Raw genomic sequence first — 114,742 nt, 5'->3', positions numbered from 1 at the left:
CCTATTAAAAACTAAATCGTTGATGTGGTTGGCTCATAGCTGAGGTCCTATTTGGAGTATGTTTCGTGAACTAATATTTCGGAATTTCATGTCAGTGTATAGATTATATATGAATAAAGACCCTATTAAAATTGTCATAAGTTTAACAACGATTTTTTTATATTTCTAACAAAATATGCATGTATTCTACCTCAACAAAAGAAAACAAAAACTATATCTAATTTACAAAATGATATGGAAGCTCAACTCAACTCAACTAAGTCTTTATTTCAAAAATTTGGAGTCAGCTATATGGATTATGTCACGACCCAACCTATGGGCCGGACCGGCACTAGGACCTGGGCCAGCTTAAAGCCTCCGAGGCCCGTAGTAAGCCTAACTATTCTTCAAATCTATAATCAGGCCCACAATTTAGGCCCAATATGCATATAAGATAATTTAAATCAAACTATTATAATTTCATTTCGGGCCAACTTAGCCCAAAAATTTTCAGAAACTAAAATCAGGGGAACCCAGCTCAACCCTGTTATCTCATTTACAAACTGTTTAAATACCATACAAATTTTCATTTATTAATCTCAAAATTTTAAATGAACACAATTTCTAACAAGGTCCACACTATTACTAACACATGCGGAGTTCTAGATTTTAAATTTAGAAAAGATAGTAAAACAATTAAATAATCGACGTTAAACCTGCGAGGAAGAAAAATAGGTTGCTCTGTAAAATAACTCCTCCTGTGGGCTGGAAAAATATTGAACAGGAGTGAGCGTTCGACTCAGAGAGTAAAATATCAATTTTAACCATAATCTCTATAACTATCTAAAACTAATGCACCCTGTAGAGTGAAATGCAACATCAACAACAATTGCGCATCATAACATAAAAAAGGTAATTTGGAGCACTCACACACCCAATAATAGCAATCATAATATATGGAAGCTGATACCCTATACAGCTCTCTTAAATCCAACTTGTGCCAGCGAAGAACTCAGCTCGGACTTCCACTTAATAACCAAATCGGGGTCCCAGCGAATAACTCAAGCCGTGTCTACACCGAAGGACCGGGTCCCAGCGAAGATCTCAAGCGGTGTCTACCCGTCCTATCCATAGTCCACACTACATCACGCGCACGCTAACGCACGCACACTGCTCCAAATTACCACAATAACATCCATGGCACTTTAACAGTTATGAATGCAACATAAATCGTGCCTAAAGTTTAACTACATAGATATATACATATAAGTGATGCATGGGCATGCTTGAACATATAATAATATCGAATTTACAATTAAAATTAATATTTTACTCACAGACTTGACAACGGTCACTGTGGCGATTGGGCGGAGGAAGAAAGCTGTCCCGGCTCACCTGATAATTACATTACAATTATTTAACACAATTGACTCAATACAAATCATGAAATGACCAAATACGTCATAAGTCGTGCCAAAAATCTGACAGAGTCTCCCCTATACCTAGGACCTACCCAACCTGCAAAAGGGCTCAAAACGCACTTCTATATTCACAATCCATATATCCACAACTCAATCACATCACACAGCCCCTCCTGGGCCCATCAAATCAATCATTCATCACAGTATGTAAAATTTCAATTTAGTCCTTATAATTGATCATTTTTGCAAAAACTACCCAAATAAGCTCTAAAAATTCTAAAACTTTGCCCCGCTGTCCTTAGCAATATTACTAGGATATTGCAAAAATAATCATAATTTTATGAGCTACCACGAATATTTTATGAATTTTTAATCCTATTTAAGCACTAGAAAATTATGAAAAAGTAAGGTTCGGGTTTACCTTTACCGATTCTGACTTCGGGGACGCGCTCGGGACGTCTGACAATGGGGGGTAGCCAAAACCTAGGTCCAATTCGGAGACTTTTACGTAGCAGTGCATGCGCCGTAAATTCACGCACAGTTAATCGCCGAATTTCCATGAATTGAGGATACCTACACGAAGCCCACAACACGGGGATTAGTACATAAATTTTTCAGAATTTTCTAAGCTCATTTAATGCTCGGAAAGACACTGCGAAGTTCCGTGGGACCCACCGAAAAACAGTGTCGAAAAAATTCGAAATTTATGTCGCCGCGAAGCTCTTGACTAGTGGAGCGCTCTGGTACTCTCGATTTTCTCGTGGGATTCACGATTTGCGAGAAATCTAGCCCGAAAGTCAAAATGGGGTAAAATTTCCCGGCCAAAAATTGAACAAACCGCTCAATGGATTTCGGTGTTCTTGGTGTCTGTGGAAAGCTCTCGACGAGTAGATGAGTTTAGACACAAGACTCGGTTCGATTGGTGGCCGGATTTTGGCCGGGAAGACGAATGGTCGTGCGAGCGCGTCGCTCCACTTCGGGCGCCGTTTTCGGCGTTCCAGGCGGCGGCCGGCCATGGGGGAGGGGTGAGGCGGCGGGCCGGCAAGCAGAGGTGGCAAGGGAGGTGGCGGCGCGGCAAGGGGAGGTGGCGGCGCGGCAAGGGGAGGAGGGAGGAGAGAGAAAAAGAGAGAAAAGGGGAGAGGGGTCGGACGTGCGCGGGGAGGAGGAAGAAAAAGAAGAAGACCGGTCCGATTCGACCGGTCCGATCCTGTCCGGTTTGATTCGAAATACAAAATTTTGAATTTTTACTCTGCCTCGGGATCGAAAACGAGGTCCAAAAATTTCGAAAATATTCTAGAAAACTCAGAAAAATTTGTAGACTCCAAATATATTTTTAGTTTTGCCACTTGATCTTTAAATTAATTTTTAAAAATCATCAAAGTTTATATTTCAGGAAAATCGAACCCGACTTTTAAAATCCGAAAAAAAAAATCTCAAATAATTTCTTAAAATTTAAATAAAATTAAAATACAAATATTACTCATAAAATAATAAATTTAAATTTTTGGGGTGTTACAGATTCTCTTGCTCAACTCTAAACGATTTTGGGTTAAATCCTCGGAAATGTGTAATGCTTATAGGTCATGTTGTACTACTATATTCTAAGTCAGTTTAGGTTTACCTCTTCTTTTCTTTCTATCCTCTAACCTAATGTGCTCTACTTGTCTAACTGGAGCCTCTGTATGTCTATACTTCACATGACTAAATCACCTCAATCTCCCTTCTTTCAACTTATTCTTAATTGGCACCACTACTACCTTTTATCTAACACTCTCATTACGGACTTTATCTAGTCTAGTATGACCACTCATCCACCTTAACATTCTCATCTCCGCAACTCTTATCTTAGACACATACGACTCTTTCAGTGCCCAATACTCACTACCATATAACATGGTCGGTCGTATGGCTGTACAGTAAAATTTTACTTTCAATTTATTGGGAATCTTATGATCACATAAAACTCTCGTGGTACGTCTCCACTTCAACCATCTCGCTTTAATCCTATAACATACTCCTCACATCCTCCATTTACTTGAAAGACTGAGCTGAGATATTTAAAGTGATTACTTTGAGACAATACTACTCCATCCAAACTAACTTTTTCCCTATCACTAGTTCGGCCTTCACTGAACTTGCAATGCATATATTCTGTCTTTGTTCTACTTAACTTAAAGCCCTTTAACTCTAGAGTACTTCTTTAAAGCTCGAGCTTTCTATTGACTCCTTATCGCGTCTCATCTATTAGAACTATATCATCCGCAAACATCATACATCAAGAGATACTCTCTTGTATATGTTTCATCAATTCATCTAAAACTAATGTAAAAAGGTAAGGGCTTACAGCTGAACCTTTGTGTAATCCAACTGAGATAGAAAAATCTGAGATAGGAAAATCTCTGTGTCCCCTCCCACCGTGCGCACAATAGTAATTACTCTTTCATACATATATTTCAACACTTGTATGTACCTAATAGATACCCTCTTTTGTTCTAACACTCTCCATAAGACATCTCTTGGAATATTATCATAAGCCTTCTCCAAATCGATAAAAACCACATGTAGATCTTTCTTCACATCTCTATATTTCTCCATCAAGCTTCTAATGAGAAAAATCGCTTCTATAGTTGAATGACCAGGCATGAAGCTAGATTGATTGGGAGAGATAGAAGTATTATGACGTCGTCGATATTCTACAACTCTCCCCCACAACTTCATAGTATGACTCATGAGTTTAATTCCCCTATAGTTTGAGCAACTCTGTATATCTCTTTTATTTTTAAAAATAGGTACTAAAATACTCCTCATCCATTCATTAGGCATTTTCTTTGAGTTTAGAATCTTATTAAACAATTTAGTTAACTATGCCACTCTCATATCTCCCAAACATTTCCACACTTCAATTGGTATTCCATTGGGTCCACAGGCTTTATCCACTTTCATTCTCTTAAGTGCTTCATTTACTTCTAAATATCTAATCCTTCTAATATAATTCACATTATTTTATATTGCTCTATAGTCTATATTCACGCTATTACCATTTTGACTATTGTTAAAGAGATCATCAAAATAATTTATCCATCTTTCTTTAATGTACTCATATTTCACTAACACTTTTCCTTCTTTATCCTTAATGCACCTAACTTGATTGAGATATTGACATTTCTTTTATTTACTCTTTGCTAATCTATAAACATCTTTCTCCCTTTTTTTAGTTCCAAGTTTCTAATCCATACCATAAGGTGTGATAAAATTTTTACATTGGCTGTTACCTACAGCAACCCTACTCCTTTATTCGGGTTTGGGACTGACTAAGCGCATACTACTTAGACGGAATTTACAAAATGATATGAAAGATGTTACAAAAATTATAAGTTTATTTTCAATGAAATTTTTCCCTATTTGATCCCTGACTTTGTTCTTTTTATATTTAGAGGAATGAAATTTGCACATATAAAATTAAATTATTTTTAATAATTTTAAAAGTACAATTAATCAAAATATAAGACACTTCTAAATAGTTCTCATGAAATTTTTTTTCTTGATAACAGCTACTTCTTTACAAATAAATCCAAAGATTATTTTTCAAAATCATAAGAATTGCTAAAACATTTAATCATAATTTGTTTTTCTTGCATTTAGGCATTCAATTACAAAATAATAACAATAAACTCAAACAGAAAGTCTCAGGCGTTTAAGATGTCATCATATTATTGTTCTGTCCAACGCTGTTGATTCCATCTGTTTCTCCTAACATTGTACCTCTGCTGATCCCATCTTCTTCTAATATTGTTGACCCGGCTCTGGTGCATTCTCTCTGTGATATTATTGCCCCTAAAACTGTTGTTCTGTCTAGAGTTGAGACTGTTATTATAACTGTTCTCTCTATAGTTACTCCCATAAAGGTTGCTTCTGAAACCGTTACTTATCTGTCCGGTGGTAGTGGTGCTCTGCATAGAACTATTGCTCTGTCTAAAGTTGTCCTGTCTGGAATCGTTATTCTGTCTAAAGAAGTTATTTTGTCTATTTATGTGATTATTCTCAATTTCATTGCCCATCCCTGACATAGACACCATAGCGACTCCGACGATTTCCATGACTGAGACGATTGAATTATGTAAAGATTGAAGAGCAAGTGCATGAGAATTGGATTCAGGTTCTATCTCCACTTCTTCTACCTCTTCTTCTCCCCCATTTGTTGCCTGGAACATACTAACCATGTCTGAAAAATCACTGTCATGTTCCAGCCTTGTCTGGTCACCTTCTTCTTCTACTCCTCCAGCAAGGATCAAACTAACTATGTCTGAAAGGTCACTTTCACGTTCCATCCTTCTCCAATCATGCTGCCGTTCTGGATCCACCTCTGATGGCCGGACAGAAGGGTGATTCGACCTTGCATGCTTCCTAAGTTCTAAATAATTCCCACTAAAATCACAAGTTGCATTAGAACAAATCCTTGCTTTGGAATTCATAAATTTTCTAGCAGGCTCTATCACAAACCATCCATGGATTTCTCCACGACACAAAGGGCAACTAAGTTTATGCTCCGACTCCCTCCCATAAATATTGGTTTGCCCAGTTCTATTCAAGTTTGATCTAGCACTGGGGATTCCTTGTATTGTTAATGTCGAAGGGGATGACACAGATGACTTGCAGAATTGATCAAGGCAATTTGAATGGCGGTAGCTCGTGTTGCACATATAAGGATGACAACCTTTATCGTAAGAAGAACATTGTAAAAGAACAGCATTATGAGGGTGCTCCATGCAGATCGGACACCTAGCTTCCTCCCATTGCTTGACCTCCTCAGCTGATTCCAATGGGGTTTTGGGTGCATCCTCAGCTGATCCCATTGGTGTTTTGGGTCTGTACAGTTCAGTTTTCTCAGAACTTTGTCTAAAAGACTTTGAACCGATGCTCCTGTGCTTTTGCATTTTCAGAAAACAACAATTCTCCGTCTATTGTTAAAGTATATGACACCCTGCACAATCATATGAAATATGAAACAAGGAAGTGAGCAAGTTCGTATAAAATGTGTGTGGATAAAAAGCAACTACAATAAGGCATAGATTAATCTAATCTTTGCTTGAATCAAAGAGTCGTTTGAAAATAAAATAACTATTTTATATAGAATAGATCTACTTAACTTTTATTAAAAGAAAAATGAAAAATCTAAACGCAGACTAAACATTCTATTCCTAGAATCAAATACTGTGTATGTATAGTAGTTATTCTTTTTAGAATAGACATTCCACAAATTCTAGAATTAATTAAATTCTCCAATAAAAAAAATATATATATATAGACATTCTATGACTTTAAAAATCTATTCTATTCCTAGCAGAGCAATGTGTGCCAAAGCAATGCAATTGACAGCTAAAACTTTGCAATTTTGCCAATAAAGTCATTCTTGCCTAGACCCAGTAGATGGTTTTACTTTTTACATGCAAAATTAGTATGTTCCACATACAGTATTCTCCTGATAGCCTTTGAGTCTACATAAAACAGGCCCAGGCAAGAATTTTTTTTCCTTGTAATCACACAGATGATCATCACTATTTTACCTAGTACAATTAAATCTCCAAAAAATGGAAATAATTAAATTTTTGATCAAATAAACCAACGCAGCTGATCATTATGGTTATTAGACAAAGCCAACAATTAAACAAATATCGAAATCAATCAACACCCAAATCAAGTTAATTAAAACCAGATACAGTAAGATTACACAAACAGGGGGAAATAAACGATTTCATTCATAAAACATCAATAAACTTCCATTAAAAGCACTGTAACCGCCAAATTGATAAGAACCCAATAAAATTTGAGATAGATAAAACACGATTATTACCCAGGAACTACAAATTAAGGGTTACAGAAAAAGAAAACAGACCTCCTTTTGTTTTTCTTTTCCAATTAAAACCACAACCAAAACCAGCAAAGAAAACATATAAGACGGGTTAAAAACGGCAATCGAATCGACAAGAAAGCATCGATGATAGAGAAGAGTGAAATTACAAAACGGTTCCTCAGGAACATACCAGAGGATTCTTGAGAGCGTGGACAGAGAGCCTATGGGAGGAGTTTATTTATACGAGCATGAGGCTGGAGGAAGGTAGCATATGAGGCCGGTGGAAGTACCAGAAAAGGCCTAAGTTAGCTTGTTTATTCCAGCTCAGATATGACATGTCTGCCACGTTTTTCCTTAAGTGCATAAAAGATAAAACAAAAATAAATAGGATTGTTTTACGAAAAATGTTTTTAAAAATATATTATTTTATTTATTTTAATAATTACTATGTTAAAAAATAAATTAACAGAAATTATTTTTTTATAAAAAATTAAATTATTTTTAAAAAAATAATTTTTTTTATTAAAAAATATTTTTAATTTATAAATTTTGATAATTTTATTAAAATATTAAAAATATATATAGACATAATATAAATATATACTTTTAATTTAATTAATTTTTATTTAATATATTATATACGTTATATATACTCATTATTATTTGTAATTTAATTTTGTTTATATGTAATTTTTTTAATAACTTTTAATAAATTATATCAAATTAATATCACTTAATTAAAAAATAAATAGTTCATTAAATATAAAAATTTTAAAAATTATAATATTTTAAAATATTAAATTTTATAAAATTTTATAATGAAAATTAAAAAAAAAATTTAGCTAAAGACCCTATCACATAATAACAACAATAATAATTTTATCTCTACACATTTTTTATTATTCTCTTTATAGTTTACATATAATTATTAAATGTTAAATTTCATCTTTAAATAATAATAATAATAACAATAATGTTAATTTAATTAATTTTGTCATGACCCAACCTATGAGCCGGATCGGCACTAGGACTTGGGCCAGCCTAAAGCCCCCGAGACCCGTAGTAAGCCTAAGTATTACTGAACCCAACTCTAAGGCCCATTTGGGCACAATTTCAAGAATTTAACCGGACAAAGTCCGATCATAAAATAGACCTTTCAACGGGGAGTTTTTGACTCACCTGACCTGTAAACACAATATATAATCATTTGGGGAGCTCAGCTCACCCTCCACATACTCATACAACATATAAATAAACGGGAGCTCAACTCCCTGTAAACTTATTACAGGTCCAAAATAACAATTTATATTATAGACCCAATACAAATAAATATTTATAACACATGTAAAAATTCTAGAAATTTATAGAATTACATAAACATAAATAGACGACATACGAGGGAGAAAAGCAGGTTAACCTCAAAAATATCCTCCTGTGGCCTGGAAAAATATTGAACAGGAGTGAGCGTTCGACTCAGAGAGTAAAATATCAATTTTAACCATAATCTCTATAACTATCTAAAACTAATGCATCATGTAGAGTGAAATGCAGCATCCTGTAGAGTGAAATGTAACATCAGTAATATTTTCACATCATAACAGTAAAAAGGTAATTTGGAGCACTCACACACCAAGTAATATCAATCATAATATATGGGAGCTGATCCCCTATACAGAGCTCTTAAATCCAACCTGTGCCAGCGAAGAACTCAGCTCGGACTTCCACTTAATAACCAAATCGGGGTCCCAGCAAAGAACTCAAGTCGTGTTTACCCCGAAGGACCAAGTCCCAGCCAAGATCTCAAGCCGTGTCTACCCGTTCTATCCATAGTCCACACCACATCACACGCACGCCATCGCACGCACACTGCTCCAAATTACCACAACAACATCTATGGCACTTTAACAGTTGTGAATGCTGTAACACCCCCGTTGTATAGCCTGGTATATTTCACTGTTCCGGTGACCGGTGTCGGTCCGGACAATTAATGGGATTAGGGCCACACTTAAGACAATTTGAGAAGCCATAAACACAAATAATTAGTAATGTTTAATTAGTTAACTATAAATAAGAAAAACAGAACATAAGAGGTTAAAGCAGCCGAGAGTCACAATGATGAGTGACCTCCTGAACGATCGCTAAGTCGTTTTAAACTCAAATTTCAACCGTAAAAAGTGACGTTGCGGTCCTTAGGACCCTTATGAACACAAAGTGGAAAAAGAAAATCATGAAAAGAACTGTTAAGCCGGTCAAATAATTAGGTCGTGAGCGGAAGAAATATTGGATTATTTGCAAACCGGGATGAACCGGCGAGGGGCAATTTGGTCAATTGACCCCGAGAGCTGACTCCTGACCTAACTGTCAAATAAAATCGGAGAAAAGAAAATTTCGGAATCGACAATTAAATTAAAGAGCTAATAGAAAAATAAAGAAAAAAAAAAGGAAAGAGGTTGGAAAAGTCAAAGTTGATGACATCATTAATGATGTCATAAACAAATTTATTAAATATTTATTAAATTTGATATTTATGGTCTTCCATAGCAAAATAAATAAAAGAAACAAAAGAAAAAAAAATTAAATTCATCATCTTCAAAAGGAAAAACGTGACTCACTCTTCCCTCTCACTTATTTCATCTTCCACCATGGATAAGTCTAACCAAGCTTTTGAAACCCTAAATTAAACATGCTTTCCCTAAAATTCTCCACATGAATTTCATTATTGCATCTTGAAGAGTATAGAAGAAGCATAAGAAAGCAAGAAGAAGAAGGAAGAAGAAGAACAAAAAGTGAAGATTTAAGGTTCACCTAAGGTTAGTATGCTAAACTCTTCATTTATCCATTCAAATGCACATGTGATGGTTGAAAGTGAGCTTAGAACTTGATTTAAATGAAACAAATATGGGGGAAGAATTAAACTGAAATTTTGGGCAGCTTGAGAGGAATATGATTTGCATGGATATGATACATTTGAATGAGTTTAGAAACCTTTCTTGGTTGAATGATTAGTATTAAAACCATTAAGTGTGATTAATTGCAACAAAGTAGTGAAATTGATGAGTTAGGGTTTTAAATGCTAGGGTTGTGAACCAAATTTTGGGAAAAATGCATAAATGGCATGGTGGACTTATTGTGAAGTGAAATAATGGTCAATTATGACCAAATAAGTTGTGTGGGAATTGTTGGAATAAAAATCAAATTCGTAGGTCAATGGTCATGCTGCTGGCAGCATGACCAAACCCACTTTGAAGGACCAAAACTCAAATTTTACAAGTCCAATTGATATGCCACCAATTGGAGATGAAAATAGACATAAAAAAGCACAATTTTTATTAAGGAACCATAGCCAAAAACTGACAAAAACTTAGTAAAACAATTGACCAAAGTGAGTTGATAGCAGGCTGCCACTGCACTAAACTGACCAAATGAACAGTAACTGTTCATTTGGTCATAACTCGAGCTAGGTAGGTCAAATTGACCTGAAATTTTACCAGCAATTAGATATGATATAGACCTAAAACTTTCATGAAGAACACCAACCCAAATTAGGCCATTAACTCATTCAAATCATTGAGCAAAGTTAAAATTTATGTACTGAAATTCTGCAGATTTTTAGTTGAGTAGCAATGTTTGGATAGCTATAACTCTCTCTAGAAAACTCGGATTTAGGCGATTCTTGAACCGATGGAAACCTAAGACATAGTACAACATTTCATATGAAGAAAGTGAGACCAAATTATGAACTTAACTTGGTCAAATTATTAACCAAAGTTGGACAAAAATCACAAAGACTAAAATCTCAGTATGAACAATACATGTGAACAGTAAACTTATTTTGGCCATAACTTGAGCTACAAAACTCCGATTGGGGTGATCCAAAAATGAGAATACACTTAAGACAATAAGGAACATTTTCTATGAAGGAAGTTTTGTCAAATTCCAACAGTAGATCTACCAATGGAACAGTACAACTTCGGAGAACCAAAACCGAAAATTGGCAATTTTGCCAAAATGACCTAAGCTTTAAACAAATGACCAAAACCAACAAGTTTGGTGACCAAAATGTGGTATGTGGGTGAAGTTGGAGTTCCCATAGCCATTAAGCCTTAGAAAGTCAATAATTTGACTTGAATAGTGCAGTGAATAGTAACCCGAAACACAAAATTTCGAGAACGTCGAATTTAACACGTTAGAGCTAGGTAAATGTGAAGTTAAGTTTATTTTGGATTTATTTTAAGTTTTAGTACTGAAACATTGGAAAATTTCGTGTTTCAGTAGAAAAGAATACCGGGACAGAACCCGAGGAGTCGAGTCAAGGCCAACAGGCGACTCGTTTGAGGTTTGTGCACAACATATACTTTTATAATCATCTTTTGTATAATGTTTTGAATAATGTGAAATATTGGATTATAGCATTTTTATGATGTTTGATTTAAATTGTGAAAGTTATTGTGTATATTTGAAATGACAATGTTTAGCAAATTGTTAAGATAAGTTTTGAAACCACAGTGTCATGACCATATATTTGAACACCTCACTAGCACGACTAGTGGGGGTAATTAGTTTCGAATTTTGATTCCTTCTCTGGAGAAGTGTTGAGGTGTGCCAGTAGAAGAGGATGTGAATGGATATCCATATATTTGAGCTAGCTAGCCTGTGATATGATTTCTCTTTAGCCTCTGGCTATTGAGATTCATGTGATTTCTCTTTAGCCTCTGGCTATTGAGATTCTATTTGTTTCGAATGGCATGATCTAGCTGTGGGTTTTATGAAATGTGTTTTGATACTTTGAAATGAACTTGGTTTCCATGTAAAATCTTACAATGCATGATTGTATTAAATTTTCATGTTTAGCCAAATTTTTGAATGAATGTGCTTTAAGTTTTGCATAAAGATTATTTTAGTATATTGTGCACCACTGAGTCCTAGTACTCAGCGATAGCTTTATTCTTTATTGAGATCTGAGAAACTAGAGGAGCAGATTGAGTCTTTGAGGTGTGAGAAGCTACCAGCCTAAAGTTTTCGGGTATAATTTATACCCTAACTGTAAATACTTCTTTTGATGTATATATTGCACATAAATGTATGGACATGTAAAAATGGGTCTTGAGCAGCTTGTACACAAATTTGTATGAAGTTTGTAATAAAGTTTAGTTTGTGTTTCTTTTGATATAAATTTGTAAGGTTGTATATAAATTATTTTGTTTTTAATGAAATATGAATGATATTGATTGACAGTATTTTGAGAAATTGATTGAGTTTGATTGTGAAACCGAAGTAGTGGTTGAGAAAAACTTTTAGATGTGCTTTTTACAGGTATTCGAAGAACGGTTTTTTCAAAATACAGAGGAAACTCTGTCAAAATTTTTATAAGATTTGCGGAAAACTAAAATGGCCAAAAATATTAATTAGTTTTAATTTCAACTAAATGTTTTAAATACTTATTAGAAATGCTCACCACTTGTCAAAGATAAGAAAATTGTTTTAAAATCCCTTGTAGGGTACTTAATGAGTTATCGGTAGGTGAAGTTCGGTAGTTCATTAGGTATTCTACGGGATCATGTTATGCCTTACAGAGGGGTAAGGTGTGACAAATGCAACATAAAACGTGTATAGAGTTTAACTACATAGCTATATACATATAAGTGATGCATGGACATGCTTGAACATATAATAATATCGAAATTACAATTAAAATTAATATTTTACTCACAGACTTGACAGCAATCACTGTGGCGGCTGGGCGGAGGAAGAAGACTGTCCCGGCTCACCTGAAAATTTTATTACAATTATTTAATAAATTTGACTCAATACAAACTTAAGAAAAGACCAAATACGTCCTAAGTCGTGCCGAAAATTCGGCAGAGTCTCCCCTATACCTAGGACCTACCCAACCTGCAAAAGGGCTTAAAATACAGTTTTATATTCACAATCCATATATCCACAACTCAATCACATCACACAGCTCCTCCTGGGCCCATCCAAATAGTCATCCATCACAAAATGTAAAATTTTAATTTAGTCCTTATAATTGACTCTTTTTGCAAAAACTACCCAAATGAACTCTAAAAATTCTAAAACTTTCTCCCGCGGTCCTTAACAATATTACTAGGCTAATGCAAAAAGAATCATAATTTTCTGAGCTATCATGAATATTTTACGGATTTTTAATCTCATTTAAGCACTAGAAATTACGAAAAAGTAAGGTTCGGGTTTACCTATGCCAATTTCGACTTCGGGGACGTGCTCGGGACGTTTGACAACGGTAGGGTAGCCAAAATCTCGATCCAATTCGGAGACTTTTTCAGTAGCCGGTCTGTCTGGCCGGAAATTCACAGACTCGGACAATTATCGAATTTCCGCGAATTGAAGATACCTACACGAAGCCCACAACACAGGGGTTAGTACATAAATTTTAATGAATTTTCTAAGCTCATTAAATACTCAGAAAAATACTGCGAAGTTCCGTGGGACCCACCGAAAAACGGTGTCGAAAAATTTTGAAATTTATATTGCCGCGAAGCTCTCGATGAGTAGAGCTCTCGATGAGTAGAGCGCTCTGGTACTCTCGGTTTTCTCGTGGGGTTCACGGTTTGCGAAAAATCTAGCCCAAAAGTCAAAATAGGCTAAAACTTCCCGAATAAAAATTGGACAAACCGCTAGATGGATTTCGGTGTTCTTGGTGTCTATGGAAAGCTTTCGATGAGTAGATGGATTTAGACACACCCGGTCCGATTGGTGGCCGGATCGACTGAATTCGGCCGAAGTCGGGCGCGCGTCGCAGCGCTTACAGCTTGCGCTTGCTGGCCTTCTGAGCGGCGGCGAAATGGCTTTGGGGTTGCGCCGTGACCGTGGGTGGGGGCTGGCCGGTGGGCTGGGGAGGGAGGAGAGAAAAAACGGGAGAGAGAGAGAGAGAGAGGAAGGTCGGGACGCGCGCGGGGAGAAGAAAAAGGAAGAAGAAAGGCCGGTCCGATCCGGTCCGGTTCGATTCGGCCGGTTCGATTCAGAATACAAAATTTTGAATTTTTACTCTGCATTGGGACCGAAAACGAGGTCCAAAAATTTCGAAAAAATTACAGAAAACTCAGAAAAATTCATAGACTCTAAATATATTTTTAGTTTTGCCACATAATTTTTAAATTAATTTTTAAAAATCATCAAAGTTTTATATTTTCGGGAAATCAAACCCGATTTCGAAAATCTGAAAAATTTTAAATAATTTTCTAAAATTTAAATAAAATTAAAACATCCATATTTGCCCAAAAATAATAAATTTAAAAATTATGGGTGTTACAAATTTTATAAATAAAAATATTCATTAGATTAAAAACCGTAAAATATTATTAAATTAAAATTTTTTATATATTTAATTAGATTATATTTTTATAGAAAGATATCTATTATAATTGAATTTAATTATTACTATGTAATAAATAAATAAAAATATCAATTATAATAATATAATCTCAATTTAGAGAAATTATCAAATTGAAATAACAATTCTAGCATTACTATAATTATATGCTACTTTAGTTTTATAATATACACATAATTTATTTAATTTTTTATATATCAATATGTTATATTAAATTCTAAATTTTAAAAATTTAAATTATAATTATATCAGAATCATAACTATATTTATAGTTATAGAATAATAATTTTACATATGAATATTTTACTATTGATAATTTTTTGATATAATTTTCAATTAACTTTTATAATAGTTGAAGGCATAAAAAATTTTAATAAAATCTTAATTTATTAATTATTCATTTAAATCAAAAAAATAGGGTATGTAATAAATTGAAATTTAATATTTTTCTATACTTAGCTATATATGTATTTTATTGTAAATATAATTTGAACTCTCATGTTTTTTTTTTTTAAATATATATTTCATCTATATTTATGATAATTTAGAATTATAGTTATATTAAAATTAGAATTGTTAAAAATATAAAAAAAATTATAGCAACTACTTAAATTTAGTCTTTCATTATAATAATATTGAATTATTAAGGAGAATTATTAATCAATCTCATGTTCTTCTCATTTATATATTTATATATTACATAAAAATATATATTATAATCAAATAATTAAAAAAAATAATTATTTCAAAAATTTTTTTATAAAAAATATATTTTTTTATATAAGTAATTTTTGTAAAACAAAAAAACAAAAAAAAAGGATGGTTCAACGATTCGTTTTGTCTGTGGCGCTTTTACGAAATTTGCCATCATCACTGATTAAACCCAAAACCCTAACTGGTTTTTTGGAAAAAAAAAACCCTAACTACAACTTTTGCTTCCCAGTTCCCTCCTCTCTCTCTCTCTCTCTCTCTCTATCCGGGAAGTGAAATTCTCATTAATGTCGAAAGAGAAATTAAAGTCTGTAATCACTTCTTTCACTCCTGATGGTGACTTCCTCGCCATTTTATCTCCAAATGGAACTGTCAAAGTAAGTGATCGCTCCTTTTCATATTGATTAGCTGAGAGCCTTTCTCTGGTTCTCTCTGTTTTGTTTCTTGATTGTTGCTGTGACAATGAATAAATTGGTTCTGGGTTTTATAGGCATGGGTTGGTTAACAATTTACAAGCATCTGTATTGTTTTCTGGAAGTGAATTGTATGTTGATTTCTGCTTGGGAAACAACAAACTTGAATTGCATATTTGAGCCAACCTGTATCCTATAACTTTGTAGAAAATTGTTGGTATTGTCAATTGGTAACTATAACCGCGATATGTTCCATATGCTGTGGCCTATGGTTGATAATTATTTACTGCTTCCTTGCCTAGGACATGGTTTTTCACCCTGCTACTCTTTTACCATTGTAAATTGGTGTATGTTTTCTTTCATGAACGTCAAATTTTCTTCTATTCTGCAGATATGGAGTACTGGCAATGGAAGTTTATTGGCAGAGTGGAAGCAGTCAGATGGCAGCCCTGTTAATTATTCATGTATGGCCTGCAGTTTCGTTGGAAAGAAGGTACAAAATTTCAACAGAAGCTTTTTTGTTGTTGATTCTCTTATTTTTTGCTTCCCATTTTTTTTTCACGTAGATTGATTTTTTTTTATTCATTTTAAATTTTTAGCGTAAAAAAGGACGTGGGTCTTTCTTATTAGCCCTTGGCACAAGTGGTGGAGATATCTTGGCTATTGATGCTTTCACCAATGACACAAAGTGGAAATCTAGTGGATGTCATCCAGGGTACAATTTTTAAGTTTGTAAGAATTTCATTTCCTCTCTTTTGGTCTATATTATCCGGGGAAAATTCTCTAAGCAAGTGAATTACTATATTTTCTCACAGTATGCTAATTAAATTTTCAGCTGGGACATCAATGACTTAGATAAAATGTAAGATAAGTAACAAAATACACTTTTTCTTTATGCAGTGGAGTCATTGGTCTTGCTTTTGTGAATAAAGGCCATGCCCTGCATAGCATTGGAACTAGTGGAATGGCATCTAAGATGAACTCAGAATCTGGAGAGCTGATAATGGAATTCAAAGCATCCAAAATGCCCATTGCTTCTTTGGCTTTTTCTAGTGGTAAGGTCATTAATATTTTTCTGCTGTTAAACTAGTTTCTCCTGTTTGATACATAATCTCTTTGGCATCTCATATTATTTATTATTTTTTGATGTGCTAGATGAGAAAATTTTAGCTGTAGCTAGCAGTAAGACACGGATTCTGAGCCTGGAGAATGGAAAAGAGCTTCTGAAGTTCCCTGGTGACTTGGTGAGTGAAAATTTATGCATTGTTGGACGGGTTTCACACATACTAAATAGGATTTTTGAACTTCATTACTTGTTATTGCAGGGTCCAGTACACTATGTTTCTATAGCTAATAATGCAAAGACTATTATTACATCAGGTTTTGGGGAGAAAAATCTTCATGTATGGAGATATGATTTGAGTTCCAAAAGTGTGAATAGTGGTCCTGTTCTCCCCATGCGACATGCTCCATTAGCCTTTGAATGCAAGAATAGTGGTGAAGAAAAAGAAGATGGTTTAGTTGTCTTAGCACTATCAGGGTCGGGTGTAGTCTATGTTTGGAATTTGAAAACCATCTCACAAGATGAGGTTAATCCAACAAAAATCACTGTAAAAGCTAACAAAACTGAAACAGACCAGTTGAAAGGTGAAAATGCCAAGAAGAGTCGCATTTCAATTTTTGCTGCCAAATTACATGATCTAGAGGATGACAAACAGTCGACAGCAGTTATTGCTTATGGTTCAATAGATTCTCCACAGTTTAGCATCGTGAACATTAGTAACTCTGGGGAAAACATTGTTGTCGGTGCTACAGATGAGACTGACAGTGTTAGAGAACATGGGATTTTGCCTAGGAAAGGTATTTCAAAGTTTAGCAGTCTTCCCTTGTTTCTTTTCTTGCAGCATACTGAAAGATCAATAAGTAAGATTTGTCTTACTGCAATGTTACAGAGGTTCTATAGTTTACCTATATATATATCATTCATTTGACTTTTAAATTTTGTCATCATTTAACTTTTTTTTTTCCTCTCTTTGCTTCAAAAAAAAATTCCGTTTCTTCTCTCTCTCTCTTTCTCTCTCCTAGTTCCAATTCCTTTCTTTTTCACTTGCAAATCATCCTAGGATCTTCTGTCTTTGTCCTGTCAATTATCTTAGGAGTTATAGGGATTTTATTGCTGATAAAAATATTGTCTTCATGTGATTGAAGGAATTTACTCTGAAAAAATTTTAAGTTTTAGCAACTTCTAATTACATGGAAAGGAAAGATGTTTCATTATAAACTTTACTTTTGCAGTCAAGTTTTGTTCTTCCAAAAGTTTTGTGTTGTCATTCGTTGTAGAAAATTAAAAAATAATGTGGTGATAGATCTTTTAGGCTTGCAAGATTTCATAACATTATAATACAGGAACATGTTTATGTGTAGATGATACAAAAATGGAAAAGATTGCAAGGCTCCTTGAGTGGTTTGTTGGCTGAACTTCATTAGGTTGATGATTACTAAATGTCAACTGCTTTTTCAACTTTTTCTGATGTAATATTTTATGGTGAAAAATCTGACACATTGCCTTGGCATGTAAGATAATCATTGTTCCTTTTTCTTATTATCAATGATGAAAATCAAAAGTAATTCCCTCTCTCTCTCTCTTTCTTTCTCTCTCTCTCTATAATAATTATCTTGGATAAAGAATTGAGTGTTGCTTTTGTTGTTCTGCATTATGATCGGAGAATTTTTCTTTTCACAGAGTTTCATGATTTAGAATCAGAATCTGCCTCATCCCTAAATAAAAAAACAAAGAAGAAACGGGCTGCATCTGATGGGGGAGATGTTGATACTGGTATGGGTTCTTAAACAGTTGCTCAAACTTAAAGCTAGGCTTTATAAAAAATCTTAAATTATTTGGTTAGATTTCTATTGAGACCAGCATCATTTGTTGTAATGGTTAACTGATAATATTTCCTGTTTATGCATGGCTTCATGTTGTTTCCTTACTTCTTTTGTAGCTTAAAAGTATGCATGTGTATATGTTTAGCATAGACCACAGGAAGCCTAAAAAGCTAGGACTTAATATCACAATGTGCCCTTTTTCCATTTGTGTTATTGGTTTTTAATTCTCTTTTCCATTAACTTAATAGGAGGATTTAAGAATTCATTATATTCCAGTGTATCTGAAGTGATTGCAGGGTATAATTTTTTTTCCCATCCCTTTTGACTTTGTGAGGGATATTAATAGCATTTCTACCATGTTATAGTTAACCTCTTCTTTTCTTTTAAATTCTTTTATCTCAGGCAGGAAGAAAAAGCTATGTTGTAGAGTTGAGAGGCGCAATAATACAAATAATGAACTATTGATTGGCTTAGGATCCTACTTTGATATAACTTATATCTTCATTTAACTGAAAACTTATTGTTTATGATTTTAGCTTTGCTTCTGGAAAATCTTTGTGTAAGACTAAGACCTTTTCCTTGAGAGTAGTTAGACTTGATTATGATATCTTAAAGTAAAATGGAAAGCCAATATAAATTAAAGAAAGAAAAATTTTGCAGTATACTATCCTCAAGTTTCTCTATCCACCCAAAGCTAGTAATCACAATCAGCTGTACTCCTTCAGTTTGGTTTAGGGATGATGGTATTGAATTTTATGATATGCCAATTTACCTGCTATGGTGGTTATTTTATTTTATGATATGCCAGTTCAGCTTACATCTTAGCTTTTATAGTTACTTATATGGTGAGGTAACTGTTGGAAGGAATGTTTAAAGAAGCTTGTGCATTTTCTGTGATGTTGTTTGACACAGATAATGGTGAGGCTATGGATGGAGTCCTCTTGGAAGATGATATGAATGAGCCAACCATGGGTGAGAAACTTGCAATTTTAAATTTACAAGATATTGATAAAACCAAGAGCCATGAGAAACAGGAATCACCTCCTTTGGCAAAGCCACCAAGTGCAGACTCAGTCAATGTTGTTCTCAAGCAAGCATTACATGCTGAAGATCGTGCTCTTCTGCTAGATTGCTTGTATACCCAAAATGAGAAGGTTGCCTTCTCTCTCTCTCTCTCTCTCTTGGGGGTTAAGGATGAAGCTTGTCATGAAAGAGCTTTTTGCACTATCATTAACTAATTGCTGTATATGCTACCTAGGTGTGTGATCAGGTCAATATAATGTGCTACTTGAATTCGACTAAAAAACTCAAGGATTCAAACACAACTTGCATCATTAAAATGTTGTGTCAAGTTTTTAATCAGCTTTAGATTAAAGCTTAAATAAACTCCAGTAAGCTGGGCTTTGAACTTGAATTGGAGTCTTAATTTTACATATTTAGGATAAAATAATAGCCATCATAAGTTATCAATTGACTTATGTAGTAAATATATTTAAAGTTATATAAACAAAACTTAGTCAATTGGACTTACGAGCTACTTGAGTAAGTATTTCTCAAACTCAACGTGACTCATTACTTGAGCTACTCAATTCAGTTGAAGCCATTTTGAATTTCAATATTTTGCAAGTCAGACTAGTAGCTTGACTCTTTTACATCACCTTTCTGAGTTTCTTATTCAAGTTGATTTATCCTTTCAATTTTTAATTAACATGAAAATTTCATGTCTTACAGGTTATTGCAAATTCAATCTCGCAGCTTAGTCCATCTGATGTCCTCAAGCTTTTGCACTCTCTTCTAACCATAATTGATTCAAGGTAATCAATCGAATATTTTACAATGTTACTGATATTTGCTGAAACTGGTTATTATTATGAAGATTATGTAGTACTCTTAGAATATTTCAATTAAACTATAAGGTCTTATATATATATATATATATATATATATATATATATATATATATATATATATATATATATATATAGAAATAGAACATGTGTTAAGGAAGCAAAGGAATCAGTTTGATTTGAAAACTGAGTGCATCTCGTGTCTTACACATTACCTGTCTATTGCAGGGGATCAATCTTGGCATGTGCCCTTCCATGGCTAAGAAGTTTACTTCTTCAACATGCAAGTGGAATAATGTCCCATGATTCTTCTTTACTTGCCTTGAACTCTTTATATCAGGTGAGAAATGTAGAATTCACCTGGAAAGATTGTGTGATGGTGTTGATTATTTTTGAGCTATATGATGTTGAGTGCACGTCATACACTTACCTTTAATGTCAGTGACCATGTGGACCCTCCCTAAAAAGTCAAATTAATTATGATGTGAAATACAGTAGACAATATGACTTACCTAGAAATTATGTTGAAGCAATTAGACCACTCTTTTTTTAACAGCATTGAAGTGTTGCTTTTTTGAATAGCATTGACCATGATGCCTGCCTTTGTGTTGGATGCAGTATTGCACAGTCATTTGATTTTTACCTTATGATTCCTTTTATGCTGTATTCTTACTGTAACTTGGTGTTTGTCATTATACTACAGCTCATTGAGTCCAGAATCTCAACTTTCCAATCAGCTCTTCAGCTATCAAGTTACTTAGACTTCCTCTATGCAGGGGTGAGTTTCGTTCTTTTTCTGCTATTGATGGGTTGTGCAATTTATGCTTCACAATGTGATTCTTATTTCTTTCTTTTTGAAAACAGGCGGTTGATGATGCATCAGAAGAAAATGAAACAGTAACTCCAGTAATTTATGAGGACAAGGATGAAAGTGATGAACAAGAATCTGATGAAGCCATGGAAACTGATCAAGATAGCGAAGAAGAACAAGAATTTGGTGAACTTAGTGATCTTGAAGGAGGTGATAATATCAGCATGAGTGAATAATGTTACCAAGGCTATTATCGTTTATGTTACTAGGAGCAATGGGTAAAATGGATTTGGAATTTGATGTCCTGGGAACGTTTTTTCTTGTCAGTCTGAAGGACGAGAGTCTGCCTGATTCTCATGGCTTTGCTGCATAACATCGTTTTACTGGAGCACAAAGAACATTTTGGGTAAGCGGAGCAACGGTGAATTTCAAAGACATGCCTTTGTTATTAAGATCATGCAAGAAGCTTGTATTTATCCATTTGTCAACTTCGACTTTCCTTTGTAAAACAGAACACTGGATTTTGGTCATTATTACTACACAAAGAAACCTCATAATTGTTGTTATGCCTTTTCTTTTCTCCGGTCATGTACATAATTCTGATTAGTTTGCTTTACCTTCCTTAGAAATTAAAGACCCACACATTCATTCTCTTTATGATTTTGATTTTTGTTCAATTTTCTTGTACCTTTACCAGACAGGAGCAAAAATTCAGAGAGAAGGGAAGTATTAATAGTAACATTTTTATAGGCACATTATTTGCGTAACAAAGTTGCATAAAAAATTACAATGGCAGCAACTCATAAGAAGCTGCCCCAGACACTACACCCTTTTATTTCTGGACCTCCCTCGTAAAATGCTAAAACTAATCATAGAAAGTCCCAGAACACACCAACATATACACATATAGAGCCATGGTGGTGACAGGACTACTTAAAACAAAGAAAAACGAAGTCTCTAATAAACCTATGAAACTAGCTGAAACCTTCCATTGGTTGGTGTGTCAAGCCAGGCTAGCTAATACTCGGATTCCATGTTAGTAGTAGTTTGCTCATAACCACCAGTATGGTTCTTATTCTCATCATCGTGATGTTGACCCGTCCCAAGCGTACTCTTTACAGTTTCAGCAGCACTCTGAGCAGCGTGCTTCACTTTCTCCCCAGTTTGCTGGAGGACCCCCTTGGTCTTCTCCTTCCCTTCATAAGCCTTCTCCTTAGTTGCCTCTGCGGTTTCTGCTGTTTTCTGCTTGGTCTGTTCAGCTGTCTCTGAGGTCCTGTCCGTCACTTCTCTGCCCTTCTCCCTCATGGTGTCAGTCACCTGGTTACCCTTCTCCTAAAAACCACATAAATCTTTAATAGTTACTCGCAGCTCTCAGCTCTCAAAACATCTAACCAAAGCTCATGAATTAATCAGTAACTCATTGCATAAGAATATACATGAAGAAATGAACTGGAATTCTAAATACCTCGGCTCGGCCAGTGGCCTCACCAGCTCTGAAGGACTGATCGTGGGATGCCATTTTTGCACTGCAACAATGTGATTGAAATTTGAAAGCCTTGATTTCTTCTCTTTTGGTTACTCTTTTAAACTTGGAATTGGAAGATTGAATATTTAGACAAATAAAATCCTGGCTGACGAAGGTGAAACGGAGTTCTTGCATGAATATTTATAAGCACGTCCAGGCTGTATGATTCACACGTGTCCTGTCATTTCGACACTAGTAAGGCACGTGCCATGCAATGGGGAGCCATTTCCATTCTATGTCAGTTTGTTGCGGTTTAAGGATTGGATTGATGACACAACCTGTCAAAGGTTGCCAAGTGGTGGCTCGTTAAATCTGAAACTTGTCCTATGAATGGAGTTTCTCATTCCCCTGCTATCATTTTTGAGATGAAACCGCCTACGATCAATTAGAATTAAATTGGGTTTCATTTAATTTTGATTTAAGATGAGATCGGATCAGTTTTAGTATGATTTAATAGTAATTTTATTTCGATTTTAATTTCAGTTTTTTAATATTTGATTTCATTTGATCCATGTAACGTCTTTTACGTTCACAACTTCATCTTTTTATATATATAATATAATTTGAATTTGAATTGAAACTCAATCCCCAATTTTATTTAGAGTTCAAAGGAGAGGATCGACATTAATTCTCTATTCATGACTGATTTGGGCTATTAAATTATTGATGAGGACTAATTTTAAATTTCAAATCTGACTTAAGATTTAAATCCACCCCTTATTTAAATCTAAGGAGATGTTTAATTCAGTTTGATATAACATCCAAATTAAATTATTTAGTAATTTCTTTAATAATTTTTTATTATTTTAATAAAAATACTCATAAATATAATTTTTTTTCTCTTGAAAATAATAACATTACAAGAATACTATATATATGTTTTTATAATAATTTTTATAAATTTTATTTTATATAAAATAAAATTATAATTTATGTACATTTTTAATTAAAAAATATATAATTAAATAAATTTGAATATTTTTTAAATAATAATAATTAAATTATATTTAAAAATAAATTTTAATTAAATTTAAAATAAATTTAATTTTTAAAAATATTAATTAAATTTAAATATAATTATTTTTTATGGATGCCCTACTAAATTAAAAAACTTGTCTCATCTTAAATTTGATTCGACTGTATATTATATATAACTTACATATTTTCACCTTTAAAATATATATTAATTAGAGCTCTTATTCTTAATGTTTAATTTCCTTAGGTATCTAAATAATTTTTTTCCTTGACATTAGTTTTCTTATTGATGAAATTGATTTTATGATTCTAATAATTACTGTGATATAAATAGAATTATTATTTTAGAGTGTATTTGTTTTAATTTATAAATTAATTAATTTATAATAATTTTTAAATTTATAAATTAAAAATAAATTAAATGGATCCGACTTTTTATTTTAGTGCTTATAAATCTTATACTTATAAATTAATTTGATTAAATATTTTATTATATTATCTTTATTTAATTTTTAAAATTTTATTATAGATCTCATTTAACTTAGTTTTTTGTCATTTTGGTAATAAATATGCTTCTAAACCATTTTTTTACCAAGTAAATTAATTATTTTTCAATCATTTATAAACATTTAAGCTAAACAGAGTAACTAATTCAAATTTTAAATGCTTATAAATTTAAATTAATATTAAATATTTATAAGTTGGTTTTTATAAATTATTATTTTTTTCTTTTATTATTATGAGTGAAAATTGTATTAGCCACATGTTCTTAGTGGCTAATAATATTATGAGAGAAGTCAATCTTTAAGGATCCAAACCGAACTCTAAGCCAAGGGCTTCTCTCTAGATGACTAAGCCATTTCTTTTCAACCATTGCTTAATCAAAACTATGCCATGTGTTGGGCAAATGCTAGCATGTAACTTAAATTTAGGGTCTACAAAGTGACAATTTCACCACATTTGCTCCTTATAAATTGCACTATAATCCTCTTCTTTCTTCAATCCCATTCTCATTCAAGCAACAACAAAAAAACAAGAAACTAGCAAAGAAAATGGCACACCAAGGTCAGGACTTGAGTTTCAATGCCTCTGGCCAAGCTCAGGTAATCTTTATTTTTTGTCAAGCTTATTATTTCTATTCCATCTGACTTAATTCAGTGTTTAAAGGTTTATAACTTATCTGATAATTATTAGGTTCAAGTTCTCACTCCTCTCTGATCCTCTATAACAAAAAAAATCCTGATTTTCTATAATTATTTTATCAATGAATACTAATTCAATTGCTGATTATTTCTTTATATTGACTATAGATGAAGAGGGAAGAGACTGTGAACCAGGCATCTAATCCATCCCATCAAACAATGGATAGGGCATCTGAGCCTGCCCAAGCTGGCCAGGACAGTTCCTATTCAACCCAGGCCACCAACTTTCTTCAACAGGCAATACTACTCCTTTTAAAATTTAGTGTTTTATTTATTTGTTTGCATTTTATAATTTTAAGTATAAATTATTCTAACAATGATTAGCACAACTAATAATTGTAACAACAAGGAGCAGAAGAGGTCTAACATATGTGTTTGCAGACAGGAGAGCAAGTGAAGAACATGGCCCAAGGAGCTGCAGAGGCAGTGAAGAACACTCTGGGAATGAACGCAGACAACAGCTCTAACCCAGCAGGCCACCCAACCAACAGTAGTAATACTCCAAGCAACGCCAGCAACCCTAGCAATCCAAGCAACCCCAGCAACCCAAGCAACCCATCTATTTGAAGATTATATTGATCATAAACACCATTTGCTGTTATTATTATTATTATTATTTGATTATTAATTTTTTTTCATAAGTTTTTATGACATGGGCATTTAATTGCTACCCCTCATGTGGAGGTGATTAATTATTTCTTTGAGAAACTTCTGGATTTGGAGACTAGGAGTCTCTCTTTGTTGTCTTATTTATTGGGAAAATAATTACAAGAAAAAGTAACAAAAAATATAACCTTTTTTTTGTTGCTGCCATATATTTTCATGTGTTCTTTTGATGTATTTTTATTTATATATTTTGATGTGTAAATGATAGAGAAATTTTTATACAGACATGATTCATCGTAAATTTAAAATATAAATATATGAAATTTATTTATTTAATAAATGATTTTCGATGAATTAAATTTAGATAAAAAAAATTTAATGATATTATTAAAGTGGGAAATAAAAAAAAAAGAACAAATTCATAGAATGAAAAACAACAATAGCATTCAATAAGATATTGTGTTAAATTCTTACCAAATAAATTGAATTGATACAAATTTCAAGCAGTTAGAATGTCCATATAGAGATATAATATAAAAATGTTAGCATGTTTTTATCCCTTTTCTAGCTGAAAACTATATAGAATTAACCAAATACCAACCAATTGGATTTTTTTTTTTTTTAAGAACTCAATCCATCATCCAATTTCAAAAACTATTAGCTAATCACATAACTATCAAGATAAATTAGAAATTGTGAATTTGCAAGAGACAAAGAAGAAAAGGAAAATATGTATGCAATGTTAAATGTTAATTTTAGTGTGTCTAAAATTATTATTTTTACAATGAAAATTACTAAAAAAAACTAATTAGTTGTTATTCATTATATAACTCATTGATTTATTATAGGGAGAAAATTTAGTTTTGTTCCTGTATTTTTTTTATTTGTGTTCAAATAAATTTATTTTTAATTTTTTTACAATTAATTTATAACTTTGGGTTTAAATTTAAATAAGTTTAATTTTTTTAAATTAAAATAATTTGTTTAAAATTATTATTAATATTAAAATAAAAATAATTAGAAAAATTATTATTATATTTTTTAAAAAAATTAAATCTATTTAAACTTATAGAGAAATTTATAAATTAATTGAGAGAAAAATTTAAAAATGAATTTTTTTAAATATGAGTAGATAAAAAATTGAGATTTCTGCCAATCATCATGTCATCTAGGGAACCATCTGGATTAAAAAAAATGATTATTTAAAGGAGCAAATTGGGCCCATTGCTATATCCAGGCAGGAATTATAGTTGTTGCTCCATTTTCAAATGCTCAGGATAATTTGAAAAATCAATAAGAAATTATGAATGAAGATTTTGATTGATATATATTTAAAATAAATGTGAAATAAATTGTTTTATATCAAATGAGAATTCATAAAAATAAAAACCTTTACATCCAAATCATTTGACATTTCCTAAGAACTCATAAAAAGTTCATTTATAATATTCATAAAAGAAAAATAAATTATTTTCCATTATCAATTTAAAAAAAAAGTCACTGTTTTAAATTTTTACACAAAATTTATGAAAATTTTCACATTAAAACACCGTTTGCTTCATGAAAATAATTTATATATAAAAAATATTTTTTAATAGTATAAAAATATTTTTTTATTATTTAATTATAGTATTAAATTAATAATATGTATTTATTTTATATAAGTATAAGTGTTTTCATATTTTTAATTAAAAAAACTCAATGTTTTAAATCTTTACACAAAATTTATGAAAATTTTCACATTAAAACACCATTTGCTTCACAAAAATAATTTGTATATAGAAAATATTTTTTTATGAAAAATATTTTTTAAAAATTTATTTTTATACAAATATTTTTCTTTATTTAATTATAATATTAAATTAATAATATATATTTATTTCATATATGTATAATTATTTTCACATTTTAATAAAATTATAAAAATTTAAAAAATAAAAAATAATGCGCTCTTTTAAAAAAAATCATTTTTCTTAAAAATAATTTAACTTTTCCATTGTCAGGAAAATATTTTTTGTTGATTAATTTTTTTGAATACTTTAAACATTAAAAAATATTTTAAAAAATATTTTTCATAAAACAATCAAAGCGTTAATTACAAAAATTATTATAAACTTCAATTTATTTAACAATTTTATAAATTTGGATCAATACATTTTGTGGATCACTACAATTAAATTTATGATTTTTGAAAATCACAATTTTTTTAATTAAAAATATGAGTATATTGATTTTTTTATTTATATATAAAAGATGAGATATATTGACTTTAACTTTATTATTATTTTATTCATGAAAAAAGAGACTGTAATATTTTTTTCAGAGAAAATGGATGCATATGTATAAAATTAATAATTATTAAATTAAATATTTATATTTAGTTTCATATATCTAATACATACATTTTAATTAATTTTATATAAACCTTAATATAAATATTTGATGTAATATTTATTAAATTTATTTAACATGATATTAAATTTATATTAGATGCATAAATTTAAAAATGTAATCTCTGATGTTTGACATAATTAATACATTTTCAATTTAATATAATATTAACCCATAAAAAAATCTTTTTATAATTATAATATATATAAACACAAAATCAAAAAATCTCTATCTGAAATTAATAAATACAATATAAAAAACCCATAAAAAATCTTTTATAATTATAATATATTATTCTCATTAAAATATATAAAAAATTAATCTCATCAGAATATCAAAAATAAAAAAATAATTCTAAAATTCAAAACAAACATTAAAAAGGCTAAATCCAAAAAGGATATATAATTGACTTCAAACAATTGAGCAAACAAAAAATAAAGCCAGAAAAATTATTTAAATATGCAGCTAACATTGAGATGGTGGAAAGCATATACTAAGATTTTTTACAATAATTATTATATTATATTTCAAAATAATAGAAGTTAAATATTTTTATAAAATTATTAAAATTTTAAAATAAATTATTAATATAAAATTTATTTTATTTAGATTATTAATTAAAAATATAAAATTAAATGAGTATTTAAATAATTTAATATAAATTTTGATGGAATTTAAAATAAATTTAAATATTAAAAATAAATTTTGATTGGTTGGGTTGATTTTCATTGATGTCTGCCAATCATGATAAATATTAATAAAATAATTTATTTTGTAAAAAGCCAAATTCATGGTAAGAACTCCCATCAGCAAAATCCAAAGGACAGGATTGAATACTAGTACGACCTCAAACTACAATCAACTGCACCCTATTAACTCTGCAGAGACCCTTTGATTTGAGATCCATCGCTCAGGAGTTCAGAGTCAGGACTCTTCTCCAAAACCCACGCAGATAAAAGAGAAAGCTCAAAGATCTCTTCGGAAATCTCAGGCTTATCGGATTTTCAATATGTCTCTAACAAGCGTTAAAATGTCTGATGATGTCTGGTTAACGTGCCTCACCCATGCATTGTCTACAGAGACTGAGGAGATTATGGGCCTTCTTCTTGGTGATATTGAGGTTTAATTCGTTTTATATTCGTTTATTCAATTTGAATCACCAAGTTCTAATCTTTGTTCTTATTTTTTATGAATCGAGGGCTTTCTTTTCTAAAATTTTTATTTATTTATACTGTTTTTGAATGTGTTGTGGTTGCAATTGGAAGTAAAGTGGAAATCTTGAAGTTTTTGTGGGCTTATGGGTTGTTAGTTCAAATGGGTAGGGCAAAATTTGATTACCTCTTTTTCAATTTTGAAGCGTTTTTAGTTCTGTATTCATATCTATAACTAGTTTTGAGCGTTTTTATTTTGTGTTAATCCTATGCTTCTTGTCGAAATGGAATTGAAATTGATTGGGTTTTATGGTCTCTGGCTTTCTGGTTTAAATAGGTGGTTGAAATCCTGAATCCTGATAAACATTTGATTCCCATTTTCCAACTCTTAGCTTTTGGATTTTGCATCTGTTTGGTGTTACCTTTTGATTCTATGTGTTTTGAATTGGAATTCCAGTTATTTTTTTATTTCATTGAAGACTTTTATTGAATAGGAATTTTGGGCCATTTTCCAGCAATTGTTAAAAGTTTACTTCTAGACTCTGTAACAATTTTTGTTTTTAAATTGGGTTATTGTGGTTCTGTTCTCTTTATGTAGACTTGTGTTGAATTTGACTGTTGATAATGTTCCTGCTTTAACATTAAGCTTTACACTATAAATTATTAATTATGGAATTTATGAGCATTTGTGGTGAGTAATCTTATTTCTTAATTTTGCTAATCTTTTGTGAACTTTGCTGTCATGTAATCTTATTTCTTAATTTTGCTAATCTTTTGTGAACTTTGCTTTCATGCAATTGAAAAGTTTTGTTTTTATGCATTTGGTTTTGTTTGTGAAGTGATTTTTTCAAATTCTTGTTAAGTTGTGATTTTGATATAGGTGACAGGATCTTGCTATCTCAATGAGGCTGTAAAAGTCTAGATTTTGTTGTCAGATGGAACAGGAAAATGCTTAGGTTAACCTGTATGTTGTTTCTTTTTTTTTTTTCCCCATGAGATTTTGTTAATGCATCAAGCGGTCTATGAGTTACTTGAGTTCGTATTCATTGCCTGAAAGTTGGGATTAATATGGAGTCCGCTACTCTGCTTTTTATAGTTTAGATGCTAAAACCTTTCAAAAGTGACGACCTATATAAGAGAAGATAAAGGTTGCTCCAATTCCAAACAGATGGCCAACTGTACTATTTTTCTGTTCTAATATATGATATACTTTTTCCAATTTTGTGGTTGTGTGCTTCTGCAATTCAAGGAAGAATTAGAGCATTTTTTTTGTCATGTGACTAGCTGAATTGAACAAACCTGATACACCTATGTTTGGTTCAAATGAATTCCACAAAATATTGTAGAATTCAATTGAATTCCATATTTTCTATGTATGGAATTGGTTATAGCTAAAACCAAATTTCATCAAAATTGGTGGAATTTCAAATGAATTACACAAAATTAAGGCAATAACATTTTTTGGAGTAAAATGCCCATGTCTCTCTCTCTCTCTCTCTCTCTCTCTCTCACACACACACACACACATTCACACTCTCTCCCTCCTACCTGTCTCTCACATACACAACATTTGAAATAAATATTTTGAAATTAAATGTTAAACATAATTTGTGCATACCAAAAAAAAAATTGTTACATTAAGTATATTTTAAAAATAAGAATAACTTAGTTCTAAATTATATAGTGACAATAAGTATTATCCAGTTTCATGTTTAATGAGAAAATATATTTCTCTATTATTGAGGATATTTTGGGAAATAAAGATAAATGAATTGCAATTATAAAATTATACAAAACATATAATAATACTGCATTTTAAGTTATATCAAACAAAACACTAGAATTCATTCTAAATGAACTCTACATCTCTCGTTAATTTCACCAAACAGAGTGTTAACATTCATTTCTATTTATCTTTAGGATTAGCTCAATTATGTGAACTGATGAAGTTTGTGGATCCAATTATGTTTTGGGTGGCTGACATCCTTATTGTTTTCCAAAGATTACAGCATTTCATGATGATTGTGCTCGAATCTTGGTTTTGTTTTTTGTCAAAAGTAATGTTCATACTGAGGTATCCTAAAGTCTAAAGGGAGAGGAGGATTGCATGTGGGATATCAGTTTGCTTCACCTTTTTTTTTTTTTTTAATTTTTTCCCTTGGCGTGAATTTATAGTCTTATTAAGCTGCTTGGTTCTGGCTTGTAAAGATATAGGAGATGTGAAACTTTGTACTGAACAATGCATCTCCAAGTAGCTTTAGCAAAACTAAAGAAAAAAGTTAGGCTATTGATGCTATTGTTGATTGTATAGCTTGTGTTCCTAATTTGTCATTATCATTCTCACATGCCAGGTAATTCTTTTAGAATACATTGAACTCAATATGCTGACACTTTTTTCTTTGAAAGCCTGAAGTATGACTGAAAATCCAAAACATCAGCACATGTAAAAGTTTCTGTCTTGTAGGGAATAAAGTTTTGTTTACTTGAAGCCTTCCTGAAGAGCCATGGAATCACACCGTTTTATGATGTATTTTGTTAAATAGTCTAGTGGTGATCTACTTTCAATACTTTGGCATATTTATTCAAATTAAAAAAAAAAACGCATAAACCTTCAAATATGCTTTAATTAACCTGCATAGTAGTATACATGCATGTATATTATGGGGGTGTGGCACTCATCTTGTGATCTCTTATGTACAATTCAGCAGCTCTATCTTTGCATATAACATAACATAGTTCTTGAATATGGTTCTTCAAGTCCTTTCTCTCCCCTTCATCTTCTTGTTTGGCTGTAGCTGAGAATTTTGTATTTTAGGAAATGTGTTTGTTCCTTGGTTCTCCAAGTATGTAAGAGCGCACTTATTGGAATGGAGAATTCTAATTCCATATTATGATGGTTTTGGTTCTTATGTTGGAAATATCAGTACTCTAAAAATGGGGGTGTAACTGCACTAATCTGGGGAGCTTCACCTCAGTCAAGATCTGATCGGCGAAAGGATCGTGTAGAGACAAATCCAGAACAGTTGGCTGCTGCATCAGCTCAGGCTGAGATATCCTTAATTCTTCCTTGTGTATTTTTTTTCTACAGCCTTTTCTTTTATAAATTGTGTGTGCGATTTATTTATTTATTTATTTATTTTTTTTGGGGGGGGGGGGGGTGGTTTGGGGTGTTCTCTGTTTTGAACAACTTCATTTTTGGCCTTAGCATTTTAGTTTGCTATCCTAGGAGAAATTACTTGAATTTCTTGTAAACTGGAGGATTTGTTTTTTACACAGTTGTCTACTAATTTTTTGCTGATACGCCTCATATTTGATCTTTTGGTTGCATAATGAAACAAACAGAAAAAATAAAAATGTTTGCATGATGGATCACATTTCTCGCATGATGCAATGTGCATAGGCATGTTAAAAGTTGTTGGTTATGTTGTTTGCTTAACTATATGACACAGAATGACCACATCAACAGGACGGACAACAAGGGTGATAGGATGGTACCATTCACATCCTCATATTACAGTTTTACCTTCTCATGTAGGTAAGTTTTTGGAGTCTGATAAGTTGTGTGAAAAACTTGAACATTTTAGTGCTGTTATTCTGACAATTTTTTTTTTTTTTTCTTTTCTTTCTATGCACTTTCATCTCTTTGTGATAAAGATAATTTATAGTTCATTTTCGATAAAACCAATTCTGTGATATTGTTGTTGAGTATTAGTTTTTTTTTTTTTTAATGTTAGATTTGTTATAATTAATAATGGTTGCTAGAAATTTGAAACATCTCCTGTCCCAACATCTTTCTTCTGCAGATGTGCGAACGCAGGCAATGTATCAACTTCTAGATCCTGGCTTTATCGGGCTGATATTTTCATGTTTCAGTGAAGATGTAAATAAGGTCTGTATTAGATGAATTATATTTAGTGACATTGTCCTGATAATGTTTTCATCATGGCCAATGTGGAACTTCCTCTGGTTAATGTCAGGTTGGAAGAATCCAAGTCATTGCTTTCCAGTCGTCAGATGGAAAGCAAAATAACATATCAAGACCAATTTCTGTATCACCTGTGAATAGAAGTTACATAGATGTTGAGTCATCATTAAGTTCCTCAGAAAATACATCAGCAAGATCTGGATCTGCAAGAGTAGAGAACCCAGAGCAAGACACTGGTGATTCAAGAACAACTGCAGGATCAAGTAAGGTATTGGTCACACATCAGTTTATTATTGTTGTTGTGGTTTCCTGAGTTTAATCACCTCTTGCTAGACACATACTTGTGCCTCCGTTGATCGCCATATTCCGTTTCATGACTTGATTTTGTCAGAGGTCTTTTTGTGGCAGTAAAATAAAAATTTATGCCTAAATGAGATCAGGGATTTTGTAGGCCTTTGCTATTGCAGTTTTAAAGAAATAAAACATGCATGCATGCAATGATAGGCACTAGTATTGGGACTCATTTTCATGATAGGTCCTCTTACTGTTATGCGGGAGCAGGACCATGATTACTTTCCTTTATCTATTCATCTGTTTTAAGTTTAAATATAACCTCCCTTCTCCTCTCCAAAAGTAAAAGAGCCATGGCTGCTCTGTCTCTTATGCTGTTATAGTTTGCATGGGATTTCACTAATGAATATTAATACATTTTCTATTCTATGGAAATATCTAGGTCTAGGATTGAGTCTAATTTGCTTCAATATGCTTAGAAAATTACATGTATTGTCATTTATCTCTGTTTGTTCATGTGTAGAAGAAAGCTTCAAAGGTACAACTAGATCAAGTTGACAAATTATGCATCACACAATTGAAACAATTTTGTGAGTGACAACTGCAATAATTAGAAAATGATATTTAGATTGACACTTGGGCTTCTATTCAAATGAAGACTTAGCTTGTGTGTTTCACATAAAATAGAATGCTATAGGGAATTTTTTATAATTTTTATTTTAATTTGATATCTAGCATACTAACTGGAGTTGCCATGCTTGACCCTTTTGCATAGAGTAATACAAATGAGTCTCATTGCCTCGTTGATCTCCCCAATTGGGACTTGGGAGAGAGGAACAAGAGAGAGAGTTAGTGGTCTATGCTAGGGTGGCAAATTTAGACACGATCTGTGAACACGAGACAAAAATAGAGAGTTCGGCTTGAACTTATTTGTATTTATGTTGAAATCTTGTTGACCCGTTTATGACGCGCCATTAATCGTGTTGTGTCTCGTGTCTATCCACGACCCATCAACCCATTTTGTTTAACTTGCTAACTCACATATGTCACTATTAGAAAATAAAATTAGTAAATATAAGTCTAATTATTTAATATATTAGAATTTTGTTACTTTACAATAATTGATTTTTTTTACTTTATTAAAATTAATTTAATTTTGCGAATATATATGATAAGTTAAAAAATATAATTTTTTTATAATTATTTATTTTTTAATTTTTTAGTTAAAATGTTGATTAGCTAAATATTAAATTATCACTTGCTTGTTTTGTGTTAGATTTTATAGTTTTATATATCATTAAGTTGTGCATGATTAAAATTATGTAAATTTCATTTAATATATTATTTTATAGAGATTAACAAAATGTTGAATCATGTCAAAATGTGTCAAATGAGTTACGTTGGATTGTGTCAAATCATGTTAAATAAGTCGACCATGTCTTTCAAATTGTCTTATATGAGTCGTGTTCTGTCGAATTAACCTTACATGATTTAATATTAAACATGTTGGATTGTGTAACCCGTATAATAAAAGGATTATGTTCGTGTTTAGATTTTCGAAATTGTGTCATGTTCGTGTCTACCTTAATCGTGTTTGTATTCGTGTCATATCAACACAAACATGACCCACCAACAGCCACCAACCCGAATTTGCACCCCTAGTCCATGCATAGTGTGGGATCTAGTGAGTTAGTCTATAAATTTTGTGTTGCCTTTTTATTACATTTTTGGTTCTGTAAAATAGAAGTTTGAATTGTTCTAGTAAGCATTAGAAATTCATGTACCTCATAAAGGTGAATGGTGGTGTGCAATTGGTTAGTTCAGTTCTGAGCTAAACCGGACTAACTGAAGAATCGATTTACATGTTATTAGAGATCAAACTGAACCAAAGTAAAAGAAATCAAATCAAATGGAACTGAAAATTTTTGGTTTGCTTATTGGTTTACCGAAGCCAAATGAAAGTGTCCAAAATCCAAATTAACATGCCCAAGGCCAAAAATCAAATCCCATCATCAGGCATCAACAACATGCAATAAAGTATACAGAAACGTAAAAACAACACTGTTGACCTCAAAATCTCAATACCAACCAGATCAAGAAAAAGAAACAACTAGAAAAAGAATTTATTTACAGATAAAAAAAAAAAAAGAACCAGCCTTTTTACAAATGCTTATATGTTATCCAAACTCTAAAAATTTCACAATCAAGCAAACCCTAAGTCAAATAAACTTAATGCCTGTTCAAGCCGATGCATCTGAGCATGAGAGCATGAGAGCTGATGCATGCATCTGAGCATGCCTGTTCAAGCCGATGCATCGGCATCTGGGTCTTCATATGGTGAGACACAATTGTTGGTACCACAATTTGCAGGAACAGAACCACAGATTCCTACCACAGATCGGCAGAGTCATTCACGCAAACAGCTGTTAAAGAGCCACAGATTGGCGATGGTCATTCCTACCAGAAATGAAGAAGAAGAAGAATAAGAAGAAGAAGAAGATTGAGGGGGAGGTGTTGTGGCAGAGAGGAGGGGTGTGGCTTGGGTTGGGAGTGAGGGGGCGATGGATAGAGAGGAGAGAGCAACTGAGCAAGAGTTCTTCTGGAATGGGAACTGGGTGGGGAAAGGTTTAAATAAACCTGGGTTCTGACCTGGGCTATGAAAATGGACAGAAGCCTGGGCTTAATGCAGAGGCTTGGCCCGATTTCGGTTGTTTTTTTTTTAATTATTTTTTTGGTTTAAAAACCGAACCGAAAACTGAACTTCTCTAAAATCTTAAACCAAAACCAAATAAGATCAGTTCAGTTCGGTTTTGTGGTTAAAACTGTTGTCTGCTCACCCCAAAGGTGAATGATAGAAACAGGTTTATTTTCTATATTGTGATGTCTATCAGTTGGTAGTTGGTAGGCCTGATTTTATTTATAGAATACTAACAAAGAGAAAAGGAAAAAAGAATAAATAAAGAAACAAAGAAGGGAGGGGGGGGGGGGGGGGGAGAGAGAGAGAGAAAGGAGTAGGGAAATCTTAATGTGGAATGCATTAACTTAATAATCTCTTATTAGTTTAGAGTTACTTTGCATTAGGCTACTGATGGTAACCTACTTGATATGATTCTGTCTGAACTCAATTATTATTTCCTTAGAGGGATCTCTTGGGTACTTGTATTATCATTTTAGATTATAGCTTTTGACTATCAACACAAATTATACTGTCTTACTGTTGTGCTTTAGGTCTTACGATGATACATCATGGTTTCCTTTTATGTGCGTGCTTATTTCATAGGATGATACCTTCTTTAATTGTTCGATATATGGTTGACAGGGTGGGGTAAAATCTTTGGACTTGGGGGATTTCTTTGCAAATGCTGATGCCAACTATGTTGGGAGAGAGAGAATAGGAGGCAACTACCACACTGCCAATTCAGACAACACATTTGTTGATATCGACCCCATGGATATGTCAGAAAGTATGCAAGAAGCTATGCACCGCTCAAATTTGGAAATGAGGTATATTAATACTTGAATGTGTTCTTGGTCACCTGGTTCCCTAACATTCTTCTTTTGAGTGGAGTTTACAATCTGCTATCATCCTATGCTTTTCTTGTGGTAAACTTTCTATTATCTGTTGTTTGAGAAGGTTCTTGTTCTTCATTCTTCTTTATTTTATAAAGTTTTGTTTAGCAATCATGATTTTGTATATTTATGCTTTTGGTAATGGTCATTTATATTTGCTATCCTTTCTATTTGCCAACAGTGGTGCAGAATACATCAGAAAAGAAATTCCTCTTCATGTTTTGCCAACATGGTCTCTTCTTAAGCTAGATTCACCTCTAACGTCATTCACGGATTTGCAACGTGTATTATATGAAGAGGAGCGGGGAGCATATAACCAAGCTATCTTGCAAAATTTGAGGTTATTCTGATGATATGCTTTCACTTACCTTTGACATTTATTTCCATTTTTGTGGATTTAATTTTCTTGTTTATTGACTTCTAATTGCTATAATTTTTCATAGGGATGGAAAAGTACACCCCCTTACCTTCATACATCACACAGCAACTTATCAAGCTTCCATGTGCAAATTGATCGAATATTGGTTAGAAACAGTGCATCATATTCCAAGTTTTTTTCCCTCTCTTTTCCCATCAGTTTATTTTCAGTTTATTCTTACTTTCTTCTTTTGAAACATGTGCAGTTTAAGTCCTGCTATAAATGCACTCCAAGATCGCTTGAGAGAGAATGAAATTCGGGTATAGAACAAAAGTAAATGTGTATTTGATAGACAGTGAGGAAGACTTGTGATTAGCATAGCCTTTTTTTTTTCCTCGCTTTTGAAGGGCTCTGGTGCAGAAGTTAATTCTTTGGTTTGCAACTAAGTGGGTACATGTTTGAGGCCTTAAGAGCTGCCTCCTCACCCAAAAATGCTTAATGTAGAGTTTTTTCTGGAGTTCTCATTCCAGGATCCTACTTTCTGAACAGAATTGAGCATTGGCTTTAAAGTTTTCGTTCCTTAGGAATTGGGATAAATATGATATTCTGGCTTAAAATTTTTCATTCCTTCAGAATTTGGATAGATACGATATTCTGTTTTAGAGCCACTTGTACCTAATTGTGAAACTTTTATATCTTAAAAAATGTAAGTTCCAATGCTGCAATTGCATTTTGGCAAACTTTATTTACCTTTGACATGTAGTTTCTAAGCCCCTAATAACAAATGTAGTATGACATCCTGTTGTTTGTCATTAATCTGATCTAAATTATTATTATTATTATTATTATTATTATTATTATTATTATTATTATCTAATTGGGCTGTTTACTCTGAAACAGTTATCAATGCTGATTGATGAAGCCAAGATGTTGGAGACTGAAACTTTTAGAGGGAGTGAGCCATCTTCCAGATCTCCCCGCCATGTTCCATCTCATGGTCTCCGAGGAAGTGCTTCATCCAGTCAGCGGGACTTGCATAGTTCATCTGAATCTCTTAGTGTGAGGACTGTTTCTAGTCCTGGTAGCCGAACCAGAACAGGGTCTTAACAGAACAACAAGTTAAACCTCTTTTGCAGTTCGTAAGTTTGTCTGGATGTTGCAATTTTTGCCCCTCTTCTTTTCACTATTAGCTATTTATATGTTATGGAGTTTGGTGTGGTTCAAAGACCATTCCAAAGTCAGATACTAAATATGTTGTGCATCTTTGCAACCTCAAATTGTAATGACCCCCTGATACTTGTGCTTTCTGAGAATCTGATTGTTGCTTTCTTTCTTAATTTGGATCTTCTCTAGGTTCAAATTGTCTCGGAGTCTGCCAGAGAATCTTTTGTAACTTGGTTGACTCTTGGTATCCATGGTTGGCAGAGTTAATTGTAGTATCGGATGAGTCTCTTAGCATTTATGACATCTTTCGAGAGGAGGATTTTTGGAGGAGCTAGAGGATCTGCAATTGGCTCAAGTATAATGTAGGATGTATATATTTCCTTCTGGGCTAACAGTACTTGGCTTTACTTTGTGAGCTTTTATAGAGCATGGGATTCTATATTTGACTTTTTTCCTTGGTCAGTTCATAATGTTTTCCATAGGGGGCATCCCCTTGCTTGTAGCCTTGTATTATTAATGAAATGCTGTGCATTATTTTCCAAAAAAAAAAAAAAAATCGTTGGCACCAGGTTTGAGTTTCAATTGTTTCAAGCCATTAATTTTATACCATTCTATATACTGTTGGAAAAGCACTAAAGCAGTTATGCATATATGAATGAACAATTGCATGAGTATAATGTGAAATTACTGAACTTTTGGTTATTTTCCTGGAAGTATATAAAAGCAAATTTCTCTGTACACTTATTTAGAACTGTTGATATGACAGAATATAGGACTTAGAAGAAAATTTTATTAAACATGTTGATTTGCATAGTATTGTTATTATTATTATTATCTTCTTCTGTTTCATGCAAATTTAGTGATCAAAGGGAATGAATAGAAAAGAAGTAGGATTGAGGATCAATACATTATTAGGAAAGTACTAATATATTGGACTCCAATATCTTATCTCATGATAGAATCCTTGAAAACTGCCATTAATTTACCAACGTAAAAATTACCATCAGAATCTCATTGGCTAAGGAACAAAAGCAATAATTGGAGGGTAAATGGGAGCAAAGAAATAAAGTGAAAGTAGTATTCTTTTTTCCGTTGGACAAAACAGGCGCACACAATAGCACAAAGGAAAGTAGAGAGAGGAGTTTGGTGGGTGTCAAGAAAAAAAAAAAAGGCATAATATTAAGTTGGTCGTGGTCATGCATGGGTGTGATTCCCAAGGAGAGAATCGAATTAGCACCGCTTGTCTTTGCTCTCTTTGCCCTTCTTTACAGTTTGCCTCTTCTCTCCTTTACCCTTCTCCAAGAGAATGGAGGCCAGATCTATTCTTACACCTTCATGTTTATATATGTTGTTTTTGGGAGAGAGAAAGAGAGAGATATTAAAGGGCTTTGAGAGAGAGAGAGAGAGAGAGAGTTGGAATAGCAGCCGCAGAAAAGGAAAATAAAGAAAAAGTTGGTCAAAATGAAACCTCGAAGACTTGTTATTCCATCATTTCCAGCTTCAACTATCTTTATTGAAACTCACCCTTTGCCTTTGTCTTTCTTTCTTTTCCTTTTTTTTTTTTTACCTTTTCTTTTTCTTGTTTTTCTTTGCTGTTCTATATATTCCAAATCCATTATCTCTCTCCGTACTAGCTGGAAAAGAAAGACGCCATGCATTCCATTTGTATTTCAGAGATTCCTCCATCCATAGTCTATGGCTTTGGTTCATCCAAAGAAAAATTCATTGTGGAAACTCGACTCCTTTTCTTTTCCTCTGAAAATTAAAGTACAAGTTACAAACAGTATAGAGAGTGGAAAGAATTAAAAAGGAGATATTTCTTGTATTTTTATACAACTAGAATAATTCAGGTTATAAAAGAGGCTGTATTTGATAAGAGTTAAGAAGAAGCAAAAGTAAAATGCATTCTGTCATTGGATTGAATTGAAGGGGAACCAAAGTGGAATAAAAAAAAAAAGGGAATATTCAAATATGTAAAGTAACAACAATTTTACCCATGCATTTGCATTTGCTTTATTTCACTTTGCTGATTCTCAAAGTATATGCATTATGTTGACAGAGACACTACTGGCTGCTCCTCCTCTTGTAATAATGGAGCTAAGGGGTGGACCTGCCTTGAGTTCTTTTGTCAGAATTATTCATTACATAGCATGGGTTAATTTCTCATTCCAAAGGAGTTTATAGTATCTTTGCTATATTAATAAAAAAAATATTAATATGTTAAAAATATTCTCGATGTTAATTACATTAAATATATGATCAACGTTAATAAACATATTGATTTATTATAATTATATATTTTATTATTTGTTTCATCATTACTTGAAGGTCCTTGCATGCTGGCCTGGTAGTGATTTGGGGGACCCAGATTGTATGGTCAAAGGACCTTTCTGGGCAGGGGTTGTAGGTGAGTTGATTGATTAGAATTTAGGAATGGGAAGAGTGTTGTGGTTATAGGCTGACAATATCTCCTGTTTGCTTTATGTGGGTTCATCAATTGTTTTGGACTGAATGCGACCATCAAAAGCTCATCTTTGCTGCTACTTATAACTTCAGTTTTGACTGGCAACTCTCTCTTCTGCATGTGCGTGGAATTTCATGATTTGACATTAATAATCATCCATTTTGTTATTTATAATAAATTTTATTACATAATTTTTTTTACATATATTTTGTTCATTTTCCATATAATTACTACAACTCTATTTATTTATCACCACACAAAGTATTTTGAATAATAATTTCCAATTTTTCATTGTAGACATATTAGCAATGACACAGGCGAGGTCTACTCATCAGGTGGGTTCAGATTTCATTGAAATATTGAGACTGAAGTTACAGGAAGGAAAATACTTAATTACCTTATTATAGAGCTCATCTCATTCAGTGAATGAATGATATAAAAATTAGTATATGATGAGTGCACTTGAAGGCAATGGCAATGGCACAAGAATTTATTTTATGCATGAAAAATTAAACTAGTATTTCAATTAAAAAATTGAAATATTATGATTATATATATGTGGATATATATCACACCTGGTCACTCAACTTCTTATTATTTTCTTAAAAATTATTAAATTTTAATTTCTTTTATAAAATTCTTTTAATTTTAATTTAATTTCATAAAAGTCGCTGTTTTTTAAAATCAAGAGTTTTCAAGTTAACTTACTAATTTATTAAATATTTTACAAATAAAATCATCTCATTTTATTAGTTTCTTAAAAAAAAAAAAGAAAATAAAATGCATAAAATGCATCTAGCTACTACTTGCCGTTGAATCCTCCTTTTTTGGTCTCTTCTCCACCAATAAGTATGTAGTTTTATTTATAAAATACTCGACAGGTTAGTATATTAACTTGAAAATCTTTAATTTCTGATCATAATAATTTTTATAAAATTAAATTGAAATATAGTAAATTTTATGAAAAAAAATTAAAATTTAATAACTTTTATGAAATTTTTCATAAGTTGAGTGATTGGGTGATTTAACTACTCTTATATATTCTGCTAAGAAATAAAAGTTGATTTAGCTTAAAGCACGTTGCTAAAACATGAATAGATCTTGCTACTTCTTTAATTTTTGTTTAGTCTCCTAATGGCCAAAAGGGAATATTTAAACTAATAGAGCTGTTAATTTTACCTTACTATGAACTCAATGGAAAACTCACATCCCACAAATGGTAGCAAAATGGGATTGAATTAATTTAACCAACAATATTAATTAAGATTTAACTAATATAATAATTCAATGATAATACATTACTTTTAAAAGGACTGTGAGCAGTTGTATACATATCAGCATTATTTCTCAATTTTCACGTCAAGAAACCCTAAAAGAATATATCAATGGCCAAAGTAATCTGTTCAAAATTTCTAAAAAATCCCAGTCTTTGGCTGGAATTTTTTTCTTTATCTCTTTTTCCTACTTTAGATTTTGTTTGATTGATTCCCGTTTATCAAGATTTGCAAGGTGAAGAAAACGAAAAAGTTACATGACTTGGCCCTCCATTTATTCCCTTTTTCTCTGATCTAACCATGTATATAAGTACCCCTCGTATCTAACACATTCGCTCACCACCATTTTCTTGATTTTTCTATTCTTGGCTTCATCACCTTCAACTCTTTCTGAATCCCTTTCAGTCTTTCTACTTCAAAGGTTTGCATCCCTCTACATTCCCACATTAAGTTTGATGTGATTTTCATATTTGATACATATTTTGTAGTTACTAGTTACCTGCTAATGATTATGTGTATGTGCAGAGAGTATGAGTAGGCCAGGAGACTGGAACTGCAGGTCATGCCAGCACCTGAACTTTCAGAGACGTGAGTCGTGCCAGCGCTGTGGGGACTCAAGGTCTGGAGGTGACCTTGGAGGTTTTGGTGGGAGATCTTCAGGTGGGTCATCATTTGGATTCACGGGGTCAGATGTTCGTCCCGGGGATTGGTACTGCACTGCCGGCAACTGTGGAGCCCACAACTTTGCAAGCCGCTCAAGTTGCTTCAAATGTGGTGTGTACAAAGATGATTCTGGTGGTGGCTTCGACTCTGACATTCCTCGCTCTAGAGGCATTGGCAGTGGCAGCAATCGTTCTGGTTGGAAATCTGGCGATTGGATCTGCACCAGGTATCTAAATTTTTTCTTCTGCGAATCAATTACCACCAACCTATGCCTGCTAGTGCAATTGCAATTGCCAGCTTTAATGCAACAGTAACTTTTCCTTTTGGCTGTATAGCCACTTTCCTTCATAAAAGATACTATATAGAAAAAATTTACAGTCCGGACACAAATATGTGATCCCATTATGCATATTTTCTTTGGGTCCATAACAGACCGAATTTAGTCAAGAATTTCCCATCTACAATAAGTGCTAAAAGCTCTACCAAGTATCGAACTCTAGTTTTGACTACTTTTGCATGTGAGAGACACTTTCAGAATCTCTTTCTTGGAGTGTTTGTGCAGTAAAATTTATAATAACCCTCTGCTGCACAATTCATGTGGACAGGTGGGGATGCAATGAACACAACTTTGCAAGCAGAATGGAGTGTTTCAAATGCAATGCCCCTAGAGATCTTAGCAACAGAACTTCATACTAGACATGTTTCCTCCTTTAATGGGTATGGATTATATTTATCACTCAACTTAATTAGGATCCTTATATACTAGACTTACCATAATTTAAATTTCTTTAATTACTTGCAGGTGTTGCAGCAAGCGAGACAAGACAATATTAATTAAAGAATATTTTGTTTTGGGTGTTAGGGTTCTTGAGATGTAAACATGGTTTAAAACCCATGTTGATATGCCTTTAAGCTATATATATGACCCCTTTGGCATTTTGTGAGGCTTCCCAAAAGAAGTATATCAATGTACTTGTGGTGCTTTTGATCTACTATATCCTTTTGTAGCCATGTGGGGAAGAAATCTACTACCCAATTTCCCTTTTGTTTTTAAAGACTTTATTTATTGTATTGTGCATGGTTTTCTCAAAAGAAGATGATTCTCCTCTTCTTTTCATTGTTTGAAATGATTGTTATCAACTTCATATATAAAGATCTCTCCCTCCCTCTCCTCCACAAGTGTGTTTACTTTTTTGTAATGAAATTAATTAGTACTCAGAATATCAAATTTAATAATTTAATTTATGTAATGAGACAGACCTTTAATTTGATTAAGGATTGAATAGCAAAAACAAAAAAATTAGAGGATTGATCATGGACTTCACCAAATAAAAGAAAAAGTAGTTGTTTTGGTAGTGGAATTCTAGAAAATCTTACAACTGATAAATCTAATAAGATATTTCATTAAAGCATTTTTAGAAAATTTTTACCTAGATCAGATTTATTATAAACTCAAAATATAAATATGTAAAATACAAAATTCATATATTTAATAGTAATCTTGAATCTGGTAAATCTAATAAGATATTTTATTAAAACATTTTAAATCAAGAAATTCTTATTTAGATTGTGTCCATTATGAATTTAAAGCACAAACAATCATACATTTAATAGGTAAATCTCGCTATATATCTTATATTTTAGGTTCATGATGAATCAATCTAAGTAAAAGAATTCATTTCAAAGATTATTAAGAACGGAATACTATTCATATAACTTTAGGTTATAACTTTCAATAATAAAATTCTTGTAAAAATTCAAAAAAAAAAATATTTATATCAAAATATAAAGAATTTCTAAATTTTAATTTCTTGCTTCATGCATGCTAATTAATTGCTAAATTATTAATTGAATGGCATAAATATATAAAGAAAACATTGGATTCCCTCCATTGACCTATTGTGCATCTCCAAAAGCAGCTAGGCAATCATGGATGTCTCCTCTAGGAATAATAAGGTAATATATTAGGCTTTAAGCAATAGATTCTTGTCTTCCTTTTAAGCTAGCTTTTATGTATATTTAATATTTTGTTGGGTTTGATGGTGGTAGTCAAGTACATCCATTTCTCTCTATTTAATTAGCCCTTTCCATGCATGACCTTTCAGTCAGGGCCCAATGCGTTGTGGTAGTAGCATGCAGTGAAGACTTAGTGCTTCTTTTAGTACATTATCCAATGAAAAGCACATATAACATTACTTATTATTCCCTTTGAGAATTGCCCTTGTTGTAAAGAAAGGCAAATCTTTCCACTTAAAGTTCATTTTTTTTAAAAAAATAACCTTTAGCCTTGGTGGGTGTTTTTGGCTTGCCATATTCAATTTTCTACCAGTCTCTTAACACAATAAATCAAGAATTAAGTTTAAATTCATTAAATTAACACATAAATCAGAAATTCAAATCCTAAATACCCTTTTCTTTATAAAAATTTTCTATATATATATATATATATATATATATATATATATATATATATATCTTATACAATGTGAAAAATGTAGCAAACGGACAAATTAGAAAATTTATTTTTTCAGATGAATTTCGATCTTTTTTTTTTATAATATCACAAGTTAAGTTTTGAATTAATACTAATTAAATTTTTTATTAAAATTTAATAAAATATTTAATTCTATTATATTATACGATACCCAACACCTAACGTGAGATGTGAATCATTCAAGGCATATTAGTATAGTTCGAATCTGAATTTGAAACCAAACTTCTCCTCAAAATGATACATGGAGCCATTGAAGTGAGATCCAATGTAAATTTAACTTTTTATTTACTCGTGAAATCTAAGCAGTCTGAGGAGACCACAACAGCTCCTCTCTTTTCCAGAATCTATACCAAACGTAACTTTAGTTTATCATTTTTACTCTGTCAAAGATTTTTTCTTCTTTTTTTTTTTTTTTGTCGATAGGTACATGAGGGAGGAGAGATCGAACTGCAGACGTGGCCCTCAGGTACATCGTGCCCTTGCCACTGGACCAAAGCCAGGCAGGCTTCTGTCAAATATTGCAGTATCCTTTGAATTTATATATATATATAGTGAAGGATATAAGGAGTTCATAATTGGGGCTTACAACCCACATCAAGAAAAGGCTCTCAGGCCTAAATCTAAAAAAGTTCGTAGGCCCTAATACAAGAAACCTAGCTAACCAGAATCACCCTAGAACCTAAGCCCATGGCCATCAGAAACCCTAGCTGAAGTGCGCAAGCCACCCAAACGCAAAACCCGGCAAAACACACAGTTGTTACGCTGTCAACTATCCTTCACTAGGGGGAGATAAAACCATACTGAAGGTCGAAGTGGAGGTTGTACATGGCAGTCACACCAAAATCATATGCCTTAAGCCACAAAAACACCTGTGGTTTGAACAGATTCACTAGTACTAAGCACAAAGCCAAGGGAGAACCCACAAAGGGGAGAAACCATGAAGCATCTTGTTGGTAACAGTGGGCAAAGATCAGTGACAGACGTAAATGTAATATAATTTTATTATTTTTGCATTTCATTGCCGATAGAAAAGTTCACTAAATTGCCAATTGCTATTAATTTTCTTTTATTTAACTTTGGTTAAAAACTTTTACAATTTAAAAATAATTTAAACATTATTAAATTAAAACATATTCGTAATTTTTTTAAATTATATATGTAGAGTAAGAGAGTCTTTTGGATCCTATATATATAATTATCACTGGATATAAAAATTCTCATATATTATTTTATATGGGTGTTTTGTAATTATATGCTTATTTTTTTAAATTGTAAAAATTTGAAAATAATAATAATAATTATTATTATTATTTTTACATTATAAACACTTTAAAGTTTAAAATTTTACACTTTCATACTCATTAACTAATATCAATAAATTTATAAATTTTAATTTCTTAATATCAGTAAAGTTTAAAATCGTAAAATTTTAAGCAATAAGAAATTAAATATTAAAAAATAATGTCAATAAAATTGTGCATGAAGTCAATTTAAAAAAAAAAATTGAAAATAGGATTTTAAAGAAATAGAAATACAAAAATGGGGAGCCAAGCCAATCCGATACACCACACCAGCTGTCAGTTCTAGCGTTGGGTGGCTCCCTCTCTCCTGTGTCTTCCGGCGTTTACGAGTTTCTCTCTGTTTCTGTGTATCTGTCTGCTCTTTCCTGCTCTTTTATGGGCTAAATTGCACAATTCTAATGTTTGAGGTTACCCTATAGCCCCATACTAACTTATCCTCGCGAGTCTATATGCCTCGTGGATATTTAAGATTGGATTTCAACTGGGTTTTCTTTGTTCCGGACTCTTCAATACTTGTCTAGATTCTCAGGTTCCCAACGCTTCAGAGGTTTCTATGGCTTACTGTGAGTTTCTCTCTCCCATTTGCATTAGATGATACGATATGCCATTGATATTTGATTTTAATTTGTGTTGTGAATATGGTATTTGATTGAATTTGTTAATCTTGCATTTTAATACAACATGCTTATCGGTTTCAACGATTTCTGCATTTTCTGTTTTGAATTTGATTGTAGGTAGTTGGTTGGAATTTGGAAACATAGGTTGCTAATTGCATTTTTTTCCCCTCCTTCCTTTTTGATACAATCACTGGGAAACCTCAAATTTTGATAAAAAAAAAGAGAGGAGGGATTCTGCTTGAATAGTTCTATGAAAAGTGCATGTTTTCATATGTAATTTGATGTAGAATTGGATCATTCAGCACTTGACTGAGGAATTAAGATACTTTAGTTTATAAAGTAATCTAGTTTATGAATATGATTGTTTGGCCATGTTTGGCTTGCCTTTGTCATGATCGACTTTTAGCTATAATGGCAAACCCTGTAATGCACTACCCATATTCATCACCTAAACTTAGAAAATTGCCCAAATATCATCATCGTAATTTTCATCTTAGCTCAATGCAATTCAGCATGAAATGAATTATGTGGTGGTTCAATGTTAACTGCAGCTTCCTTCAGAGTCTGCTATTTCAGACACTAATTTATTTTGACAATTTAATTCTTTCCACAGCTATTAATTATTTCAAGTAGTCGACCAAGCTACATTAACCATCCAGCATCTTCTTGCACTGTTTCCCATGTTTAATTTATTTAAAGAATGCCACTGCTTATTGTCTTCACTGGTGGGGAGATGTGGTATTCATTGGAAGGTGGTGGATTATTCAGATACTGCATTAGGAATGGGCCTACATGCTTTGAGAGTGCTTGTACTTTTTTGGAGCCAAGTGTTAGGTGGTATTAGCTGGTATATAAGAAATATGTTTGAGAATGATGCAGAATAAATGATGGATTTGCATCATTATCAGGATAGGTAGAATAAAAGTAGAAAAAGAAAAACTGAAAATTTTTTAAGATTGTTTCAAGGGCGCAATTTACACCTAGGATTAAAATGCTGGGTGCCAAGAGGATGTGGAATGGAATAGTGTAAAGGCTTAATAACCTGAGGATATGTACAAAAGGGTTTTTGAATAGAGTGTTCTTGGGATATTGGTTGGTTTGAATTAAGTTTTGGAAGTGGCTTGCATATATGAGTAAATTTGAGTGCCAAGGGAAAGGGGAAAAAGAAGTTCAGACCAGAAGTTTGACTAAATTCTCTCTATGCTAAAATTATCTTTGTCCATAGTAGTTTCTCATCTATTGTCTTCCAGCTGGACGCTCTTGTGTTTGAATGTCTTGTAGACCATTAACTTGTTGTATGTATAGCTTTTGGCTTATAACTTAATAGAAATTGTTAGGTACATATATTCTTATTTCTAGTACAAAGTTGAAGTAAATTCTATATAAGTGACACATAGGTTTTTCTATGGCTTCATGTTTAAGTGGCACGTAGGTTTTTCTCTGGCTTCATGTTTGTGTGTTTGTGTTGCCTCTGTGTTTCTTGCTTTCTAACCAAGCTTCAACTGAAGGAAAATGCATTGCCTATGATGGATCATAGCTATTTGCATTGAAGCCAGGGAAATGCAGTGCTTTCAGACAAACATTGGAGAATATTTTTAAGTTAGACAGTTGCATAATTTCTGGATGAGTAAGAAAAATTAAATGAATGTAATACTATAGTAGAGTTTAGATTTAGATGAGAAGATGTTTTGTTATCTTGTTATTAATAAATTGTATTTCTCTTTTCTATCCACAAGGAGTTGAAATAATATTTAGTAATCCCCCTGTCCCACACACATCATGAAAGATTTTCACATGCATTAGTTATTTTGCTTTTTGTTTTTTACAGGCAGCTTGGGAGCTTCAAATCTTAAACTTTCAAAGTTGGATTTTGGCAGAGCAAGAGTTGGGAGTCTAAGGCAACGGAATGACATAAAGACATGGATAGATAGGAGACAACTACAATATGCAGGTCTTACTGTTTTATACGAAACAATATTGGAAACAGAGTGTAAGTGCTTTCATTGATACCTATGGTAATTGTACACTCTTCCATGGCGTTGTTTCAAAGTTTTGGTGGACAAAAATAATATTCGTAATCATATCTTTCCATATTATGGAGTCGTTGGATGTGATACTTTATTATTTGAATAGTTATTTGAATAGGAGTGTAGTAATATGAAGTACAATTTTCTCTTCAATGACAAACAAGTAAAGCGCGCTTATCACCTCTAAATGGCCAACTCAAATATTTTGTTAATACAATTAAATTCTTAAAACTAAGATAATTACTATTTTTTTTTTATACATAAGTGATATATCTTAAATTTTCTTATATAAAATTATAATAATATTAAATTTTGTACTTCAAATTTATATTCTGTTTTTATTTAATAATTTTTTTTATTTTCTAAAAAAATTAGGTGACAATCATTGAAAACTGGATGGCTGGTAATGTATAAATAAATGGATCCAATTGCAAAATAATTGCATTTGCATTTCATATAATAGGCCCACAATAATTGCACAATAGGTCAATTTTATGTATCTTATTACATCCCCATCTTGGCCTCTACCATTTTGGCTAGTATTTAGATTTGGTTGGAATGATCACCCTCACCATTCATTAGTGGTTTAGCTATTTATTTTACCATGATTTATTAGTTATTATACATAATACACTTTCACTTGTATCTATTTGAGAATTATTAATAAAAGATATACTTATAAGCAATCAATCTATTTGGTTTCAAATTGAACTAAAAAAAAAAAAAAAAAAAAGTATTCACCAAAATCATAATGGGGTCGGAGAGAAAACCCATGGGCCATGACAGTCCATTAGGAACTAAGGTGAGTGGCGGAAACGCATGCATGGCATTCATTGTCATCGAGGTAAGCGAGGCGATGTTTAATGTGCGAGTGTGACTATCAACTAGACTCGGATCTGAAGTCGAAACATGCAAATGAGGTCGAAAGTACTCGAAGAGAAATGTCGTCTTGAATGAGGGAGAGACAAAGAAAAGGAAAGGAAAAGGCCTGGTGAGTTGTTTAGGGGCGGGACTTAGGAGTTGGAGGATGTTCTCTTCGTCTCTAAAGTGACACTGAGGAGTAATTTTACAGCACATCGGTGATTCCACGTTGGCAGAATATGTGGAATAGCAATTCATTAGAAATTAAACATATAGATAAATACAGTTACAAAAAAAAAAAACTGTCTAGTAGTGTTTTTATTTTGGATTACACTTTCATATTTATAGTGCCCACTTTTTATCTATGTGTGTGAACTTTTATTAAATTGTCATTTTATATAGAATTATCTACGTAAAATTATCTACGTAAAATTATCGCATTTTATAATTTGCGATGAGGAAGAAAAAAAAAAAAAAAGAATTTTTACCTCAACGTGTACCGATGTTGTATTAAATGAATTTTATTATTACTTCTTAAATGGAACGTGCAATTAGGTGGATTTTTCATTTTTATATTGCAGTTAGGTTTTATGAAACATTTTAGGGTAAATTTTACTCATGATATATGAGCTCTAGGATTAGTAACACTATGATACATGAATTTTAAAATTTTACTGAAAATCGTATAAACTATCATAAATGTCACTTTAAATCTTAAATAGCCTTCAACAACCGATTTAAGGTTTAAAAGATGTTATGACATGTCAAGATAAGATTAAAAATTATCTCTTTCTCTTTTCTCTCTCCTTTAATGTGTCTCATTTTCTTATCTTTATTTATCTTGAATGCTTTGCCCCTCTTATTTCTCTTTCTTCGTATTAGAAGGTGAAATCGTTTTTTTTTTTTTTCTTCCTCTTTTCTTCAGATTTGTTGGTGAAGAATATTCTTATGCTTTCCTTTTTTATTTCTTTATTCTTCCCATATTGATGTCTCAATTTAATGGGAGAAGGGTATTACTCAATGGCATTCTTCTCTGCCAATGTGAAGAAGAGGCGAAATTAATAATATCATGGACCAATGCATACCCTGGAAGGAGGTTCTATAGTTGCATGAACTATGAGTAAGTGGAAATGAAATTTTCATCTGAATCTTGATTTGGGTAAATTTTTTCTATGGCTACATGGTATAGATAATCATGATTTTAGTCCATTTTTTTAATGTGGGTTTTAAGGAATTTGATAGCGATTTGTGAGGTAACAACAGATTTGTGAGGAAAACAGCGACCAAACTCACAATCTTTCGAGGGAACAACAAGTGAACTAACAAATCAACGAACCAATGAGCAAACTAACGAATCGAGGGAACAACAAGTGAGAGACAAAGAGAGAAAGAGAAAATAAAGATAAGAAAAATAGCATTCAAGCAAACAATGATGAAAGAAGGTGCGTTCTAGGTTTTAGGTGAAATCCTTGGTCGGCGATGAAAAATGGACATGGAAATAAATAATCGAGAGATCTCAAGTGATAATTTACAATGAAGAATGAGGATGATGATGAAGAAATTGAAAGGACAAAACCTGTTGCATCAAAGAGGGAGAAAATGTGAGATGAGAGAGTTGAGTAATATAAGTTGGAGGAGAGAAAAAAAGGAAAAAAATGATTTTTAATCTTAATTAAACATGCCACATCATATTTTTATCTTCAAATTGGTTGTTGTAGGTTTTATGAGGTCTAAAATGACATTTATTGTAATTTATGAGGTTTTAAACAAAATTTTAAAATTCATGTACTATGATGTTACCAACCCTAAAAGTCATGTACTATTAGTGAAATTTACCCAAACATCATATGCTATATTAAATTTAATTTTTTGTTTATTTAAAAATAAATCATTATTGTTAGTTAAAATATTACAAAGGAAAAACAGAATTTCTTTAATACCTTTAATTTGGATTGCTATCTTATATATGCAATTAAGTGGCTCAATACTTTAAAATGAGATATCAACAAATATGTTTGAATGGCCATTTAAAATAAATAAATATTTTTTTTTTCTAATGCTTATTATTATATGCTTGCTTAATTCGATTGTTTGTTTTATTGGTGCCATATTAGACAATAAAATGAATTACTATTGCACCTAAAAATAATAGTTTACTATTATCATTTAATTTAAAAAAAAAAACATATAAACGCTTTTCAATTATATCAATAAAAAAATAAATAATATTTTTTTATTTGTAGTGCTAGTAATGCAAAATATTTTTTCTTTCAAAAAATAATTATATTATTTCTTTCCTAATAATTGATAAACTAAAGATATCATTTTTTTTTAAATGAGAAATTTTATGAAATATAGATACACACAAGAAGAGAATAGAATGATTAGAATATAAAAATACCCTTTATGATTTATATTATTTATAAAAATATTAGTGAAAATATATTTATATCGATAAATACATGAATTTATTACTATTAATATAATTTTGTGATAATGTATTTATTGCTAATTCATATAAATCCGTCATTAATATCTTTTAACGATAATAAATTCATTGCTAATACTTTTAACACCGGGTAGTTTATCATTCGGATTCATCATTATATGTTTAGTGACATTTTATTCATCATTAAATCTGTGAAGAATTTTAATTTTTGAACGGTATTATAATTAATACAAATTAAAATCTACTTATAAAAAAAATTTATTATAATTTTTAATTTTGTGATTCTATAATCTTAATCCTATAAGTATTATTAAAAAATTTTAATTTAATTGATTAAATTAATTTACTATTTAAAATTGATTTCCTATTTAAATTCAAATTCATTCTATTAAAAATTTTTAAATTTATTAAAAATTAAATTAATGGATATAAATAATAACTAATATTAACTATAATACTACAATTTCTAAGTCACAGTGGAAATAGAAGCCATTTTTATGCAAGCATATATAATTTTATTTTTTTTTTGTTCTACTCACTATAATTATATCATAATTGGATAAACGATAAACATATATTTTTTTTTAAAAAAAAATTATGGCTAAATTGTTAAAAAAGTAAAACTTTTATAAGTTTTTCCAATTTTAGTAAATCATCTAATTATTTGAATAATTTGTTAGCTTAATTTTTTTAATTAAATTTATTTTTAAAATTGAGTTATAAATAAATTAATAAAATTAAAAATTTTAATTAAAATTGATAATTAACATAAAAAATCAACTACAAAATGGAAATGTTAATGGACCAAAGACAAAGGCCGAAATTGAGTTAAAACTAAGGCCCATCTAGATGAAAAGAAACTAAATGTCTAAGCCCACATATCTCCAATTCGTCAGGTGAAAGCGCACTAGTATAAATCCAATTTTCTTTGCTTTCGCTTCTGTTAATTTTTATTTCTTTCTTTCTGGCTTAAACCAATAACTGGAAATATATAACTCATTTAATAGATCTAAATTCGAGTTTTCGTCCTCTAAATTTCCTACTAAAATAAAATCCCCACATTAAATAGGTAGACAAAGTGTGAACCCTTATCCTTCTCCATGCATGCTTCCTAATGGCAACAGCCTTCTTGATGATCATCTATCATTTTGGCAGTGGAGTTGAAATTGTCCGGTGACCGTACGATGGTGGCTTGTGCAGGACATTGGATCGGATGACTCTATTTTACGACGACCCAATAGAGGACAAAAAAAAAGGTGGCAGAGAAGCTTGCAAGGAACAATAGAGAGAGCAAGAAAGAACAACATAGAAGCTTGTTACGTATGGGACTCATGTTTACAATAAAAATCTTTTTGGTTAAATTATTTTTATTTTAGTTGATCTCACAATCTTACAGTACAATGTTTTTTAATATTAAAAAATTATCACATCAATATAAATGAATGATATCAGCTCAAAAATCTTATTTTTACTAACAGTCATAAAATACATTTTCATTACCAAAAAAAATCACAACAGCAAAGTAAAAAAGTGTTGTTCTGCTCAGTGACTGTAAAGAAGCCTTACATTTATAAATTTTTGAGACTCATTCATATATGTATTCACAGTTAGATCATCATTTCATGTCATATAATTTCTCCTTCAATTATGAGCCGCTTGATAGTCAAACGCGAAAATTTAAAAGAAACAGATATTTTTATAATAATGCAATCGATTTTTTTTTTCCAAAGACGCAATGAGATTGGAGACCACATATTTATATGAAAGAAAACAGATATTTTTATAATAATGCAATCGATTTTTTTTTTCCAAAGACGCAATGAGATTGGAGACCACATATTTATATGAAAGAAAACAGATATTTTTATAATAATGCAATCGATTTTTTTTTTCCAAAGACGCAATGAGATTGGAGACCACATATTTATATGAAATTTATTTATAAATTTAATTTGAGAAATCTACTTTATCACATCCATGCCAGAATTTACTGGAGCAGCAATAGTTCTATCATGAGTGAGGCTACAAAGCTGCATGTCGCTCTGTTTCCATGGCTAGCGTTTGTCATATAATCCCATTTTTTGAGCTCGCCAAGCGCATAGCCCAAAGGGGTCATAAAATCTTCTTTATCTCCACACCTAGAAACATCCAGCGTTTACCAAAAATTCCTCCAAATTTAGCACCGCTTATCAATTTAGTGAGCCTCCCTTTACCCACAGTTGAACATCTCCCAAAGAATGCAGAGGCTACCATTGATATACCTTTCCAGAAAACTCCATACCTCAAGATTGCCTTTGACGGCTTCCAAGGCCCTCTGCTTCAGTTTTTACAAACTTCTACTCCAGATTGGATCATCTACGACTTTGCTCCGTACTGGTTACCTCCCATTTTGGCCAATCTTGGGATCTCCGGTGCCTACTTCAGTATTTTCGGTGCATGGACTATATCTTTCTTTGGATCATCATCGTCAGCCATGATTAACGGTGAGGATTCACGGACTCGACCAGAAGATTTCACTGTGCCTCCTGAGTGGATCCCTTTTCCTTCCAAGGTCGCATTTCGGCTCCATGAGGCAAAGCGAGCTATCGGTGATCACATTGCGTTAAATGATTCGGGTTTCTCCGATTTGTTTCGCGCAGGTTCAGTAATGGAAGGCTGTGATATTATAGCTATACGGAACTGCAATGAGCTAGAAAGTAACTTTACGAGGCTTGTTGGGGAGCTTCACTGCAGGCCTGTGCTTCCAATAGGTTTACTGCCACCTGCAGATTTTGATGGCAGCAGTGACCAAGGTGATATGTGGCTTACAATCAAAGAGTGGCTAGACAAGCAAAACAAAGGTTCCGTGGTTTATATTGCGTTTGGAAGCGAGTCGGAACTGAGTCAACCCGAATTACACGAATTGGCACTTGGGTTGGAGTTATCAGGGTTGCCATTCTTTTGGGCTCTAAGGAAGAGAGATAACTCGGTCAAGTTACCAGATGAGTTTGAGGAGCAAGTCAAGGGACGTGGAATGGTGTGGACGAGTTGGGTACCTCAACTCAAAATTATGGGTCATGAATCGGTGGGAGGCTTTTTGACTCACTGTGGTTATGCTTCAATTATAGAGGCCCTTTACTTTGAACTTCCTTTGATTATGTTGCCAATCTCTATAGACCAAGGGTTAACTGCAAGATTTTTTGGAGAGAAGATGGTGGGTATAGAGATAACAAAAGATGAGGAAGATGGGTCTTTTAGGAGGGAATGGGTGGCTGAATCGCTGAGGTTGGTTATGGTTGGAAAGGAAGGAAAAGTCTATAGAGACAGTGCAAAGGAGATGAAGAAATTAATTGCAGATAAAGATGTTCACGAAAGATACATAGACCATTTTGTTGAGTTTATGCAAAATTACCGAGTTGCTTGAAGGCGTCAACTCAACCATATATATTATTTACAAGCGTATGCACCATTAGATTGTTGGTAGGGCGGGCAGATTTCTGGTTACTTAATGTTCCTAGTACTGTTGCTACTGTTGTTTCTGCTGATCTTGTATTTTCTGAAATGTTGTCCCTCGCTAATTGTCCTCTGCTAGACTATGATTCATGAAAATAAGAATGACAAAGATTTATTGGTATAATTTACAGTTTATACTAAACTAAGTCGATTTTAGATTTTTTTTTTTTTTGAAAAAGAATAAAATAAAATGGGGTTTCCCTTCCAATCACAGTAAATGGTTGGTACTTGCAACTCGTTCTAAGGAGGTATGCAACCACATGGGTGCTAAAAAGAATATCGAACTTGGTCGTTTACCATGGAAAAGGCTTGGGATTTGTTTTAATAGGGTATTCCAGAGTTGGCCAAAGTAATGGCAAAGAAAGTTTGCCACTTTTGCTCATCACAGTTAATCGAGCCATGGCATGCAAAGTGGTACTCCAACAATGGGATCATGCCTTTATAGTACCGGAAGAATTCAGCCACCAAATTTTCTAGTATTGAAGATATCTTACACACATTGAAGTTCAGATATGACTGTTTACCGAATGACAAAGTTAGATCTTGTCTTCTTTGTCACGACCCAACCTATGGGCCGGACCGGCACTAGGACCTGGGCCAGCCTAAAGCCCCCGAGGCCCGTAGTAAGCCTAACTGTTCATTAACCCAACTCTAAGGCCCATTTGGGCCCAGTATCAAGAAAACAAACGGACAGAGTCCGGCCATAAAATGGACTTTCCAACGGGGAGTTTTCGACTCACCCGACCTGTAAACACAATAAATACTCAATTGGGGAGCTCAGCTCACCCTCCACATACTCATATCCTCATAATAATAAATGGGAGCTCAGCTCCCTCATCCAATCCATCAAACATGCATATCATTATACGTTTACAGGTCCAACATGATAATAATATTACAGACCATAATCAATAAATACTTCTAACACATGCGGAAATTCTAGGAGTAAATAAAATTACACAAATATTGATAAACAACTCATAAGTAGAAAAGCGAGTTAACCCAAAGATAAAATATCCTCCTGTGGCTCAGAAAATTTTTGAACAGGAGTGAGCGTTCGACTGTAGAGTAAAATATCAATTTTAACCATAATCTCTATAACTATCTAGAACTAATGCACCTGTAGAGTGAAATGCAACATCAACATCATTTTCACATCATAACATCAAAAGGTAATTTGGAGCACTCACGCACTCGTAGCATCAATCATAACATATGGGAGCCGATCCCTATACTGACTCTCTTAAATCCAACCCGTGCCAAGAACTCACTCGGACTTCCACTTAATAACCAAATTGAGGGTCCCAAATAAGAACTCAAGCCGTGACTACCCCTCAAGGATCGGGTCCCGTGAAGAACTCAAGCCGTGACTACCCGCCCTATCCATAGTCCACACCACATCACACGCACGCCAACGCACGCACACCGCTTCCAAATTACCACAACAACATCATGGCACTTTAACAGCTTATCAATGCATCATAAATCGTGCCTAGAGTTTAACTACATAAATATATGCATATAAGTGATGCATGGGCATGTTGAACATATAATAATATCGAAATTACAATTAAAATTAATATTTTACTCACAAACTTGACTGGCAATCACCGTATGGTGGGCGGAGGAAGAAGGTCGTCCGCTCACGACAATTATATTACAATTATTTAATACAAATGACTCAATACAAATCAAGAAAAGACTCAATACGCCCTAAGTCGTGCCGAAAATCCATGAGTCTCCCTTATACCTAGGACCTACCCAACTGCAAAGGGCTCAAAACACACTTCTATATCCACAATCCATATATCCACAACTCAATCACATCACACAGCCCCTCCCGCCCATCAAATCAATCATTCATCACAATATGTAAAATTTCAATTTAGTCCTTATAATTGATCATTTTTGCAAAATCGCTCAAATAAGCTCTAAAAATTATAAAAATCGCCTCATTCCTTAGAAATATTACTAAGCTATTGCAAAAAGAATCGTAATTTTCTAAGCTACCACGAATATTTTATGGATTTATAATCCTATTAAAGCACTAAAAAAATTACGAAAAAGCAAGGTTCGGGTTTAACTATGCCGATTCCGACTTAGGGAACGCGCCGATGCCCGACAATGGTGGGGTAGCCAAAACCTCGATCCAATTCGGAAACTTTTCCAGAGTCGGGTCTGTTCGCCGGAATTCACGCATCCGACAATTGTCGAATTTCCGCGAATTGAGGATACCTACACGAAGCCCAATAATAATATATAAAAATCGTGGGTGTTACATTCTTCCCCTTACGTAAAAATTCGTCCTCGAATTTTACACAAGGCGTAATAAATCACATGATTATACATTGAACAGATAAGAGTACTTGCTACGCATGTCCCGTTCTAACTCCCAGGTGCACTCTTCCACTGACTGACTCCTCCACAAAACCTTCACCATAGGGATCTGTTTTGATCTTAGTTGTCTCACTTGGTAGTCCACTATGGCTACAGGTTGCTCCTCAAATGTCAAGTTCTCTTTTAGCTCTATTACATCTGGTTATAGTACATGAGAAGGATCTGGAATGTATTTTCTTAGCATGGAGATGTGAAACACGGGATGAACGTGAGAAAGGTTGGGTGGTAGCTCCAACCGGTAGGCAACTGCTCCAACTCTATCCGTAACCTCAAAAGGTCCAATATACTGAGGTGCCAACTTGCCCTTTTTCCAAATCTCATGACTCTTCATTGGAGAAACCTTCAGAATACATAGTCGCCATCGCAAACTCCACATCCCTCCGTCTGGGTCCGTGATAACTCTTCTCGCCATCTTAAAGTCAAGCTGCTGCTCGATTAAAGGAAATACCTCTGAAGTGTACTGCACTAGGTCTACATCATGCACCTTCGCTTCCCCCATTTCCGTCCAACACAGAGGAGACCTACACTTTCTTCCATATAGTGCCTCATAGGGTGGCATCCCTATGCTGGAGTGATAACTGTTGTAGGCAAACTCTACCAAAGCTAGCTGATCATTCCATTGACCTCCAAAATCCAAAACACTCATGCGAAGCATGTCTTCCAGTGTTTGGATTGTCCTTCGGACTGTCCGTCTGTCTGAGGGTGGAAAGCAGTACTGAAGTTCAACTGTATGCCAAGTGCCTAGTGAAACTTTCTCAAAAACCGAGATGTGAATCAGCCCTCTGCCGATATTATGGAAGTTTAACTCCATGCAATCCGACTATTTCTCGAATGTAGAGCCGCATACTGCGCTACGTAATATGTAGTCTTCACAGCAAGAAGTGAGCTGATTGGTTAGGCGGTCTACAATTACCCATATCGAATCATATCCTCGCGTGGTACGAGGCAAACAGACCACAAAATCCATAGAAATCATTTCCCACTTCCATTCTGGGATAGGGAGCTCTTGCAACTTTCCTGACGGTCTCTGGTGTTCAAACTTCACCTTCTGACAAGTCAAGCACTTGGACACAAAGTTTGCTATGTCTCTCTTCATGCCATTCCACCAATAGCTATCTTTCACATCATGGTACATCTTGGTGGAACCTGGGTGGACATTATGCAGTGTATAGTGTGCCTCTCGCATGATTTCATCTCTCTCGAGATTGTCTACATCCGCACACATATCCTAGAACCTTGCACTAGGTACCATCATTGGCAAATCCAAACTCACTACCTTCACCTTGTACTCTTTCTATGATCTTCATTAATTGTTGGTCTCTGCGTTGGGAAACTCTAACTCTATCTCGCAAGTCCTACCACCTTAAAATGAGCCAACAATACCCCCTCATCTGAAAGATCTAGGATTAAACCTTGATCCATCAACTCATGTATTTCCTGAATCAACGGTCTCTTCTCTGCTGAAATGTGCGCCAAACTGATAGAAGATTTTCTACTCAAAGCATCTGCTAATAAATTGGCCTTACAAGGGTTGTACTTGATGGTGCAAAAATAGTATTACAGAAGCTCCATCAATCTCCTCTGTCTCAAGTTTAAATCCCATCTGTTGGAAGATGTACTTCAAACTCTTATGGTCGGTGTATATCTCGCACACTTCACCATACAGGTAGTGTCTCCAGATTTTTAGTGCAAAGACTACAGCCGCCATTTCCAAATCATGGGTGGGATAGATCTGCTCATGCCTCTTCACCGCTTGAAGCATAAGCCACTACTTTTCCATTCCGCATCAAAACACACCCTAGGCCAACTCGAGGCGCCACAAGACACCTGCAGTGTATCCTTCACAGCTCATATGTAGTGTTAACACAGGGGCAGTGGTTAGACACTCCTTATCCTCATCATTATAACTGACTCTATCGAGCTCTCTTCCTGTCCTTTGCATCTTATCCACTTCCATTTTCCTATTTTTGGTATTGTTGGTATCATTTCAACCTGCTGTACTTATTCCTTAATTTTAGTCCTATCTCATCCTTACACCTTTTCCTTCAAAGATGTCTATCCCATCATCAACTTTAACTTTCTTTTTATTTCTTAGTCTTATCTTGAATACTAGTTTCATTACTTCAAGAATTCTAACCCTATGATTTACTCCTACCAGCACATTCTTCACCTTATGTTACCCATAGAAAATTTTTTTTTTTTTTCTTGTATCCCCTTTTTTCCAACTTAACTATCAGAACATTATCATTCCCTATCAGCCTTAGTAGGAAATTGCTTATCCTGGATGAATATGAGCCCCATAAACTATAAGTTCCATCTGAACTAACACGGCTGTAGGAAATATGTGTCATGCCTTAATTCCAAACAAGATACTTCACGTGTTCATTCTCCTTAATATAATCATATATACTGCCCATAGCTTTCTAAACTTCAACCTCAAATTACCCATCAGCAACAATTTCATCTATTGAATCTCAACCATAAATAGTACTTCCTCCAGCTCATAGTTTAAAAACAATGCAAGCCTTAGTAGCTAACTCAATTTAACTCCTGTCGTTATTGCTTCACTACAAAGTGATTCTGTTGATCACACTAAAAATGTTTGCCTGACATTCATAACGAACCTCTAACTACCTTCTCACTATCTCAAAAGTCTAACCTAAAACCTATGTGTCATTATCTATCATTCTTTTCCTCTCATCATACCTATTTGATCCCTTAGACTGACTTTTATTCAACTTACTGCTTACTAACTTCTCTTTCTCTACCTATTTAGGTAGTCCGCAATACCATCGCACACCTTCTAACATTTACTCATTATTATTGTATTCCATACCTCCATCACTTTTCTCACTAATGTGGTCCCATTTTGGGTTTTCCATCCTTGTCATTCTCCTTGCCAAGAATAACACTTAGCCTATCCTATATCTTAACTTTGTTCCTTTTATTATGCGCTCTTTAGGTTGTCCTTTCATTTATTTCCTTTGTCTTACCCAAAATAGAACTTGACTATTCTATCCCGGTTCCATTCTTCTTCCTAACATAATAGCCGTACTTGCTAACTATATCTTTCGTAGTCTCTATCGCGTTATCATGTCCTGCTACTCAGATTTGGTCCTTTGACCACTCTAGCTAGTACTTCCACTAGCATTTAGATTATATTGCATCTGCAATCAATTGCCCAAACTTTCATTCTGCACTTTCTTTATCCATTGGCCTTCTGTGATTTATCTTCGCTAATTTATTACTCTTAACACTATTATTATTATTATTATTTTCCATGTTTACTCAATTCCAAAACTTAAGATTTGGGCATCCAAACCGTCATCAAATTCAAAGGATTTACATCCATCGTGATCGATTACATATGATTCCTATAATGGAACTTGTATCCTCTGCAGATACCCGAGCCAACTACTCTCTACCACACTCTACAATCCCATCCGGGACACTATTCCATAAGTCATCATTATCGCGAATAACCTTCGATCCATTCTCAAAAGATAGGACTATATCCTAACTTGTCGCAACAAAGGTACTACATCTACCACCTTGCGTAACCATGTCAAGTTAATGACTCTTTTATCATATCATAGCTCTATAAATCATCAATTCATAGTTTCGACCTTCTCTATGTATTAGAGTTTTACTTTATTACATACTGATACACACAAGGTATACTATTCTCACTCTATAAGTGTCACCTTTACTTTGCAACTAGTCCAAAACCTCCAGTCCGATGGCAACTCTTGATGTAACTCTAGCTCATGTCAGTAACTGAGTCACTGACTCTAGTTATCACCCAACTGTGACCTTTCAATATTCTAACTCTAGACTCTTAACTAGGAGTTCCCAACTCCTCTGCAAATATAGAACTATGCTCTGTCATAACTGCACCAAAACATAAGACATCTCAAACACCCTAATTATGGATCACCACGGGGATGCACACAGCTATACACAATAATCTCATGTCGATCAGAATCTGCGACTTACAGAGCGGACATCGAGAACATTGTATAGTTACTACGATACGTCTGACGCACTAGGTCTCCTAATTTCTTATCTCTCCGAATCTTCTATTATCACAAACTTATTCTCGACCGGTCATCTACCGATGACCGCCAGAGTGGTATCCTCATCCTTATCTAGGCAACTGTACTTTTAAGACTCACTTTTATGTACTCGTGTCTTACGAAATGGGCACACCATTTAAACCCATACTTGACAAAAATATAACATTTCTTGGAGTACGTATCCTCATGATAGATCTCACATGTCTACTAACTCTATTTCACATTTCTCGTACTCCACGAAAATCAAGACACTAACCGAGGTAATCTTATATTTCCGAGGTATAACGTAGAATCTAGAAACAAAGAATTACAGAAAAGACGAAATGTAATCCTATACTCTGCATGTGACTCTAGTAGACTCTTCCCAACACTTAGATAATTTTTCCCTATGAATGGAGCCTAAGCTCGATACCACATTTGTCACGACCCAACCTATGGGCCGGACCCGGCACTAGGACACAGGCCACCTAAAGCCCCGAGGCCCGTAGTAAGCCTAACTGTTCATTAACCCAACTCTAAGGCCCATTTGGGCCCAGTATCAAGAAAACAAACGGACAGAGTCCGGCCATAAAATGGACTTTCCAACGGGGAGTTTTCGACTCACCCGACCTGTAAACACAATAAATACTCAATTGGGGAGCTCAGCTCACCCTCCACATACTCATATCCTCATAATAATAAATGGGAGCTCGGCTCCTCATCCAATCCATCAAACATGCATATCATTATACGCTTACAGTCCAACATGATAATAATATTACGCACCATAATCAATAAATACTTCTAACACATGCGGAAATTCTAGGAGTAAATAAAATTACACAAATATTGATAAACAACTGCGAAGTAGAAAAGCGAGTTAACCCAAAGATAAAATATCCTCCTGTGGCCTGTAAAAATTTTTGAACAGGAGTGAGCGTTCGACTCAGAGAGTAAAATATCAATTTTAACCATAATCTCTATAACTATCTAGAACTAATGCACCCTGTAGAGTGAAATGCAACATCAACATCATTTTCACATCATAACATCAAAAAGGTAATTTGGAGCACTCACGCACCCTGTAGCATCAATCATAACATATGGGAGCTGATCCCCTATACAGCTCTCTTAAATCCAACTCAGTGCCAAGAACTCATTTCGGACTTCCACTTAATAACCAAATTGAGGGTCCCAATAAGAACTCAAGCCGTGACTACCCCTCGAAGGATCGGGTCCCAGCGAAGAACTCAAGCCGTGACTACCCGTCCTATCCATAGTCCACACCACATCACACGCACGCCAACGCACGCACACTGCTCCAAATTACCACAACAACATCATGGCACTTTAACAGTTATCAATGCATCATAAATCGTGCCTAGAGTTTAACTACATAAATATATGCATATAAGTGATGCATGGGCATGCTGAACATATAATAATATCGAAATTACAATTAAAATTAATATTTTACTCACAAACTTGACGGCAATCACTGTGGCGGCTGGGCGGAGGAAGAAGGCTGTCCCGGCTCACCTGACAATTATATTACAATTATTTAATACAAATGACTCAATACAAATCAAGAAAAGACTCAATACGTCCTAAGTCGTGCCGAAAATCCGGCGGAGTCTCCCTTATACCTAGGACCTACCCAACCTGCAAAAGGGCTCAAAACACACTTCTATATCCACAATCCATATATCCACAACTCAATCACATCACACAGCCCCTCCTGGGCCCATCAAATCAATCATTCATCACAATATGTAAAATTTCAATTTAGTCCTTATAATTGATCATTTTTGCAAAAACTGCTCAAATAAGCTCTAAAAATTATAAAAATCTGCCCCGCGGTCCTTAGAAATATTACTAAGCTATTGCAAAAAGAATCGTAATTTTCTAAGCTACTACGAATATTTTATGGATTTTTAATCCTATTTAAGCACTAAAAAAATTACGAAAAAGCAAGGTTCGGGTTTACCTTTGCCGATTCCGACTTCGGGAACGCGCTCGGGATGCCTGACAATGGTGGGGTAGCCAAAACCTCGATCCAATTCGGAAACTTTTCCGGTAGCTGGTCTGTCTGGCCGGAAATTCACAGATCCGGACAACTGTCGAATTTCCGCGAATTGAGGATACCTACACGAAGCCCAATAATAATATATAAAAAATCAGGGGTGTTACATTCTTTATTGTATTTTGTTTCTAGAAGATAAGAAAATTTTGAAAACTGATCTAATTGATTATAGGCTTTATCAGGGATTTTTTTGATGCATGTGCTAATGTAAGTGATGCTGCTGTGAGAGGCTTGTTTTATTGCCATGTAGACCTGTAACAAAGAAAATGTGAGATTGGTGGCCTTCTACCCAATTATTCTAATGCTCAAGTTAGAAATAGAAATCTATAAATGAGACATTAAGAAAAATAATTTAGTATAAATTTTGGACTGTATATGCATACCTGATTCTCCCTTTCTTCTAGTATTTATAGGCTTTTAAAAAAAAAATGATTGTTATCTTAATCTCGAGAAATGAGTTGATATTTGAAATTATCTCCTAAAAATCTAGCTTGACTTATGATTGGTGTTATTGTTGCTCGATATGGTTTTTGCTCGGTTTGTTAAGCGAATGATAATATTGATTATTTGTTCAACTTGTTGTTGTCCATCGAAGCCTAGATCATACTACTTTTTACTTAGTTCGTAACTGCTCGGTTCAGCAGCCTTTTACTCAGTTTTGACATTTTGACTGAGCTTTTGACATTTTGACTACCGCATTAAATATTTTGTTCTAAGTGTTGACTTTTTTACTAGATTTTGAGAGAGTAATATCAGTAAGTGAAGCTCAAAATTGGGGATATGAAATTATTGGTACACTTTTACATGCATATTTGTTGCAAGAAGAAGACAACTATGTCAAAATGCACGACTGCAGTACCAGAGGCTAGAAAATGGCATGGGGTGGAAGCAAGTTCTCAACAAGTTGAAAGTTTGATCTTGTTGGTTCAAAATGGATAAATATTCCATTTTTAGAAATTATGAAGTTATTAGAGGTTTTGGATCACTGATTGCAACAGTTTGGAGGAGCTGAAGATTGAATGGATAAGGCTTCGAAAGGAGATGACAGCATCCAACTACCTGATGCACATGAATGAAAGGTGAACTGCTTCAACAGTATCTGCAAAGTAAATATGCAAAATTGTTCGCCTTGGTGAACTTGACATGGCTTATTCTTGCTCCAAATCTTAAGTTTTTCAATGTTGTTTAACTGCATAAGTTAATGGCATCAATCTAAAAGTCTTATTTTTACTGATGGTTAAATTATACTATTCATCTTTTAATTTTAGAGGTAATTTCATATTTATCATTCAATTTTATTTTATTACTGTTAAATCTTTCAATTTTAATTTTGTTTTTAAAAAAAATTCATTAACCTGCAATAATAGTTTTTTAAGAGTCGTTTGTTTTAACTGTTAAATATAGCTGATAGCTATTATTATTAACCGATAACTAAAAGTTAATTGTAATTAATTTATATTAAGGCAGTGTTTAACATAAATGAATTGCATAAAATTTTATGAAATTCATTTATAAATATAAAATTTTAATATTTTGTTTAGATGAAAATTCATTTGAAATTCTTAATAATCAATTCATTGAATTTATTATAATTAAACCAAATTTCATCAAAATTGATAAAATTTATAAATAAATTTTAAACTTAAAATTATATATATTTTAAGTGACAAAATTATTCTTTTATTATATTTTATTTTATTTTATTTATTCTAAATACAAAATTCATCCCATTTGAAGTGAATTTCATATTTAATATAAAATATATCAAATAAAAAAAATTTATTTATAAATAAATTCTATCATGAAATTCATTTATAAATGAAATAAATTTTAACATAGAATTAAATCAAACAGAATCTTATTTGTTTAGCATATTTTATATTAAATATGAAATTCATTTTAAATGAAATGAATCTTATGTTTAAAATAAAATAAAATAAGAGGATAATTTTATCATTTGAAATATATATGATTTTAAGTTTAGAATTTATTTATAAATTTTAAGTGTTTAATAAAATTATATTTAATCATTACTGTGGATATATAAAATGATCAATAAAATATTCATATAATTAATATATTTATTAAAATAAATATATAATTATTAATTTATTATGTCACCTGATTTATTTATTTATTATTAACATAAGCATATAATTATTAATTTATTATATCATAATACTTATTTTATTACTAAAATAGATAAATAAACAATAAATAATTTAAAAAATTGTAATTCAATAACCTAAGAAAAAATAAAAAAATAATAAAAATTATGATTCTATTTAGTATTATATTCAAATTTTAAAAAATTATATTTTGAGAAACGTTATTTTAAATATTGTTAAAAATTTTATTTTAATAATTTTACAATTAAAATATATTAAATTTTATTTTAAATTAGTTTATAATACTCTTTAATTAATATATTTAAAAATAATCTTTTGAACAATAATAGTAAATAAAAATTTTCTTATTTAAGTTATTATATGGTACTTAGCACTGTAAAGTGCATTAACACTAATTACTAGTTCGAATTAAGGGCCAAAGTCGCAGCCCATTAGTTGATGGAAGCTACTCGATTAGTAATTTTTTTTAAAAAAATTAATCAAATATATTGATTTAATTATTTAGATATATATCGATTATTAATTATATTTAAAATAAATATTTTTTAAATAAAAATAAATAAATTATATCATTCATCCCTTAACTCTTGAGAAAATTTTTATTTATCTCTAACTTAATTTTGTTTATATAAAATCTTTAAATTTTAATTTTATTTCAGAAAAAAATCTTTCTCCTAAACTCTCTAATACAAAATATATAAATTTTTTGAAAAAAATTTATTATTCTGACGAGCATTTTCAAAATGAAAATCACTAATTTATTGCTTTTTATCCTCTTTCACATTTTTAATTTCTTATAATCAAATAAATTAATACTTATTTCTCAATAAAATTATTTTATTTTTAATAAAAATTTTATTTATTAAATTTATATCTTCTATTTGTTATTAATTTTTATTATTCATTTAAATTTTATTAAACTTTTAATTTAATTTGCAATAACCTGTTTTATTATTATCATCATTATTATTATTATTATTATTATTATTATTATTATTATTATTATTTCTTTTTAATATTATTTCCAGTTATCACCTTTTTTTATCACGCTGCCCCCTCCGGCCTCTGTTTCTCCAGAAATAAACCACCAATTCTATCAACATAAAATTTTTTAAAATTTTTATTTTATTATTATTGTTATTATTACCTGGAAAATGCATTAACAGTCCAAATTGGGCATGGAAGAAATTATAAAGTTGAATTGAGTCGAATCTGTCATACCTTCCTAACAAGACAATAAGCTGTAGACTTCATTATCCTGTTGACGTGAGCAAAATTCACCATTCCAACTTCTCGACTCAAGTGGATAGTGCTCGAAATAATGCCTTTAATGGAGTGGATGCGATTAGATCCTCCACACTGATTTATGACACAAAAGGCATCACCTTCAATGATAACGCGTTGGCACTTCATATGAATTGCTAGCAGAATTGCCTCTCTGCATGCGAAAGCCTCCAATGTTAAAGGATATGGAATCTCTTACAGTGCCAACCCAGTGGCATCCAATCATTCAAAGGCGGAGCCATGTAGGGTTAAGAGAGGGATTCTCTAAAATTTTGAAAATTTTTAAGAATTTAATAGTAATTTTTAATTTTTTTTTTAATTTTTTATATTAAATTTTGATAAAAATAAAAGTTTAAGAATTTTAAATGAGTTTAATAATAATTTTATATAAAAAATTTTAAATTTTTTATTAAAAAATATATAATGAATTATAAATTTTTATACTAAAAAAATTTAAATTGTTATTGTTTCTTGATCGTGTATTTTTTATTAATTTTATTTTATTATTTTTTTATCGAATAAATTTATTTTTATTTTTTAAAATTTAAATTATTAGATAATATTATTAAAAAAGTCTAACATAATTTTTTTTATATTTTTTCATTAATTTAAAATATTAGTAACTTTTTTCTGTAATCTCGTTACTATTTTAAATTTTTTTTTCTTACTGAACTGTCTTCGTACTCAAGTCAGAAAAAAAATTCTTTCATAATATTAAGAGGTAAACAATGTTATTTATTTTATTTAATCTATAATTTTAACTGAATTTATTTTTTATGATTTTTTTATTTTATTTAATTTATAATTTAACTGAATTTACTTTTCATAATTTTTAAAAAAAATAGATTTGAGATAAATTATAAATTTTTTAATATTTAACCATCAATATATTTTAGTTTTAGTAATTTATAATATTAATCATTTATTATATTTTTAAACTAATAGTAATTTTATTTAATTTTTAAAAAATTAATTTTTAAAAAAATTAAAATATTTATTTTTATTATTATATTTATTAAATATTTTTATTTTATAATTATTATCATTAATTAATCAATCCTTTAATTGATACCTATATAAATAATTTATAATTTATATATTTTTTTATTTAAAAATCTACTATTATAAATTAAAAGAAAATTTTTCTAAAATAAAATTAACAATATACTTGATGAAGGATGACAAAATTTTATAAAATAAAATAAGATAATAAAATATGAAGTAATAAAAAATAAAATAATAAAATTTCCTCTATAAAAATAAAAAAATAAAAATTTAATGAGAACCTTTCCTATTTTGAAAAAATCTTCCTTCCAAAATAAGTATAATACTTCAACAACCCAATCCTTATCTCAAAAAACTTTCTCCAAGCTGTAAGTTTCAGGATTTTATAACAAGTTTTCTTTATCAGATAAAATTGGGAGACTTATCTTCAGAATTAAAGGACTGACGATATTCTTCAAAGTTACATAATTTCTCGCCCCGTCACCACCTCAGTCTTTCTCTCTCTTCATCATTTTTGCCTTTTTTGGAAACAAAGGGAAGACAATAAAGCAAACACAGATGCTTAATCACACAAAGCCAGACAGCTCACACCGCAGATGACATGAAGAAGGAGCCCACTGATACCATGGGGATTGGCATCGTCCCAAGTCATTTTTGTTTGTTCATCATTATTGTTTGATATAAAATATGTGTTAAATTTTTATTAGTCGAGAGAAATAAATCATCTTTAATGACTGGTTACGACGAGTTTAGCTAATATGATTCCTCTTGAAAGTAAGCGCGCAAAATGAATAGAGAAATAAAAAAAACAAAGTTGCAGAACATGTATATTCATATTATAATAATGCAACCGATGCCGCCTATTTATATGAAATTTAATCTGACAAATCTACAAAAACAAAAGAATTCACTGGAACAGCAAGACTCATTAATTCAACATGAGTGAAGCTAAAAAGCTGCATGTTGCTTTGTTTCCATGGCTAGCATTTGGTCATATAATCCCATTCTTTGAGCTCTCCAAGCTTATAGCCCTGAAAGGTCATAAAATCTCCTTTATATCCACTCCTAGAAATATCCAGCGTTTGCCAAAAATTCCTCCAAATTTAGCACCTCTTATCAATTTAGTGAGCCTCCCTTTACCCACAGTTGAACATCTCCCACGGAATGCAGAGGCTACCACTGATATACCTTCCCACGAAACTCCATACCTCAAGCTTGCCTTTGACGGCCTCCAAGGCCCTCTGCTTCAGTTTTTACAAACTTCTACTCCAGATTGGATCATCTACGACTTTGCTCCGTACTGGTTACCTTCCATTTTGGCCAATCTTGGGATCTCCGGTGTCTTCTACAGTATGTACGGTGCATGGACTCTATCTTTCTTTGGATCATCATCGTCAGCCATGATTAACGGTGAGGATCCAAGGACTGGACCAGAGGATTTCACTGTGCCTCCTGAGTGGATCCCTTTTCCTTCCAAGATCGCATTTCGGCTCCATGAGGCAAAGCAAGCTTTCCGTAATCACTTTGAGGTAAACGATTCGGGTTTCTCCGATGTGTTTCGTTTAGGTTCAGTAATGGGAGGTTGTGATGTTATAGCTATACGGAACTGCAATGAGCTAGAAAGTAACTTTTCGAGGCTTGTCGGGGAGCTTCACAGCAAGCCTGTACTTCCAACAGGTTTGCTGCCGCCTGCAGACTTTGATGGCAGCAGGGACCAAGATGATGTGTGGCTTACAATAAAAGAGTGTCTAGACAAGCAGAACAAAGGTTCTGTGGTTTACATAGCATTTGGAAGCGAGTCGGAACTGAGTCAACCCGAACTACACGAATTGGCACTTGGGTTGGAGTTATCAGGGTTGCCATTCTTTTGGGCTCTAAGGAAGCGAGATAACTCGGTCAAGTTACCAGATGGGTTTGAGGAGCGAGTCAAGGGACGTGGAATAGTGTGGACGAGTTGGGTTCCTCAACTCAGAATTATGGGTCATGAATCGGTGGGAGGATTTTTGACTCACTGTGGTTATGCTTCAATTATAGAGGCACTTTACTTTGAACTTCCATTGATTATGCTGCCAATCTCTTTAGACCAAGGGTTAATTGCAAGAATTTTTGGAGAGAAGAAGGTGGGTATAGAAGTAACAAAAGATGAAGATGGGTCTTTTAGGAGGGAATGGGTGGCCGAGTCGCTGAGGTTTGTTATGGTTGAAAAGGAAGGAAAACCCTATAGAGACGGAGCAAAGGAGATGAAGAAATTAATTGCAGATAAAGATGTTCATGATCGATATGTAGACCATTTTATTGAGTTTATGCAAAATCACCGAGTTGCTTGAAGTTGTTAACCATGTATTATTTACAAATGTATGCATCATTAATTATGTATGGTTGGATTGTTGGGCAGTGCGGGGGAAGATTATACGTTGAGTTTTGGTTGTTTAGCGTGCCTAGTTTTGGGTTTGATTGTTGATTGCTTAGATTTTTTGTGGTTTTCTTTTCTTTGTCATGAGAATGAGAGACTTTGGTACTGGTATATGCATACTTGGAAAATTTCAGGATTGGAAAACAGAAAATCTTTAAAGAACTTTTTTAGGAGATTTAGAAACTTTCTGGACATGCATGCCTTCAAGGCCACAATATTAAAGGTGGAAGATATGGCTTCATCCATTTGCACAGAAATGGAAATCTAGCTGAATGGATTAGGTGAATTCATAATTTGTTTATTGGATCATACAAAATATAAGCTAATTTTGCCAATTATTAAGAAGTTCACAATCATTTTAATAAATATAGGGATGAAAAATCTCAAGCTTCAACAAATTCAAAAATGGGGGACTTGAATGTAGGGTGAAGGGGTGCTTACCTACCTTTATCTCCTGATTCTGAAGAAGGACCTTTAGGTTCTTGGGATGGGGTAATGGAACTAAAATTCCTCCTGGAAAGAATGAATTTTTGGTAGAGCAGTTGAAGTATTTGAAACATTTAGATAAGCTGAATGTGAACATAAAAAGTTATGCAGAAGGTTTTTTAAGCTCCCTCAAGCCACAGGGCTGCACTCAAGCTCTGTCCCTCCAGTTCCTTGTTGGTTCTAACCAGATAAATATTTCATTTTTAGAAAATGTGAAGTTTTTGGAGTTATTTTGGATTACTGATTGCGACAGCTCGGAGGAGTTGAAGATTGGCCGGATAAAACTTGGAAAACAGATAACAGTGTTTATATGGGAATACGAGGTCGGTTAAAATTGCCATGGTAAAGAAAATTTTGTAACTTGCAACAGCCGGTATCTAAATTAAAAAAGGAAAAATTATTATTTTACTTTTTTTTTTTTAAAAATAATATGTTACTTTTCTTTTTCTTTTTGACATTTTTAATTTCTTATGATCAAATTAATACTTATTTCTCAATAAAATTATTTTATTTTTAATATAAATATTATTTATCAATTTTATATATTCCTATTAGTTATTATTTTTTATTATTAATTTAAATTTTATTAAACTTTTAATTTAATTTGTACACTAAAAAAAATTTAGTAAGTTGCAATGAAATAACAACTAGTAATTGAATTAATCGCTAAATTAATTAAATTTAAAAAAATAAAATTTTTAATAAAAATTATCAATTGCTAGTAGAAATCAATTTAGTAATTGAAATCGATTGGTAACAGCAAGTAAAAAATAATCAGTTATAAAAAATTTAGTATTTTTAATTTTATAAATTTATAATAATTTTATAAATTGATTGCTATTTACAACTAATTTAGCAACGAAAAAGTCGATTGCTAATTTAAAAGAAAATTATAAAAAAAATTAAAATTTCAAATAATAAATAAAAAATTCAAAGAAATAAATTGTTCAAAATTACTAAAATAATAAATTATCAATGAAAAATTAGTACTAAAAATTAATATAAAAATATTACAAAAAAACTACTAATAATAACTATAATAAAAAATATTAAAAAAATTAAATATAACAAGATATTATAAGAGAAATTACTAAAAAAATTACCATATATATATATATAACAAAAAATTACTAAAAATTAATACTACAAACAATTTACTAACAAAAGATATATTTATATAAAAATTTTTATTTTATGACAAAGAAAAATAAATTGAATTAAAAATTTGAGAAAAAAAAGAATAATGAAAAAATAGATAAAAAATGGATAATGTAGAAGAAAATAGATGAGAAAGAAAAAAATGATGAAGAAAAAAATATATGAGAAAAAAAAAGATGAAAAAGAATAAAATATTTGAGAAAGAAAAAGATGAAGAAGAAAATAAATGAAAAAAAATGATAAAAAAGAGATGAGAAATAATAAAAAAAATATGTTAAAAAGGAAAAGATGATAAATAAAATAGATGAAAATGAAAAAAAATAATAAAAAAGTGAGAGAAAAGAGAAGAAAAAGAAAAAAAAGTAGTAGGGAAAGAAAATTAGTAGTAACTTATAAAAATGAATTAGCAATCTATTTTTGGTTGTTAATTTTTTTTAAAATTTGGATAGAAATTTTTTATGAGAAAATTTTACAATCAATTTTCATTCGATTGTAAAATCAGTTGTAAATTAAAAAAAAAATTAAATTTTTTTTTTGGAAAAAAATAGGTTGCAAAATTAGTTGTTGATAGTAATTGATTTTAATCTGTTATAAAAATTAATTACTGTTAGTAATCGATTCACAAATTATTTGCAAATAAAACAAAAAAATTAAGCGAGAATTTTTTAGGGGAAAATATTAGTTGCAAATGATTTTAATCGATTGTAAATCAGTTATAAATAAAATAAAACATAAATTAATTGCTATTGAATCGGTAGGAAATAACAACTGATTTTTGCAATCGATTGAAAATCGGTTACTAACTGTTGAGTCAATTGAAATAATTTTTTAATTTAGTAACTAATTTCTTAAATCAATTGCTAATTTTAAAATTGATTGCTATTAATAAAAAAATTTTGATAACTGATTTTTTAATCGGACTAATTAGAAAATTTATTGCTAAACATATATTTAAGATTTTTTTAATATTGATTAATAATTAATTATAAATTAATTGTAAGTAATAATCAATTTAATAATTAATTCTTAAATTAATTATTAAATTTTTAAAAATTAATTATTTTATTAAAAATAAAATTATAAATTAATTATTAATAACAATGAATCGTAAAATTAATTAATTTTTTAGTAATAATAATCCGTTGTTTATTATTATTATTATTATTATTATTACATAGGTATTTTAAGTATGGATGACATGATGTGATATTATTATTAAGATAAAAAAAAGAAAAAGCACTTTTTAAATCGTGCTGCCCTCCCACTTATGTTTCTCATCTATTTCTCTGGTCCAGAAATAACGCCACCACCTGTAATAACCTAAAATTATTATTATTATTATTATTATTATTATTATTATTATTATTATTATTATTATTATTATTATTATTACCTTGAAAAAGAAGCATAAGATAATAATTTCTTTTATTTACCTATAAATCTATTGTTGTGGGATTTAGGGATTTTTTTAAAAATAAAATTAAAATAATCTTATAGTACTAGAATAAAGTTGAGGAATAGAAATGAAATAATTTTTAAAGTTGAGAGACAAATGAAATAATTTATAATTTTTTATTTAAAAATATGTTATTATAGATTAAAAGAATTTTTTTTGAAATAAAATTAATATTGAGAGATCCTACCGTAATAAACTAAAGTGAGACGACCATTTAATTACCTCCAAAATAGAAGGATGAATATGTAGACCATTTTATTGAGTTTATGCAAAATCACCGAGTTGCTTGAAGGCTTTAACCGTGTATTATTTACAAATGTATGCATCATTAATTATGTATGGCTGGATTGTTGGGCAGGGCGGGGGGCAGATTATACGTAGAGTTTTGGGTTTGATTGTTGGTTGCTTAGATTTTTGGTGGTTTTCTTTTCTTTGTCATGAGAGACTTTGGTACTGGTATGTGTACTCTGAAAAATTTCAGGATTGGAAAACAGAAAATCTTTAAAGAACTTTATTTGAGGATTTAGATACTTTCTGGACATGTATGCCTTCAAGGCCACAATATTAAAGGTGGAAGATATAGCTTCATCCGTTTGCACAGAAATGGAAATCTAGCTGAATGGATTAGGCGAATTCATAATTTGTTTATTGGATCATACAAAATGTCAGCTAATTTTGCCAAGTATTCAGAAGTTCACAATCATTTTGATAAATATAGGGATGAAAAATCTCAAGCCTCAACAAATTCAAAAATGGGGGACCTGAATGCAGGGTGAAGGAGTGCTTACCTTTCTTTCTCTCCTGATTCTGAAGAAGGAACTTTAGGTTCTTGGGATGGGGTAATGGAATTAATATTCCTCCTGGAAAGAATGAATTTTTGGTAGAGCAGTTGAAGTATTTGAAACATTAAGAGAAGCTGAATATGAACATAAAATGTTATGCAAAAGGTATTTTATGCTCCCTCGGGCTACAGAGCTGCACTCAAGCTCTATCCTTCCAGTTCCTTGTTGGTTCTAACCAGATAAATATTTCATTTTTAGAAAATATAAAGTTTTTAGAGGTATTTTGGATTACTGATTGCGACAACTCGGAGGAGGTGAAGATTAGCCGGATAAGGCTTGGAAAGGATCTAACAGCACCCAGCCACTTGATGCAATAAACACCATTACTTTAATCTTCAAAATTTTTCGCTTAGTCAATTATCATAAAAGAATTTTTTATGATAATGCAACCGAGATTCGATGCCATATATTTGTATATAATAATGCAATCGAGATTCGAGACCACATTTACTGTAATTTATTTACAAACTTAATTTGACTGATCTACAAAAGAATTCACTGGAACAGCAAGACCCAGCAATTCAACATGAGTGAAGCTAAAAAGCTGCATGTTGCTCTGTTTCCGTGGCTAGCATTTGGTCATATGATCCCATTCTTTGAGCTGGCCAAGCTCATAGCTCAAAGGGGTCATAAAATCTCCTTTCTCTCCACACCTAGAAACATCCAACGTTTGCCAAAAATTCCTCCAAATCTAGCACCTCTTATCAATTTAGTGAGCCTCCCTTTACCCACAGTTGAACATCTCCCACAGAATGCAGAGGCCGCCACTGATATACCTTCCCACAAAACTCCATACCTCAAGATTGCCTTTGACGGCCTCCAAGGCCCTCTGCATCAGTTTTTCCAAACTTCTACTCCAGATTGGATCATCTACGACTTTGCTCCGCACTGGTTACCTCCCATTTTGGCCAATCTTGGGATCTCCGGTGTCTTCTTCAGTATGTACGGGGCATGGACTCTATCTTTCCTTGGATCATCAACGTCAGCCATGATTAACCGTGAGGATTCACGGACTCGACCAGAGGATTTCACTGTGCCTCCTGAGTGGATCCCTTTTCCTTCCAAGATCGCATTTGGGCTCCATGAGGCAAAGCGAGCTTTCGGTGATCACATAGAGGTAAACAATTCGGGTTTCTCCGATGTGTTTCGTTTAGGTTCGGTAATTGGAGGTTGTAATGTCATAGCTATAAGGAACTGCAATGAGCTAGAAAGTAACTTTTCCAGGCTTGTTGGGGAGCTTCACTGCAAGCCTGTAGTTCCAATAGGTTTATTGCCGCCTGCAGATTTTGATGGCAGCAGTGACCAAGATGATATGTGGCTTACAATCAAAGAATGGCTAGACAAGCAAAATAAAGGTTCTGTGGTTTACATAGCATTTGGAAGCGAGTCGGAACTGAGTCAACCCGAACTACACGAGTTGGCACTTGGGTTGGAGTTATCAGGGTTGCCATTCTTTTGGGCTCATAGAAAGCGAGAAAACTCGGTCAAGTTACCTGATGGGTTTGAGGAGCGAGTCAAGGGACGTGGAACGGTGTGGACGAGTTGGGTACCTCAACTCAAAATTATGGGTCATGAATCGGTGGGAGGCTTTTTGACTCACTGTGGTTACTCTTCAATTATAGAGGCACTTTACTTTGAACTTCCTTTGATTATGATGCCAATCTCTATAGACCAAGGGCTAATTGCAAGATTTTTTGGAGAGAAGATGGTGGGTATAGAGATAACAAAAGATGAGAAAGATGGATCTTTAAGGAGGGAATCGGTTGCTGAGTCGCTGAGGTTGATTATGGTTGAAAAGGAAGGAAGAGGCTATAGAGACAAAGCAAAGGAAATGAAGAAATTAATTGCAGATAAAGATATGCACGATCGATACGTAGACCATTTTGTTGAGTTTATGCAAAATCACCGAGTTGCTTGAAGGCGGTAACTCGACATATTATTTACAAATGTATGCGCCATTAATTGTCTCATTAATTGTAAAAGTATGTTTGGATTGTTTGCTGGGGTAGGGCAGGGGCAGATTTTATGTTTAGCGTTTGTTGTTTAAGGTTCTGTTGCTATTGTTGTTTCTGCTGATCTTGTATCTATATTTTCTGAAATTTAGTTGCTGCCTCTTCTTAATAAAAGTTTACTCCATTTCCAAAAAAAAAAAAAAAAAAAAATGATAATGTATATGCTAATTGTCGTCTGCTAGATTATGATTGATGAAACTATGAATGACAAAGGTTTGTTTGTATAAATATAATCTACAGTTTATAATAACTAAGTTGATCTTAGATTCAAAAAAATACAGTAAAATATTTTCTTGATATTTAATATGCATATATATATTTTATTAATAGAAATTAGAGGTCGATGAAAATTAATTTCATTTAGATTCCTAAAAAAATTATGTAAGAGTAAATAAAAATCAATTCAGCGCATTAGTTATTCATTGCGAAGGATAATGAAAAGGTAGCATGCTGCGTTCTTCTTACTTAAAAAGAAAAATAATAATAATAATAAATAAGCGTTTATGATTTTAGTAGAGCATTAAGTAAATTTAAATTAAATTTTTTGAGTTAAACAAATCTTATGCTTTTAAATAAAGTCAAATAAATTTACTTTTAATAAAATATCCAATTTTTAATTTTAAATATTAAAAATTATTTATTAATTTTGATTAAAATAAAATTTAAAAAAATTGAAAAATATGATAACAAAAATTGTTTAATATTAAAATTATTATTTTAATATTTATTATTTAAAAATAAAAAAAATTTATTATTAAAAAAATAATATTTTATTAAGTATGCATTTATTTAGTTTTAATTAGAAAATATATAGACTTATTTGGTTTAAAATTTAATTTTTAATTTATTTAACTCTTTAAGTGAAAGTATATATATATATATATATATATATATATATATATATATATATATATAAAGTAATGAGGTATTAAAAAAAATGACACGTGGTACTTTTCTTGAAAAGTTTGCTATATGTTATATTTTATAAAATATTTTTTTATATTAATTATTAATTATTTTTTTATTTTTATTATTATTTACAACACTACTTTAATATTTAATATTTAACTTATCATTTTCTTTAAAATTTAATTTTTAAAAATTAGAACATTTTATAATTAAATGTAATACATAAAAATTATTTATATTATTTTATAAATACTAATTATTATTTAATTTTTTTATTTCTCTTTTAATTATTATTTTTTACAATATTATTTTAATATTTATGATTTAAATTATTATTTTCTTTAAAATTTAATTTTAAAAAATTAAGACATTTTATGGTTAAATGTAATATTTAAAAATTATTTATATTATTTTTTTATAAATTATCTATACAAAAATATTATTTGCCACGTTACCATCAATAATAATAATAATAATAATAATAATAATAATAATAATAATAATAATAGGTCAACATTAAATTATTTCATATCTTTATTAAATATTTTTGTTACATTATTATATTTTATATTATTTTTATTATAAAATTTTTGTTAAAACATTTGAGAGATAAAAAATATAATCTATATAAAAAGTTATAAAAATAAAATATAAAAATTTGACTTATTTATTTATGATTAATATGTATTATTTTTTATTTTAATAATTTAATATTTTTTTATTTCACTTTCCTAAGATTAATTAATGCTTATTACTATTATTATCTTTATGGCCAATTTATAGCCATTTAACTAAAACGGCAAAGTAGATAGAAAATATTTTATTGTTATAAAAATTAAATTTGAATATTTTTGTTATCCTTTTTCAATTAAATAATATTTAATTATAAATTAATTTTTTTATTTAAATAATATTTATTTATTTAGTTATTTTTTGTGATCTTATAATCAACTCGTATAATTTAATTAATTAAAATTATTTCATATATTTAATAAATATTTTTATTACATTGTATATTTTCTATTATTTTTTTATAAAATCTTTATAAAAAAATTTAAGAGACAAAAAGGTAGTCTATATAAAAAATTATAAAAATAAAATATAGATATTTTACTTATTTATAATTAGTATATGTTATTTTTTATGTTAATAGTTTAATATTTTTTTATTTCACTTTCCTAAAATTAATTAATTTTTATTATAATTATCATTATTACCAACTTGTTTTAATTGAGATAGTTAAATAAATAAAAAATATTTTACTAGTATAAAAATTGTATTTGAATGCTTTTGTTATCCTTTTTAATTAAATAATATTTAATTATAAATTAAATTTTATTTAAATAATTTTTATTTATTTATTTATGTATAACATGTCATGTGAGACATGTGATATACATCAAACGCTCTATTCTCATCAAATATATTCATTTCATCTCAATTCTCTCAAATTATTATTTTTTATTATTTTTTAAAAAGTTATTAGTTATTATTCTCAAAATTTTATTTATTTAAATATATTTAATTATTAAATTTTTTTATAAATTTCTTATTTAATATTTTTTAAACTTTTAAATATTTTATTTCATTATAATTATATATTTACTGTAATTATAATTAATATTTTGATTATTCATATTTTATTATCATTAATTTTTATTAAAATTATTTTTAAATTTAATTAAATATCTATATTTTTAAGTATAAATTATCTTTCAACTATATTTTTATATAAAAGTAAAATTTTAAAAATAAATTATAAATATAATTGCATAAAAAATTTAACTACAAGTAAATATTATTAAAAAAAAAGTTATAGTATTAAAATTATGGAATCTGTCTTTTGAAAAATAATATATATTTTTAATATTTATTATATTAATAGAAAATAGCGATATTTTAAAACTTTAATTTTTATAAAATGTATTTATTTTATATTATAAATTTATGTTAAGTGATAACTATTTTTGTCAAAGAATTATTTTATAAAAAGCATATCAAATTAATAAAAGAAATTTATACTTAGATATAGTATTTTTAAAAAATAATATAATAAAATATTATTTTTAATTAATAATAATGTTATATATTTTCAATTTATATAAATTATGAGATAAAATATAAAAATTTTATGAAATTTAAATTATATTTTTAATAATTTACTTTTATTACATTTCAAATGAAATATTTATGAAAATTACTATTAATATATATATATATATATATATAAATAATTAAATAAACATTTTAATTAATTATATTATAAATTAATTAAAAATTTATTATTATAACAGGTAAAAGTTTATTCAAATTAAATTAAATAAGAGAAAAATTTTAATTTAAAATTAATTTAATAGTAATAATTTATTTTATTTAAAATATAATTAAAAATTAAATTAAAAATATAAATTTTAAATTACTCATGCATAATATTAATATTATGCTAGTTTATATATATATATATATATAATTAAAAAAAAAAAAACCTAGAGAGCACCACTCAAAAAGGCAATACCCTGTTGGCATCTGCTCAATATTAGCTGTATCATTCTCTCGCTCCAGAAAATTAGAAAGAGAAGCTCTCAAGTTCTTGTTTTTTATTTTTCTTTTTTCGAGACACAATTATTCCTTTTTCATTGTCATTATCTTCTGTCCCTCTAGACAGGGAGGCTCATTAATAGCTTGAATAGTGACTTTATCCCTCTACCTCCAACTTAGGTGTATGTATTGCTTATTTTTGTGTGTTGCATGCTCAACGGATCTATGGTACTGAGGGACATGGTAGAAAACCGCAGTGGTGTCATTTGTTTAGTTGTGTTTCGTTTTCTTTGCGTCTGATGTTGCTATTGTCCTTTAAGGGTTTCCTTGAAAGTGTAACGCTCGGCATCTCTAGAGTCAAAGAGCCTAGGTGAATGAAAAGCCGAGGTCTGTTTGAACAATGGTGAAAGTGAGTGAGAGGTAAATAAAAGTAAGAAGGGGTAAGAAACTATTTTACATTTATTTGAGAGGAAGTGAGTTAATGTTTATTCCTCAAATTTAAATTTCTCTTACACCTCAAATAGGAGGGTAAGGAGTGATTACAGGAGAGATATAAGAGTTATGAATATTTCTATTTATATATCCTTTAATTTACCCATTTTTCATTTTTTCAAACATAAAAAATATACATTGCCTCTCTTTACTTTTCTGTTAATTCACACATTCCTAAACATGAGGTTTTTTTTTTTTTATTATTATTATTACAATTCTCCTTACTCTTCCCCTTCTTTACCTTTATTTACCCTTCTATTACTTATACTTTCCTCACTCCATCCAAACAAACCTTAAAGAAGGCGAATGTAATACATTGCCTGAGGTCTTTTCCCCTCTCCTAATTTTTTTAATTTAAATATATTGTAAATCTTTGATTAAAAAAATATACAAGATCACCTGCTAAAATATGGGGAATTTAAGTGTGCCCTTGTCTCCAATTTTTTTTTTAAATAGATATATTGTAACTGTAACTCATTGTAACAACTAGGAAAAAAAAAATGATTTGATCAGCATGTAATGTGATGGGTTTCATCACATCGCCAAAATTTAAAAAAAAAATATATATATATATATATATTTCAAAAACGGGAGGACCCCCCCCCCCCTAATTTTCCCTTCTCTTCTCTCCTTCCCTCTTCTTCTTCTTCTTCTTCTTTCTTTCTCCGGCGACCTCTCAAGCGGCTCCCCACCGGGCCGGCGACGGCCAGACGCCAGAAACGGCGGCAAGAGAGGGAGAGGAGAGAGAAAACGCGCGCACAGTGGGCAGCGGCTTTCCGGCGTGATTCCGGCTTCATCCGACGTCCGATCGAGGCGATTCAGGTGGCGTTGGAAATCTTGTTCCGAGAGCTTTCTTTTGATACCCATTTTGCAACAAATGGAGGTCGGATGAGTGAGATATGGAGGAGAGAATTTTCGGGTTTTTCAAGCTTTTTCGTTAGATCTACGACGATTCAACCGTTGGATCGACGATCCGAGACCACCTATGGACTGAGGAAGAGGAGAGGAACATGGTGGTATGATCAGTTCCGACAAATGTCACAGGCGACCGGCGGCCGGCCACCGTATGCGGTGGTTCCGGCGGTGGCTCCGGTGGGCTATGGAGATGATTCAACTTTCAGAGGCTTTCTCATAAATTTTTGAAATTTTTGAGACACAGATAAACTTCGGGTAAGACAATTTTTATTATTTCTCTATCTGTGGAGCATAAATACAGTGTTTCTTAAACAAGAAAAATTGGAGAAAAATTCTAAGAAAAATATATGATGAAAGTAAAATTATTTGGAGATATTCTATGGTGTTTGTTGAATTTTTGAGTGATTGTAGAATATTTTTGAAAAAAATATAGATGGAATTTACTTAGATTTTTAGCATATGGGCATATAAGATTATTTGAAATTAAGATAATTAAATTTTATATAATTGGTTGAAACTTGAGGATGGAGGTTTAAATATGTGAATATTTAATTAGGTTAAATTAAGAATCTGTTAGATGTTAGAAACTTATGGAATCGAGTAAAATTCTTGAATAAAATATTCATGGGTGATTAGAAAATTATAATTCATTTTACAATAGCCTTATAATATTATTAAGGACCGCAGGGCAAAATTTTAAAATTTTTAGAGCTTGTTTGAGTAGATTTTTGAAAAATGTCAATTATAGGGACTAAAATGTAATTTTTAAGATTTTGAGTATTATTTGATTTGGAGGGCCCAGGAGGGGCCCTGTGATATTGATGAGATGTGATTGTGGAAATTGAGAATTTAGAAGTGTAATTTGAGTCTTTTTACAGGTTGGGTAGGTCCTAGGTATAGGGGAAACTCACTGATTTCTACATGAATTAGGTCATCTATTGCCTCTTTAGAGTTTTATCTTAACTTAGTACTAATAAATTTATAATTTAATTATTAGGTGATCGAGGTCAGCTATTTTTCTGCATCCAGCAGCCACAATAGTCATCGGTGTACTGTGAGTAAAATATTAATTTTAATTGTAATTTCGATATTATTATATGTTCAGGCATGCCCATGCATCACTTATATGTATGTATCTATGTAGTTAAACTCTAGGCACGTTTTATGTTGCATTCATAACTATGAAAGTGCCATGTGTGTTGTTGTGGTAATTTGGAGCAGTGTGCGTGCGTTGGCGTGCGTGTGATGTGGTGTGGACTATGGATAGGACGGGTAGACACGGCTTGAGATCTTCGCTGGGACCCAGTCCTTCGGGGTAGACACGGCTTGAGTTCTTTGCTGGGACCCCAATTTGGTTATTAAGTGGAAGTCCGAGCTGAGTTCTTAGCTGGCACAGTTGGAATTAAGAGAGCTGTATAGGGGATCAGCTCCCATATATATTATGATTGATATTACTGGTTGCGTGAGTGCTTCAAATTACCTTTTTGCTGTTATGATGTGAAAATGTTGCCGATGTTGCATTTCACTCTTCAGGGTGCATTGGCTTTAGATAGTTATAGAGATTATGGTTAAAATTGATATTTTACTCTCTGAGTCGAACGCTCACTCCTATTCAATATTTTTCCAGGCCACAGGAGGAGACATTTTTCAGAATAACCTGTCTCTTTCCTCATAGGTTATGAGAAGATTACTTAACTGTATTATTATTATCTAAATTTGTAATTTAGAACTCCGCATGTACTAGTAGTAGCATTAATCCTGTCAGGGATTGTATGAACTTAAGTTTTTGTATTAACAAATGAAAATTTTTTATGAGTTTTAAATAGTTTGTAAATGGTGTAACAGGGTTGAGCTGTGCTCCCCTAATTTTAGTTTCTGATAATTACTGGGCTAAGTTGGCCCGAAATAAAGTTATAACAGCTTAATTTAAATTATTTCATATGCATATTGGGCCTAAATTATGGGCCTACTAATGGGTTGAGGAATAGTTAGGCTTACTACGGGCCTCGGGGGCTTTAGGCTGGCCCAGGTCCTAGTGCCGGTCCGGCCCATAGGTTGGGTCGTGACAAATGTGGTATAAGAGCTTAGGCTCTAGATTCATGGGAAAGAATATACTTGTGAGTGTAAAAGGAGTTTTGTTAGGATGTTACATGCGGAGTATAGGATTCTATTTTGTCTTTTTCTGTAATTCTTTGCTTCTAGATTCTGCGTTATACCTCGGGAAATATAAAAGTTCCTCAATTAGTGTATTCATTTTCGTGGAGTACATAGAAATGTGAAATAGAGTTAGTAGATATGTGAGGTCCATCATGAGGATACGAACTCCAAGAAATGCTATGTTTCTGTCTGTATGGGTTTAAATGGTGTGCCCATTTTGTGCAAAGCACGAGTACATAAAGGTGAGTCTTGAAAGTACAGTTGCCCTAGATAAGGATGAGAATACCACTGCTGGCAGTCATCAGTGGATGACCCAGCCAGAACAAGTTTATGATAATGGAAGATTCAAGAGAGATAAGAGATTAAGAGACCTAGTCTGTCAGGACGTATCATAGTAACTATACAATGTTCTCGATGTCTGCTCTGTAAGCTGCAGATTACTGTACCGAAATGAGATTATTGTGTAGAGCTACGTACATCCCCGTGGTGCTCCATAATGAGGGTGTTTGCGGATGGCTTCTGTTTTGGTACAGTTATGCCAGAACAGAGTCTATATTTGCAGAGGAGTTGGGAACTCCTGGTTAAGAGTCTAGATTTAGAATATTGAAAGGTCATAGTTGGGTGATAACTAGAGTCAGTGACTCAGTTACCCTAGCATGAGCTAGAGTTACATCAAGAGTTGCTATCAGACCAGAGGTTTCGGACTAGTTGCAAAGTAAAGGTGACACTTATAGAGTGAGATCATCTAGTCTTCAGTATGGAATTTTGGATCGTTTTTGTAGTATGACAAACATTTTGCTTAGAGCTTAGTGAGAATAGTATACCTTGTGTGTATCAGTATGGAAGAAAGTACAATCCTACTACCTAGAGAAGGTCGAAATTATGAATTGATGATTTACAGAGCTATGATATGATAAAAAGGACATTAATTTGACATGGTTTTGGGCAAGGTGGTAAATGTAGTATCTTTGTTGCAGCAAGTTAGGGTATAGTCCTATCTTTTCAGAAGGGATCGAAAGTTATTACTAATAATGGTGACCAACAAAATAGTGCCCCAGATGGGACTGTAGAGTGTGGTAGAGAGAAGTTGGCTCGGGTATCCTGCAGAGGATACATGTTTCATTATAGGAATCATATATAATCAGATCACAATGGATGTAAATCCTTTGAATTGGATGACGGGTTTGGGTGCCCGGAACCTTAAGTTTTGGCTAATTGAGTAAACATGGATAATAATAATAATAACAAATAAATAAAATTACTACAGAATCAGTTCTCGAGGTGGTAAGGGTATTATGTAAGCTAAAGGATAAGAATACAAATCATACGATAAAGGTATGACTGCAATTTCCTGAGTTCCTTTCTAACTTCATATTGTTCAAAATAATAGTATAATCTAATTATAATAGTGTTAAGAGTAATAAATTAGAGAAGATAAATTGTAGAAGGCCAATGGATAGAGAAAGTGCAGAATGAAGGCTTGGACAATTGGTGCCAGATCCAATATAATCTAAATGCCAGTAGAAGTACTAGCTAGAGTGGTCAAAGGACCAAATTTGAATAGCACAGATATGTGATAACGTAGTAAAGACTCTGAAAGATATAGTTAGCAGGTACAGCTGTCATGTTAGGAAGAAGAATGGAACCAGGGATAGAATAGTTAAGTTCTATTTTGGGTAAGACAAAAGAAATAAATGAAAGGACAATCTGAAGGACGCATAATAGAAGGAACAAAGTTAAGATATAGGGTAAGCTAATCGTTATTATTGGCAAGGTGAATGACAAGGATGGAGAACTCAAAATGGGACCATATTAGTGAGAATAGTGATAGAGGTGTGGAATTTAGTAATGTGATACTCAAAGCATGATGTAGTTGAGGTAGTGTCAGGAGCTAAATTATAGAGCTTGGAGTTTCATGATTGGATCATACTCTATCTATTCTCTATTTTCTAAAGTGAAGTGGATAGCAATGGGGCAAGATTCTTTTAATTTGTTAACAGTATCAAGAAGATTAGGCGAGGAATACAATAATAATGAGCAAAAGCTAGAAGGTGTGCAGTGGTATTGCGGATTATCTAATTAGGCAGAGACAAAAGAGTTAGTAAGTAGTAAGCTGAATAAAAGTCAATCTAAGGGATCAAATAGGTATTATGAGAGGAAAAGAATGATAGACAATGACACATAGTCTTTAGGTTAGACCTTTGAGATAGTGAGAAGGTAGTTAGGGGTTCGTTATGAATGATAGGCAAACATTTTAAATGTGATCAACAGAATCACTTTGCAGTGAAGCAATAACGACAGGACAACAGTAGGGGTAGAATGAGAAGTGACAAGTATAGGTGGTTATAAATCACTAGAAAGTTCAAGGATCAAATTAATGACCATAGCTAAGGGTGGAATTAGTGTTGGAAGAATCTATTAGTAAGAGAAATCTTTCAGGAATCAACAAAAGTTAAGGGCACAATATAAATGATAATAGATATGAATCATAGGTCGAGTATAAGTAAAGTTAATAAATTATAAAATAATATGTCAGGAAGGACAATGGTACGGTAAAGGGTTCATGCAGATGATACCTTATAGGTAGAGCACAATTGTGCTAAGAGATGATGAAATTTGAAGAGAAAGACCAAGAAACATAGGTTAAACATTATTATATGGACAATCGAGCGTAGTTGAATATAAGAGTATTTTTCTTTCTTTTCAAGTTTAGTTTGTGCTTTTGGTTCTAGAAGGTTATATAAGGAACAGAGACTGAGTCAAGGAGACCTAGTTATTTAAGAGTTTGGTAGGCACCGATCCATACACAATTTCCTGAGATGAGAATGACAGTAAGTGCATACTTAGTGTTAAGTATGAAAGGATGATCAGAGTAATAACAGGAGTTAAATCGAGCTAATTACTAGGGCTTACAACCCTTTTGAACTATAAGCTGGAGGAAGTGCTAATTGCTAATGAGTTACAGTGAATAGAATTGTTGCTAATGGGAAAAGTTGAGACTGAAGTTTGGAAAGCTATGGGCAGTATATGTGATTATATTAAGGAGAATGAATACGTGAAGTATCTTGTTTGGAATTAAGGCATGACACATATTTCCCACAGCCGTGTTAGTTCAGATGGAACTTATAGTTTATGGGGCTCATATTCATCCAGGATAAGCAATTTCCTACTAAGGCTGGTAGGGAATGATAATGTTCTGATAGTTAAGTTGGAAAAAGGGGATACAAGAAAAATTTTCTATGGTTAATTACAAGTGTTACGCAAGGTGAAGAATGTGCTGGTAGGAGTAAATCATAAGGTTAGAATTCTATAAGTAATAGAACTAGTAATCAAGATAAGACTAAGAAATAAAATGAAAGTTAAAGTTGATGATGGGATAGACATTCTTGAAGGAAAAGGTGTAAGGATGAGATAGGACAAAAATTAAGGAATAAGTACAGCAGGTTGAAAAGATATCAACAATACCAGAAATAGGAAAAGAGAAGTGGATAAGATGCAAATGACAGGAAGAAAGCTCGATAGAGCCAGTTATAATGATGAGGATAAGGAGGAATATGTATGCTAGGAACACATTAAGGGATGTTTAAAAAAAGTTATTATGAGATGATAGATTAAAGGAGTAGTGGAGCCTCGATCTAAGTGCCAATGTGTCAGAAGTAGGCCACATACTAAGAAGCTAAAGGAAGAAGTCTAGATATTTCCATTCCAGAGAAGGAGTGAGAATTGATAAAGTCGCATGGATTGAGTTGTCAGGGAATATAAACACTTTTGTTACCTAGAAGGAGAGATCCAGTTTACTTTCCAATGTTGATAAATGATACACTTGGCCCTTGGAGGAGACTCTACCTGACTAATTACATAAGATGGATAGAGGTTGGTCTAAGTACCTTAGTAACGACACAAAAGAGATTAAAAATTTGGAGTATCATGGAAGTGAGAAGATTTATAGGTATTGACCACTGAAGTCATAAGAAGAGTGAAGATCTCGAACAAGATGCCTAGATTAGGTGCTACAGGAAAGCTACTCATAGGATACCATGGAATAAGGAACATAAGTTATGTCATTGGGGAAACAGAGTTTATTAAAATAAAGGAATGATGACTGAAGTCACCAAGAGACATGTTGAGGCGTAATAAAAGTGAGGTAAGCACCAAAGTTGATTGAAGTTATGAGACATCAAGTCTAGAACAGTGAGGTATAGTGAATACTTGAAATGTCAGAAAAATAGTCAATGAATAGTTACAAGATAAAAGCCCTCTAGAAGGAGATGATGACAAATATGACACTATAGTAGAATCAGAGAGCGGTAGAATATCATATATAATATACGAAGAGTTTGAAGAACAAATATTTTACCAATCTCTGCATAGCTGAAGGATTAATGATTGCACTTGTTATAATAATCTTCTTTTCCTCATTTTTTTGTTTATTCGAAAATTCGAGGACGAATTTTTCTTAAGGGGGGAAGAATGTAACAACTAGGGAAAAAAAAATGATTTGACTGTTGGCGTGTGACAGTGGGTTTCCACTGTCACTGCCAACATTTAAAAAAAAAAAAATATATATATATATATATTTTTCAAAAACGGGAGGAGGACCCCCTCCCCCTAATTTTCCCTTCTCTTCTCTCCTTCCCTCTTCTTGTTCTTCTTTTTTTTTTCTTCGGCGACCGGCCGGCGACCTCCCAAGCGGCTCCCGACCGGGCCAGCGACCCTCCGGCGACGGCCAGACACCAGAAACGGCGGCAAGAGAGGGAGAGGAGAGAGAAAACGCGCGCACAGTGGGCAGCGGCTTTCCGGCGCGATTCCGGCTTCATCCGACATCCGATTGAGGCGATTCAGGTGGCGTTGGAAAGCTTGTTCCGAGAGCTTTCTTTTGATACCCATTTTGCAACAAATGGAGGTCGGATGAGTGAGATATGGAGGAGAGAAGTTTCGGGTTTTTCAAGCTTTTTCGTCAGATCTACGACGATTCGACCGTTGGATCGACGATCCGAGACCACCTTTGGACTGAGGAAGAGGAGAGGAACATGGTGGTATGATCAGTTCCGGCAAATGTCAACGGCGACCAACGGCTGGCCACCGTGCGCGGTGGTTCCGGCGGTGGCTCCGGTGGGCTATGGAGATGATTCAACTTCCAGAGGCTTCCTCATAGATTTTTAGAATTTTTGAGACACAGATAAACTTCGGGTAAGACAATTTTTATTATTTCTCTGTCTGTGGAGCATAAATACAGTGTTTCTTAAACAGGAAAAATTGGAGAAAAATTCTAAGAAAAATATATGATGAAAGTAAAATTATTTGGAGATATTTTATGGTGTTTGTTGAATTTTTGAGTGATTGTAGAATATTTTTGAAAAAAATATAGATGGAATTTAGTTAGATTTTTAGCATATGGACATATAAGATTATTTAAAATTAAGATAATTAAATTTTATATAATTGGTTGAAGCTTGAGGATGGAGGTTTAAATATGTGAATATTTAATTAGGTTGAATTAAGAATATGTTAGATGTTGGAAACTTATGGAATCGAGTAAAATTCTTGAATAAAATATTCATGGGTGATTAGAAAATTATAATTCATTTTACAATAGCCTTATAATATTATTAAGGACCGCGGGGCAAAATTTTAAAATTTTTAGAGCTTGTTTGAGTGGATTTTTAAAAAATGTCAATTATAGGGACTAAAATGTAATTTTTAAGATTTTGAGTATTATCTGATTTGGAGGGCCCAGGAGGGGCTATGTGATATTGATGAGACGTGATTGTGGAAATTGAGAATTTAGAAGTGTTATTTGAGCCTTTTTGCAGGTTGGATAGGTCCCAAGTATAGGGGAAACTCTGCCGGATTTCCGGCATGAATTAGGCTGTCTATTGCCTCTTTAGAGTTTTATCTTAACTTAGTACTAATAAATTTATAATTTAATTATTAGGTGATCGAGGTCAGCTATTTTTCTGCATCCAGCAGCCACAATAGTCATCGGTGTACTGTGAGTAAAATATAAATTTTAATTGTAATTTCGATATTATTATATGTTCAGGCATGCCCATGCATCACTTATATATATGTATCTATGTAGTTAAACTCTAGGCACGTTTTATGTTGCATTCATAACTGTGAAAGTGCCATGTGTGTTGTTGTGGTAATTTGGAGCAAGCAGCGTATGCGTGCGTGTGATGTGGTGTGGACTATGGATAGGACGGGTAGACACTGCTTGAGATCTTCGCTAGGACCCGGTCCTTCGGGGTAGACACGGCTTGAGTTTTTCGTTGGGACCCCGATTTGGTTATTAAGTGGAAGTTCGAGCTGAGTTCTTCGCTGGCACAGTTAGAATTAAGAGAGCTGTATAGGGGATCAGCTCCCATATATATTATGATTGATATTACTGGTTGCGTGAGTGCTCCAAATTACCTTTTTGCTGTTATGATGTGAAAATGTTGCCGATGTTGCATTTCACTCTTCAGGGTGCATTGGCTTTAGATAGTTATAGAGATTATGGTTAAAATTGATATTTTACTCTCTGAGTCGAACGCTCACTCCTGTTCAATATTTTTCCAGGCCACAGGAGGAGACATTTTTCAGAATAACCTGTCTCTTTCCTCACAGGTTATGAAAAGATTACTTAACTGTATTATTATTATCTAAATTTGTAATTTAGAACTCCGCATGTACTAGTAGTAGCATTAATCCTGTCAGGGATTGCATGAACTTAAGTTTTTGTATTAACAAATGAAAAATTTTTATGAGTTTTAAATAGTTTGTAAATGGTGTAACAGGGTTGAGCTGGGCTCCCCTAATTTTAGTTTCTGATAATTACTGGGTTAAGTTGGCCAGAAATAAAGTTATAATAGCTTAATTTAAATTATTTCATATGCATATTGGACCTAAATTATGGGTCTACTCATGGGTTGAGGAATAGTTAGGCTTACTACGGGTCTCGGGGCTTTAGGTCGCCTGTGTCCTAGTGCCGGTCCGGCCCATAGGTTGGATCGTGACACTCATTAAAATAATAATAATAATAATAATAATAATATTTTACTATGGAGTAGAGATATTATACTTTCCAAAAAAATATTCTAAAAGTGAAAATAATAATTAAACAATATAAAATTTAATTGTCTATTTAAAATATTCTATAAATAAAAAAAATTTAAAATAAAGATATAAAAAAAATTTAAGGCACTATCAATTATTTTTTATTTGTGTCAATAGTTAATGAAAATATTAGATGATCAAGTTGAATTAGACGACTCAGCAAAGAGCAAATCTGTTGAAGAAGCTAAAGCATAAATTGGAGGCAAAATTAGTTACCTGAAGAAGTTAATCAGTTCACAATATGTGGTAGTTAATTAATTAATTGTTTTGATTAGTTGTAGAGTTAGTTCTCCAGCTCAGCATAGCAGTAACTTTCTCTCACTTATTTATATGTACTTGATCTGATACAAATAGTATGTAATCCTTCTCTTTTCAAGAATTCAATAAAAGTTCTAAAACTTTCTCCCAAATTCTCATATGGTATCACAGCTTTCTTCCTTCTTCTGTGAATCCTTTGCAAGATCCTTCGAGCCACTACTATTTGCATCCCAATGAAAATCCAGCCTTGGTGTTGGTTTCTCTAGTTCTTACGGAATCAAACTATCACACTTGGTCCAGATCTATGAAGAAGGCATTGATGTCAAAGAATAAACTCAAGTTCGTTGATGGCTCTTTGACAGTTCCTGCCAAAACAGATCCTCTGTATTCTGCATGGGAGAGATGCAACACAATGGTACTTTCTTGGATTGTTCATTCACTTTCTTCTTCAATTACTCAGAGTATTCTTTGGATTGACAAAGCTATTAATGTTTGGAATGACTTGAAAGAACGATTTTCTCAAGGAGATATGTTTAGAATATCAGATTTACAGGAAGAAATTTTTTCTTTGAAGCAAGGGGATCGGTCTATTGCAGATTACTTTACTAAGCTAAAAATCCTTTGGGATGAGTTACTTAATTTCAGGCCTTTACCAGTTTGCATTCGCCCTAATCCGTGTACTTGTGATGCTATTACAAAGATGAAGGGATATCTAGAGGCTGATTATGTGATTAGATTTCTAAAAGGTTAAATGATCAATAATCTACTGTCAGATCATTGATAATGATGATTAAGCCATTTTCATCCATTAATAAAGTTTTTTCTCTTGTTATACAACAAGAAAGGCAGTTAAATCCAGTCAATTCTGTTAATCCTTTCACTATTAATGCGATGGAGTCTAAAGTTTTTGTTAGCAAGGCAGTTAATGGATCGATGGGTAATAGGCCTCCTTATTATCAAAAGCCTGGTGCGCGAAATGCTTACAATTCAGCTGTTGTTGACACTAGATTTTGCACTAACTGTGGCAAATCTAGACATACTGTAGAGACGTGTTACAAGAAGCATGGGTTCCCTCCTGGTTACAGGCGTGGTTATAATGCTTCTGCCAACAATATAATGGCAGATGAATCACAACAGCAATATGAATCTAACCTAATTTCCTCTCAACCTCAGTCTGGTACAAGCACAGGTCAAGAAGATTCAGGTTTAGTCCAAAAGAATTATGAAAATTCCAGCATTGCTTTATCACAAGATCAGATTAAGGGGTTATTAGCATTGCTTCGATCAGCACAATTGGATCCAAAGTCTCATTCCATAAACCAACATGTATCTACTTCTAACTTGTATCTTCTTTCTCATCACTATAAGGTATTCACACTTCTTTGTCATTGTCTTACTTTTTCTTCAAACCTGTGGATTATTGACACAGGTGCTACTGATCACATAACTCATTATCTTGATTCTTTTAGTTCCTATAAAAATATTACATCAATTTCGGTTACTTTGCCTAATGGTTCCAAAATTCTTACTAAAATTTCTGATATTGTTCCTTTGTATTCCACTCTAATCCTTCGTGATGTTCTTTACATACTTGAATTTTCTCTCAATCTTTTATCTATCACCAAACTCACTTCAAATATAAAGTAATAAAAAATAAAATAATAAAATTTCTCTCTACAAAAATAAAAAAATAAAAATTTAAGGAGAACCTTTCCTATTTTGAAAAAATCTTTCTTCCAAAATAAGTATAACACTTCAACAACCCAATCCTTATCTCAAAAAACTTTCTCCAAGCTGCAAGTTTCGGGATTTTATAACAATTTTTCTTGATCAGATAAAATTGGGAGACTTATCTTCAGAATTAAAGGACTGACGATATTCTTCGAAGTTACATAATTTCTCGCCCCGTCACCACCTCAGTCTTTCTCTCTCTTCATCATTTTTGCCTTTTTTGGAAACAAAGGGGAGACAATATAGCAAACACAGATGCTTAATCACACAAAGCCAGGGAGCTCACACCGCAGCTGTCATGAAGAAGGAGCCCACTGATAGCATGGGGATTGGCATCGTCCCAAGTCATTTTTGTTTGTTCATCATTATTGTTTGATATCAAATATGTGTTACATTTTTATTAGTCGAGAGAAATAAATCATCTTTAATGACTGGTTACGACGAGTTTAGCTAATATGATTCCCCTTGAAAGTAAGCGTGCAAAATGAATAGAGAAATAAAAAAAACAAAGTTGCAGAACATATATATTCATATTATAATAATGCAACCGATACCGCATATTTATATGAAATTTAATCTGACAAATCTACAAAAACAAAAGAATTCACTGGAACAGCAAGACTCATTAATTCAACATGAGTGAAGCTAAAAAGCTGCATGTTGCTTTGTTTCCATGGCTAGCATTTGGTCATATAATCCCATTCTTTGAGCTCTCCAAGCTTATAGCCCTGAAGGGTCATAAAATCTCCTTTATATCCACTCCTAGAAATATCCAGCGTTTGCCAAAATTTCCTCCAAATTTAGCACCTCTTATCAATTTAGTGAGCCTCCCTTTACCCACAGTTGAACATCTCCCACGGAATGCAGAGGCTACTACTGATATACCTTCCCACAAAACTCCATACCTCAAGCTTGCCTTTGACGGCCTCCAAGGCCCTCTGCTTCAGTTTTTACAAACTTCTACTCCAGATTGGATCATCTACGACTTTGCTCCGTACTGGTTACCTTCCATTTTGGCCAATCTTGGGATCTCCGGTGTCTTCTACAGTATGTACGGTGCATGGACTCTATCTTTCTTTGGATCATCATCGTCAGCCATGATTAACGGTGAGGATCCAAGGACTGGACCAGAGGATTTCACTGTGCCTCCTGAGTGGATCCCTTTTCCTTCCAAGATCGCATTTCGGCTCCATGAGGCAAAGCAAGCTTTCCGTAATCACTTTGAGGTAAACGATTCGGGTTTCTCCGATGTGTTTCGTTTAGGTTCAGTAATGGGAGGTTGTGATGTTATAGCTATACGGAACTGCAATGAGCTAGAAAGTAACTTTTCGAGGCTTGTCGGGGAGCTTCACAGCAAGCCTGTACTTCCAACAGGTTTGCTGCCGCCTGCAGACTTTGATGGCAGCAGGGACCAAGATGATGTGTGGCTTACAATAAAAGAGTGTCTAGACAAGCAGAACAAAGGTTCTGTGGTTTACTAGCATTTGGAAGCGAGTCGGAACTGAGTCAACCCGAACTACACGAATTGGCACTTGGGTTGTAGTTATCAGGGTTTCCATTCTTTGGGCTCTAAGGAAGCGAGATAACTCGGTCAAGTTACCAGATGGGTTTGAGGAGCGAGTCAAGGGACGTGGAATAGTGTGGACGAGTTGGGTTCCTCAACTCAGAATTATGGGTCATGAATCGGTGGGAGGATTTTTGACTCACTGTGGTTATGCTTCAATTATAGAGGCACTTTACTTTGAACTTCCATTGATTATGCTGCCAATCTCTTTAGACCAAGGGTTAATTGCAAGAATTTTTGGAGAGAAGAAGGTGGGTATAGAAGTAACAAAAGATGAAGATGGGTCTTTTAGGAGGGAATGGGTGGCCGAGTCGCTGAGGTTTGTTATGGTTGAAAAGGAAGGAAAACCCTATAGAGACGGAGCAAAGGAGATGAAGAAATTAATTGCAGATAAAGATGTTCATGATCGATATGTAGACCATTTTATTGAGTTTATGCAAAATCACCGAGTTGCTTGAAGTTGTTAACCATGTATTATTTACAAATGTATGCATCATTAATTATGTATGGTTGGATTGTTGGGCAGTGCGGGGGAAGATTATACGTTGAGTTTTGGTTGTTTAGCGTGCCTAGTTTTGGGTTTGATTGTTGATTGCTTAGATTTTTTGTGGTTTTCTTTTCTTTGTCATGAGAATGAGAGACTTTGGTACTGGTATATGCATACTTGGAAAATTTCAGGATTGGAAAACAGAAAATCTTTAAAGAACTTTTTTAGGAGATTTAGAAACTTTCTGGACATGCATGCCTTCAAGGCCACAATATTAAAGGTGGAAGATATGGCTTCATCCATTTGCACAGAAATGGAAATCTAGCTGAATGGATTAGGTGAATTCATAATTTGTTTATTGGATCATACAAAATATAAGCTAATTTTGCCAATTATTAAGAAGTTCACAATCATTTTAATAAATATAGGGATGAAAAATCTCAAGCTTCAACAAATTCAAAAATGGGGGACTTGAATGTAGGGTGAAGGGGTGCTTACCTACCTTTATCTCCTGATTCTGAAGAAGGACCTTTAGGTTCTTGGGATGGGGTAATGGAACTAAAATTCCTCCTGGAAAGAATGAATTTTTGGTAGAGCAGTTGAAGTATTTGAAACATTTAGATAAGCTGAATGTGAACATAAAAAGTTATGCAGAAGGTTTTTTAAGCTCCCTCAAGCCACAGGGCTGCACTCAAGCTCTGTCCCTCCAGTTCCTTGTTGGTTCTAACCAGATAAATATTTCATTTTTAGAAAATGTGAAGTTTTTGGAGTTATTTTGGATTACTGATTGCGACAGCTCGGAGGAGTTGAAGATTGGCCGGATAAAACTTGGAAAACAGATAACAGTGTTTATATGGGAATACGAGGTCGGTTAAAATTGCCATGGTAAAGAAAATTTTGTAACTTGCAACAGCCGGTATCTAAATTAAAAAAGGAAAAATTATTATTTTACTTTTTTTTTTAAAAAAATAATATGTTACTTTTCTTTTTCTTTTTGACATTTTTAATTTCTTATGATCAAATTAATACTTATTTCTCAATAAAATTATTTTATTTTTAATATAAATATTATTTATCAATTTTATATATTCCTATTAGTTATTATTTTTTATTATTAATTTAAATTTTATTAAACTTTTAATTTAATTTGTACACTAAAAAAAATTTAGTAAGTTGCAATGAAATAACAACTAGTAATTGAATTAATCGCTAAATTAATTAAATTTAAAAAAATAAAATTTTTAGTAAAAATTATCAATTGCTAGTAGAAATCAATTTAGTAATTGAAATCGATTGGTAACAGCAAGTAAAAAATAATCAGTTATAAAAAATTTAGTATTTTTAATTTTACAAATTTATAATAATTTTATAAATTGATTGCTATTTACAACTAATTTAGCAACGGAAAAGTTGATTGCTAATTTAAAAGAAAATTATAAAAAAAAATTAAAATTTCAAATAATAAATAAAAAATTTAAAGAAATAAATTGTTCAAAATTACTAAAATAATAAATTATCAATGAAAAATTAGTACTAAAAATTAATATAAAAATATTACAAAAAAACTACTAATAATAACTATAATAAAAAATATTAAAAAAAATTAAATATAACAAGATATTATAAGAGAAATTACTAAAAAAATTACCATATATATATATATAACAAAAAATTACTAAAAATTAATACTACAAACAATTTACTAACAAAAGATATATTTATATAAAAATTTTTATTTTATGACAAAAAAAAATAAATTGAATAAAAAAAATGAGAAAAAAAAGAATAATGAAAAAAATAGATAAAAAAAGGATGATGTAAAAGAAAATAGATGAAAAAGAAAAAAAATAATAAAGAATAAAATATATGAGAAAGAAAAAGATGATAAAGAATAAAATATATGAGAAAGAAAAAGATGAAGAAGAAAATAGATGAGAAAAAATGATAAAAAAATATATGAGAAAGAAAAAGATGATGAAAAAAATATGTTAGAAAGGTGATAAATAAAATAGATGAAAATAAAAAAGATAATAAAGAAAATGAGAGAAAAGAGAAGAAAGAGAAAAAAAAAAGTAGTAGGGAAAGAAAATGAGTAATAACTTATATAAACGAATTAACAATCTATTTTCGATTGTTAATTTCTTTTAAAAATTGGGTAGAAATTTTTTATGAGCAAATTTTACAACCAATTCCCATTTGATTGCAAAATCGGTTGCAAATTAAAAAAAAAATAGGTGAAAATTTTTTTGGAAAAAAATAGGTTGCAAAATTAGTTGTTGATAGTAACTGATTTTAATCAATTGTAAAAATTAATTACTGTTAGCAATCAATTTACAAATCATTTGTAGATAAAAAAATAAAACAAAAAATTAAGCGAGAATTTTTTAGGGGAAAAAATTAGTTACAAATGATTTTAATCGATTGTAAATCAGTTGCAAATAAAATAAAATATAAATCAATTGCTATTAACAACTAATAAGAAATCGGTTATAAATAACAACTGATTTTTGCAATCGATTATAAATCGGTTACTAACTGTTGAGTCAATTCAAATAACTTTTTAATTTAGTAATTAATTTCTTAAATTAATTGCTAATTTTAAAGTTGATTGCTATTAATAAAAAAGTTTTGATAACTGATTTCTTAATCGGACTAATTAGGAAATCGATTGCTAAACATATATTTAAAATTTTTTTAATATAATCAGTTGTAAGTAATAATTAATTTAATAATCAAATCTTAAATTGATTGTTAAATTTTTAAAAATTAATTATTTCATTAAAAATTAAAATTATAAATTAATTATAAAATTAATTATTAATAACAATTAATTATAAATTAATTAATTTTTTAGTAATAATAATTCTTTGTTTATTATTATTATTATTATCATTATTATTATTATTATTATTATATAGGTATTTTGAGTGTGTATGACATGATGTGATATTATTATTTAGAAAAAAAAAGAAGCACTTTTTAAATCGTGCTGCCCTCCCACTTATGTTTCTCATCTATTTCTCTGGTCCAGAAATAACGCCACCACCTGTAATAACCTAAAATTATTATTATTATTATTATTATTATTATTATTATTATTATTATTATTATTATTATTATTACCTTGAAAAAGAAGCATAAGATAATAATTTCTTTTATTTACCTATAAATCTATTGTTGTGGGTTTTAGGGATTTAAAAAAAAAATAAAATTAAAATAAAAGATTTTATAGTACTAGAATAAAGTTGAGGAATAGACATGAAATAATTTTTAAAGTTGAGAGACAAATGAAATAATTTATAATTTTTTATTTAAAAATATGTTATTATAGATTAAAAGAATTTTTTTTGAAATAAAATTAATATCGAGAGATCCTACTGTAATAAACTAAAGCTATGAGACGAACATTTAATTACCTCCAAAATTAAAGGATGAATGATATAATTTACCTACTACTGCTAGGAAATCATTAGATGAAACCTGTTATTTCTGTCAAATTGATAATTTAATGTTCTCAACCGATAATAATACAACACATGTTTTGTATGTTCTTACAGCCACCATTGCAATTAAAACTTACCTCAAACATGTATTACACTGAGGGCATCTAATAAATTTCCCTTTAAAGTAAACCTGTAAAAAGAATAAGGAAGAAAACAAGAAAAACAAAGAAGATATTTTTATGATAATGCAAACTAGATTCGAGACCACATATTTATTGTAATTTATTTATAAACTTAATTTGACAGATCTACAAAAGAATTCCCTGGAACAGCAGATAAAGATGTTCATGATCAATATGTAGATCATTTTATTGAGTTTATGCAAAATCACCGAGTTGCTTGAAGGCGTTAACCGTGTATTATTTACAAATGTATGCATCATTAATTATGTATGGTTGGATTGTTGGGCAGGGCGGGGGCAGATTATACGTTGAGTTTTGGTTGTTTAGTGTGCCTAGTTTTGGGTTTGATTGTTGGTTGCTTAGATTTTTGGTGGTTTTCTTTTCTTTGTCATGAGAGACTCTGGTACTGGTATGTGTACTCTGAAAAATTTCAGGATTGGAAAACAGAAAATCTTTAAAGAACTTTATTTGAGGATTTAGATACTTTCTGGACATGTATGCCTTCAAGGCCACAATATTAAAGGTGGAAGATATAGCTTCATCCATTTGCACAGAAATGGAAATCTAGCTGAATGGATTAGGCGAATTCATAATTTGTTTATTGGATCATACAAAATGTAAGCTAATTTTGCCAATTATTCAGAAGTTCACAATCATTTTGATAAATATAGGGATGAAAAATCTCAAGCCTCAACAAATTAAAAAATGGGGGACTTGAATGCAGGGTGAAGGAGTGCTTACTTTTCTTTATCGCCTGATTCTGAAGAAGGAACTTTAGGTTCTTGGGATGGGGTAATGGAATTAATATTCCTCCTGGAAAGAATGAATTTTTGGTAGAGCAGTTGAAGTGTTTGAAACATTAAGAGAAGCTGCATATGAACATAAAACGTTATGCAAAAGGTATTTTAAGCTCCCTCAGGCTACAGAGCTGCACTCAAGCTCTATGCTTCCAGTTCCTTGTTGGTTCTAACCAGATAAATATTTCATTTTTAGAAAATATAAAGTTTTTAGAGGTATTTTGGATTACTGATTGCGACAACTCGGAGGAGGTGAAGATTAGCCGGATAAGTCTTGGAAAGGAGCTAACAGCACCCAGCCACTTGATGCAATAAACACCATTACTTTAATCTTAAAAGTTTTTCGCTTAGTCAATTATCATAAAAGATTTTTTTTTATGATAATGCAACCGAGATTCGATGCCATATATTTATATATAATAATGCAATCGAGATTCGAGACCACATTTACTTCAATTTATTTACAAACTTAATTTGACTGATCTACAAAAAAATTCACTGGAACAGCAAGACCCAGCAATTCAACATGAGTGAAGCTAAAAAGCTGCATGTTGCTCTGTTTCCGTGGCTAGCATTTGGTCATATGATCCCATTCTTTGAGCTGGCCAAGCTCATAGCTCAAAGGGGTCATAAAATCTCCTTTATCTCCACACCTAGAAACATCCAACGTTTGCCAAAAATTCCTCCAAATCTAGCACCTCTTATCAATTTAGTGAGCCTCCCTTTACCCCCAGTTGAACATCTCCCACAGAATGCAGAGGCCACCACTGATATACCTTCCCACAAAACTCCATACCTCAAGATTGCCTTTGACGGCCTCCAAGGCCCTCTGCATCAGTTTTTCCAAACTTCTACTCCAGATTGGATCATCTACGACTTTGCTCCGCACTGGTTACCTCCCATTTTGGCCAATCTTGGGATCTCCGGTGTCTTCTTCAGTATGTACGGTGCATGGACTCTATCTTTCCTTGGATCATCAACGTCAGCCATGATTAACCGTGAGGATTCACGGACTCGACCAGAGGATTTCACTGTGCCTCCTGAGTGGATCCCTTTTCCTTCCAAGATCGCATTTGGGCTCCATGAGGCAAAGCGAGCTTTCGGTGATCACATAGAGGTAAACAATTCGGGTTTCTCCGATGTGTTTCGTTTAGGTTCGGTAATTGGAGGTTGTAATGTCATAGCTATAAGGAACTGCAATGAGCTAGAAAGTAACTTTTCCAGGCTTGTTGGGGAGCTTCACTGCAAGCCTGTAGTTCCAATAGGTTTATTGCCGCCTGCAGATTTTGATGGCAGCAGTGACCAAGATGATATGTGGCTTACAATCAAAGAATGGCTAGACAAGCAAAATAAAGGTTCTGTGGTTTACATAGCATTTGGAAGCGAGTCGGAACTGAGTCAACCCGAACTACACGAGTTGGCACTTGGGTTGGAGTTATCAGGGTTGCCATTCTTTTGGGCTCATAGAAAGCGAGAAAACTCGGTCAAGTTACCTGATGGGTTTGAGGAGCGAGTCAAGGGACGTGGAACGGTGTGGACGAGTTGGGTACCTCAACTCAAAATTATGGGTCATGAATCGGTGGGAGGCTTTTTGACTCACTGTGGTTACTCTTCAATTATAGAGGCACTTTACTTTGAACTTCCTTTGATTATGATGCCAATCTCTATAGACCAAGAGCTAATTGCAAGATTTTTTGGAGAGAAGATGGTGGGTATAGAGATAACAAAAGATGAGAAAGATGGATCTTTAAGGAGGGAATCGGTTGCTGAGTCGCTGAGGTTGATTATGGTTGAAAAGGAAGGAAGAGGCTATAGAGACAAAGCAAAGGAAATGAAGAAATTAATTGCAGATAAAGATATGCACGATCGATACGTAGACCATTTTGTTGAGTTTATGCAAAATCACCGAGTTGCTTGAAGGCGGTAACTCGACATATTATTTACAAATGTATGCACCATTAATTGGCTCATTAATTGTATAAGTATGTTTGGATTGTTTGTTGGGGTAGCGCAGGGGCAGATTTTATGTTTAGCGTTTGTTGTTTAAGGTTCTGTTGCTATTGTTGTTTCTGCTGATCTTGTATCTATATTTTCTGAAATTTAGTTCCTGCCTCTTCTTAATAAAAGTTTACTCCATATCCAAAAAAAAAAAAAAAAAAAAATGATAATGTATATGCTAATTGTCGTCTGCTAGATTATGATTGATGAAACTATGAATGACAAAGGTTTGTTTGTATAAATATAATCTACAGTTTATAATAACTAAGTTGATCTTAGATTCAAAAAAATACAGTAAAATATTTTCTTGATATTTAATATGCATATATATATTTTATTAATAGAAATTAGAGGTCGGTGAAAATTAATTTCATTTAGATTCCTAAAAAAATTATGTAAGAGTAAATAAAAATCAATTCAGCGCATTAGTTATTCATTGCGAAGGATAATGAAAAGGTAACATGCTGCGTTCTTCTTACTTAAAAAGAAAAATAATAATAATAATAAATAAGCATTTATGATTTTAGTAGAGCATTAAGTAAATTTAAATTAAATTTTTTGAGTTAAACAAATCTTATGCTTTTAAATAAAGTCAAATAAATTTACTTTTAATAAAATATCAAATTTTTAATTTTAAATATTAAAAATTATTTATTAATTTTGATTAAAATAAAATTTAAAAAAATTGAAAAATATGATAACAAAAATTGTTTAATATTAAAATTATTATTTTAATATTTATTATTTAAAAATAAAAAAAAATTTATTATTAAAAAAATAATATTTTATTAAGTATGCATTTATTTAGTTTTAATTAGTAATTATTATTTAATTTTTTTTATTTCTTTTTTAATTATTATTATTATTTATAATATTATCTTAATATTTGTGATTTAAGTTATTATTTTCTTTAAAATTTAATTTTTAAAAATTAAGATATTTTATAGTTAAATGTAATATTTAAAAATTATTTATAATATTTTTTATAAATTATCTATATAAAAATATTATTTGCCACGTTACCATGCATAATAATAATAATAATAATAATAATAATAATAATAATAATAATAGGTCAACATTAAATTATTTTATATCTTTATTAAATATTTTTGTTATATTGTTATATTTTATATTATTTTTATTATAAAATTTTTGTTAAAACATTTGAGAGATAAAAAATATAATCTATATAAAAAGTTATAAAAATAAAATATAAAAATTTGACTTATTTATTTATGATTAATATGTATTATTTTTTATTTTAATAATTTAATATTTTTTTATTTCACTTTCCTAAGATTAATTAATGCTTATTACTATTATTATCTTTATGGCCGATTTATAGCCATTTAACTAAAACGGCAAAGTAGATAGAAAATATTTTATTGTTATAAAAATTAAATTGGAATATTTTTGTTATCCTTTTTCAATTAAATAATATTTAATTATAAATTAATTTTTTTATTTAAATAATATTTATTTATTTAGTTATTTTTTGTGATCTTATAATCAACTCGTATAATTTAATTAATTAAAATTATTTCATATATTTAATAAATATTTTTATTATATTGTATATTTTCTATTATTTTTTTATAAAATCTTTATAAAAAAATTTAAGAGACAAAAAGCGTAATCTATATAAAAAATTATAAAAATAAAATATAGAGATTTTACTTATTTATAATTAGTATATGTTATTTTTTATGTTAATAGTTTAATATTTTTTTATTTCACTTTCCTAAAATTAATTAATTTTTATTATAATTATCATTATTACCAACTTGTTTTAATTGAGATAGTTAAATAAATAGAAAATATTTTACTAGTATAAAAATTGTATTTGAATGCTTTTGTTATCCTTTTTAATTAAATAATATTTAATTATAAATTAATTTTTATTTAAATAATTTTTATTTATTTATTTATGTATAACATGTCATGTGAGACATGTGATATACATCAAACGCTCTATTCTCATCAAATATATTCATTTCATCTCAATTCTCTCAAATCCTTTTTTATTTGTATTATTTTTTATTATTTTTTAAAAAGTTATTAGTTATTATTCTCAAAATTTATTTATTTAAATATATTTAATTATTAAATTTTTTTATAAATTTCTTATTTAATATTTTTTAAACTTTTAAATATTTTATTTCATTATAATTATATATTTAATGTAATTATAATTAATATTTTGATTATTCATATTTTATTATCATTAATTTTTATTAAAATTATTTTTAAATTTAATTAAATATCTATATTTTTAAGTATAAATTATCTTTCAACTATATTTTTATATAAAAGTAGAATTTTAAAAATAAATTATAAATATAATTGCATAAAAAATTTAACTACAAGTAAATATTATTAAAAAAAGTTATAGTATTAAATTATGAAATCTGTCTTTTGAAAAATAATATATATTTTTAATATTTATTATATTAATAGAAAATAGCGATATTTTAAAACTTTAATTTTTATAAAATGTATTTATTTTATATTATAAATTTATGTTAAGTGATAACTATTTTTGTCAAAGAATTATTTTATAAAAAACATATCAAATTAATAAAAGAAATTTATACTTAGATATAGTATTTTTAAAAAATAATATAATAAATATTATTTTTAATTAATAATAATGTTATATATTTTTAATTTATATAAATTATGAGATAAAATATAAAAATTTTATGAAATTTAAATTATATTTTTAATAAAGTACTTTTATTACATTTCAAATGAAATATTTATGAAAATTACTATTAATATATATATATATAAATAATTAAATAAACATTTTAATTAATTATATCATAAATTAATTAAAAATTTATTATTATAACAGGTAAAAGTTTATTCAAATTAAATTAAATAAGAGAAAAATTTTAATTTAAAATTAATTTAATAGTAATAATTTATTTTATTTAAAATATAATTAAAAATTAAATTAAAAATATAAATTATAAATTACTCATGCATAATATTGATATTATGCTAGTTTATATATATATATATATATATATATATATATATATATATATATATATATAATTAAAAAAAAAAAAAAACCTAGAGAGCACCACTCAAAAAGGCAATACCCTGTTGGCATGTGCTCAATATTAGCTGTATCATTCTCTCGCTCCAGAAAATTAGAAAGAGAAGCTCTCAAGTTCTTGTTTTCTATTTTTCTTTTTTTAGACACAATTATTCCTTTTTCATTGTCATTTTCTTCTGCCCCTCTAGACAGTGAGGCTCCTTAACAGCTTGAATAGTGACTTTATCCCTCTGCCTCCAACTTAGGTGTATGTATTGCTTATTTTGTGTGTTGCATGCTCAACGGATCTGTGGTACTGAGGGACATGGTAGAAAACCGCAGTGGTGTTATTTGTTTAGTTGTGTTCCGTTTTCTTTGAATCTGATGTTGCTATTGCCCTTTAAGGGTTTCCTTGAAAGTGTAACGCTCGGCATCTCTAGAGTCAAAGAGCCTAGGTGAATGAAAAGCCGAGGTCTGTTTGAACAATGGTGAAAGTGAGTGAGAGGTAAATAAAAGTAAAAAGGGGTAAGAAACTATTTTACATTTATTTGAGAGGAAGTGAGTTAATGTTTATTCCTCAAATCTCAATTTCTCTTACACTTCAAATAGGAGGGTAAGGAGTGATTACACGAGAGATATAAGAGTTATGAATATTTCTATTTATATATCCTTTAATTTATCCATTTTTCATTTTTTCAAACATAAAAAATATACATTACCTCTCTTTACTTTTCTATTAATTCACACATTCCTAAACATGAGGTTTTTTTTTATTATTATTATTATAATTCTCCTTACTCTTCCCATTCTTTACCTTTATTTACCCTTCTATTACTTATACTTTCCTCACTCCATCCAAACAAACCTTAAAAAAGGCGAATGTAATACATTGCCTGAGGTCTTTTCCCCTCTCCTAATTTTTTTAATTTAAATATATTGTAAATCTTTCATTAAAAAAAATATACAAGATCACCTGCTAAAATATGGGGAATTTAAGTGTGCCCTTGTCTCCAATTTTTTTTTTAAATAGATATATTGTAACTGTAACTCATTGTAACAACTAGGAAAAAAAAAATGATTTGACTGTTGGCGTGTGACAGTGAGTTTCCATTGTCACTGCCAACATTTAAAAAAAAAAAAATATATATATATATATATATATATATATATCAAAAACGGGAGGACCCCCCCCCCCCCCCAATTTTCCCTTCTCTTCTCTCCTTCCCTCTTCTTCTTCTTCTTCTTCTTTCTTTCTCCGGCGACCGGTCGGCGACCTCCCAAGCGGCTCCCCACCGGGCCGGCGACCCTCCGGCGACGGCCAGACACCAGAAACGGCGGCAAGAGAGGGAGAGGAGAGAGAAAACGCGCGTACAGTGGGCAGCGGCTTTCCGGCGTGATTCCGGCTTCATCCGATGTCCGATCGAGGCGATTCAGGTGGCGTTGGAAAGCTTGTTCCGAGAGCTTTCTTTTGATACCCATTTTGCAACAAATGGAGGTCGGATGAGTGAGATATGGAGGAGAGAAGTTTCGGGTTTTTCAAGCTTTTTCGTCAGATCTACGACGATCCGACCGTTGGATCGACGATCCGAGACCACCTATGGACTGAGGAAGAGGAGAGGAACATGGTGGTATGATCAGTTCCGACAAATGTCACCGGCGACCGGCGGCCGGCCACCGTACGCTGTGGTTCCGGCGGTGGCTCCAGTGGGCTATGGAGATGATTCAACTTCCAGAGGCTTCCTCATAAATTTTTGAAATTTTTGAGACACAGATAAACTTCGGGTAAGACAATTTTTATTATTTCTCTATCTGTGGAGCATAAATACAGTGTTTCTTAAACAGGAAAAATTGGAGAAAAATTCTAAGAAAAATATATGATGAAAGTAAAATTATTTGGAGATATTCTATGGTGTTTGTTGAATTTTTGAGTGATTGTAGAATATTTTTGAAAAAAATATAGATGGAATTTACTTAGATTTTTAGCATATGGGCTTATAAGATTATTTGAAATTAAGATAATTAAATTTTATATAATTGGTTGAAACTTAAGGATGGAGGTTTAAATATGTGAATATTTAATTAGGTTGAATTAAGAATATGTTAGATGTTAGAAACTTATGGAATCGAGTAAAATTCTTGAATAAAATATTCATGGGTGATTAGAAAATTATAATTCATTTTACAATAGCCTTATAATATTATTAAGGACTGCAGGGCAAAATTTTAAAATTTTTAGAACTTGTTTGAGTAGATTTTTGAAAAATGTCAATTATAGGGACTAAAATGTAATTTTTAAGATTTTGAGTATTATCTGATTTGGAGGGCCCAGGAGGGGCCATGTGATATTGATGAGATGTGATTGTGGAAATTGAGAATTTAGAAGTGTTATTTGAGCCTTTTTACAGGTTGGGTAGGTCCCAGGTATAGGGGAAACTCTGCCGGATTTCCGGCATTAATTAGGCTGTCTATTGCCTCTTTAGAGTTTTATCTTAACTTAGTACTAATAAATTTATAATTTAATTATTAGGTGATCGAGGTCAGCTATTTTTCTGCATCCAGCAGCCACAATAGTCATCGGTGTACTGTGAGTAAAATATTAATTTTAATTGTAATTTCGATATTATTATATGTTCAGGCATGCCCATGCATCACTTATATGTATGTATCTATGTAGTTAAACTCTAGGCACGTTTTATGTTGCATTCATAACTGTGAAAGTGCCATGTGTGTTGTTGTGGTAATTTGGAGCAGTGTGCGTGCGTTGGCGTGCGTGTGATGTGGTGTGGACTATGGATAGGACGGGTAGACACGGCTTGAGATCTTCGCTGGGACCCGATCCTTCGGGGTAGACACGGCTTGAGTTCTTCGCTGAGACCCCGATTTGGTTATTAAGTGGAAGTCCAGTGAGTTCTTGTTGCACAGTTGGAATTAAGAGAGCTGTATAGGGGATCAGCTCCCATATATATTATGATTGATATTACTGGTTGCGTGAGTGCTTCAAATTACCTTTTTGCTGTTATGATGTGAAAATGTTGCCGATGTTGCATTTCACTCTTCAGGGTGCATTGGCTTTAGATAGTTATAGAGATTATGGTTAAAATTGATATTTTACTCTCTAAGTCGAACGCTCACTCCTGTTCAATATTTTTCCAGGCCACAGGAGGAGACATTTTTTAGAATAACCTGTCTCTTTCCTCACAGGTTATGAAAAGATTACTTAACTGTATTATTATTATCTAAATTTGTAATTTAGAACTCCGCATGTACTAGTAGTAGCATTAATCCTGTCAGGGATTGTATGAACTTAAGTTTTTGTATTAACAAATGAAAAATTTTTATGAGTTTTAAATAGTTTGTAAATGGTGTAACAGGGTTGAGCTGGGCTCCCCTAATTTTAGTTTCTGATAATTACTGGGCTAAGTTGGCCCGAAATAAAGTTATAACAGCTTAATTTAAATTATTTCATATGCATATTGGGCCTAAATTATGGGCCTACTAATGGGTTGAGGAATAGTTAAGCTTACTACGGGCCTCGGGGGCTTTAGGCTGGCCCAGGTCCTAGTGCCGGTCCGGCCCATAGGTTGGGTCGTGAAAAATGTGGTATCAGAGCTTAGGCTCTAGATTCATGGGAAAGAATATACTTGGGAGTGTAAAAGGAGTCTTGTTAGGATGTTACATGTGGAGTATAGGATTCTATTTTTTCTTTTTCTGTAATTCTTTGCTTCTAGATTCTGCGTTATACCTCAGGAAATATAAAAGTTCCTCAATTAGTGTATTCATTTTCGTGGAGTACATAGAAATGTGAAATAGAGTTAGTAGACATGTGAGGTCCATCATGAGGATACGTACTCCAAGAAACGCTATGTTTCTGTCTGTATGGGTTTAAATGGTGTGCCCATTTTGTGCAAAGCACGAGTACATAAAGGTGAGTCTTGAAAGTACAGTTGCCCTAGATAAGGATGAGAATACCACTGCTGGCAGTCATCAGTGGATGACCCAGCCAGAACAAGTTTATGATAATAGAAGATTCAAGAGAGATAAGAGATTAAGAGACCTAGTCTGTCAGGACGTATCATAGTAACTATACAATGTTCTCGATGTCTGCTCTGTAAGCTGCAGATTACTGTACCGAAATGAGATTATTGTGTAGAGCTACGTACATCCCCGTGGTGCTCCATAATGAGGGTGTTTGCGGATGGCTTCTGTTTTGGTACAGTTATGCCAAAACATAGTCTATATTTGCAGAGGAGTTGGGAACTCCTGGTTAAGAGTCTAGATTTAGAATATTGAAAGGTCGTAGTTGGGTGATAACTAGAGTCAGTGACCCAGTTACCCTAGCATGAGCTAGAGTTACATCAAGAGTTGCTATCAGACCAGAGGTTTCGGACTAGTTGCAAAGTAAAGGTGACACTTATAGAGTGAGATCATCTAGTCTTCAGTATGGAATTTTGGATCGTTTTTGTAGTATGACAAACATTTTGCTTAGAGCTTAGTGAGAATAGTATACCTTGTGTGTATCAGTATGGAAGAAAGTACAATCCTACTACCTAGAGAAGGTCGAAATTATGAATTGATGATTTACAGAGCTATGATATGATAAAAAGGACATTAATTTGACATGGTTTTGGGCAAGGTGGTAAATGTAGTATCTTTGTTGCAACAAGTTAGGGTATAGTCCTATCTTTTCAGAAGGGATCGAAAGTTATTACTAATAATGGTGACCAACAAAATAGTGCCCCAGATGGGACTGTAGAGTGTGGTAGAGAGAAGTTGGCTCGGGTATCCTGCAGAGGATACATGTTTCATTATAGGAATTATATATAATCAGATCACAATGGATGTAAATCCTTTAAATTGGATGACGGGTTTGGGTGCCCGGAACCTTAAGTTTTGGCTAATTGAGTAAACATGGATAATAATAATAATAACAAATAAATAAAATTACTACAGAATCAGTTCTCGAGGTGGTAAGGGTATTATGTAAGCTAAAGGATAATAATAGAAATCATACGATAAAGGTATAACTGCAATTTCCTGAGTTCCTTTCTAACTTCATATTGTTCAAAACAATAGTATAATCTAATTATAATAGTGTTAAGAGTAATAAATTAGCGAAGATAAATTGTAGAAGGCCAATGGATAGAGAAAGTGCAGAATGAAGGTTTGGACAATTGGTGCCAGATCCAATATAATCTAAATGCCAGTGGAAGTACTAGCTAGAGTGGTCAAAGGACCAAATTTGAATAGCACAGATATGTGATAACGTAGTAAAGACTCTGAAAGATATAGTTAGCAGGTACAGCTGTCATGTTAGGAAGAAGAATGTAACCAGGGATAGAATAGTTAAGTTCTATTTTGGGTAAGACAAAAGAAATAAATGAAAGGACAATCTGAAGGACGCATAATAGAAGGAACAAAGTTAAGATATAGGGTAAGCTAATTGTTATTATTGGCAAGGTGAATGACAAGGATGGAGAACTCAAAATGGGACCATATTAGTGAGAATAGTGATAGAGGTGTGGAATTTAGTAATGTGATACTCATAACATGATGTAGTTGAGGTAGTGTCAGGAGCTAAATTATAGAGCTTGGAGTTTCATGATTGGATCATACTCTATCTATTCTCTATTTTCTAAAGTGAAGTGGATAGCAATGGGGCAAGATTCTTTTAATTTGTTAACAGTATCAAGAAGATTAAGCGAGGAATACAATAATAATGAGCAAAAGCTAGAAGGTATGCAGTGGTATTGCGGATTATCTAATTAGGCAGAGACAAAAGAGTTAGTAAGTAGTAAGCTGAATAAAAGTCAATCTAAGGGATCAAATAGGTATTATGAGAGGAAAAGAATGATAGACAATGACACATAGTCTTTAGGTTAGACCTTTGAGATAGTGAGAAGGTAGTTAGGGGTTCGTTATGAATGATAGGCAAACATTTTTAATGTGACCAACAGAATCACTTTGCAGTGAAGCAATAACGACAGGACAACAGTAGGGGTAGAATGAGAAGTGACAAGTATAGGTGGTTATAAATCACTAGAAAGTTCAAGGATCAAATTAATGACCATAGCTAAGGGTGGAATTAGTGTAGGAAGAATCTATTAGTAAGAGAAATCTTTCAGGAATCAAAAAAAGTTAAGGGCACAATATAAATGATAATAGATATGAATCATAGGTCGAGTATAAGTAAAGTTAATAAATTATAAAATAATATGTCAGGAAGGACAATGGTACGGTAAAGGGTTCATGCAGATGATACCTTATAGGTAGAGCACAATTGTGCTAAGAGATGATGAAATTTGAAGAGAAAAACCAAGAAACATAGGTTAAACATTATTATATGGACAATCGAGCGTAGTTGAATATAAGAGTATTTTTCTTTCTTTTCAAGTTTAGTTTGTGCTTTTGGTTCTAGAAGGTTATATAAGGAACAGAGACTGAGTCAAGGAGACCTAGTTATTTAAGAGTTTGGTAGGCACCGATCCATACACAATTTCCTGAGATGAGAATGACAGTAAGTGCATACTTAGTGTTAAGTATGAAAGGATGATCAGAGTAATAACATGAGTTAAATCGAGCTAATTACTAGGGCTTACAACCCTTTTGAACTATAAGCTGGAGGAAGTGCTAATTGCTAATGAGTTACAGTGAATAGAATTGTTGCTAATGGGAAAAGTTGAGACTGAAGTTTGGAAAGCTATGGGCAGTATATGTGATTATATTAAGGAGAATGAATATGTGAAGTATCTTGTTTGGAATTAAGGCATGACACATATTTCCCACAGCCGTGTTAGTTCAGATGGAACTTATAGTTTATGGGGCTCATATTCATCCAGAATAAGCAATTTCCTACTAAGGCTGGTAGGGAATGATAATGTTCTGATAGTTAAGTTGGAAAAAGGGGATACAAGAAAAATTTTCTATAGTTAATTATAAGTGTTACATAAGGTGAAGAATGTGCTGGTAGGAGTAAATCATAAGGTTAGAATTCTAGAAGTAATAGAACTAGTAATCAAGATAAGACTAAGAAATAAAATGAAAGTTAAAGTTGATGATGGGATAGACATTCTTGAAGGAAAAGGTGTAAGGATGAGATAGGACAAAAATTAAGGAATAAGTACAGCAGGTTGAAAAGATATCAACAATACCAGAAATAGGAAAAGGGAAGTGGATAAGATGCAAATGACAGGAAGAAAGCTCGATAGAGCCAGTTATAATGATGAGGATAAGGAGGAATAGGTATGCTAGGAACACACTAAGGGATGTTTAAAATAAGTTATTATGAGATGATAGATTAAAGGAGTAGTGGAGCCTCGATCTAAGTGCCAATGTGTTAGAAGTAGGCCACATACTAAGAAGCTAAAGGAAGAAGTCTAGATATTTCCATTCCAGAGAAGGAGTGAGAATTGATAAAGTCGCATGGATTGAGTTGTCAGGGAATATAAACACTTTTGTTACCTAGAAGGAGAGATCCAGTTTACTTTCCAATGTTGATAAATGATACACTTGGCCCTTGGAGGAGACTCTACCTGACTAATTACATAAGATGGATAGAGGTTGGTCTAAGTACCTTAGTAACGACACAAAAGAGATTAAAAATTTGGAGTATCATGGAAGTGAGAAGATTTATAGGTATTGACCACTGAAGTCATAAGAAGAGTGAAGATCTCGAACAAGATGCCTAGATTAGGTGCTACAGGAAAGCTACTCATAGGATACCATGGAATAAGGAACATAAGTTATGTCATTGGGGAAACAGAGTTTATTAAAATAAAGGAATGATGACTGAAGTCACCAAGAGACATGTTGAGGCGTAATAAAAGTGAGGTAAGCACCAAAGTTGATTGAAGTTATGAGACATCAAGTCTAGAACAGTGAGGTATAGCGAATACTTGAAATGTCAGAAAAATAGTCAATGAATAGTTACAAGATAAAAGCCCTCTAGAAGGAGATGATGACAAAGATGACACTATAGTAGAATCAGAGAGCGGTAGAATGTCATATATAATATACGAAGAGTTTGAAGAACAAATATTTTACCAATCTCTGCATAGTTGAAGGAGTAATGATTGCACTTGTTCTAATAATCTTCTTTTCCTCATTTCTTTGTTTATTCGAAAATTCGAGGACGAATTTTTCTTAAGGGGGGAAAAATGTAACAACTAGGGAAAAAAAAAATGATTTGACTGTTGGCGTGTGACAGTGGGTTTCCACTGTGTGACGCCCCTTACCCGTCTACCGCATAGCCGAGCAAGAAGTGCCACATTCGGTGCCGGAGCACCCTATCTTGTTTTATCATATCTATTGTAAACTTTTAATGTCATTTAAAACATGTATTCTATGAGTAGAAATTTTTTTTTTTTTTTTTATATCTTATTTCTGTGGAGACCCGGACAGAGCCTCCCTTATTTTATTAGCATCTGGCGGATTCCACTAATCACCTGTTAACATGTTCATATTCATTTTACACATTTCCATATCATATTCTCATGTATCATATCATTTACAATTATTTATGAGATCTCAAAATGAAGTATTATCTATTGCATTCATATAGAAATTCATAGATAATAAATTACAAGTTTTCATTTCAATCTCAAAGTTTAATTACAAGTCCAAAATGAAATACATCATAAACTAGTAATTACATCAAGACTAAACATAATGAACCAAAATACTAGTCTATACATGGGCCCTACCAAAATACAACAGACCGGTGAGGTGACTCTGGACAATGGCAGATCTGATCAAAGCTCTGTCAGTGTACTCATCTTGGCCGCTGGTGATCTCCAATACCTACGCGATGGAAAACCAACGCGCTAAGCATAACGCTTAGTGGTGCATAATTTATAATAACAATAATTTAATAATTTGAAATAATATATGCAACTCATAATTTCTGGGTATTTTACATTTTTATTGCTCTTTGGAAATAATTAACATTATTGGGATCTTTTATGATTACTTATTGTATTTTAAGTCTTAATTATTATTATTATTATTATTATTATTATTATTTTTCAGTGCCCAAGAAAACCTATAATAAATTATAAAAGCTGAATGTACGGGTGTATACTGGTTAGACAGCCATATGTCTATCCAAAGATATCGTCATCGTGCACGAGGCCACCGTCGCACGAGACCCGCTGTCAGGCTTGTAAAGCCAGAAATAAAGTAGGCACAATGGCCAGTAAGTAGGCATATAGCCTGTAGAACAATCATACCAGACATATATTGTCAGTTCATGATTTTCTCGGTAGGCAGTACTGCTATCTGTAGTCCCTAATTGGTATACCAATTTATCCAACTAAATAAATAAGTCTAGGTATACTATGGGCAATTAAACATTTTTAATTAATTTAGCACTATTCACTGTTATTATTTTCTAGTACTGTTCATTAGTACTATTAATTTCATATTAATAGGAAATTAGTCCCAATTTACATATTCATATCATTTTTAATATTTAATTATCCTTATGAGGATTTTAATTTTCATAGATAGCATTTTTCCCATGAACCTTTCTTTAGGTTCATGTTGATGTGTTATATTTATCTAGGAATTTGACTAGGTTAGGATGTCTATTTAGTCACACTTCCTTCATAACAATTGCTCCTCTATGTTTAAACTTGAATTTCAGTTTTTGAATCACTGAATTTGGGGTTATAGAACTCAAGTTATGGTCAAAATACCAAAGGAATAGTATTTTGGGA

At 31.9% G+C, this 114,742-nt stretch overlaps 11 protein-coding genes, 3 long non-coding RNA genes and 1 pseudogene across 19 annotated transcripts; 13 read left to right on the top strand and 2 right to left on the bottom strand.

The window, feature by feature from the left end:
- Positions 1–5,011: 5,011 nt before the first annotated feature.
- On the bottom strand, positions 5,012–7,525 carry LOC110646973 (uncharacterized). 2 transcript variants are annotated; one of them, XM_021800599.2, is made up of 2 exons: positions 7,442–7,525; positions 5,012–6,381 (listed from the first exon to the last, which is right to left on the bottom strand). In XM_021800599.2, the coding sequence occupies exon 2, from the start codon at positions 6,332–6,334 to the stop codon at positions 5,111–5,113; it is 1,224 nt and encodes a 407-aa protein (XP_021656291.2). In that variant the 5' UTR covers positions 6,335–6,381; positions 7,442–7,525; the 3' UTR covers positions 5,012–5,110. The 2 variants fall into 2 exon arrangements, with proteins under 2 accessions (XP_021656291.2, XP_021656293.2); XM_021800601.2 differs by lacking the exon at positions 7,442–7,525 and adding an exon at positions 7,294–7,427.
- Positions 7,526–15,535: 8,010 nt separating this feature from the next.
- LOC110646964 (uncharacterized) lies at positions 15,536–21,948 on the top strand. Of its 3 annotated transcripts, none has more exons than XM_021800588.2 (12): positions 15,536–15,711; positions 16,139–16,240; positions 16,347–16,462; positions 16,648–16,802; positions 16,903–16,991; positions 17,073–17,607; positions 18,491–18,583; positions 19,546–19,787; positions 20,365–20,447; positions 20,709–20,820; positions 21,184–21,258; positions 21,345–21,948. In XM_021800588.2, the coding sequence occupies exons 1-12, from the start codon at positions 15,622–15,624 to the stop codon at positions 21,525–21,527; spliced, it is 1,875 nt and encodes a 624-aa protein (XP_021656280.2). In that variant the 5' UTR covers positions 15,536–15,621; the 3' UTR covers positions 21,528–21,948. The 3 variants fall into 3 exon arrangements, with proteins under 3 accessions (XP_021656280.2, XP_058005164.1, XP_058005175.1); XM_058149181.1 differs by having other exon boundaries at positions 15,552–15,711; positions 17,073–17,670; XM_058149192.1 differs by lacking the exon at positions 15,536–15,711 and having other exon boundaries at positions 16,347–16,479; positions 17,073–17,670.
- Positions 21,949–22,018: 70 nt separating this feature from the next.
- Positions 22,019–22,942, bottom strand: LOC110646965 (late embryogenesis abundant protein D-7-like). Its single transcript, XM_058149194.1, has 2 exons — positions 22,757–22,942; positions 22,019–22,623 (listed from the first exon to the last, which is right to left on the bottom strand). The coding sequence occupies exons 1-2, from the start codon at positions 22,808–22,810 to the stop codon at positions 22,309–22,311; spliced, it is 369 nt and encodes a 122-aa protein (XP_058005177.1). The 5' UTR covers positions 22,811–22,942; the 3' UTR covers positions 22,019–22,308.
- Positions 22,943–24,738: 1,796 nt separating this feature from the next.
- On the top strand, positions 24,739–25,808 carry LOC110646966 (late embryogenesis abundant protein 1-like). The gene is made up of 3 exons (XM_021800591.2): positions 24,739–24,894; positions 25,102–25,230; positions 25,375–25,808. The coding sequence occupies exons 1-3, from the start codon at positions 24,844–24,846 to the stop codon at positions 25,558–25,560; spliced, it is 366 nt and encodes a 121-aa protein (XP_021656283.2). The 5' UTR covers positions 24,739–24,843; the 3' UTR covers positions 25,561–25,808.
- A 3,042-nt stretch (positions 25,809–28,850) lies between these two features.
- On the top strand, positions 28,851–39,031 carry LOC110646963 (uncharacterized). The gene is made up of 11 exons (XM_058149174.1): positions 28,851–29,110; positions 32,066–32,192; positions 32,590–32,676; positions 32,945–33,030; positions 33,119–33,334; positions 36,677–36,861; positions 37,109–37,267; positions 37,371–37,451; positions 37,551–37,605; positions 38,186–38,424; positions 38,639–39,031. The coding sequence occupies exons 1-10, from the start codon at positions 29,000–29,002 to the stop codon at positions 38,390–38,392; spliced, it is 1,314 nt and encodes a 437-aa protein (XP_058005157.1). The 5' UTR covers positions 28,851–28,999; the 3' UTR covers positions 38,393–38,424; positions 38,639–39,031.
- A 3,418-nt stretch (positions 39,032–42,449) lies between these two features.
- Positions 42,450–43,905, top strand: LOC110646960 (transcription initiation factor TFIID subunit 15b). Its single transcript, XM_021800584.2, has 4 exons — positions 42,450–42,608; positions 42,713–43,076; positions 43,456–43,567; positions 43,653–43,905. Exons 2-3 carry the CDS (start codon positions 42,718–42,720, stop codon positions 43,544–43,546), a joined length of 450 nt encoding a protein of 149 aa, XP_021656276.1. The 5' UTR covers positions 42,450–42,608; positions 42,713–42,717; the 3' UTR covers positions 43,547–43,567; positions 43,653–43,905.
- A 2,868-nt stretch (positions 43,906–46,773) lies between these two features.
- On the top strand, positions 46,774–49,355 carry LOC110646970 (uncharacterized). Its single transcript, XR_002493264.2, has 2 exons — positions 46,774–47,208; positions 49,091–49,355. It is a non-coding gene; the product is annotated as an uncharacterized LOC110646970 (long non-coding RNA).
- A 5,241-nt stretch (positions 49,356–54,596) lies between these two features.
- On the top strand, positions 54,597–56,215 carry LOC110650447 (putative UDP-rhamnose:rhamnosyltransferase 1). Its single transcript, XM_021805408.2, is given in 2 exon segments — positions 54,597–54,660; positions 54,663–56,215. Coding segments are annotated over 2 exon segments (1,389 nt in total). The 5' UTR covers positions 54,597–54,611; the 3' UTR covers positions 56,003–56,215.
- Positions 56,216–69,849: 13,634 nt separating this feature from the next.
- LOC110642118 (putative UDP-rhamnose:rhamnosyltransferase 1) lies at positions 69,850–71,568 on the top strand. The gene has a single exon (XM_021794065.2). The coding sequence runs from the start codon at positions 69,983–69,985 to the stop codon at positions 71,369–71,371; it is 1,389 nt and encodes a 462-aa protein (XP_021649757.2). The 5' UTR covers positions 69,850–69,982; the 3' UTR covers positions 71,372–71,568.
- Positions 71,569–75,821: 4,253 nt separating this feature from the next.
- LOC110642120 (putative UDP-rhamnose:rhamnosyltransferase 1) lies at positions 75,822–77,525 on the top strand. Of its 2 annotated transcripts, XM_058149140.1 has the most exons (2): positions 75,822–77,023; positions 77,105–77,525. In XM_058149140.1, exons 1-2 carry the CDS (start codon positions 75,926–75,928, stop codon positions 77,315–77,317), a joined length of 1,311 nt encoding a protein of 436 aa, XP_058005123.1. In that variant the 5' UTR covers positions 75,822–75,925; the 3' UTR covers positions 77,318–77,525. The 2 variants fall into 2 exon arrangements, with proteins under 2 accessions (XP_058005123.1, XP_021649758.2); XM_021794066.2 differs by having other exon boundaries at positions 75,824–77,525.
- An 11,969-nt stretch (positions 77,526–89,494) lies between these two features.
- LOC131180920 (uncharacterized) lies at positions 89,495–91,179 on the top strand. The gene is made up of 3 exons (XR_009149594.1): positions 89,495–89,612; positions 90,358–90,414; positions 90,984–91,179. It is a non-coding gene; the product is annotated as an uncharacterized LOC131180920 (long non-coding RNA).
- A 903-nt stretch (positions 91,180–92,082) lies between these two features.
- LOC110642135 (uncharacterized) lies at positions 92,083–93,217 on the top strand. Its single transcript, XM_058154362.1, has 3 exons — positions 92,083–92,524; positions 92,620–93,121; positions 93,208–93,217. Exons 1-3 carry the CDS (start codon positions 92,083–92,085, stop codon positions 93,215–93,217), a joined length of 954 nt encoding a protein of 317 aa, XP_058010345.1.
- Positions 93,218–93,978: 761 nt separating this feature from the next.
- On the top strand, positions 93,979–95,728 carry LOC131180915 (putative UDP-rhamnose:rhamnosyltransferase 1; annotated as a pseudogene).
- Positions 95,729–100,433: 4,705 nt separating this feature from the next.
- On the top strand, positions 100,434–102,090 carry LOC131180911 (putative UDP-rhamnose:rhamnosyltransferase 1). 2 transcript variants are annotated; one of them, XM_058149145.1, is made up of 2 exons: positions 100,434–101,606; positions 101,688–102,090. In XM_058149145.1, the coding sequence occupies exons 1-2, from the start codon at positions 100,509–100,511 to the stop codon at positions 101,898–101,900; spliced, it is 1,311 nt and encodes a 436-aa protein (XP_058005128.1). In that variant the 5' UTR covers positions 100,434–100,508; the 3' UTR covers positions 101,901–102,090. The 2 variants fall into 2 exon arrangements, with proteins under 2 accessions (XP_058005128.1, XP_058005126.1); XM_058149143.1 differs by having other exon boundaries at positions 100,434–102,090.
- A 4,204-nt stretch (positions 102,091–106,294) lies between these two features.
- On the top strand, positions 106,295–108,658 carry LOC131180917 (uncharacterized). Its single transcript, XR_009149590.1, has 3 exons — positions 106,295–106,811; positions 107,557–107,613; positions 108,183–108,658. It is a non-coding gene; the product is annotated as an uncharacterized LOC131180917 (long non-coding RNA).
- The last annotated feature ends 6,084 nt before the right edge of the window (positions 108,659–114,742 follow it).

This window comes from Hevea brasiliensis, chromosome 1, assembly GCF_030052815.1.
Source record: "Hevea brasiliensis isolate MT/VB/25A 57/8 chromosome 1, ASM3005281v1, whole genome shotgun sequence".
Lineage (NCBI taxonomy): Eukaryota > Viridiplantae > Streptophyta > Magnoliopsida > Malpighiales > Euphorbiaceae > Hevea > Hevea brasiliensis.
This window is presented reverse-complemented; position numbering and strand designations above follow the sequence as displayed.

What these genes read in the sequence shown, in the direction of transcription:
- LOC110646960 (XM_021800584.2), top strand. Translation starts at nt 42,718, where the DNA reads ATGAGTAGGCCAGGAGACTGGAACTGCAGGTCATGCCAGCACCTGAAC. An exon ending in GGCGATTGGATCTGCACCAG is followed by an intron (nt 43,077 to 43,455) that starts GTATCTAAATTT and finishes TCATGTGGACAG; the next exon opens with GTGGGGATGCAATGAACACA.
- LOC131180911 (XM_058149143.1), top strand. Translation starts at nt 100,509, where the DNA reads ATGAGTGAAGCTAAAAAGCTGCATGTTGCTCTGTTTCCGTGGCTAGCA.
- LOC110642120 (XM_021794066.2), top strand. Translation starts at nt 75,926, where the DNA reads ATGAGTGAAGCTAAAAAGCTGCATGTTGCTCTGTTTCCGTGGCTAGCA.
- LOC110646966 (XM_021800591.2), top strand. Translation starts at nt 24,844, where the DNA reads ATGGCACACCAAGGTCAGGACTTGAGTTTCAATGCCTCTGGCCAAGCT. An exon ending in ATGCCTCTGGCCAAGCTCAG is followed by an intron (nt 24,895 to 25,101) that starts GTAATCTTTATT and finishes TATTGACTATAG; the next exon opens with ATGAAGAGGGAAGAGACTGT. An exon ending in CCACCAACTTTCTTCAACAG is followed by an intron (nt 25,231 to 25,374) that starts GCAATACTACTC and finishes ATGTGTTTGCAG; the next exon opens with ACAGGAGAGCAAGTGAAGAA.
- LOC110646973 (XM_021800599.2), bottom strand. Translation starts at nt 6,334, where the DNA reads ATGCAAAAGCACAGGAGCATCGGTTCAAAGTCTTTTAGACAAAGTTCT.
- LOC110646964 (XM_058149181.1), top strand. Translation starts at nt 15,622, where the DNA reads ATGTCGAAAGAGAAATTAAAGTCTGTAATCACTTCTTTCACTCCTGAT. An exon ending in TGTATACCCAAAATGAGAAG is followed by an intron (nt 19,788 to 20,364) that starts GTTGCCTTCTCT and finishes CATGTCTTACAG; the next exon opens with GTTATTGCAAATTCAATCTC. An exon ending in CTAACCATAATTGATTCAAG is followed by an intron (nt 20,448 to 20,708) that starts GTAATCAATCGA and finishes TGTCTATTGCAG; the next exon opens with GGGATCAATCTTGGCATGTG.
- LOC110646965 (XM_058149194.1), bottom strand. Translation starts at nt 22,810, where the DNA reads ATGGCATCCCACGATCAGTCCTTCAGAGCTGGTGAGGCCACTGGCCGA. An exon ending in AGGCCACTGGCCGAGCCGAG is followed by an intron (nt 22,624 to 22,756) that starts GTATTTAGAATT and finishes TGTGGTTTTTAG; the next exon opens with GAGAAGGGTAACCAGGTGAC.
- LOC110642118 (XM_021794065.2), top strand. Translation starts at nt 69,983, where the DNA reads ATGAGTGAAGCTAAAAAGCTGCATGTTGCTTTGTTTCCATGGCTAGCA.
- LOC110642135 (XM_058154362.1), top strand. Translation starts at nt 92,083, where the DNA reads ATGAAGAAGGCATTGATGTCAAAGAATAAACTCAAGTTCGTTGATGGC. An exon ending in TGTGATTAGATTTCTAAAAG is followed by an intron (nt 92,525 to 92,619) that starts GTTAAATGATCA and finishes TTATACAACAAG; the next exon opens with AAAGGCAGTTAAATCCAGTC.
- LOC110646963 (XM_058149174.1), top strand. Translation starts at nt 29,000, where the DNA reads ATGTCTCTAACAAGCGTTAAAATGTCTGATGATGTCTGGTTAACGTGC. An exon ending in CGCTCAAATTTGGAAATGAG is followed by an intron (nt 36,862 to 37,108) that starts GTATATTAATAC and finishes ATTTGCCAACAG; the next exon opens with TGGTGCAGAATACATCAGAA. An exon ending in TGCAAATTGATCGAATATTG is followed by an intron (nt 37,452 to 37,550) that starts GTTAGAAACAGT and finishes AAACATGTGCAG; the next exon opens with TTTAAGTCCTGCTATAAATG.